This window comes from Centroberyx affinis, unplaced genomic scaffold, assembly GCF_046629955.1.
Source record: "Centroberyx affinis isolate AG114_WGS23_722 - 3 ecotype Tasmania unplaced genomic scaffold, CSIRO-AGI_Caff_v1 ptg002065l_1, whole genome shotgun sequence".
Classification (NCBI taxonomy): domain Eukaryota; kingdom Metazoa; phylum Chordata; class Actinopteri; order Beryciformes; family Berycidae; genus Centroberyx; species Centroberyx affinis.
In genome coordinates this window covers 477-144655 of record NW_027280395.1, presented here as the reverse complement: position 1 = coordinate 144655, position 144179 = coordinate 477, and the positions used below count along the sequence as shown (strand labels likewise).

The following is a 144179-nucleotide window of genomic DNA, read 5'->3' as shown; positions in this document are numbered from 1 at the left end:
AGCAGAAGAATCCAGTTCCTGCTGGTTTCAAATGGGAGATCGGTTGATTATTTTACATGAAGCCCATGCAGGCTCAAATGGAAGCCCCAAAAAGTCTGGATGAGAAGGGATTTCTAATGCTCATATTTTAAATATTTCTCATCACGGGGCCCAGGATTCCCAGCAGCACCTCTGACCCGGTGTGAGGGAGGAACGGGGAAGAAGGTGTCATCTATTAACTCTGTGAAGCCAGCAGTGAGAGGGAGCACAGATAGATGGAGTGTGAGGAGAATGGACACAGGGACATAGACAGCAGTCTGACACCAGTACTGGGCCTCAGTGGTGTGAGTTTAACACTAATAAACCGATCATAAGGCAATTCCCTCATTATTCAAGTGCTCATGTAAACAGCAGATTGGGATTTCCTTAATCGGATAAAAGCCGTTATCACATTATGGGAAACCCCAGTCACACAGCTAGGTTTTTGCTCAATCTTTCGAATTATTTGCAGAATGTAAACCCTTAGTCTGATTTCTTTTGTGTTTTTACATCTGGCGACTGGCAAGGCTGACTTTAGGACTGATGAGGAACCTCTTTTAATGCCTGCTGAAATTAAGAATAAGAACATTCTTCATCTCCTCAGCTACGCTCGGCACCATGTTCAAAATCAAAAACTACGGGAAGGAAGTTTCAGTTTTACGTCACTTCTGTAAGGAGAGAAATCCAACTATGACTGAATCATGCAAACCGGGGTTTTTTTCCACGTCAGTCAAATTATTGTCATAAATTGCGTATTGTATTTGGATAACTCAAGTACCCTCATGCATTTTCTCTTTCGTTCTGAGCAGCCTTGAAGAGAAAGTCACTAACACAAGCAAGTCTGGCTGAACGCTGCGCCTACTAGGACTGTAGGACCAACTGAAAAAATGACAAACTTGCCATAATGAGTAACTGAAATGTCTAGATCACATGAAGCTGTAAATCACATGACGCTGTAGTTTTTTTCTTAGAGCGAAAGGTGTTTTAGACTGCCTGTCACACAAGGTATTCTTTTGCTGTGAAGAATCCCTGTCCAACAATTCAAGCTGCATACCAGAAAAATCTTTCATTTTATTCAAACTGAGAAAACTCATCTCAACCTCTCAACCTCTTTTTATACATTTAGAGAGATTTGTCTCCATGTGGTACAATGCTTTTGGGCAATTTCAATGTTTTTTCAATATGATGCAAAAAATGTTTTTGATTATGAATTAATTAATAATTAATTCTTCATTCAACCATCCCACTGAGCAAAAGACGTGATTTCAACGTCGCGTCTATGCTTTAGCTCTCATATAGCCCAGGATCATTACGGCTATGTATAGACCTATTTTAGACCAAGCAGTAAATACATTATTACAATGAATAAACATCTGGAAATACCAAAAATATGCACCAGAGAAGTCCTGTAGACTAGCCTACAAGATAATTATCTCAGCACAAGAAGTAATTTCAACATTGCGTCTATGCGTATCTCATATAGTCCAGGATAATATTGTCTATGTATAGACATCTAATAAACTTTCACTTTTCAACCCCATTTAAACTTAATTTAGCCTAGACGGCTATGGCCATTTAGACGTGTTTTAAACGTCTAACGTAAAACGTAAAATTGCTCAGTGGGATATATCCATTTATCAATTTAAGATGGGTGAACAAAACAGAAAGTTCAAAGTGTTTCCTTTGTATCTTAATGACTTTGTGCAGAGTATCAGAGGAAACCTGTACCTAAATCTTTTACCCCCAATCATTTCTTAATAGTTTGGACGTGTCAGTTTTCTGATGCCAAAAAGTTTCAATGAGAGAAGTAAAGAGAACATATTCCTGATGAAGACATTTTTTTCTTTTTAATACATAATAAAAACAGTATTTGCATCTAGTTTATGAGTGCAGCAACTTCTTCAGATACTAAAAAACCCTGGAAGATTTTGTCATACCTGAATTTTGAAGCCATCATACTTCAAAATTGATCCAAACTTCTGGGGACACGCAGAAGTGGGGTGGCTTTTTTGTTTTCATAGCCACTCTCCCTCCCTCCCCCCCCTTTCGTCTGCTTTCCCCTTTCACACCATTCACCCACTGACTGACAAGGACCCCCCAGTCCACAGTTTGGGGAGTCTGGGGTGTGCAGCGTTATGAAGCTGCTTCACAAAGCCGGGGGTGTGTTGTGGGTTCACAGGTCATGCTTCGTCTCTCAGGGTGGGATGATGGTGAAATGGCAGTATGTGGTTGAATATGTCCAAGGTCACACAGAAAACAACAAGTGCTACTTGTCTTTTAAAGGCCTAAGCCGGAATGAAATGTAAACAAAGGGGAAGCCCGACTACCAAAAACAAGAGAGTGGCCATCTATTCTGTCTCAAAGTGATTGGCAGGGATCTTTGGTACGAAGCCAAACTGCATTCAAAGGAGAAAGAAGAGCTTCTAATGGATTCAGAGGCTGAAACGGCTTTGCTTACAATTGTAATGTTCATCTAACATAGAAATATTAGAGCGAAATAGAGCTATATTTTCAGTTATGACAGGTCAAGAAAGTTGGAAAAAGCTCTTTGGCACTGACCATGTTTACACACACACAAAAAAGTGGATTGCAATGTGATGAAGACAATAATGACAGTAAGGCATGTAAACACCATATTCTTATGTTGTAAGTCCAAAATGTGAACTTTTCAGGAAAAAAAAACCCTGCTAAATTGGTAAAGTGTTGTAGAATCTTCTCAAACATAGAGAACCATATGATCCTTCAGCTGAAGTTAAAGCAGGAAAATCACAAAACTGGACGACGACGATATGTGGAGTTCTGCAATTTTGCCTATACACCTTAATCGCATTTATGTAAGTGTGATCAAGTAGCGCATATGTAGCCCATGTTTTTGAGTCAGGGGCGCCTAGCTCAATAAATACTTGCAATAACCACATGTCACATATAAATCAGATTATGGAAGGAGTCACTTTATGGAATCATATAATGTGTGCACTGTTGTCTTACTACAATAGACCCATTATTGTGCACATGTAAACTTAGCCAATGTTTCCATGAATCTATGTGAATACATCCAAAATCTAGACAGGTACAGCTTCCACTTGCATGTTGCCCTTCCGTTCTGGCTATTTTATAGAAATGTGGTTGTGCTTACAATAAATTCTCGTGCTGCCGAGTCAAAAAAGATGCCAAGCAGTGAGAGATGCCAATGTTGTCAGACTGCATTTTAAATCCCATTCGTCTTTAGATTTACTCTCCCAGTGTGGATGTAATCACTGTCTGCAGGTGTAATCATCCCTGCAGGAGACTCAAACACTAGTGAAATACAACCACCACACCCCAGTGGTGTCCTATGTTATGTTTCTGTGTGTGTTATATGTGTGTGTGTGTGTGTCTGTCTGCATGTGTCTGTGTCTCCCAAGTGTTAACCAGACTGTCCTGTAACTGAAAGGCTGCAGGTTTGACCTCTGAGCTGGCTAATGTGTGTACATAACCAGCAAAATGCCTAAAAAGCTACAAAAAAAGTGCATGTTTGGATGTGTTTGTGTGTGAGAGAGAGAGCCAGGAGTGCAGTCTGCATGATAATTATGATGTTAAGCTGTCATAACTGTACTACTACTAGGCCTTTGCTTGGAACGTAAAGAGTGAATGTGAGACCTTAAACGTAATGGAACCGACAGTCAGGGGAGGATTCAGCAGCAGCAGCCAGATATTGTTCATTCATCCTGCGCTGGGCTCTTCAGCTGGAGCTAGGGGGAAAATAAGGAGGAAAAAGGCATCAACATAACAGCTGTCAGTATTTGAGGTAGGAAGACTGCAGCATTTACACTGTATGCTGCAGTCTTAGTCATGGACTGTATATAAATGGGGGGGGAAATGGGGGAAAAACATATTACCTGAAGTTCAGTTCATCATTCAATATTTTTAAAGTATAGATGATCCGGTCTTTAAAAGTGCTATCATTTTGTCAACCAAGGGTATAAGTTACTATCTTTTAGAAAGTACCATGATTTGTTTTAGTTTTGACTTACCAATGATTTTGTAAGAGTAGGCGTCTCATTTTGGAATGAATCTCCTCAAATGTTCTTGCAATCCCTCTATGACTCAATTTTGAGTTATATATACTTACAATGCTGTAGGTTCATAGCTTTTTACTGGCTACATCTTTTTTGGATACTGCCTGCCATTGCAGCCTAGTTTCAGTTGCTTTAGTTTACACTGGAGCAGTTGATACCTGCTTCATCCAAAAAAGCATCCACCTGATTGAAACTGTCATTTTCTGTGCATGCATCATGCTCCCATGGCGGACACTGTCCTCCTCTTCACCTCCTCAAGCTGTATCCTGTTTTTCTCTTTCAGGATGACACTTGAATACATTGACAAGTTAGGGAATATAGAAATTAGAGTCTTTTTGAGGACCTGGGGCGACTCTATTGACGCTCGGGGTTGGAGTCTGAAGTATTCGTTGTCCTGGGGAACCAAGGTTTGAGCTGCTCTTGTTGACTGACTCTACTGGAAAGTCCTTGGAGATCAAGAGATTTACATTTCTACTTTATGCGTTTCATTTTTAGTTGATAATCTTGAGTGGCTTACAGTGAATGTCAAGAGTAGAATAAGATTCAATTCAGCAGAAAAAGCTTACATGTAAATTCCCAGAATAACAATTAAGTGAGAACAATGTCCCTTGAATGATATTTTATGGGAGAAAAGTGTTAGATAAAGAATTCAAATTCAAGGAGAAAGGGTAGAAAGGTTTTTTCCCTTAAACGCAACAGGGGATACAGATAGTGGAGGATAGAGAAAGTGTCGAGAGAAAGTAGGAGGGTTGCAACAGCGAACAACCTGAAAGCATGCTGGACTGTAGGAGCTCACACACTGTTGTTCTGGTCATCTGTGAGATCCAGTTCAGATGTGCAGGTGATTAACAAGGAGGAGCAGCAGCTGGTTTCAATGAGCAGCGAAGGATTCTGGGGCATTCCAGCACTGTTCCCCTCCTGATCTTCGGTTAACCAACTAAGTCCGTTAAAAGTCACCATATCTTATACACCATTTTATGTGTTTAAAAGCAAATGTGACAAGAGCCATGTTTTTCATTATGCTTACATGATGCTTGGGTAACACAATGGCTATGAAGGAGTAAAGGTCAAGGTTAATTGGCCCATAGGTCAACTTGCCCATTAACTGATGAGAACAGGCACCAAAATCATCTATAGTAGGTGTCCCTGTAGATTATTTGCTGTAGTGCTCCACGCTAAGGCATCTATAGGTTTGCAGTTGCATCACACATCTGCTAGTGCCATGCCCGGCACCATCGTTGGAATTGGCTGTGCACAAATAATGGCTAAATACATAACAACCAGGCAACAGAGATATCTGAATGATTGTTGAGGTGGGTGTAGGTCAATTCAGTAATGTTATGAATAGTCTGCTAAGATAAATTTGTCTTTTTTCTAAGTCTTTCGCCTTAGTACCCTACTATGAGTTGTAGCTTGAGAAGAGTTAGCTGTTAATCTGAACAAAAGGCTGTTTTTTGGCTTTGTTAGCAAATGAACTAGCTAGCACGCAAATTTAGCAATGCAACCAATACAAATATTGCCACTGCTAACACTAGCTTCTAGATGTGTTAGCTAGTGTGCAAATCAAGATAGTTAGCTAACCAGATACTCTGGTTAGCTAGCTGACATGATGACATGTAAACACAAAATCAAACCTATGTGAAATGATCAGTTCCCAGTCAAATACAGCAAAGAAATGAACCATGTCTACTGAATTCTGAGGAGATGGCCAAGTTGTACATTTAGAAACACAATCAGCTGTTCACAGCTTACAAGAGATGTGGACCTCCAATATGGCCGCCGGTGGGTGTCGCGTCACCTGAAAGTCACCCTCTATAGATTACAGTGAACAGAGAACCTTGGATATAAAATACATCAATCACTGCTTGTCTGTGAGTGTGTGCTTATGCCTGTTTGTGTGTGTTTCATGATCACATACATGTGCGCGTGCATATTCATGAGCGTGTGTTTTTGTACTGTATGTACAGGTGCTGCTGACACCTCCACCCACACCCCCCACCACCTCCACCCCCCACACAGCGTTGGTTCGTTCCACTGATGCTAAAGAAAACAGAGCAGGTAAACACAGAGACGTGGTCGGGCTTTAAGCCATGAGTCTGCCTCTGCCATATTTCACTCAGTGGACAGGGAAATATTTTCACTGGGTTTTCTCACATACTGTATCATCTATCTGCCAAGCGATCTCAGTTATTACATATCCCCGACCATTTTTCGGGGGATTTCTTTTTTCCATAAAGAAAAGACTGTTCTTCCTGTTTTAAAGAATTTAAAGATTTTTGCACATCATCGCCTTCTTGGCTCTCGTGGTGTGAGAAACGGGGTCAAGACGTTCGTTGAATAGCAAAGCTCTTTGAATCACATACACTGTATATTTATATCTGGTATTTCCCAGTAGGTTTATTCATTTTCCATATCACTTTCTATACATGTTAATTTACAAGTGAAACAAAGTTAACATATCTTGCATAAACTGTATCTATAGCTGTATATTTCCCCATTGACTTGATTATATCTTTATTACCAAATGTAAACACGCTCATTTACCAGTTTGGTTGCTGAGGTTTATGTTACTTATGACCATGTACACACTGTAATCAAAGAGTTTATTTCAAATCTGTACATCATTACAGTACATGTTCTCACGCCCATAAAATTCACTCCAGTCATATTGTAAATGGACAAAAGTTCATAACAACAATAATTACAACGGCTCCACCAAGAGAAATGGGCAAATGTACTGCCAAAAAAAACACAGAGAGAATTATTTTACTGCATATATCTCAAATTTGATGTCATTCCCACACAAAAAAATGACATTTTTGATAAATTACACTATATATTTTATAACGTTTCAGGACATTCTTCAGTATTGAACCGAATGTTTGCTCTTGGATCAGAATGCTCAGTGACATACGTACGCAGTAATCCAGGCAGGAGACATGATGAACCAATTACCTTGAGTGTAGCGATTACAACAATGAGGTGTTCTGGGAGAAAAGATGTCCTTGTATGCAAAAATTTGGAGAATGTTCAGGACAAAAGACAGACAACTGGAGCACACCGTTCATTGTGATATTTCAGTTTTGTCGTTCCAGCTGGGCAAATCTCTCAAGCAAGCTGCATCGCTCCTACACAAACTTAAAACCAGAGACACAGTCAAGGTGAGGAATTGTCTTCAGGGAGTGTTTTGTGAATTGCAAGCATGCATCCGTGCCTTAATGTGTTGGGTGCGTCTCGTCCAAATGTCTGGTATTGACATCTGACTCGGGACGACCCAACCTCTTCTCCTCATGTTTGCTGCTCTGACACAACGCCTCGGCTCATAAATAATCTCCATCCCTCCGTTCAATATTTCCGTGCAGACCTCCGACAATGGACAAGCCGTCCTTCCCCCAGTCTCAACAGTGGGTGGATCACATTTTTGAGCATCGATCAAGAGTCGCTTTTCCAGATGGAGAGCAGAATCGAAACAGAAAATTAAACCGAAAGTTTTTTTCCTACACTCCAACGTTCACTGATTTATGTGATATGTGCTTTCCTCTCACATTGCAGACAACGTGCATAGTGCATAACTTTTGTATGGGCCCAATTCAGACCTTGACTTTTACACCGGGATGCAGTGAGTGAGATGAAGCTGTGTGTGTGAGTGTGTATGTGTGTGGGTTGTGGAGTAAGGCGAGAGAGGAGACAGTTCATGGATAAAAGCACATTCAGAGCATTCCATGAAGGCTTTAGTGTACTGTGTTTGTTGCTTTTTCCCATATAGTTCCAACTTTAATGGTACTGGTTTTGCTTAACATTTTTGTGACTCAACAATTCATATCCTATCTGTTGTCTTTTGTGTTTATTGGCCTATAAATTGGGCCTTTTCTGTTCAACTCCATCCAATTCAGGTAGTGGAATTTCTTTCAAATTCAAAAGCTGAAAATGTTTGTCCATGCAAAGTTTCTTGCAGGCCTTTCACACTGCGAGAAGCTTGATTTATGTGTCGCTGTATTCTGACTGATTGTTGGCAGAGTGAGAGGCTCCGATAGCATGTATGTAGCAGTCTGCAGCTACAATGTTTTGAACAGGTAAATCATGTATTTTTATGCTCTGGTGTTGCTTGTCATTTACCATTTTAACAAGTTAACGTCTTACTATCAACCCCAACGATGGATTTGTTTTTGAGACGTTTATCCCTGTAGTCTTTCAAATAAAAGTTATAGAGAACTGGGAAGCTTTGAGTGGCTATAATAAACTTCTTGCCCATTTTGCACTTGTCAAGTGGAACTATGGTTCATTTCACAAAATCACATCAGTAGAGGAACAAGGAAGCATGGTAATCATATTGGCTGGTGACTGCAAAGCTCTGGCCAACTTGTCTCAGCTGACAAGCTTGTTGACCCAAGTCTACAGAGTTACATCTATGAACATATTGCAAATGACGGCTCTATCATCATTACATGACTTGCAGCCTCTATTTACATTTAGTGACTTGATTTGACTGCAGTCCTGATGTGCTCTACTGTCAAACTGCAGAAAGCTAATCATTTTGCAAAGTTGTGTATTTTACCCCATGAACGCCAATGAAATGAAGGATCTAATTACTGGTTGTCGATTTCTTATCTATGATCTACCGCATGATTATTATTGGGCTTATTTCACTTTAATTCATTTCTGAAACATCTAAAGGGAAGAAAAGCAGGAAGAGGAAACAGTGTATGGAAAGCAGAGCTTGGTAAAAGGCTGAGTCAGCGTTTGGACCCAGGCCCAGAAATAGCATACGTAGTCAAGACAAGGGTCTGTACCAACTAATTACTTCATCTCTGGGCGCGTGTCACTACATTGGCATATGTCAGGGATCTTTCCAAAGTGATGTCAAGAGCTGTATCAGCTCAATCCAGTGCCAACCAACACCCTTCACCTCATGGGATGCCTAGATCATTAGGGCTGGATTTTGATTGGAAAGAAAATAAAAATGACACTGCTACATCATTCTTTTCCCCTAAAACGTTCTCTAAGATCACCCTGCTTTATGCAACTGTATGGGATTTGCCAGTTTTGCTACTTATTTTGAAATAACTTGTAGTGTGAGCCATCCCTCAGTCAAACCCTGAGATCCATTACGCTCAGATGGGATCAGAGTTTCCTTTATGCCAAGCATGAAGGCCGTCCTGGACGCCGGGAGGGCTGATGATGTGCAGCAGGGCCGGCTGAGGTCATCCACAAAGTCTGTCCCACATGTCCTCAGTGGATCCATTTCTGTGGCTGGTTTTCATAGTTAACAAAGGCGTGATGAACTGGTGCTTAAAGCTTGGCAGGATAGCCGCCGCTTGTCCAAGAAGAGAGTCATGATTTTAACCACGGTGTATGCTAACATTTTTATTGAACAAATGCTTTAACTAATTAAGCCCAGCGTTGCCATACCAGATACATTTTCTAAACTGCGGGATCTGTGGAGCCGCTGGGATTCCCCCCTGCAACTTTCTAAATTTGTGTGGAATGTCTTAATTAATTGAAGCAAAAACCCCTTAAAATGTGGTAGTGTTTAATCACCCAAATATGATTAAGATGTTGGATATACTGCAGTGAAGAAACCAAAAGCTGTGTAAATGAGAATGACTGGAAAGAAATGCGTGCAGCTGAGAAAATACACTGTTGTCAAGGGAGACAACTTCAAACTCACCGTTGGACAGCGGTCAGACGTAAAAGATGTAGAGTGTTAGTTCAAGGATTTGTCCTACATTCACCACAGCTTGCCTAAGCACGCACACACGGACACACACACACACACACACACACACACACTCACTCACTCACACACACCATGCATGACCCACAATGACATCAGCAGATAATCAAAAGCAAAGAGGCCTCTCTTCTCCGCCGCGCCGACTGATAGCCTCTTTGTTCATTGTGTGTAGACTAAATCCAGCATCCTTGACCGCCATTCAGCTTACTGTCACCACTATATTTCACCCTATTATCCCCACATCCCTCTTCAAGGACATGCCTGAGTACATGTGGTAGTGTGCTATTCAAAAGCCTGTGAGGTAAGTGCGTGACGAATCCCACTCTAAAGACCCAGCTTTCAACAAGGATCCCTGACCTGCTATGGAAGTGGCTGCAAATTGAGTGAGCAGTATCTCCTATATGGGGTATAGGTGAAGGGGGTTTCTTGTTTTCAAGTTTGGCACCCAATTAAATATTTTTTGAGCTGGGTGTCTGGGATTAAGACTACACTTAACTGGTTCTTTATTAATGGAGATCACCACTGGACAAAGATGTGATTAATCCATCATTGAGTGTTTATTAGTATAGGAGCACTAATTATATGTCAAGAGAGACAGCTCAACTATGATGTTTTTTTGGGATATTTGATACAAGTCGGATATTTTCTTACATGGAATCCAATATTTTCAGATCAAATTTAAACCACATTTGTTAGTGGTTTGAAACAGGATTTTTCTGCAAATGCAGCTCAGTCTGACCGCTCAGACTGGATCTCAAGTGTTGTGTTGTTTCCGTCACTCCCCACGCAACATGCGTTTGACCTCACGTGTCAACAAGAGGAGCAGAGAACAAAAAACATGGAGGAGAGCCAGCAAGAGGATATCAGTGACCCGGACAAGAATAGAGATTTCATGCCTCTGCTCACTGCAGAGCCACTAGAAAGTGTCTCATAAAAACAGAATAAGTGACAGAAAAACGTCCCTGTTACTAGCTTGTTGCAGCACCCAAAGTTGGACAGAAAATGCATCGTTACTATGACAACCAATGTTGTAATGACAGCAAATGATTATACTGTCTAAACACACAAATCTGATCTGGTCTTTTGTAAATTACAATGTGGACAGTCAGAATTAAAGATCCGATTAATGATCAGAAATTGGATTTGCCTGCTGTCTGAACATCCGGTCAAGATACAGACCAAGGTGCAATCTATTTTTTTTGGTTTCCACTCTTCAGCAGAGTCAATGATACCACCGTTTCCTGAATGAATATGAATATTCTGATCTTTGGAAGTCGATATTTAACTTTGGTAGAGCATTTTCACACGTGCACACATACAGTACATAGAGGTACAGGAGTCAATCAGGAGTCAGAGGTTCAGGAGGTGCAGCCAACCTCCAACATTACCTATGCTCCAGCACTCAGTTCTCCCAAAGTCCCAATATGGACAACTGAAATCAGACAAAATCGCTTCTTGAAAAGCAAGATCCTAGACACAAAGTCATATTTCCTGGTTCTACTTTGCCTTGTTTGTGCATGCGTGTTAGAAGTTTAATTTCTAAAGAATGTTTTCAAAGCGGAGGGGAGTGATTGGTGCTGACAACGGGTCAACTTGCCAACATTGCTGGTTGACCATTCAAGACCTCATGGGGCGGACTATGCGCTGAAAAATGAAAACGATCCACCAAAGAGAAACGTCGCTCGCACTCCCACCAACCTCAGCTCTGTAGGAGGTTAGATAAGTTGGAATGTATGAGCAAAGTGTGGCTGGGAATCCACCATGTCTCAGTTCAAGGGAAGGTCTAAACGCAGACTTCTATTTATCAGGCTTTCAACAGGAATGTAGATCTGAAGATGAAACCATTGAAAAAATCACACTTTTTCCGACATTCTTCCTGAACTACTGCTGAACTTTTACATCCTCTCTGTTTTCATTTTCAAGAAATTGTCTGTCTGCTTGTATTGCAATATATCAATTCGGTTTTACTGTGTAATACTGAAGAGATAACTGTCTGCAGCACCAATGAAGGGTAGATGCAGGATAAATGCATGAAGTGGGGCTTTAAAAATGGCAACCACTGTAGGATCACTGGCACAGTCCTTGGAAAATTCAGGATTAGTATATTCACTTTCTTTAGATACTTGAAGAATTTGACTTGTACATGGAGAGTGAGCTTTATGATTATAAATTATTCAAAAACTCGTTGTGAGAAAGTTGTTCATATTCACAAATACTGACTGAACTGTCCAAAATCATATAGGAGTAACATCCAAATTCTGTTTTAGGGTGGATTTCTGCTTCTTCCCCTGCCACCTCATTCAGTTTGACCTGCAGGTCAAAAACAGATCTTGAACAACACTGCTGCTCTAATAGATCCCAGCCTGAGGAGCGATGGAGGAATACTTACTGTGTGGATACTTGGGAAGAAGAGGGAAAGGCAAAGATGGCCACAGTGGTTGAGTCTGTCTGTTGTAAATGCATAGGAAAGTGGCCAAACAGTATAATGTTGTACACCTTTCAGTCTTGAACTAAGTGAGTAACTATTTTGTCGCTCTGTATACAATGCTCTACAGTACAATGCTATACTATCTAATGGGGATGGGACAATGTATCGGAATTCAATATATCACAATACAAAAATGTGACAATACGTATCGTGGGGCAGAAAAATTAATCATGATATTAGCTCCATTTTATTCTGCGGTAGTAATCACAAATGAGACGCTTGACCATCACAATTTCACAAGCTCTCCATCCAAATTATATTATTTTCACTTTGTAATGACATTTTTAAATTGTTGTTTACATTCTAACAAGACAATGCCATCGCTAGAAAGATTTCTGGCTAAGAAATAAACATAATTCTGTACAATGTTGCTTGAGAAAAATACAAAATTTGCAAGATGACATGAGTTTGGAACGTGGCCCAAAATGCAAAGAATTCGAAGAGCCAAAACGAAGGAAACGTCTCCATAAGCTCTTCTGCACATACACACACACACACACACACACACACACACACACACACACACGCACACACTCTGCCACCCATCTGATAATCTGAAGCCTATGGTTGAGGTGTGTATGTGTGTGTGTGTGTGTGTGTGTGTGTGTGTGTGTGTGAGAGAGAGATCAGAGGGGTGTGTCCTGTAAAGTGATGGAGTGTATTTGTGTGTGTGTGTGTGTGTGTGTGCGTGTGTGTTCAAAGCCCCTGGTGTTTCCCACAGTGGGGAGCGTGTTTGTTCATAGTAGCAGTTTGCTAACAGGCTTAACACCGCCCCGAGGCGACCCAGACCTTTTAGATCTATTGATACGGAGCACACACACACACACACACACACACACAATCCACCACCCGCTCTTCCCAACACACACCACTGTTTTCATGGTGCTCTCTCTTTCTCTCGCTGTGTTTTCACAGTGCAATGAGGCTAAATGACCTCTTCTTTCCTTGATGACCACATCGCTGACAGCCCCTATGAATTTCCATTACACACACACACACACACACTCACACACACACACACACACACACACACACAAACTGCATATATGAAGAGAGACTCATAACGGCAGGACATGGAAATAATTAACGCTTCAGTGGACGTCATATCTCAAGCCTAGTAGCTGTACGTCTCTTCTGTGTGTTTTATCTCAAGGAGCGGGAGACAAAGAAGTTACAGACTCTTTTTGGCAGCACACACACAGTCATATAGGAAAAAAAAAAAAAAAAACTCAGGACATTAATGCAGATTGATTGATTTTTACCAGAAAAAAAAACCTTTGCTGTATGTTTTATCTCAAGAAGATGGAGGTAAAGATGATTATATTTAATCTTTTTCTTCTTGGCTACAGCTACGAACACACACAGCAATCCCTGGTGAAGTCATTCTAAAACATTAGATATACATTTTTGGAATATAATATCTCACTTAAAAAGGGTATTATGTAATCTGTGACCTCTATAGGACCAGTAGGAATTATAATAACATTGGCAAAGCTTGACTTTTCCTACACAAGTCTCATCTCTGGTAAGACAAATCAACCGTTAAGACAAATCAGGCTCACTTCATGTTGTCCAAATATTTGAAACCGAGGCTTTAAACGAACACTTTCCACCAGCTGATTTTTTTTCAGTTTTACTAGCTACTAAACTTTCAGTTTTATTGGATGATTGGTTGATCGGTTCATTCATTGGTTCATTCACCCATTATCCATCTATCCCTGCCTCTATCCATCCACTAACTCACTCCTGTACTAAGCCTGGTCATATGCTGCCTTCAAGTGCACCTCGTAAGCTCCTACTTCCAAGATCACAGTCATCACTTCACATTCAAGTGAAGTTGGTCGGAAACAATTACATAATGGAACTCATAACAAAAGCATTTTTTCTGGTGGCTAATGTTTAACTTTGGGAATCAAACGGCACAGAGCTACTTTGTGCTGCGGTGGCAGAATGAAGTGGAGAAAATCCATGTCAGGTATGTAATTGATGTCTTAATTTATTAAAAACAAAAATGCATGACAGCTAAAGATTAAACAAAGTGAAAATGGAAACATATACAACAATAATAGCGGTTTACACGGGATGTCAAACAATAACATGGAATAATAAATCACATCATTGTTACCATCAGATATCGATAAGGCTCAGATGCTCTCCGCTCCTAAACGTCATATCTTGGCAACTCGGGTCTTGTAGAAAATAAAGACTTTACCACTTTGTTAGATTGCTCATGTGCGCTCAATTTGTAATTACAGTATATCTGGCAGCACTTGAAGGCAGGTTCGGACTATTGGGCTCTCAAAGAGGATTCAGACTTAAACTATAGCCAATCAGACCTCAGGAGTTGTCCTCTGGTTCATTTTCCAGACTAGCTGTTCTTAGGCAAGGCTGTTTGCACCAGACCCCATGCATCCTTGGTTGCCAGGTTTGGGATTTAACTCTGAGTATATTTCCAAACAATCACAATCAATCTGCACCACTGTTTTGCCAGACATTAAACCTTTGCCAGGCATTATGTAAATCTATTTCCACTGAACCGCTGGCTTGCTAGGATTTGGATTCAGTGGAGAGTGTTTAGCCAGAGGATGAGAAGTAATGTGCGCCCCCGCGCTGGCAGATGTTACACTATTGGCAAATTAATTTCCACCAAACCTATGCCGTTGCCAGGTTTTGGAATCATTTGTCAGGCTGTTACAAGAGGAGCCCCAGGTTGCCAGGTCTGAAGCTGGACCAGCACATGTCTTTCCACAGGATCCCCTGTTGCTTTTTTCCTCCGCTGATCAAACAACATGCCTGTGGCTGCCGTTGTTTGACATGGAACACACATGGGCCCGGTTAGAGAACAGCACTTCGCACAGGCTCTCATAAAAAAAGAGCGATCCATGGCTTATGCAATTGAGTTTTTGTTTTTTTTCCTCTTGCACACAGTAACACCAGAGCAGATGTTAACTGGTGCAAAGGCAACTTTTCTCATCACTGGCTTTGCTCTCTTGTTAAAATGTCGATTTCCTGTCTCTAAGTGTAAGTATTGTTGAGTGGTGCTGTTGCACAGTAAGTCTCTGAATTCGGTCAGTTTAACCGATTCAAAGATGATATTAAGTCAAAATCTAATTCTACTATTCAAACAGGCTTTTACCCCTAGTGTCAAATGTGAACCTGATTATATAACACACTTCAAGTGGAAAGAGACTTGAGACTTAATTCCATTTTAAAGAGGGCATTAGTTGAGTCAGGGATACAGATGGTTATACAGTACAGTACAGTAACTGTTCCCTATATGACCCACAATTTCCACTGCTTTAACAATAACAGAGTCATTAATCTCCAGCATCCCACCTTATCTCTCGCACCAGAGAGTAGACCATAATACCCCAATAGATGTGTCACTGTCCACATCCTGAACCAGAGGGATTCAATTGTGTGTGTGTGTGTGTGTGTGTGTGTGTGTGTGTGTGTGTGTGTGTGTGTGTGTGTGGAGGGTCGGGGGTCTGTTATCACAACCGCAGGCTATTTATCTTCATTAGCCAGGCATTATATCATCAGTCAGTATTATCTCCATTATTGAGACAGATGTTTAGCGTGTCCTTCTGTCCACATACTGTACGCATTAAGCCACAGACTGTTGCCACTGATTATTAGGCTCCCCAGAGGAAAAAAGGAAGAAGGTAAAGGAGAAAGAGAAGGTAGAAGGTGAAGGAGAGACAGAATACGAATGATAAGAAACAGAGGTGTGATCAAGTCGATTATGCTGGAGTCCCAAGTCAGTCTCAAGTCTTGAGGCACAAATCTCAAGTGTAGTCCCAAGTCTAAATGTAAATTACCAATTCAAGTCCAAGTAAAGTCCATGTCATTAATGTCAAGTCTCAAGTCAAGTTTTAAGTCAGAACAAATCAAGAGTTCAGTATCAATTTGATATCTTAAGGAAAACTTAATATCTAGGACTTTACAATGCAATATGGTTTTAATAGGATAAAAACTTGGTAAGAGCATCATGAGCATCATTCTATAATCAGTTTCAACTTCAATAAATTCAATCATTCCATACAAATTCAGAAAACATAATTTAAATTCAGTCGTCTGCTGGAACAAATCTCATCACTTTCAATCCAAGTCATTTAGACAAACACAAGATCTTCTGTCAAGACTTTAGAAACCTTTTCAAGTCATCAAAGTGCAAGTCAAAGTCAAGTCCCAAGTCACCAGCACCCAAGTCAAGTGTCAAGTCTTCTCTTCATGCATCAAGTCAAGTCTCAAACTGCGACTTGAGAGAAAAGGGGAATAAGGAGCAAGAGAAGAAGGAGTAAATGACGTAAACAAGCAACCTGTGGCATTTGAAGAGCATATGGGTCTTTACTCTTCCCACGACCTCGTCATACTTTACGGACATTTACACTTCATCCCACTCCCACGGCTACATATGCTACTTTATTGGCAGGATTACCCATGATCCTCTACCTCCAGGGGTCCTACCTACTGCAGGCAGCTGTTTACTGTAGACCATCCACTTTTTCTTTAATACTTTATAGGATAGACTGAGTATACAGGGGAGATGAGGGTGACTGCACAGCATGAGATGGGTTCAAACCCCCGTGGTCACAGTTACATGACAGTAAATACACCAAATCCACTCCCTTGGAGACTTTTACCTACTCTATGCAGCTTAAAGATTCATTAACTTGGCTTCTACATATGTAAGATGCGTGAGGAGCTTTCAGATTGTCTAAAAGCCTCTCCAAATACATCCTTGTTCACAAAGGTGCAAGTCCCAAGATCTTAACAACAATGTCAAGCAGTAAACAACTGATTTTTATGAAATGTAACAGACACAGACATGCATCCTCGCCCTAGTTACTTTGCTACACACTCAAAAGTCATTTAATCAAATATCTAATCAGTTTTCAAGATGAATTTGTCATGCATTTTCACAATCTGGTGGGCTGGGACTCTCCAAGGGGCCGTGAGATGAATTTAGTTGGGGCTACGCTTTCATCTGTAGCATGTAGGCGTCTTCCAGTAATAAATCAAATGAAATTATTTGGAAAGGAAAAATAAAAAACATTAATTTGCATTCACCAATCTGAGCTGAACTCGCCATCTTTCTACGTAAGCTGAAAACTTATTTAAGAAGTCATACCTTCTTCTCCTTGAGTCATATCCTCTCTCCCATATCTTCCTCTAAGAGGCTCCTATCTTAACATTAAGAAAATCCATCTCTCTCCTTATTTCTTTTTCAAGCACTTCTATCTCACACTTCTACTCTTCTACTCTTTGTAAATCACTCTGGATAAGAGCATCAGTACCTAAAATGTAAATGTAACATTTAATTTGCAGAGCTAAGGCTTTTTCCACTAATGAATCAAAAGAAATACTTGACAAGGGAAAATGAAAATCATTGTTTGGTGTTCATCATGCATCATCACTCCCCCTCTCCATTTGTAGGCTGAAAACTCATCAGTACTTCCCATCCTCCTTTCCCTCGTGAATCATATCTTCCTCCTTTATTCGTTCTAAGACGCTCTTATCTTGAAAATTAAAAAAAATCCCTTTTAAACCCCCATTTTTATCTTGATGATGCCTCTAACCTTTGCAGTCCTTAGTATTGGTTGCTGGTAATGTTGGTGATTTGGAAACTTAAGCTTACAATCAATGTCTGGATAAGAGTATCAGTATAAATTTGAAACTGCATCTACGGGTTTTTGTGCACTAAAACCTTCACCTTCAGAGATCTGAGGAAGAATTTCAAACAGGACTTGCAAGTTCATCAGTGATTTTATGGGCGAAATGGGAATAAGAAAGGCTTCCTGCCGAACTGAAAGAGGCACAGATGTGGATCCTGATGATTTCTGTGCTGCAAGTAGGAATCCCTTCATTTGAAGACCTTTAGTAGCCTATACAGTGGAGACTGAAAAGGTGATATGGGACAAAGGTTGTGAGTAAAATTTGAACCCAAGACGTCCAAAATGCATAATAGGTGCCTTAGCCCTCCCAGGATTCCCCCATTTCTTTGTTTTAAGGGGTTGCAAGCCAAATAGTCAAAAAAGACAAACTAAAGCTTGTATACCTTCTTAATTGAGACCCTTGAGCTTTCTGAGTATATCCTTTTTTCATAATATTGCTCATAAACACAACACACACATGCAAACATGTATACATGCACGCAATACACACTCACATGTAAACATATGCTTATGTGCATGTAGAGGTCCACATACACACGTCTTTGCAGGCATGCACACAGAGACATTTTGCTGTACAAACTCATTGTCAATCATGGCTGCAGTTCTAACCTCACACACACACACACACACATCCTGGCAAATACACGCACACAGTCACAGAGGAATGCAGGCTTTATAGGCATCATAAATTCCTGCACACATACAGTCACATGTAAGACGCCACCGGTGCCAACTGTCATCTGAAGACCTTGAGCTTTCCGGATTGAAAGCATTCCTCTGGACCGAACAAGAGGAAAACCTCCCTCTGCTTTCTGTCTTAAAGGTACGACTCTCACAGCATTGTATAGTTTAAAGCTGCACTGGGCAAGATTTTAACGTATAAATCCACCCGTCTTATCAGCCTTAACCACAAAGTGGGGCTGCAACAGAGAAGAGCGTCCCGTCCCCACTAATTGAGACCCTGTAGATTTGCCCAATTTACTCTAAACTTCTCCACCCAGAGGAAGTGACAGCAGATGGCCGAAGAGAGAGAGAGCGAAGAGACAGCAGATGGCCGAACCTGCTGCCGATGGGAACGACCAGTTTCGATACTCTCTCCATTAAAAAGACTTTTTATTTTGGCACTACATTTAAAAAATTCGACATTTTGGTCAGAGATCTTCATCAGACCTGCTGCCAAAAACTTCTTTTCACCATCTCCACCCCTGAGTAAATGAAGTTCGGAAACCTTAGTTTTGTTCCAGGTTCTCAATAAACTTAGATATAAAATAATTACTCGAGCACACTGTTATTCTGGCTTCTACTTATTTCATGCGGAAAAGACACTGACGTTTTATTCAACAGACCTTATTCAGACCTTCTCCACCCCTTCCAGCCACTAAGAAGAAGGAAGTTAGGTCCGAGGATTGCACAGTTTACTGAAGTCACTTTACATGATTTCTCGGTAATGAAGTCCTTCAACAATTCAACAACAAACAGTAATCCCTTGCTGCTACTTGGGGCTGCCAATGTGCAAAGTTGCCTGGTGCAGCATTAAAAAAAATCTGTAACTGCAAATCAATTCCTTAGTCTTGGAGTCATTGTCAATTTAAGGAAATTAATCTGATGTGGAGGATTTGCTTTAAAAGGTTGGTCGATCGCCTCAATAAAAGTTAGTTTTGGCCAAAGTTTATCATGATGATGATTTTTTCTCTTTCTTCTTTGCCTCACATAGGACGTTAGTACATCTCTCTTTTCTAAATTTTTATTTATATCTGAAAACAAACCCAAAGCCTATTCTTAAGAGATAAGGTTGGATCGCTAATATTGTTGGCAGCGATTTCTAACTTTTTCAACATAAACAGTTAAAACAGTTGTGAGCGGATGCTGGGAAAACAGTGTGTGTGTGTCTGAGCATGCTCCATATCAATAGATCTAAGGAGTCTGGGTCTCCTCAGGGGGGCGTTTAGCCTTTTAGGAAGCTGCTACCATGAACAAACACACTCCCCACTGTTGGGAACACAAGGGAACCTGAACATACAGACACACAGACACACACACACACACACACACTCACCTTAGTGTAAGGCCCACAAGGGTAGTGGCACACAGATGTAAACCAGGCCTGGGCTGGGTGGCAGGGGGAGGGACGCTCTTCCGCCAGACACAAACCCCTTGACACTAGAGTTTAGTGTGTGTGTGTGTGTGTGTGTTTTACTCTGCTTTGATGTGGAATGTTAATGAGGCGGATAGAAAAGGGAATTAGCCTGACAATCAAGAAAGTTATAGACTTTTTTAAAGTTGTGGAAATGGCTCCCTGACCTTCAGTCGGACAGAAAGGATTTAGAGCCTTTAGAGACCAAAACGCCTTCAGCTGAGACAGCAGACAGAGACTGGAACTGCAGGTCAGTTAGTAGAAATCGTTGTACACCGCTTGCAAACAAGACAGATATCTGTGAGGGTGTTTATGCTAATAGATAAGTTTCAAAGGAAGCTTGATTCCCTGTCCTTTTGCCCTGATACTCCTCAATTCAACCTCCTACAATGTTTTTATTCATGTTGTTTTGTATATTCTGTTCTTCATCTTCACTTAAAACAGAGCAAGATATAGGAAAAAGCTCGACAAAAATGTTAACCCATCTTTCCTACATGCCTTACAAAAAAGTCTGTGAAAACCCCCATGTGAATTCAAAGGACGTGCGCTTTTTGGACGCATGTCGGTTTTAATGTGAATAATTCACGTAACAGTTTTTACTTCAGATGTGAAAATTTCAATACATAGGTGAAATATGATTTTTTTTTCTTCACACGTTTCACCCACGTGAAAGAGTCAGGTGAAAATGTAATTTTCACATGTTGGTTTTCAAAAGATCACATGAAAACCAACACATGTCCAACACATGACCAACACATGTCCAAATACTTGTATGTGTCAACATTCAAATTCCTAATTACACTATGTTTAATATGTCACTTTACATACTGTAAAATAAAAGAATAATGTGTTCCAAATTTGAGTACCATTTTTATCTTCCATCCTCTGCCCTTCAAAATGTCTGGGCACGTTTATGGGTAAAGAGGGAATATAATTGATAACAGAGCAGAGCTGAGTGCAGTCGCCCTTTTTCTGCCCCAGAAAAGTGACATTGAAGCTGAATAACAGCGTCTAGACGGCCCCGTCAGATCCAAAAGAAGAAAAGAAAAAAATCCATCAACACTCATCAATGCAAATAATGCGTGCCAGCTGAAAATGGCTGATTTTACGAGGGATAATAGACAAAAAAAAAAGAATCCCTGAAGTCTGGGATAGTTTGCTTTTCTTCACCCATGGAGAATTGAAGTCCTGACACTTTTATATGCCATTAATCCATCCTCCACGGTAATTCACAGAGAAGCTGGTAATTGATTGGCAGTAACAATGACATGACTTGCAAGTGTCAAAACTTGGCTTACTCTAAAACAGACTGTCTTCTTCTTTTATGTGGATCAGCGTGAGACAAGACCAAAAATGGGACTGATGGGACTGTTTCTGGTGGGTCAGGACCAGTGATGTGGTGGCAAATTAAAAGAATGTGTAAACTTAATTAAACCAGAAGATCATAAGGCAAGGGACCACAATTATAAACAGAAATCAATATCAGAAAAGCATTAATTAGTGTGTTTTTTCCCCCGTTAAAGGCCCTGTCCTGATAGTTCTTATGATGACGTACACTATGAATTTAGATCATAAGGATTTATATCAGTCTAAAAACAAAGGTAAACTCTATTCTAAATAAAATAAAATGGTGGGTAAAGTGAGTTTAGTTTGCTTTATCTTCCACTACATCCCTGGTCGGGACACTAATATTTTTAAGAGTCTCGGTCCAAAGACAAAAAGAGACAAAGGTTTCATATTTGGGTCCCAGGAAAAAAAGTAAGGACCCCTGACATAGATGACTGACTAATTTGTTAGAAGGCATGTGTCTATCCACAAACAAGCATCTTCTTAGCATCTACTGATATTCTGTATATATTTTCGGTATGTAAAACTTCTAAGACGCATAGAAAAATCCTCAATCAGAATCAGTGAATGACTGCAATTGATTTGACTTGGAATCAAGGCTCGCTCTATCAACAGGAGTGTAATCTCTTCTAATGAGAAGCTGCGTGTTTATCTGCCTGTTGGACTCTATGTTTTTCTGCAGGATTTTTCCAGTTCACCTCTGAGAGGAAACAGCGGCAGGAAAAGCAGGCGCTGCTGCTGATAGTGACAGTGTGGGCCGACTGCAGACAGAACAGATAAGACGACACAGGTGGTCTGACACAAGCACACACACACACACACACACACACACACACACACACACACACCATGCAGACACATGTACACAGAAAAATACCATATAGAATGGTATAAATAAGTTATGATAGTTATATGTGTCAAATCAAATAATCAGGTTTATCTGTCATGTATGTATCAAGTGTATTGCTGAGGTGTGTGTGTGTGTGTGTGTGTGTGTGTGTGTGCAATAAGTGTATGAAATTTGCCCCTAAGGGATGCTGAAAATGAGTTTCTTTTAGTACTTCCAGTCTGACAATAACTGCCAACTTCTTTTCCGCTGTATCTTGTGTGTGTGTGTGTGTGTGTGTGTGTATCCATGTTGTGTGCTTGTAATTGCGTGGGAGGAAGTATGTGTGGGTGTGTTTCATTGTGTGTGTGTGTGTGTGTGTGTGTGTGTAGCTGTCAGTGTGACTAAGCCTTTCCCTCATTCATTCTGTTTGTTCCTGTTTACTCTGTGCAGCTCCAGAGTGCTGACCATTAAAGGCTGGCAGGCCCTTTACAAACAGCTACAGAACACAGGAAAACAGATAAAACCGCCGTCTTCCTGTCCAAAATGAGAAAAGAGTGTTTTCAAACGTTTTTTTTCAAATGTATCTCAGTGCTCCAATAACCTTTTACAGGCTGCAGCAGCATTTTGGAGCAGCAGTGGTCTTATTAGTTTTTTTTATTTTTATTTTGGCAACATCTTTGGTGCCAAGCAGTTGTTGCTGTGGAGTTTCTGCACTGCTCTTCCCACAGATCACCTGTCAATCGAACAGTGTGGGCGGGACTGTGACGTCTTTTTCCTGGGATTTTCTGTCGATGAAGTTTCTAGAAAATCTGGGCGAGGGAAGCGAATGAGAAATGCTGCTGTCAAACTAATGGTCTCCAGTGGAGTTTCTGGTGATCACTGGTGTAAATAAGAAGTATTCCTCGTCAACTTGGCTGATTAAATGGTGGTTAAATCAATCTTGAACTCTAATGAATGGACATCAGGAAACCAGGCAGGAAACCTACAGTCTCTGGAGTGTTGGAGCCATTTAGGTCTTCAGGATAAGGGTCTTGGCGGTCTTCGTATCAGTTGACCTACATCCTTTTGTAAATGTTTGCCTCTTTCAAAAGGATATTGTCTAACCCAATTTCCCCACGGGGATCATTCATCTAACAACACCATCAATTGTTGCTGTAATGTGGCATTTCTTTCTTTCTCTGTCTTTCTTTTCTCTCATTCATTCATTTAGCTGGTGGTGTTGTCAGTGAGTTTGTCAGTCGTCGAGGCAGGCAGCCCATTCACCTCGCTGAAGTGGACGCCAAGCTCTGAGCACACTTACGTAAGCTCCCGCTTCAAATGAATCAACTTGAAAAGCACAAACCGTCCAGGGAAGGAATCCTTCAAGAGAAACAATTTCCAGAGTCTAATGAAGCGACTGGCTTTGATCCAGATGGTTTATAAACCACTGAGCAAGAACCTAAACACTCACTTTACATGGGAGTGAGGGGGGAATGAGGACTATTTACCCTTGACGTTAACGTATCTGATGTTTAGGGTGAGCGTTATTCCTCTTATTTTCAATTGTTTCTATTGCTTTATCTTTTTAATTAAGTTCACAAGCTGTTTTCATTGTGATATAATTTTTGGGCCAGTATCAACAAATGATAAACTCGCTGATGAGCAATTGCATCTGGCTGGGTTGATAGGATTATGTGTGTTGTTCCAGAGCTCAATTTGTGTGGTGTAAACACACACACACACACACACACACACACACACACACACACACACACAGATACACAAACACTAGAGAAAGAGGGAGAGTGATTGAGACAGAGAGAGCAAAGAAAGAGAGAAGAAAGAGGAACTGAGAAGGAGATAAACTGGATCTAACAAAGTAGAATCGAATAGAATAGAATTTCAACAGCCTAACCGAAGCTGAAAAAGCCGTTCCTGGCATCGTGCCCGGTAACTTTGACCCGTGTGATTATCTTCTTCCTCGTTCGCAGATGATGCATGGTTAGCAGCAGATTAGGAGGTTCTTCAGTTTGACCTGTGTGGCGGCTCTGCTCAGGTTCTGGGGATATCACTTACAGGTAATGAATGCTCCCCCTATCCTCCAAAAACCTCCACACAGACTCCTACCACCTTTCCCACAGGGATTACGTGTGTGTGTGTGTGTGTGTGTGTGTGTGTATCCATTACCATAGCCATCGGCCGGGTTCTTCTGTTTCACACTGACCATAATATATAGCGAACAGCATCACCCAGGGAGTCATGAAGGACTTCTGGAAAACCGTTATAACTGTAAGGTGAATGATATGTGGCAGGTGATACTAGCTCACATTAGCACGCACACACACACACACACACACACACACACACACACACACACAGACATGTATACACACTTGGCGATTTTTGTGCTGTTTTTGACTTTTGCCTCTGATAACTAGGATTTATTTTGTGTTATTTTGTTTTGCTAAATTATCCTCCTGGCTAGTCAGCTAGCTACCGATGCCAAAAACCAGTAGAGTAGAGCAGTGGTTCTCAACGTGGGGTCCGGGGACCACCAGGGGTCCTTGAGAGGGTTCCAGAGGGTCCCCAGCAAATTGATAAATTGTTAAACTTCACCATTATTTAATTTAGCAGTTAACACAATTGGAGAATGTAGAAGAATGACTGTTGATCATAGTTTCACTGTTATCTCTCTACCTACAATACAAACAGTCATGGAATTCTGGACAAAATCATATCTAACAATAAAGATATATTCAGATTTGGGTCCGAGAGACAAAATCTCATCAAATGGGGGTCTGTGGCCACTAATGTGGACTAAATTAGGGTCCTTGATATGAAAAAGGTCAGAATCATTGGAACAGATACTAGGACCAGAGGGACAAGTACTAAAGACGAGACTGTTCACATAATGTTACTGGTTCTGCATCCACAATCTTTCTCAGATATCTCTCCTTTTCTATCCTGGTTGTTTTAGTCATTATTTACGCATAGCTAATTCTTCACTAAACCTCCATGATAGCGCCAGAAATGATTGCTAGGAGATTTGTGACGCAACTGCAAAGCCACTATAAGACATAACATATATGGCTTCAGGTTCAGCACAGTTTGTGGAGGGGGTCAATCAGCCACATCGAGTCGTGCGCAGATTCTCTCTTGTTACAGTGAGCCTAGGGATTATCTGATTCCACAGGCACATATGTTTTGTGAATCAGATTGATCTTGGCAAGGTAGGTGATACACACAGACACACACACACACACACACGCACACACACACACTGCCCTGTGAATCAGATCGACATTTAAACACTCACACAAAGGACCACAGGAAGGCACAAGGGATAGTTACATCATGTCCTGTGTACAGATAATAAAAAGCTGTCACCTCAGGTAATGGGGATACAAAAAAAAAACGGAAACTTGAACACACACACACTCACACACTCACACACACACACACACACACACACACACACACCCACACTCTCACACATTATACGCATATTGTAAATTCAAATGGACTGTCGTGGCGCCTGCGGGGGCTCACTCACTCCCGGTTCGGATGTTCTCTGGTTACTCTCCAGTTCTCTGGAGGCGGGGGTGCTAGCAGTCCAAACGGACATCCTCCAGCTCCTGATGACATGGACAGGGAATCACTGTCTAACTCTACTCCTGTTCCATCACCTGGAATTTCAATGAACAATTGACATAAAGTCATATTGTCACTTCTAAATAAAAATCCTCATATCTACAAGAGAAATCAAGGTTTCAGTAAACCAAACCAAAGACTCATGCAGCTTACCTAGTAAATAAGGACCATGAAAAGTTTCAGTTTAACTTAAAATACTGCTACTACTAGTATTGCTAGTATTACCACTACTACTATGACTACCATTGGTACTGCAACTCTTACTACTACTACTACTACTACTACTACTGCAACTACTACCACTAAGACTGACTGTTTAGAGAAACGTCCTTTTCATCCAACAATATGATGGTCACTCGTGCAAGAAATCAAGATAACATGTTCCCATTAAGTGCAAAATGGTCTTACTGATTCTTCCTGTAATGACACTCTGTCCATAAGGGAAAAAAATTATTCAAGGTCTGAAAAATGAAAAATGTCCTGTCAAGGCCTTTGGAAGGGCATTTCGATGACTCAGGACAATAAGATAGATACCAGATATTCAGAGTGTCATGAGTTTTAACTTTGCTCATGCACTCATGCTGTGTGTTACCCCGTCTCTGTTCAACATGTTTCTGTTTACTCTTCACTGCATAGTATAGTTCCACTATCTAATAAAGTAGAAATGCCATAAATATAATCTTTAAATAAGAGAGAGAGAAACTTTGAGCTTTACATGCAAATGCATTTCATGGGAATGGTCAGTTGAAGCAGTAATAGGGATTCAGTGCTTTGCCTAAAGGCACATTGGAAGTTTGGTCTAAGGATTTGCTAAGTTTTCTGCTTGATTTTGCAATATGTTTGATTTCAAGGCGGCTTTTCTGAGAAAAAATAATGCACTGCCAAAGTTTGATTTGTTCCATTTGATTTGTGGGAAAAGCATGAGAGAACTGTAACAGGACAAAGATGCTATGATTGAATAAGTATTGTGTTGAAACTGTGTAAATTTGTGCAAATAACCACCTCTGTCTCTTTTTAAATAGCATGTAAGAAATTGCTACTGTAAAGAGTGAGGTTATTTATGAAATCTTCAAAAGCTTATAATCTCTAATGAAGCACGTAAACCTCTGGGGGAACTGGCATTTGGGGCATTTCAGCAACCCAACACTGGATCTACAGTAGCTGGTCCCTCACATCCACCCTGTCAGCTGCTTCCTTCCAGAGGCAGGAACGCTGCAGAAGACAAGACTCCCATTTAAAAAGCCAAGAGAGCCAAGAGAGGCCGGGCTGAGGAACATCCTCCCTGCCCTCCGGGCCAATATCCTGATATACTAGTGTTTCCTCAAAATGTTTCTTCTTGGGAGCTGGAGAGGCCTCTGAAATACCACTGAGACCCCTGTGACACTGAACCCCTCCACTAAAACCCAATAAAAATTTAATTCTGCTACTCTGGTAGCTCCTTTAGGCAGGGTGGCCCGCCACATATGTTAAGTGTAAGGGGAAATACTATAATACAGGCTACATATGCACTGAATGAGCTCTGAATACGTATACACAAAAAATTATTGCAAAATAAGACCAAGCAATATAAATCAAGACCCTGATCAGCCTGAAAGGGCTTATTTTTACGTTACCTGCACATTATCCTGCTTATTACACAGCTACTTATCAAAGATATTGTTTAACATGAAAGCAACATAGTGCTAGCTAGCATCCATGTGCTACACTGTAGCAGAACTGTAACCATAGCAACGTAAACAAATTCAGTAAGACTGCTATTTAGCCTCTAATCAACAAGCAAATGTGTTGTGCTCTCCGAATAAATTAAAAGTAATATTGACAAAATCTGACATCTTAACTATCTTAATTCTTATTCAGAAATAACAGACCTCAGAATACGTTCAATTGTCAATCACAATTGAAAGAGTATATGGGATGTATTGTATATAATGGCCATACAAAATTACATATTTCATCACTCTGTAACCTCCAAGCCACAAGCTAAAGGCTTTTTCTTACTTACTTAGGAGTAGAAGACTACCAAAGAGTGTAGAAGACTGAAGATACAGCTAACAGTTTAACTTCACCATGTAAAAAGTTGTGTGTAATTTGATCGGGAATGAAATTGGATTTGTATATCATAACACACACACATATAAATGAAGAGGGATGATATACGGAGCAGCGAAGAGGGGTGAGCCAAAGAAAAACGATGCTTCACCTCCCCACCACCCCCCTTGCCAAATCGGAACATACTGTATACAGTGTACAAAGCGTAATAAACATGCATGGGTGTGAGTGTGAACATGCATAAATATACAGTCCAATGCACGTTTACACAAGATTACAAGATTTGTTCACTTGTGGGCACACTACTGTCTATTTTGTATACACGATTACTGCATATGGGTGTATGTGTAGTTTGAGAAGGGGTTGAATTCTATGTGTATATCATGATAGACAAATATAAACAGGGTGAATTCAGGGGCAATGAAGGAGAACGAGGTAAAGCAAAACAATGCTACATGTGTACACAGTCTACTAACTGTATATGGGTGTGTGTGTGAACATGTGTGTGCAGTGTACACACATAAATATGCACAGTGTGCGAACAAGTACAAGTACACAAACTGTACATAAACATGAGAGCAAACACAAAGATTGACGATGTTGCTAAAAGCTCCACCATGTAAAAAGTGATGTGTGGTTTGAGAGCGGGGTGAATTCTGTGTGAATTTCATTCCCGTGTAAACAGGGGGTGATGTATGGGGTGATGAAGGGGGGATGAGAGCGAGAGAAGCAGCTCAGAGGGTCGTTCCCTGGCTCCTCTCTGCATTCATCACCGAGTGCAACAACCTCAGCAGCCTTCAATCTGAGGAGTTTCAAGGCCTCCACATGCCGCCCTTGCATCCTTAGCATTCCAAAGAGGTAATATTGTGTAACAGTGACCATCAAACACAGGGACTGGGCACAAAATTCAGCCTTGGTATGTTTTTTTTGCTTTGACCAGCCTCTTCATTCATTCATCCATTCACCCATCTTTCTATCTTCTTCTCTTCTTAATTCAGGATTTAATAACAAAAAAAAACACAAAAGTGTCTGCTAAATGACATCATGTGATGTAATGTAATCTAAGACAGACAGTTGGCAGGAAGTTGCATTTGTCATTCATCACAATTATACATCTGATGTGAAAATAAGATAAAATAAAATAAAATCTAGTGTTGCTTTGTCTGTTTTACAATTAAAGAAAGTTATATCATTTGTGAGTGCCAAAAATACAATGACATGATTTTACAAGCTAGGGTACGCTACTATTTAGATGGACAATATGAACCAAACGCATTGCATAGGATTAAGATATGAGCTAAACTGATCAATATAAGCAAGACAAGATGCACCTCATGTTAAACCCTACAGTCGGCACCAGCAAAAGGTTTCATGAAAACCACTTGCAGGTTATCAGAAAAAATGTATGAGTTAATAAATGAGGCATAAGCTTAAGCTGGCCTCCCATCAAAACTCAGTTTTATAGGTTTTCATGAAAACAGCTTAAATAAATGAGCAGAAGTCGGTTTCCAAACAATGGGCGCACTTAACAGGCCAAGTCCTACTTCACAAAATAATAAGCCAAAAATAATGATGCAGGCGTGCTATATCAACACAAGTGTAGAGTTTTATGACCTTTATCTAATTTTATTTATTTTTTAAGCACCTGGTCCTGCAGCCCCAAAGTGAACTTGCCCATCTGTATTTTACCAGAACTGCCAAACAGTCAGTCCAGGTGTGATCCCAACTGTACTTTCTAAGCAGGACTGTATCCAAACAGAAAGACATCACTGGGAAATTGTAGGAGAATTTGGAAAATGTGGATGATGCAAGCTGTGAACATTAGAAGACTAAAATATTCCAATCTGGAGTCTGAGCTTGATTAGATCGCCTGGCGTAGGAGACTCGCATTGGAAGATACTTGCATGAAACAGGCTGTTCTTGCTTTCTTTTTATGCTTCTTTCTTCCGTCTCTCTTTTACCCCCTCTCCCTTTCCCCCCCTCCCCTTTTCAGCCTCTCCAATAAAGATCCCCCTCATCTCTTTTTCACCCATCCTCCCTGCATCTTCTCTCAGGAGGAAACATCTTCAACAACAACTTTGATGTGGAGTTTTTTCATTACACAACACAGTGTGGTCCAACACTGATTTCCAAAGGGCCTCTGGTTTGAATTTGGTCACTGCTATTATCATATCATGTGGCTTTTAGTGCAAAATAAACACAGCACCTTCTGACCAAAAATGGTCATTTCAGCCCTCTGACCATACGTATCATGCCTTGAAGAGGGAGAATTTACAAACACCGGACGCAGGATAACAGCATTTTCACATATGATTCACACAGTTTAGACATTCCCTCCTCCTTATTATCCTTGAGAAGTCAAGACTCAGCTGGAGGGGAGGGCGAGTGTAAGAACAATGGAATTTAGATTGAGTGACACAATCCTCCCATGGACCGTACAATGAGACTGTTCCTTCCTGTAGAGTGTTGCCATGTCAACAAACACACAACAACACAAACGCAGCCAGTAAGATCACAGATTGGAGGCATATTAATAGAGATGAATTAAGGTCATACTCCTTCTAAATATTGCACCACATCAAGTCACATTACCTGCTTCGTTTCTACCACGTGAAGTTTAAATGAAGATGAAGAAGAGTGCAGTGTGGCTGTCTGTCTGCAGTCTGTCACATCTCACTCTTCAGTGTATTGATAATTATACAGCATTTGTTTCCAAACATGCATTGTGATTGGACGAGAGGCGTTCCATGAGTGCTTATAAGCGCAATATACAAACCTGTACCATTGTAACTCGAATGGCATCACTCTGCATTGAGTGATAATTGGAATGAAGCAAGCAAGGATGTTTATTGCTTACAGGAAACTAATTTGTTTGTTGGAGGAGGGTCAAAATAAAATGGTTAATTTAAAATCTAAAGCTTGTGTCTTTATTTACATTTGATACTGTTAAAAAAATGTATGACCACAGCACACCAGTGCCAATAATCACAATATAGCAGTTCTACTAGTATGTTATTGCTTAAATACAAAAGAGGATTAGGGTGTTTTATTCTCAGAATTCTGATTTTAATTCTGACCCTTTAATCTCAGAATTCTGAGTTTATTCTCAGGTTTATGGCTTTTTATCCTCAGTATTCTGACTTTAAACTCAGAATTCTGATTTTTTTATTCTCAGAATTCTGACGTAATCTCAGAAATGTTTCATGTTGCCCTAATCATCTACCGCACTTAAATAAATATGGATTTTTCAAAAAGATAATATTGTCTGATGGTTAGAGATTCTGCCCTATAACTATAACTATAAACACTGAGGCCCTGCAGGCTCCAGAGACTGACCGTGCATCCAATCAATGCACTGGGGGGGAATGAAGAATAAACCCCTTGGGGATCTGTAAAGTGTAACGTAAAACAGAGCTGAATAAAAGATTAGTTTGCATCTTCATTTCTCTGTCAAGACTCCCAGAAACAGGTCATTGCTGGCAGGAACTGCTCAGTCTGATCAAAGGGTAATATTTATTATAAATGATGAAATCTCTGATCCAGACGCTGGTGCTTGCACTGTATGTGTGAGTAATGGAGGGTGTAGTAGGCATATGTTGAGCTTGAAATGAATCCAAGCACCTTTTGGAATTAATCATTGAACAGCCCACAATTACAGGTTGCCAGCCAAACTGCTAAATTTTGTCTTAATATCGAACACATTCTCAAGAAATTATAGGAGCATGGGCCAATATTTTTAAATTTTGATTGATTTGATAACAGCTATTTATTTTAACTTGCAGCAGAATGCCAATATTTACTGATATATTGATTGATTTTTGGGTTTACTGATATTTTAAGGAAAGCAAGGTGAGAAAGCATAGTGAGTTGGGACAGCATCCTTCAAAATGGAGGATCCTGAACTTTGGATCACTTGGCCTCAGTAACATTGTAACATTTTAACCTTCCTCACTACTACAGAATTATACGATCAGTTCCTGTTGGAAATCCAGCAAGGATGAAAAAAAAACCAAAATGGGACCTCTACAGTGCCTACTTCCATATCAGATAAGGTCAACGGAAGATAACGGTCAGCTCCATGTTGATGGAAAAAGCATCAGGCTTTTTATCTCAGTTTCTCATACTGTTTGCCAGTGGAAAGTGAAGCAAAGGGGCTCGATTAGACTCAGAGGAAGTCTACAACCTTTGGTACAGGGGCTTTCCAGTGTTGCTATGACACTAATGACCACAAATATATTTTGACCCAGGAGAAGTGGGGATGGGGGTGGGGGTAAGTGTGTGTGTGTGTGTGTGTGTGTGTGTGTGTGTGTGTGTGTGTGTGTGTGTGTGGGGGGGGGGGGGGGGGGGGATTCAAACATTGGTCATGCAGGAAAGGAAACATCAAATGAGACTGGCATCCAAAGGGGAATGCTGACTGGCCAATCTTTAGCCTTACAAGGTCTCAGGCAGGGCTACTGTTCTATGAGAATGTATGTGTGTGCGTGTGCGTGTGTGTGCGTGTGTGTGCGTGATTGTGGCTGTCTGTGTGCCTATGTGCATGAGTGTGTGTGTCTGTGTGTGTCTGTGTGTGGCTGGGTGTGTCTACGTGCGCATACACAGCTGTGTGTGTGTGAGTATTTGTCCCTTACAAAAAAGTCACATGTTAAAACGTGAATTGAGTGTGAATTGAAAGCAAATGTGCTTTTAAGACACGTTGGTTTTCAAATTTAAACATCACATGTTATAGTGTTTAAATTGATGAAAAAATTTTTTTCCACGTTTTCACCTGCAAAGAGACAATTCACATGGGAAATTTCACATGCTCACATCTGAAAACCAACATGTGTCCAAAAAGCACATGTGGGTTTTCACATGTGACTTTTTTGTAAGGATGTGTCTATGTGCATTCATATTTTCATTTGTGTGTGTGCGTGGCTATAGCTTTGTGTCTATTTGCATGTGTCTGCAAGTGTGCATATGTGTGTGCGTAGGTGTGTGTCAGTGTGTATATCCACGTGTTCACACACATGTAAGCCTGTGTATGCACATATACTGTATGTGTATCTCTGTCTTTGTATGCTGGCTTGCACGTGCAGCTTAGTCCTCCACCCAGCTGAATCAGTGTTGCTCCCCCGACCGGGTGTGAAGTGAAGCAACAGTTTGGGGGTCTGCCCGTGTGAAAACGTGTAAAAGAAGTCTCCTGATCTCCAGAGAAAAAAATCAAGTCAATGAGTTTTCATGATGATCAGTCAGCGGGCCATCGACACAGTCTGTCCTCAGTTTGAGGTCAGAGCAAAGCGCTGAGCTCATATTATCATTAGGTCAATTAGAGATGAAAGATTTGCTCAAAGATCACCCCAAAAAGCCATGGGAATGTTTTGAAATATTATAAACAAGTAGAAAACTCCCCTCAACAGAGTAAGTACAGGAGAGGAGAGGCAGGCTGACCTGGTGGTTAAAGAGACCGTCCCGTATCTGAAAGGACACAGGTTCAATCCCTGAAACAGACAGTTTACTCCGCCCCATCCCTCTGCTGAAATGATGTATGAAACTAATCTTAAATTCTTTTATATCTTCATTTTTCTCCCTATACCTTATTTTCTTACATAATCATTCTATACCTATACTACATATTACATATAACATATTTTTACAGGCCACTATGACTTTAATCCTTGCACTCTTCACTATTGATGGTGAATTTGAACTTAAGCTGCTGTTACACTCATTGTAAGTCACTCTGGCTTGCCATAAGAAGAAGACTAACATGTAAAACTGTGTAAGATGGTGATGTAAGCGCTCCAATAAAAATATGGGAGCTATCAAAGACGAAGGATCAAATATGGATACTTAAATTTGAAAGGAGTTCCTCAAAGATCGCCAAAAGAAAGGGTCATGGGAAAGCTTTCAACATTTCAGCTTTCAAACAAAAAGAAGTCCCCCAAAGAGAACAAAGAATAAATATATCAAAGCCACAATGACACACACACACACACACACAGAGGGATTTCTTGAGCTTCCATGTCCATGCATTACCCACCTACTGTCCATTCAACAGCTACTTCCTTCACCCACACAACTGACATGAAAATGCTCATTTGATGGTCTTGTGTAGCTCGTGGTTAGCAGTTTGATGCCCACTGGGGTCAACAATATTGTACTGTAAGTGGCTTTGGATAAAAGAATCTACCAAATAGCATCTTACTGAACTTTTCAGAGGGAAAACGAAATGCTGCAGGACAAAGCTGGTCAAAGTATGTTATTTCAGGCGTAAAGGCAACTTTTATCAAAGGCTGATTCCATAACTGGACATTCTGCATTTGTAAATAAGTGAAAGAAAGTAAATGTTATATATATCCTTCCAAAGTATTCCTTAAATGTAATACTTGCCAAGCTCAACATGTTTATTTGAAAACATACATGTTAACTGATTAATTTGTCAACTATGTTACAGGTATCATCATTGACATTTTTGCTGTTTTGGGCCTGTACTCCTAGAATCAAATACCACATGGCATTTTTCAAATAGAAATTTCATGCCATTTAATAATGATATTGGAGGAACACTGCTGACCTGTTGACTGTTGACAATAAATCCACTCTTGATTCAAAACTACTCTACAACATTTAAGAAAAACGAGAGCGGGCATACCTTACAATTCTGACAGTGTTAAAATTATGAAAAGTCTGACGAAAAGTTCAAAAGAATGTATTGTTTTTTAGCTAATCAGAAGGTTGTGATTACAATCTGACAGGGGAAAACGAGGGTTTCCAATGACATCAAGCTTACTTTTTTTTTTAAATAAATTAGTTGCTATAATACATAATGATGGTATTTGCTCAAACATGATCATGTATGAAAATAAATAAAGCAAAGTTTTAATAAAAATCATGCAAAATATCTTTTTTGTATGTTTTGTTTTAGTGTTGTGCCATTGCAGAAGAAAAGTCTGGCTGAATCAGTTTGTTTAGTAGGAATACAAACAAAGAAAAAAAAAATATTTCTTCAACCAACAGCTCAGCGCAACATTAAAAACTACACTCTTACAAAGGATGTGTAATTTTTAACACATCTGTGTGTCTTCTTTGGGACAACATACACTTTTACTTTTCAACACCATATATGTTGATGACAATACATTTCATCATGTGGTGTTATTAATATATCTTGCCATGACGACCAAGTTGTTGATATAGCAAAGAGGAAAAGAGAAAGATTGCACCTGACCCTCCACCAGCTCTGGAGTGGAAGCAGAAATCCCTATTCCCATGCGTTGAGTCAGACTAAACCCTGGCCTTCACATGCTTGTTTACTTTACTCCAAATCCACAGCAGCGAACATTTTAGCTTTCAGAATGGAGAAAAAAAAGAAAAGAAAAAAAGAAGGCTACAGGACAAGAAACTGCAAAGTTTGTTCTTGCAGCAAGAGACACAACTTCTATCAAAGCAGAGTCCATATGAATCCACTTATTAATCCAGGCCTCCTCGTCATGCTGAGCCAGCTCTTTGCACATGTTTTAGCAGCTATGCAAGGGACATCTACTTCCAGTCATTTAAACGGCAGCTGAAGCATGCCAAGCATTAAAAACCCCAGCTCAGAAATTTGCTGGATGACGATGGAGAGGGAAGAGGAACGGGATATATACAAATTTTACTCTCTCTGTCTCCCTCTCTTTAACACACACACACACACACCACCAGCAGCAGTCACTGTAGGGACCTCACACATGCGGACACAATGATGTTGGGTCTCTCCACGCCTGGCCTGGCTAACATATTTGTGGAAACTGTGAGCCACCATGGAGCGAGCAGCAGCGCCTGGCCAAGCCACATGATAAGAGCCTCCTGCCAGAGGAGCGAGCTGGGAAGCGAACCTCATATGGGAAGTCACAGCCGGTCCGTGTTGTGCGGTGCAGCAAAGACAAAGAGGCTGCGCTCACACTGCCAGCTCACTTCTCATTTCGCTGCGTTCACCATGTCTCACCACGTGTCCATTAACTGATGAAAGAACACATGGGATCTGTTTTTTTTTTTTTCTGTTCAGATGTAATGCAGGGAAACAATTGCTGCACGTCGATGGAAAGGCAAGTCAAGGATCTTACAGCGATTAAGGGACGATTAGAGCAAAGCGTTCCACGCCTTGTGGTTTGTATCTTCTATAAATTTGCAGGCAATCACACAACATCTCGCCGTCTAAAGGGAGAAGATGTCATCGCATACTTTGTTTTATTTTTCCCACCCATACAAAACAATTATCAAGAGGAAACACAAAGACAGTGCCAAAAATATGTTTTGAATGCTTATTATGCATAAGGCACAGAGGATCATCATTATTTAAGTTGTAACCCACAAAGTCTGTATTTGTTTGATTTTGGCGACAGCTTTGTTGATAAGCGCTCATCGCTGTGGTGTTTCTGCACTGCACTTCCCAGAGATCACCTGTCAATCAAACAGTGTGGGCAGATGTGACGTCTTTTTCCTTGGAATTTCTGGAGATCAAGTTTGAGTTTCTGTTTCTTTTCTTTGTCTGTTCAGCCATGGTGGCTATCGCTGCTCATGCTAACTACCCAGTTCTTCTTCTATTTATTCCAAATCACTTCCTGTCTGCCAGAGGAGTTTTCCTGGGAAAGACCTACCAGACACCAGGTGTTCAGAACAGCAAATGTAAAAACTTTCATGAACTGGGTATAGGCTAAATCTGTATTGTGTTATATGAATCGGTGATAGAGAGAAGCAAAACAGAGATTTATTTATCTGAAAATGTCACAAATAATTACTGTAAATTTCACCTATTTCCTACAACATGCCTCCTCAGGGGGGTGAAACAGAGTTAACATCACCAAGGTGTGATGTGAGCACCATAGAAGTATCCAAAGTAAACCCCACTGAAGCCTGGGCTTGCATGTAGAAAAACAATAAGCACTGGCTTACACCCCCCCACCCCTCCTTAAGTGTGACCACAGACAAGAAGCTATTGAAAAGTCTATATCTGTGTCATCAACCGTGGAAAAGTCAAATCCAAGCTGGCAGTTTGAATGAAAGCAGACAATGACTTTGTTGGCAGAGAGGCTTTCTGTAATCCTGGGTGGCATTCAGTTCTCTGTGAACACTTAGAGCTTTGCGCTGGTTACACTGCCGTCTGCAGACAATACAATACACTAAAACACTTCCAAATGGAGCGGGGGCCAGACAGCTGTAAACAGACACTGGTGGAGAGTTGGCCTTCTGAGACTCTGGGAAAATACAGGAAGTAAGAATAGAATAGAATAGAATAGAATAGAATAGAACAGAATAGAATAGAATATTTCCACTTCCAAATGGAACAAGGGAAAGAGAACTAGTAGCGAGTTTAAGTTGGACTTCTGATTCTGAAAATACAAGAGGTGTGGGATAGACTTCACTAGACTCAAAACGATTAAAATCTAATCAAATCAAATCGAGTATAGAGCCAAGTGATGGACTCCCTACCTGTCCAGGGTGTTTCCTTCTGCCCAATGCATGCTGGGATAGGCTCTTTCCCCCCGTGACCCTGAATAGGAATAAGCAGGTTCAAACAATGAATGACTGAATGAGAAGAGAACAGAACAGAACAGAACAGAACAGAACAGAGTACAATAGAATATAATAGAATACTAGCTTTAACAACAGCAGAAGAGAAGAAACAACGAATACCCCCCAAAAATTTAAATTTTATTAAAATTCCATTAGTTTTACTTCCCAGAAAACAGCAAATTTTTAGCTCACTTCATGCTGTACCAGTAGGCACACATAAAAACTCCAACCAATAATGCCATCACAGATTTTTGAACTACCCCCCTCCGCCCCTCCCATCATACGAAGCCTTCATGCCACTTCACTACTTTCCAAGTGACGAGTGGCAACATACATCAGTGCAGTTTTGGGTGTTTCCTTTTCCTAACACACCATGGTTTTGTCCCAGTGGAGGGAATTTATTCATTTTGAGGAATCTGGAATTTGTAATGCTCAGGATTATGCACAAAGGATTTTACAGCGGATTGCTTCACCAACTAAACCGAGTAGCGTTTCATTCTTCTGAGTCACTTTCTATGTTTTTATGGTCCAACTTGCCCACTTTTGTCCCACCCCAACATCCTTCAACTGGAAATACGCTGAATTACAGAATCGTCCATTCTTACACCATCGAAATGTTGTTTCCTTGGGATTTTAAAGACAGTAAGGCCCAAAAATATTCATAAAATAATCTTAGGACAGTGGTTTTGAGACCAATAAATATTCAATGTGAGCCGAACTGGTATCCTAAATCAATTCTCTCTGACTTTCTATTTGAATACTCTGATTGGCTTGGAGGTGGGGATTTATTCCATTAAACATATGGCTCATAATGCACAGTTCTGAATAAATGTGCTGATCATTTTACGGCATACAGGCCCTGGTCAGGCATTAATCATCGATCTCTCTGTAAATGTTGTGATTTTTTGGGTCACTTGGCTGTGAGTTGTAGCATCTGGAAGATCTGTACATCGCTATCAGATATTCCCATGGCCCGCAGATGTGCTAATAAATTTCCCCCAACATCGCCATTATTGCCCGATGAGGGGAAATGATCCAGAAGGGGATTTGAGTATGAGTCACGGCCTGGAGAGAGAGAGAGAGAGAGAGAGAGAGAGAGAGAGAGAGAGAGAGAGAGAGAGAGAGAGAGAGAGAGAGAGAGAGAGGAGAGAGAGAGATGGAGGGATGAGAAGAAGGAGAGGAAGACAGCAGATGAGGAGAGAGGGAGATGATTGGAAGTATTTGGGAGTCAGAGGCGTGAAAAACACAGAAAGGGATAAGAGGGCTAAGAGAAGGAAGGGAGAGGAAAGAAGGAGATCAGGAGCTGAGGAGAAAGCACTTGTATTCGGGAGTCACATCCATGACCTGATAGAAGGAGGGAGGAAGGGAGGGATAAAGAGGCAGAGAGGATGCCAAGAGTTTGAGGAGAGTGGGTGCAAGAGAAGAAATGAAGTGAAAATGAGGACTATGAGTCATAGCATTGGAGTGGGATAGAGGGGAAAGAAGGAAGGGATTAGAGGAGGGCAAAGGTTTAAAATAAAAAAAGGAATAAGGTAGGAGCATAAGGGGGATGCCTGGCACTGAGGAGAAAGAGAGAAAAAGAAATAGGCGAAATAAGAGGAAAGGAAGAGGCCAAGGTTTGAGTGGGTAAGGGATGAAGAAAGAAAATCCTAATGAGAAATGATATCAGGCAGTCGCAGCCTGGAACTGAGGAAAGTGGGAGGAAATGAAAGGATAGATGGGAAGCAGTCAGGAGTTAAAAGAGCACGGGGAGGAAAAATGAAAGTGAAAGAAGGAGAAGAGGCCAAGACCCGAGTGGGCAGAGGGAGGAATGAGAGGATGAGAAAGGGAGATGAGGCGAAGAGGAGGCCGGGGGGGTGAAGAGAAAGGTATAAAGAGATGATGAAGGGAGGAATCAGTGAGGGGAAGTGAAAAGAGGAAAGACATTTAGATTTGAGACAGGGAAGGAAGGAAGAAGTCTAGAGGGAAGGATGTGAAACAAGGAGGCTAGGAGCTGAGTGGGATTAGGGAGCAGGTAAGAGATGATGAAGTGGCATTAGGAGTATATGGAAGAAGATCTTCCCAAGGGAAGATGGGAAACATCCATCATGTTGCAGAGGGTTGGGATTAGAGCAGAGGGCCTGTGTGTGTGTGTGTTGGGAGCAGGGTCATGAAGCTTAAAAAGTAAATCTACTGGCATGCCGACAACATCACTGTATTTATTATGTGATCTTTACAGTTGACTATAAGGAAATACCAGTATCCTTTCCCATGTCCTTGGTCAAAAACGACGACGACAAGATGACAAATGACAAGACAATGACAAATTGTGTGTTAGAAACAAGAAATTCATCATTCATGGGACTGTTCACAGACATATTTTTTCCAGAAGTATTGTTATTCAAACATACAGGGAATGTAACAGATCTTTCTACATGCCAAGTCAACTTCTTTTTTTCCATGTCAACAGACAATAACAGTTTTGTGCAACTGTTCATATATTAGTTTTTTCACTTACTACAAGTCATTCTTATTAAGAATGACTTACAACTATCAACTAAATGCTAAAAATATGAATCTAAAATGTATTGTTGATACAATATGAACTTCAACAAGGGACATCAAGGAATTCCAAGAGACAGTTAAGTGTTTCTGAATGCATAGCAACATCTCCCTCTACTGGCTGTGCACACACACACACACACACACACATACAGCATATACTGTGTATATATATGTACAATACTGTATACGGTACATCTATATAATATATAGTTTGCCCTAGAGTTTTGTTTCAAAATGAGATATCAACCTGGTGTGCATGTATGTAAATGTTGCCAATCACTGTATAATCAATTCAAACCATTCCTGCTATCAACAGATAGAGATATTGGAAGACAGGCAGATCCTGTTCAGGTCAAATAATAAAAGGCTATTAAAAATGACTTGCAGTGACGTCACTGCTCTGTTGACGCCACCATAATGACTCCAAATGTGACTCTCACAGTGAGTGAAAGGAAGTGCCTACCATCACTATTTTATTAAGTAATATGGAATACCAATTAAAATACCATATGTTGTACCATCTGTTGTAATAATTGTGTTGGGATGGTGAGGGGGGTATTTGTATCATTTACCCACTGATAAAGAGAGATGTGACATAGTAGCAACAATTTATAAAAGTAATGTTTCTTAGCTGCCTGGTAATCAGAAAAAAAAAATTCTCTTGAAGTTGAAGTACTTTTGGAGAGCTCGACGACCCTGAAATGCATCAGTACTTTTGTAAGGGTTTGGAGTCATTAACACTATTCTTTTCTCTTTTTTTACTCCATGTGTAACAGTCAGAATGCTAGAAGGTCGTTCAATGGCAAGAGACAGGTTGTGAATATGATGTAGCAGGATAAGTATATATCATGAAACGACAGGTTGTGGAGTTTAGACTTCAGTGGTGTCAGCGATGTTGGTGGCAGAGAGGAAGAGTCAAATGGTCCAAGGATGTTTAAAAAAACATTTCCTTGAGTGAGATGAGACATTTGGTTGTTCATGTTCGGTTAAGTTCATGTTTGGTTAGAATGGAAGTCATGACCTTTGTTGCATGTTATCCTCTCCCCAATGTATCTCTCTTCACTATAGAAAATCTAATAAAGGAAAAATTATTTAAAAAAATCTTTAAATAAATCTTTAAATCTTTAAATAATCTTAAAGAAATATATATATATATATATATATATATATTTATTTATTTATTCTTGTCCCTATGTGAATACAGTCACACAATGTGAACACAATATCTACTTGCAATAAAGTGAGTGCAGTCCACCCATAATGCTGATACTGTCAAACCAAAGCAGCCAATCTGCACTTAAGCCTTATAGTCATATTGCGCCATTAGACACCCATGACTATGAGAGGATGGAGTCAAAATATCAAACAGCGCACTACCCTACTAGCCTCTACAGCACATAATTAATATTGCATGATGTTGAATGTGTTTCCTAGCAATATTTTAAACTGGCCGAGATCAATTTTGCTGGAACAATTTATTTACTGATGTATAAGTTTATCTAAAAGAAACGCTGAGAATTATATTAGTACAATAATGGTTGGAAAAATACAGTTTTTCATCTGTTGTGCCTGGACAGGTGAGGAAGACACAATCACATACAGCAAGACTATGGCTTGTCAATACAGACCAAAGTCTGTGATAAAATGCTAGATATCTCTGAGTTGGATTAAAATTCATTCCATTTCACTTAAGCATACAGCTGTTTCCAACTAACCAATTAGATAGAGGAGAAGGTGATTGGATGTCAAAGCAATTTAAACAGAGCTCCAGAGTTCCTGTTGTGTGGGCTGGTTGGATTAAGCTAGAGGTTCTTGGGTTTGCCACTTCATCTGACCACAGCTATGGCAGAAGCCATGGGATTTCTTCTGAGGTGATGGTTTATATAAAGCCTGTCTTGTGTTATGTCATTTTTCAATAGTGTGAACCAACTGTCACTGAGGTTATCCAAACTGTTCTGTTCTCTAGGGTGTTGCTGTCTCTCTTACTGCTTGGAAAACATCAAGCAAATGGTGAGTTTAGTCCTGATTAAACAAATGTTTAGATCCTTCAATACCTGTATTAATTCAAACTTGTCAACAGCTTACAGTATTGGATCTGTGGCCTCTACAAAGACTGGAGATGCTCAAGAGCCAGCTTCTGGTTACTACACTGCTAACAGTGGTTCTGATTTTGGAGGTTCTCAACCACATGCTGGTTATGGTTCAGGTTTGGGTTACAGCAAAACTGGTCCTTTGACTTATGACATGTCTTATGCTAGCCAGGGAACTGGATATAAGCAATGGGGAGGCTTGCCTAGCTACCAGCCCCAGGTGCCCCAGCAGCCTAGCTACCAGCCCCAGGTGCCTCAGCAGCCTAGCTACCAAACACATCAGCCTAGCTACCAGCCCCAGCAACCACAGGTGCCTCAGGTGCCTAGCTACCAGACCAAGCAGCCTAGCTACCAGCCCCAGCAACCACAGGTGCCTCAGCAGCCTAGCTACCAGTCCAAGCAGCCACAGGTGCCTCAGCAGCCTAGCTACCAGCCCCAACAACCACAGGTGCTTCGGCAGCCTAGTAACCTGCCTCAGGTGCCACAGCAGCCCAGGTACCAGCCAAAGCGGGCTCAGGTGCCTCAGCAGCCTAGCTACCAGCCCAAGCGGCCTCAGCAGCCCAGGTACCAGCCCAAGCAGCCTCAGGTGCCACAGCAGCCCAGGTACCAGCCCAAGCGGCCACAGGTGCCTCAGCAGCCTAGCTACCAGCCCAAGCGGCCTCAGCAGCCCAGGTACCAGCCCAAGCGGCCTCAGGTGCCTCAGCAGCCCAGGTACCAGCCCAAGCATCCTCAGGTGCCACAGCAGCCTAGCTACCAGCCCAAGCGGCCTCAGGTGCCACAGCAGCCCAAGCGTCCTCAGGTGTCACAGCAACCCAGCTACCAGCCCAAGCAGCCACAGGTGCCTCAGCAGCCTAGCTACCACCGTACACAGGTGCCTCAGCAGCCTAGTTACCAGCCCAAGCGGCCTCAGGTGCCTCAGCAGCCTAGCTACCAACCACATCAGCCTACGTACCAGCCTCAGCAGCCTAGCTACCAGCCAAAGCAGGCACAGGTGCCTCAGCAGCCTAGCTACCAGCCCAAGCAGCCACAGGTGCCCCAGTGGGCTAGCTACCAGCCCAAGCAGCCAAAGGTGCCTCAGCAGCCTAGCTACCAACCACATCAGCCTACGTACCAGCCTCAGCAGACTAGCTACCAGCCCAAGCAGGCACAGGTGCCTCAGCAGCCTAGCTACCAGCCTCAGCAGCCTAGCTACCAGCCCAAGCAGCCACAGGTGCCTCAGCAGCCTAGCTACCAGCCCAAGCAGCCACAGGTGCCTCAGCAGCCTAGCTACCAGCCCAAGCAGGCTAGCTACCAGCCCCAGCAGCCTAGCTTCCAGCCCAAGCAGCCACAGGTGCCTCAGCAGGCTAGCTACCAGCCCAAGCAGCCACAGGTGCCTCAGCAGCCTACCTACCAGCCTCAGCAGCCTAGCTACCAGCCCAAGCAGCCACAGGTGCCCCAGCAGGCTAGCTACCAGCCCCAGCAGGCTACCTACCAGCCCAAGCAGCCACAGGTGCCTCAGCAGCCTACCTACCAGCCCAAGCAACCACAGGTGCCCCAGCAGGCTAGCTACCAGCCCCAGCAGGCTAGCTACCAGCCCAAGCAACCACAGGTGCCTCAGCAGCCTACCTACCATTATGGCTCTCACCCTACTTTTGCACAGATGGAAGGTGTGGTCAGCCACTACTCAGATGGGTGAGTGATGCCTTCTACATCTTGCTTTGCACAGTAGCACTACTGTAAAATGGTGCAACAACCCTTCTTGTAGGGGAAAAGCTTAATTGTATTCCTTTACATCTCCCACAGGTTTGGCACAGATCAAGAAGCAGCCTATGGTTATAACCAGCAATGGAGTGCTCATGGCTATAGCCATGGTGACTCTGCAAAGCCAGAGGAATCTAGGTAGACATTTCTCATAGTAAATGTTTGTTCTGGGCCTAAACTGCCCTTTCTTGGCAAATGACTTGTCTTCTCTTTTCAGACCACTCAACTTTGGACTTGCCTCCAAGAGTCCGCTCAACTGATGGGGCCTGTTGAATTTCATCTTGTATGATTGAAAATAAATGGAATGCAATTTTAAACTTATTATACAGTGTCATTATTAAAGACATAGTATCCCAGATCATACAAATTTGGGTTCCTCAACTATGCAGTGTGGCTCTTAGACCGGAGTCTAAATGACTGTAAAGGGATTCTCTAACTGCAAAATGACTTCAATGATGCCAAGTGAAAAGGAGCCATGGAGGCTTTTCTGAACTTCTGGCATTCCAGGTTAACCAGAGCTGTTGCGGCTGTCCAGAACCTGCTTTTTGTACTGGATCTGGGGATTTTCTAGTGAACTGTTAATGCTTGCCTAGATTTGGGAGGGTAGCAGACTTTTTTTTTTTTTTTTCAACATGAGTTGAGGCATTTACAGGTTAAATCCTTCAAATGAACACAACTTTGGCAAATTCAGGTCCCTCACTCGGGATGGTTTGCACATAGCCTGCACTTTATCACATGGCCTCTAGAGGGCATGCTGTTGAGTGCCTGTATACATAAATGCACACATTACACATGTGCAAATTAACATTAAACTATAACCTTGTGGTGGTCATGGTTATATTAAGGGGTGCTCCTGAAAACCTGTAAATCCCATCCCTCCATTAATAACCTGATGAGGAAACTGTCATAAGTACACATGGCCTTATTTTTTATTTTTTATTTTTTTTTTAAACTGGTCTGGTGGCTCTGAAAGTCATTACCACATGTGACTGTAGCTTTCTGCTGCACCACTGATGAGACACTTCCATTCATCATACACATACTTTCATATGTGAATGAACATGAAAACATATTCACACACTTATGGCACGCTCTGAGCTTCATTTGTTTACTTTAGCTTGAATTTGAGGGGGGCGTCCTGGCCTCTGTTAGCTAACGTGTGGGTTAGGGTTTGTCATGTCATCCCTCACTTTCTCCTGAACTTTCTTGTCTGTCTCTACTGTCAACTATCACAAAAAGCCCAAAGAATAATCTTTAAAAAATGTATATTTTGGAAGTTTCTGAATGAAGGGCTGTTTAGATATTAATCAACATCTCACCACACCACAAGAAGCATAACGAATCAGAGTAGTGTGTTCTGTAAAAGTCATGGAAACTGTTCAGTCGTTACAACATTCTTGGTTTTTATCTTCATCTCAATAGCATCATCATTTTCAACCAGTAGACACAGCAAGCCTGAACCGTAAAAATGGCCGAGTGAACTGCGTCTATTCTGAACTGCTGTACTACAAACAAAGTAATTTTTGCCCATAAAAAGATTAGACTGGTGCCACCAACTGGTAAATTATTTTTTTTCTATTCATGTGTTAATGCAGTAATAAAGCTTCTCAAGTCGCATGTGGAATATTACTTTAACTACTTCTGCTACTCCTGATTGTTGTGCTATCTAGCTGGCCTAAATCCCGACTTAAACTTACTTTAATACATTGTACATCTGTAAAGATATGAAAAATCAGTAGCAAAAATGTTACGTTTATTTGTTAAATTGTGCACCACAAGCAATCACTGTGATAATAGTTTATATTACATAGATGACTCTTTGGGTTGAAATGAACTCACAGACAATTCCAGATTTGCTGGCAAAAAACAGTAGGTAATTTGGTTGCAATTGATCAAATCATTGATAGATCTGTTCTGGACAGGATACAATTCATGGAGGTGTGCAGGCTATCACTGCCATTCCCAGATCCTCCCTGGTAAGAATAATCCAGTCTAGACTTGACTTGCAGTGGGACAGTGTGTGCCCATAACTCCACCAGGTGGAGACAGACAGCATGAGCCCCTTCAGTGTCAACTGATACTTTAAAGGTGCAATATGTACGATGATTTAGTGATTACTTGGCCAAGTGAGATTTTTAGCTTTCAAAACTCACTTTCCAGCCTATACACGGCTCTGTTTTGGAATGAGCTGTCAATGTAGATGCAATTTCTTGGTCGCCTATAGCAATCCAGGTGTAATACTCCAGGGTCGACCAATGGCAAGAGACGGGTTGTGAATATGTTGTAGCAGGATATGTATGCATCATGAAACAACAGATTGTGGAGTGTATCTGCAGACTTTAGTGGTGTCAGACGAGATGTTTGGTTGTTCATGTTCGCTTGTTGTACAGTGTTTGGTTAGAATGGAAAGCAGTTTAGGAGTCAATATGGCGGCATTGAAAAAACACTGATGTCACTGCAAGTCATGAAATTTGTTGCATGTTATCCACCTCTCTCTCCCCAATCTGTCTCTCTTCACTGTAGACTATCTAATAAAGGAAAAGAAGACAAAAAATAACGTTTAAATAAATTTAAAAAAACCTCTGTATATAATTTTTTATGTTCTCAAATATTTATTCTTGTTGCCATGTGAATACAATCTGTCTACTTGCAATATACAGTGAGTAGTAGTACAGCCCATCCATAATGCTGATACTGTTAAACAAAAGCAGCCAATCTGCACTTAATTCATTGCACCATTTGTCGCCCATGACTATGAGAGGATGGAGTCAGAATATCAAAAAGCGCATCACCATACTAGCCTCCACAGCACATAATTCATACATCATGATGTTGAATGTGTTTCCTAACTAATTTTAAACTGCCAAAGAGATCAATGTGGCTGGGACAATTTATTTACTGATGTATAAGTTAACCTGAAAGAGACGCTGAAAATTATATTAGTACATTAATGGTTGGAAAAATACAGTTTTTCATATGTTGTGCCTGGACAGGTGAGTAAGACACAATCACATACAGCAAGACTATGGCTTGTCAATACAGACCAAAGTCTGTGATAAAATGCTAGATATCTCTGAGCTGGATTAAAATTCATTCCATTTCACTTAAGCGTGGTCTACCAGCAGCAATCTATGGAACACTCCTGTAAAATAATAAACCTCACCTCTCCTCTAAAATCTACAGCTGTTTCCAACTAACCAATTAGATAGAGGAGAAGGTGATTGGATGTCAAAGCAATTTAAACAGAGCTCCAGACGTCAGTTCATCAGGCTGGTGTGGTAAGACAGTTCCTGTTGTGTGGGCTGGCTGGATTAAGCTAGACGTTCTTGGGTTTGCCACTTCATCTGACCACAGCTATGGCAGAAGCCATGGGATTTCTTCTGAGGTGATGGTTTATATAAAGCCTGTCTTGTGTTATGTCATGTTTCAATAGTGTGAACCAACTGTCACTGAGGTTATCCAAACTGTTCTGTTCTCTAGGGTGTTGTCTCTCTTACTACTTGGAAAACATCAAGCAAATGGTGAGTCTAGTCTTGATTAAACAAATGTTCAGATCCCTCAATACCTGTATTAACTCAAACTTGTCAACAGCTTACAGTATTGGATCTGTGGCCTCTGCAAAGACTGGAGACGCTCAAGAGCCAGCTTCTGGTTACTACACTGCTAACATTGGTTCTGATTTTGGAGGTTCACAACCACATGCTGGTTATGGTTCAGGTTTGGGTAACAGCAAAACTGATCATTTGTCTTACGCTAGCCAGGGAACTGGCTATAAGCAATGGGGAGGCTTACCTAGCTACCAGCCCCAGGTGCCTCAGCAGCCTAGCTACCAGCCCAAGCAACCACAGGTGCCCCAGCAGGCTAGCTACCAGCCCCAGCAGCCTAGCTACCAGCCCCAGCAGCCGCAGGTGCCTCAGCAGCCTAGCTACCAGACCAAGCAGCCTAGCTACTGGCCCACACAACCACATGTGTCCCAGCAACCTAGCTACCAGCCCCAGCAGTCTAGCTATGAACGTTCCGAGGTGTCTCAGCAGCCTAGCTACCATACCCAGGTGCCTCAGCAGACTAGCTACCAGCCCAAGCAACCGCAGGTGCCTCAGCAGACTAGTTACCAGCCCAAGCAGGCACAGGTACCTCAGCAGCCTAGCTACCAGCCCCAGCAGTCTAGCTACCACCGTACCCAGGTGCCCCAGCTGCATAGTGACAAGCCCCAGGTGCCTCAGCAGCCTAGCTACCAGCCCAAGCAACCACAGGTGCCTCAGCAGCCTAGCTACCAGCCCAAGCAACCACAGGTGCCTCAGCAGCCTAGCTACCAGCCCAAGCAACCACAGGTGCCCCAGCAGCCTAGCTACCAGCCCCAGCAGCCTAGCTACCAGCCCCAGCAGCCGCAGGTGCCTCAGCAGCCTAGCTACCGGCCCACACAACCACACGTGTCCCAGCAACCTAGCTACCAGCCCCAGCAGTCTAGCTACCACCGTTCCCAGGTGCCTCAGCAGCCTAGCTACCATACCCAGGTGCCTCAGCAGCCTAGCTACCATACCCCGGTGCCTCAGCAGACTAGCTACCAGCCCAAGCAACCACAGGTGCCTCAGCAGACTAGCTACCAGCCCAAGCAGCCACAGGTGCCTCAGCAGCCTACCTACCAGCCTCAGCAGCCTAGCTACCAGCCCAAGCAACCACAGGTGCCTCAGCAGCCTAGCTACCAGCCTCAGCAGCCTAGCTACCATACCCAGGTGCCTCAGCAGCCTAGCTACCATACCCAGGTGCCTCAGCAGACTAGCTACCAGCCCAAGCAACCACAGGTGCCTCAGCAGACTAGCTACCAGCCCAAGCAGCCACAGGTGCCTCAGCAGCCTACCTACCAGCCTCAGCAGCCTAGCTACCAGCCCAAGCAACCACAGGTGCCTCAGCAGCCTACCTACCAGCCCAAGCAACCACAGGTGCCTCAGCAGCCTAGCTACCAGCCCAAGCAACCACAGGTGCCCCAGCAGGCTAGCTACCAGCCCCAGCAGGCTAGCTACCAGCCCAAGCAGCCACAGGTGCCTCAGCAGCCTACCTACCAGCCCCAGCAGCCTAGCTACCAGCCCCAGCAGCCACAGGTGCCTCAGCAGCCTAGCTACCAGCCCCAGCAGCCACAGGTGCCTCAGCAGCCTAGCTACCAGCCCCAGCAACCACAGGTGCCCCAGCAGGCTAGCTACCAGCCCCAGCAGGCTAGCTACCAGCCACAGTTGCCTCAGCAGCCTACCTACCATTATGGCTCTCACCCTACTTTTGCACAGATGGAAGGTGTGGTCAGCCACTACTCAGATGGGTGAGTGATGCCTTCTACGTCTTGCTTTGCACAGCACTGCTGTAAAATGGTGCAACAACCCTTCTTGTAGGGGAAAAGCTTAATTGTATTCCTTTACATCTCCCACAGGTTTGGCACAGATCAAGAAGCAGCCTATGGTTATAACCAGCAATGGAGTGCTCATGGCTATAGCCATGGTGACTCTGCAAAGCCAGAGGAATCTAGGTAGACATTTCTCATAGTAAATGTTTGTTCTGGGCCTAAACCGCCCTTTTTTTGGTTGTGGAAATGACTTGTCTTCTCTTTTCAGACCACTCAACTTTGGACTTGCCTCCAAGACTCCACTCAACTGATGGGGCCTGTTGAATTTCATCTTGTATGATTGAAAATAAATGGAATGCAATTTTAAACTTATTATGCAGTGTCATTATTAAAGACATAGTATCCCAGATCATACAAATTTGGGTTCCTCAACAATGCTGTGTGGCTCTTAGACCTGAGTCTAAATGACTGTAAAGGGATTCTCTAACTGCAAATTGACTTCACTGATGCCAAGTGAAAAGGAGCCATGGAGGCTTTGCACTTGAACTTCTGGCATTCCAGGTTAACCAGAGCTGTTGCGGCTGTCCAGAACCGGTAGCAGACTTCTTTTTTTTCTTTCCAAGGTGAGTTGAGGCATTTACGGGTTAAATCCTTCTAATGAACACAAGGGAATCCAATCTACCAAGATGTGTCACAGGCCAAACCCCAACTTTGTATGTCACAATTTTGTTCCCATGGCATGCCATGTGGCTGGGGGGCATAAAGCGGCAAATTCAGGTCCCTCACTCAGGATAGTTTGTATAGAGCCTGCACTTTGCACATGGCCTCTAGAGGTTGTGCTGTGGATCTGTGCCTGTATACATAAATGCACACATTACACATGTGCAAATTAACATAACCTGGTGGTGGTCATGGTTATATTAAGGGGTGCTCCTGAAAACCTGTGAATATCATCCCTCCATTAATAACCTGATGAGGAAACTCTGTCATAAGTACACATGGCTTTATTTTTATTTTTAAACTGGTCTGGTGGCTCTGAAAGTCATTACCACATGTGACTGTAGCTTTCTGCTGCACCACTTCCATTCATCATACACATACTTTCATATGTGAATGAACATGAAAACATATTCACACACATTTATGGCACGCTCTGAGCTTCATTTGATTACTTTAGATTGAATTGGAGGGGGACGTCCTGGCCTCTCAGTTGGCTAACGTGTGGGTTAGGGTTTGTCATGTCATCCCTCGCTTTCTCCTGAACTTTCTTGTCTGTCTCTACTGTCAACTATCACAAAAAGCCCAAAGAATAATCTTTAAAAAATGTATATTTTGGAAGTTTCTGAATGAAGGGCCGTTTAGATATTAATCAACATCTCACCACACCACAAGAAGCATAACGAATCAGAGTAGTGTGTTCTGTAAAAGTCATGGAAACTGTTCAGTCGTTACAACATTCTTGGTTTTTATCTTCATCTCAATAGCATCATCATTTTCAACCAGTAGACACAGCAAGCCTGAACCGTAAAAATGGCCGAGTGAACTGCGTCTATTCTGAACTGCTGTACTACAAACAAAGTAATTTTTGCCCATAAAAAGATTAGACTGGTGCCACCAACTGGTAAATTATTTTTTTTTCTATTCATGTGTTAATGCAGTAATAAAGCTTCTCAAGTCGCATGTGGAATATTACTTTAACTACTTCTGCTACTCCTGATTGTTGTGCTATCTAGCTGGCCTAAATGCCGACTTAAACTTACTTTAATACATTGTACATCTGTAAAGATATGAAAAATCAGTAGCAAAAATGTTACGTTTATTTGTTAAATTGTGCACCACAAGCAATCACTGTGATAATAGTTTATATTACATAGATGACTCTTTGGGTTGAAATGAACTCACAGACAATTCCAGATTTGCTGGCAAAAAACAGTAGGTAATTTGGTTGCAATTGATCAAATCATTGATAGATCTGTTCTGGACAGGATAAAATTCATGGAGGCGTACAGGCTATCACTGCCATTCCCAGATCCTCCCTGGTAAAAATAATCCAGTCTAGACTTGACTTGCAGTGGGACAGTGTGTGCCCATAAATCCACCAGGTGGAGACAGACAGCATGAGCCCCTTCAGTGTCAACTGATACTTTAAAGGTGCAATATGTACGATTTTTGATGTCCCATAGCGCAAAATGACCATAATATATCTGTGGTTGAAAAAGTTGTTGATTCATGCCAAGGATTTAGTGATTACTTGGCCAAGTGAGATTTTTAGCTTTCAAAACTCACTTTCCAGCCTATACGCGGCTCTGTTTTGGAATGAGCTGTCAATGTAGATGCAATTTCTTGGTCGCCTATAGCAATCCAGGAGTATTACTCCAGGGTCGACCAATGGCAAGAGACGGGTTGTGAATATGTTGTAGCAGGATATGTATGCATCATGAAACAACAGATTGTGGAGTTTATCTGCAGACTTTAGTGGTGTCAGACGAGACGTTTGGTTGTTCATGTTCGCTTGATGTACAGTGTTTGGTTAGAATGGAAAGCAGTTTAGGAGTCAATATGGCGGCATTGAAAAAACAATGATGTCACTGCAAGTCATGAAATTTGTTGCATGTTATCCACCTCTCTCTCCCCAATCTGTCTCTCTTCACTGTAGACTATCTAATAAAGGAAAAAAAAAAAAAAAAATAACGTTTAAAAAATTTAAAAAAAAAAATTTATTCTTGTTGCCATGTGAATACAATCTGTCTACTTGCAATATACAGTGAGTAGTAGTACAGCCCATCCATAATGCTGATACTGTTAAACAAAAGCAGCCAATCTGCACTTAAGTCATTGCACCATTTGACGCCCATGACTATGAGAGGATGGAGTCAAAATATCAAAAAGTGCACCACCATACTAGCCTCCACCGCACATAATTCATACATCATGATGTTGAATGTGTTACCTAACAAATTTTAAACTTCCAAAGAGATCAATGTGGTTGGGACAATTTATTTACTGATGTATAAGTTTATCTAAAAGAGACGCTGAAAATTATATAAGTACATTAATGGTTGGAAAAATACAGTTTTTCATCTGTTGTGCCTGGACAGGTAAGGAAGACACACTCACATACAGCAAGACTATGGCTTGTCAATACAGACCAAAGTCTGTGATAAAATGCTAGATATCTCTGAGCTGGATTAAAATTCATTCCATTTCACTTAAGCGTGTTCTACCAGCAGCAATCTATGGAACACTCCTGTAAAATAATAAACCTCACCTCTCCTCTAAAATCTACAGCTGTTTCCAAACTAACCAATTAGATAGAGGGGAAGGTGATTGGATGTCAAAGCAATTTAAATAGAGCTCCAGACGTCAGTTCATCAGGCTGGTGTGGTAAGACAGTTCCTGTTGGATTAAGCTAGACGTTCTTGGGTTTGCCACTTCATCTGACCACAGCTATGGCAGAAGCCATGGGATTTCTTCTGAGGTGACGGTTTATATGAAGCCTGTCTTGTGTTATGTCATGTTTCAACAGCGTGAACCAACTGTCACTGAGGTTATCCAAACTGTTCTGTTCTCTAGGGTGTTGCTGTCTCTCTTACTTCTTGGAAAACATCAAGCAAATGGTGAGTCTAGTCTTGATTAAACAAATCTTTAGATCCCTCAATACCTGTATTAACTCAAACTTGTCAACAGCTTACAGTATTGGATCTATGGCCTCTGCAAAGACTAGAGACGCTCAAGAGCCAGCTTCTGGTTACTACACTGCTAACAGTGGTTCTGATTTTGGAGGTTCTCAACCACATGCTGGTTATGGTTCAGGTTTGGGTTACAGCAAAACTGGTCCTTTGACTTATGACATGTCTTATGCTAGCCAGGGAACTGGCTATAACCAATGGGGAGGCTTGCCTAGCTACCAGCCCCAGCAGCTTAGCTCTACTGTCAACTATCACAAAGCCCAAAGAATTATCTTTAAAAAAATTATATTTTGGAAGGTTCTGAATGAAGGGCCGTTTAGATATTAATCAACATCTAACCACACCACAAGAAGCATAACGAATCAGAGTAGTGTGTTCTGTAAAAGTCATGGAAACTGTTCAGTCAGTACAACATTCTTGGTTTTTATCTTCATCTCGATAGCATCATCATTTTCCACCAGTAGACACGGCAAGCCTGAATCGTAAAAATGGCCGAGTGAACTGCATCTATTCTGAACTGCTGTACTACAAACACAGTATTTTTTTTTTTTTATCTTAATTTCTTATTCTGATTTATATTAGTTGTTGGCCTTGATGTCCTGATTAAGTATGGTTGTTCTGCAGTAAAACTGAGATGGATGGATGGATGGATGGATGGATGAACAGGTGGCTGGGTGAATGGACAGATGGGTCCTACACACAACAGTTCTAAACTGTGTGATAACAGTGCTTCTATGGCAACAATAGTTACTACAGCAAGTTACAAGTGCAACTACACAATTTTGCACTACTGTAAATGTTGAATGCATGTTCAAAATGCAGACAATCTACTGGATAATAGCATCAGCTGAATGCCTAAAACATCAAAATTTTGTACAGGAATGAATAAACGCACATCACAATCTTGGTGAAGTGCTGGTATTGGCAGCATGAACGTTAAGGAAGGAATACCACATAAAACACTAGGGCTGAAAGATATACAACTATATATATATACATATAAAACACACACACACACATACACACTGTTCACACACTCGCATGGCAAATACACACTGACTTGCACTAAGACAATAGGAACCTCTCTTCAAAGTGCTGGCTTCTTTTTCTTGTTATTTTCAATGGAGAGGATGCATTGTTGCGCATTCCTGAATGTGATGAAAACTTTGCTTTAATGCTCAGTGGGCCAAGTGCTACAAGTTCAAAATGTTTCAACTTTTAGCAAAACAGGACTTGTGTTTCAAGCAGGTTTTCAACATTCGCTTAGCAATAACTGGAGCCACAGCCGACGCTTCTCCCCAGCATGTGTTAAGCGCTTCTTGCTAGAAAAAAGGTTCCCAGTGGACGCAGGCCCGAAGATTTTCAGCTCTGAGCCCTGGGCAAACCGATGCAGTATGAAATAAAATAAAAGATGCTAGTTTAGCCTAGGGACAGGTCTCATACAAGAGCTGAGGAAAAAACAAAACTTGAGTGTGCAGTGTGAAAAGCACGTTGTCTTTTTTACCTGTAATATTGGTTGATGAGAATGTCGGTTGTGTCTTTCATGGTAGTGTTGATGTAACTCCTGTTGAGAGGGACCTACATGTATGAAGACAGGCTGTGTGAAACACATAGGTGTTAACTATCAGATCTATCTCAACATCCGCAATAAATTATTTATCTCTAGCATGTAACTTGGATAGGTCAACGAGAGGTGAAAGATAATATTTGATACAGGTCAACAGCAATAAATAAGGTGAAGAATACAACGGAGATTTTCCTGTTAAAGTCACTTTCAGTAGCTCTTGGTCTTCAGGTGTTAGCCAGGTGGACAAGAGGTCCATGTTGTTTGTGTACACCACCCCGACTGTTTTAAAGGGTCTGTTCACAGAATAAGGAATCTGATCAAATTCTGTCAGTCCATAGAAAGTTGATTGCTAACTGTAGCGTCAGTAGTGTTTAAACAATTACATAGCAATGGTAGTTCTTGACTTGCTATTAATGGCTGATGTCAAAACAAGAGGTAACACAGAAATGGATGTGGTTGTGGTGTGAATGCATGGTGAAACACCATGACACCCAGCAGACACACACACTTCTAAAATTCTTCATGAATACACTCCCAGTTTGGCGTCAAACATCGTAAATTTAACTGTTTTGTTCCAAAATGAGATATCCCCCATTTGATACCCAGTAAAATTAATTTGGAAAAAATAAAAATAAATTACCTATTTTAAAACTTTTGGCTGGAAAATAATAAAAATATCTGAGCTGCTGAGCAACTCCTGCCTGCTCTGGTTGTTTCTTTCTTCTGGGTCTTCTCCCAACACATCACTGGTGTCACTCCTGATGAACTCCTTCTCAGGAGTGTACCTTGCTGCTTCTATCAAACAGTACAACAGTATAAATGAGCAATAAATATGAAGAGACACACCCGCGCGCACACACACACACACACACACACACACACACACACAGTCTTACTTATGTCACTTTTGGGGTATTTACATAGACTTACATTCATTTCCTGGAGACTTACCCTAACCATAACCATAACCACTACTTGCCTAAACCTAACCCTTACCCTAACCTTAACCTAACCCTAACCTTAACCACTGACCCAAAAATCTGCTTTTTACCAATTGGGGACACGGCTTTTGTCCCCAATTGCACAAGCCGTCCCCAATCAACTGGTCTTAAATCTGATCTTAAGTCACACACACACACCACAATTTTAACCCCTTGCACCCTGAGTTTCCCCTTAACTTTCCTCTTAAGTAGCTTTAAAGTTAGAAAAACATTTCCAAACTGTATGAGAATGTCACATACATATTCTGTATCTGCTTGTTCCAACGTTTCACTGAAGCTACAGCTGCATATATTGAGTGAAATATTCAAACCCAAGATTACTTTTTTTTTATGGCTGCACCATTACAACAAATGGAAAAAAATCTAGATGATTGTGCATCATTTTATACACATTTCCCTGTAATTCAGCATGACATATTTGGTATCTTTGGAAACCTTGGGATCTTGACTAGAATTTCAAATACAGTTCTGTGGATTTGAACAAAGCTTGGCCGTGAAACATGTGTTTGTAATGATGGTACAGTCTGAGGGACCTTAGGGTTAATTCTATTCTTCGTTTTTTTGCACTTTTAAACTACACTTCAAAATATTCTCTTGTACCTGGAATTCTACTGCACTTCATGATGAATTGCAAACTTTATCTATTGTCTAAGTGAGTGAGCAAGTGTTAAATTAATACACAGTATCTGTTTACACGAAATAACATTCTCTCTCGAGTGAGAGCTCTCTATGAAAAATATGTATTCATCATTTTGGCCAGTAAAAAGTATACCAGAGCTATATGTATGAGAGCTAATGGGCTGGACCATTGTCAATCTGCAGACTTGAGGGATGTTACAGTCTGAGGACCTGGATCACTCAACACTTAGGACTACAGCTTTAAAACACCAGAAGTCTCAGAAGTGCAGTTGCTCTGGCTATATTAATTTATTAGTTATTTGCACACCACTTATGGAACTCAAGCACATACGCTATATATGTATAATGTATCAAAATTCTCTGATTCCAGCTTCTTAAATGTGAATATTTTCTGGTTTCTTTACTCCTCTATGACAGTAAACTGAATATCTTTGGGTTGTGGACAAAACAAGACATTTGAGGACGTCATCTTGGGCTGTGGGAAACACTGATCGACATTTTTCACCATTTTCTGACATTTTATAGACCAAACAACTAATCGATTCATCGAGGAAAATAATCGACAGATTAGTCGACAATGAAAATAATCGTTAGTAGCAGCCCTAATCTAGACTGTAAGTTAAGTTTGAAGTCTTCTTGTTGCCAATGTGTAATGTTACATTGTTAGGATAAAAACTGGTTTGTCTGTGGCTGTTCATTTTCAATATTAAATTTAATTTCAAAATGTCTAATATGCTGTATTTTACATCCCACTATAAATGCCACAGTACAACAGACTTATAAGTAACATACTAACTAACATAACATAGCTAGCGAGACTGCAAGAAAAAACATAGGGGAAATGTCAACTGACGTTAGCTACCTTAGCTAGCTTGCTAGCTAAAACATCGTTGCTAGATGTGTCGAAATCCGGTTTGTCTTCGCCGCCTCGGTGGAAAACTCATCTTTTTTCGGTCTGCCGGCACGGTAGGCAGCACTTACGCTTTGGATAAGTCATTTTTGTAACTTGAAAACAAAGTGAAAGTAGCCTACACAAAATATTGTAACCTACCTTGACCGGTTAAACGTCTCGAATCAACACTCTTAGCAAATTACATTCCTTTAGTCCCTAAAGCTTCATACAGAAGTTGAATCCAGACGTGTCCAAAAACGTTCATTAATGATGAGCTACCTGAAAACCCAGTAAACAAAGTGGTGTAATAAGCTATACAAATCTGTATTATATTGTGGGGCCAAAATTCAAATGCAATTAGCCTAATTACCTAGTTACAGTAAAAAGTTGAAGGGTAATCCAAAATTATCCAAATGTTATTTATTAATTTCTTTCTTTTTTTTTTTCTTTTTTTTGTCTCTTGAAATGTATTGAGTAGCCTACATATCCCTTAAATCCGATCCAATTACTTTTGAGTTCATTTATTAGATGTGGAAATGCCATTGCACATTCATTTAGAAAATATTTTAAATGATTCATTTGAATAGGTGTGTTGCTCGTTTGTCCAGACAGAGGTATGATGGAGGACATTCAATTTATTTCCAGTGCAAGTGAAGTTTATTCATTTAAATTTAAATCACTTCAATCTTGTGTTGACTTGCTGTATGATCTTGGTGTAAATGTACTGTAGGTTGTAAATGCTACTGTCTGAAGCACAGCAGATTTATTTTCTATTTGTTTCATATTGTTGCTCATATTGGTATATTAGGGGTCCGCCACTTAACTCCACTATCATTGAGTGTATCACTGTGTAATAAGTGTAATACCGACTTTCTCCACGTGGCGGAGCTACAAATCCGTGAGATCACAGGCTTGGATTTGGTGACTGGGATTGAACACTACAACATTTTGGGACGTGAATCTGTGAAAGATTTTTCTAGACCAAACCATAGACTTTTGGATAATTTTGGAACACATCTCCAAAACTAGCAAAAGATCATTAATTCTATTTAACTTTTAACCCTGACTTAAACTCACTGTATTACTATAACTATAACTATATACTATATATAGTAATCATATCATGTTTATATATTTATTTGAATCTCTTATGGTATCACTATTAGCCTATATTCCTATAATATTACTATAGTGACTTATAGTTTTACTGTGATGTTTTTATAGGATTATGACATGTCGTTTTTTTGTAAGGTCATAGGTAGATATAATTGGTTTTAGGCTAATTATGAATCCAAAATACACCTATAATGTTTGTGTTATTTGTTTAAAAAAGCTCATTACTAAAGAGCACAGTGGGTTTTATAACTATTCAATGAATTCACTTCACATCATAATTGCAGTAGGCTGGTGTAGAATCCAGACATAGGCCTACTTGATGATGCTTACAACACATATTTACAGTGTGTGTGTGTGTGTGTGTGTGTGTGTGTGTGTGTGTGTCTGTGTGTGTGTAACCTTCCTATCTTGTTGCTGGATCCCAGTAAGGCATTCATTGGGTGAGCTGGTGTGATAATAAGAGGTCACCAGAGTTCGTTCTCAATCTCTTTGCAGCTCTGCCATTGGTCAGTACCTGCCTGCAGTTTGTGCCAGCATACGATTAGCCTTTAGGAACGAGACTGATTTAGTGCCATTGGCATAAGGTGGCTCCAGATTAGTGTTAAGTAGTTTGCAAAGACAGTGTTAAGGGATTGTGATACAGTGTTCAAGGAGCAGATTGGAGTACTATTGTGCGTTCATGTGCTGGTGGGATGGTCCGACATCCGGGACTTCCATTCATTCATGTGCTAAAATCAAACCCAGAAGACAAACAATAAACAAACATGGACCTGCTGCAGTTTAACAAGCTGATTTGATGAACTTCATTCAAACAAATGTTAGATCAGTCTGGCTAACAACAAGGTGCATGTGTATGTGTTTCTTACTGTTGACTGACACAAAATTTTATTGTTGATAACCTTGTTGATAAGGTTAAAGGTCACCATTACGTCGTAACTCAGAAACTCAGGTAGCAAAATGTTGACTTAAAAATGACTTAACTGCCGACTTTGGAGGACATTCATGTCAAATTACCAAGTAGGAAAGTCGTTTTTCCGATGTATCCGATAGCACATGAATGCACAATTAGTTATAGAAACATTTCTCAGAGGCAGAGCTGCTGTGGAGGCAGAAATAATCTCATTGGTTGAGTTAAACCTCAGTGGGCGGAGCCAAATAAACTGTTTTTCTGGTTAAGTAATGTTATGACTGAAGCCCAGTGAAAAAGGCAAGAGGTAAGAGAGGAGGAAGCTGATATTATGAAGTGTAGCACTAAAAAAAGCCAGATGATGATAACCTTAAGATCATGAGTGTCATGGTCATAAATGAATGAAACAAATAAGTCATTACCATCCATATTTGTTTATTTATTTTGACCATGAGTTCCTTCTTTGTCATTCAAGTTCGTCAACTGAAAAAACTGTTGTTCTTTGGCTCCGCCCATTGCCTCAGAGAAATATTTGTAGAAGTAAAACCTCAATCTGCCTTCAGGGATTGTGCTACACCTTGTTCAGCTGAAACCTGAGCTGCGAACAAGTAAAGAAACTGTCATGTATTGTGTGCTGGAAGGTGTGTTTCAGACATGAATTTCATGAATAGGAAATGTCACAGTTTTATTCTTGTCTTAGAGGGGGTTTACACACCTTTCCCATTGACTCCTGGGATCATCTGTGATCAGAGATGTCCTCTTGATAACCGTAGTCTTCCATCTTCCATTCATCCCTCTTTACTATAACATTCAGGTTTCTATGAAGCTCAATGCCCAAATAGCCCTTCAGCTCTGGAGCGGCTTTGCACCTCTGTGACTGTTTCCATCCAGCTTAAAATCCCAATTTTCAAGGTGTCTCAAGCCTCACACCAAAACAAATCCACACACCGCACAATACCAACAGGGCTAGAGACTTTATAGCCATGACCACATCTCCAATGGAGTCAGCCATGGGGAACACGCTACAAAAAATGACCGTCTTTTTATCTGATATTGAGTCTTAGAATCGTTTATTTTTCTTAAAACGAGAAAAATCTGCAAGAGTTAGGGTGAGATGATGTCACCTGTTTCCAATGAAAATCGGTGTATTTCATTTTTTTCTTCTTCTTGTAATTCAAGTGACATCTTGATTGAGTGATGTAAATTATTTCAAGACACTGTCACTTGTTTAAAGCAAATACTTCCCTTTGATATGTCTTTTGTTTTAAGAAAAAAATAATTTTAGCACTCAAAGATAGGTTAAATGACTTGTTAAGATGGGCATTTTTTCAGTACAGTTGTTAGGGACTACATGAAAAAACTGCCAAAAATATCCATCTTAACAAGTCATTTAATCTAGTATTGAGTTGTAAAAGCTATTTTTTTCTTTAAATAAGAGATAGAATATGCTAATGGATGACATAATTTATCTTCTTTCCAATGCAAATCAACTTGTTTCAAGAGGTTTCTTGAATCAAGTTGCATTGATGCTAGCATTGTGATCTGCCTTATCTGAAGGTATTGTCACTTCATTCAAGATAAATTATCTTTGGCAGATTTTTTTCCACATGTTTTTAAGGAAAACAATATTTCAAGACTCAGTATTAGACTCCATGACTAAGCTTGATATTTTTTGCAGTGCAGGAAACAGGTTTAGCTCTGTTGCATGTCAGACAGAGCGCCAGAACAGCGATGAGCGGCTCTACTGGAGACTCTACTGGAGACTCTACTGGAGACTATACTGGAGACTCTACAGCAGTGAATAGGAAGTTGGATGAATAAGATTTGGAGGGGTGACAAATTGAAGGGGGGGATTAGGTGTGTGTGAGCTACACCAGCTGGCTGAGTCCTCCTTCCCATTAACAGAGGAGGGGTGTGTGTGTGTGTGTGTGTGTGTGTGTGTGTATGTGTGTGTGCGCATGCTCTTGCCTTGTTCAGCCGTTAGCAGTGGAAACACATAACTGCGCGCAACCACAAAAACACATATGCATTAGTTTAAGTCACAATGTTTTTCATGGATTTCTTGGAAGTTCTAGTCTATAGCTCTTGGTATCGCACACAACCAGAAGGCTATACATATATTTTACCAACATAGATCATATTACCTCATATTACCTAAATATTGAGTAATAACTAGCAATATGGCTATCTTATAGATATCTTCATATGGTTTTCCTACACTGCAAAAAAAAATATTAATCTTTATAAATATTTTAATCTTGTTTTGGAGTCTTGAGAACTTGAAAAGAAAATCTGCCATTTGATAAATTTCACTTGTTTCCAAAGCAGTTTCACTTCAAGAATGCCTTGAAATAAAGCAGAATACCTGTTTCAAAATAATTCCACTTGATTAAAAAAAACAACAACCTTGAAGCAAGTTCAGTCGCATTAGAAACAAATGAAATGATCTTTTAATCACTAAGATTTTTTTCACTTGTTTGAAGAACAGTAAGATTATAAAACAATACAAGATTACATAACTTTTTTATATGTACTGTATTTTTTTTTTAAGTGTATGTGCAAGTGCTATTCTTAGCAGAAGCCTGGAGAAGCTGTCATGGTTGTAAGGCTATAGGATCACACATGTTGCTGAAGCCAAATGATGTGGGTGTAGCGAGCGAACAAAACTTTCTGTCTCCACAAATAGGTTTTATACAGTTTAAATCCTGAGGCACTTTTAGAATTTGGTTCATCATACATCAGTAATGCCACGTCTGCAGCCGCTTTTGCCTCATTGACTTAATCTTTGCTGTTTACCTCAAGAAATGGAACTTTGTTTAGTAGAAACCAATCCAAAAGTACAATTCAGTATCCCTCTAATTGTATGAATACTATAAATGTACCTTATGCAGAATACAAAACTAGATTTTTTCTGCCATTTTCAGAAGGTTGAAGTTTATCATTCTTTGACTTTCCAACTTCATCATCCAACTTTTAATGGCGTTCATGTAAAATTCCAAGTAGGAAATTAATTTTTCCGATATATTTAATGCAGGGACAGGCAGCCTACTGTCTAAGAAATAAATTAGTTTTTCTTGAACTTAACATTTATTATTAATTTTATTATTTTTTCACCTCAAAAATGAGGTTTTTTTGCCGTCTTGAAGGGGCACATTATTGTTCATGTTTCCTTTAACGCTTGAGGTACTACAACCAAGGTGTTCTGGTCCTGGTAAATACTGGAACACACACACACACATGCACACACACGCACACACACACATACATGCACACACACGCACACACATTTCCCAGAATAATGCAGAATTTTCACTTCAGGTAAAAGCAATTTAAAAGAGGTATTTCTAAAGTAAAGATAATATTAAAATACACAGAATGTGAATTAGCATGGTTATAAACTCTTGAACATTTACACAGTTCCTTATTATTTATGCATCCAAATGACCAAGCAAATGATGTCAGGCCTAATTATGTTCAGCGGCCAGTATCTTAAGACACAGCTTGTCATTGATTGACCATTGACTGGCAGGACTCGCCCTTGTGGCAAATTGCTTTTCAAAAATTCTTCTCCCCCCCTCTGTCCTCTCATTGATTTTCAAGGCAAAATGGGGTAGTCAATAGCAGTCCTAAGGTTTTCTCACCAATGATTTTCCAAATGGAGAGGCAAGAGTCTGAGGCAGAAAGAGAAGTATTTTATTCCAAAGCGCTATATATCTGTTTTCAGGGATAACAAAAAAAAAAGTCGAAATTCACTCATCATCAATAGAGCAAAAACATAGATGAAAATTGTTACTATTTGGGAGGCGAAGGTTTTAAAATAGATGGTATTGCTCCAAAATTACTTTGTAGATTATTGCAATCAATTTGCCACAGTATGTGTCACCTTTTTCAAAAAGTAATTCAGAGCAGTTTATATATGATAGCAGGTGGTAATTTATGAATGGGAGTTTGCATCTCCAAGCTCAGACTCACTACAGGAGGAGGAGGAGGAGGGGGTGGAGGGGGAGGGGGTACCTGGCAGAATTTGTCCATCTCACCAGTAAAAGACCTTCTTTGTGATTTACCACGCGCACACACTCGCATGCATGACACACACACACACTCCCATCCCCCCCTTTAAATTCCCTGTGCACTGGCCCTAAGAGGGGGGTCTGTTTGCTGGGGAGTGAGGAGGAGGGAGGCGGTGAGGCAGGTGCTGCCGGGGAACAGTGGCCCTGTTGTGGCTCCTCTGAGTGTCCCTCTCTCTCCACTCGTCCGTCTCTCTCGTTCGTCCCTCTCATCCCCCTCATCCCACACTGTTTCACTCCCACCATCATCACAACCAGGTGTGTGAATCCCTGCCTCCTGCCTGCCAATTCTCCTACTCCTGCTCATCATTTTCTCCGTCTGTTTTTTCCTCTCCGTCTCTCTATCTGTCCATGGCTGGAAGTGTCCAAGTTCTGATTTTTCCCTCACACCATCTGATGTTTTCTAATCAGTGTGAACAGCGAAAATCCTCATAGAGTCTAATTTGTCTCGATCCCGATCTGGATCGTATGGATATGTGGTGCAAAATTGGATCCTGAGGCACGCGACTTGTGTTTGAAAGCGCAAATCAAAATTTGGCAGCGCTGCCATGACGATAACACCATCCACCTGAGACAATTGTGATAATTTCTTCGCCCATGGCAGCTTGACTGAGCCAGCGCTAGCATAGAGGACAAGGAGACACAACAATGGATAGAAAGCCAAAGAGCCGACTTGATTGGTATTTGGTAATTCAGGCAAAAATCGAAGGCTCACACTGTGTTTGGAACAAGCTGCAGAAGTGTAGCTACAAAGACGTCTCTGTCTTTTGTTATTGTTACTCTGCACACGTGTCAGTTCATATTCATATACGGATATAGGTTACATGCTAGAGTAGATATGAACAGTGATCCAAAAAATCAGATATGAGCAGCAATTTGGAACTGAGAATGAAGTCTTCCGGTGTGAACGTAGCTTTTCTATCTTCATCACACTCTCATCTTGTCTCACACGTCTCTTTCTCCCTTTCATCACTCTGCAGCTCACACATCTACAATATAGACTTGAATTCAATCAAAGCCAGTTTAGATTATTTTACTAGCTTCAACACAATTCATCTTCTGTCTATCAAAAGTCTCAATGCCTTCGAAGCAAAGCAGACCGACAGTATCTTCATTCTAGATCGTGTCACTTGTTTTGAGAAAATTCCTGAAACAAGTTATGAGGAAAAAAAACTACTTATTTCATCCCATTTGCTCAGTTTTTTCACTGATGTGTTATGAAATCGTTTTTTAGCCAGCTGTAGCTTGCAAAACCAAGAATGGACAAGAAGGGGCTGTACAGAGTGTGTGTTCATTTCACTTGCTTTAAGAAAAAAATGTTAACAAACAATATTGGATTAAATGACTTGTTCAAGATGGATATTTTTGCTGTTTATAATGCCTAATAAGAAAGCACATTTCATATGTTGATTTTGATTAGTGGTGGGCGGTGTACTGGTACAAACGGTAATACACCGGTAGAAATCTGAGCCAAGGTTTAGACGTTCCCATACTATTTCTATCGCATGACTCAGAGAGGCTGGAGGGGAACAGTGTTTGCGTAGTTACGTTCGACAGACTTAACATCAAGCAGTTTGTCATGAAAACACGTGAGTAGGCCAGCTTCACAAGTAGCACACATGTGCCTTTGTTTATGTAAGACCATGAACAACAGACAGCACTCACTATTTTGTTTATTTATACAATGATGTACAAGTTTCAGCATCTGCCTTCCTCAGCATGTACTTTCATAGCGAGTGAGTCCGTTGTTCATGGATTATTTCTTTTCAGCACCCTACATAGCATAATACAAAAAGAGAAATTGATTTCATGGAGTTGCGCACGCTCCTCTACATTGGATTTATGTAAGTCCAGACATGAAGCTTCAGGGAAAAGCAAGTGAAACCAGGGAACCGCCTAATCTTTGACCAAAGGAAAGCCAGCAGAACAAAGATGGTGAAGAGACTGACTAAAAACAGGGAACATCTTCCATCGTGTGAATGTGGTTATAAAGAGACACTGAGCAGGAAACTATCATCTGCAAGCTTTGTCACACAGGGGAAACACCACCTTTTACACCTTTTACTTCCTGGAAAACAGAGTATCTTTCATGGTGACCTCATGCTGCACTAGTAGGCCTAAATATACATTTCTAACCAATAAAACCATAACAGATTTTTGCACAATCCCACCCCTCTGCACCCCTCCCATCAAACAAAACTACCTTTTCTCTCCCTGACTCATATTCCATTGGTTTAGACGTTTGAATAATTCCTCACTGTGTTATGTCCCGCCTCAACATCCTGTTTCAGCAGGAAATATATCAAATCAAGGAAGTAAAGATGCCGTTTCATGGGGCCTTTAAAGTATCTGCACTGCTGAAACCCTATAGGCAAGACACAGGCATTCTCACAGGGTTCAAATTAGCGTGATGTAGAGTAGAGTAGAGTAAACTTTATTGTCCCCGAGGGGAAATTTGTCTCGGGCATGGTGCTACGATCCGTTGCTTCACATAAAAAAACATCACAAAACATGAGAAGCGTTCGACACGATGCTAGACAGTTGCTTCACATAAAAACCTCTTAAAGACATAAAAAAGACATTTGCCTATACATTTGACATTGACAACAGGATGACTTAAAAGGAAACTGTAGGAATTAAAGTGCAAAAGTGGTAAGTGCTAAAGTGCTTGTGTATTTATTGCACATTGCTCTATTGCACTAAGATTTAGCATTAGAGTTCAGCAGCTTAACTGTGCCTTGTATACTATTTAAATTTTTGTATGACCTACTGCACATTTTGGATTTTCTAAAAATTCCATTAAACAAAGTTGTGGAAAAAGCAGCTAGATGGAGGCTGGAACAAACATACCGATGTACCGTTACAATCCAAAATGTAAAAAAAAATATGATAGAAAATTCAGGCCGTATCACCCACCACCCTTGCCTTGATTGCGTTTTAGCGCGGCCAACACTTTAGATGACTCAGTATCCGAAGGTCGTCTGCTACTGAAGAGGAGTGACAGTCGCAAGGCGTGACAAACAAGAGGACGTCCGTGAGCGTCTCTCTCTCTCCACCGCCGAGCCCGCGGCCCGAGAGCTCGCACGACAGCACCTGAATCAAACGCCTTCTCATCTCCAGCGACCGACCCGACGCACGCAATCTATTTCTCATTCTGTTCTCATTGTTGACACACTGTCATTGCCGGGGCCTCGCTGCCTAGCAACAAAATCCGGGCAGACGTTTTTCCAATCTTCTGTCGGTGGGGAAGCTCCGCCCCTTTCCGTCCCTGGAGGAATGATTGAAAGGTCACTTCACTCCTCTCCTTGTCTGTCAGTGCAGAGATTGTCCTCTCTGAAAACTCTCTGAGATGTGTGTGTGTAGTGTGTGTGTGTGTGTGTGTGTGTGTGTGTGGTGGTAGGGGGGGATACTTCACCGTGGGCACAAAACAGTCGCTGATGAGTGGGCAGAGAGGCTGCAGTTCGCTCTCTTAAGACTTCATGATCGAACCAGCGGAGGGGGGTGGGGGGGTTGGGGGGGTGGGGTGGTGTCGGCCAGATCGATGCCTCCATACTCTCCTCATCACAGGCTGAACACGACCCCCATCGAATCGCTCCATTGTTGTTTCTCGGCGAGATCAAAAGGCCCCCCCGTGGAGCGCGGTCGGTAGCTACTACACCGCTTACCACACTTAATGATCGGTAGAACGGTGAAATCAGGGCCACGAAGGTCACAACTTCAGCTTCACTAGTTTGCAGTAAGACTCGTTTTGAACAAAAAGTGTGTAAATGATGAGGTGAGGAGCAGTAAAATGGAATACACCCCCCCACTGTATTTGCAATAAGTAATGAGGAGAATGTGGATGTCAGGGTCATCAGACTGGGAAGGAGAATAGGAAGGGGGAGGTGAAAGGCAGGGGAGGGGGAGGTACTGAGGTGGAGAGGCTACATGTTTACCTAACTGATGGAGAGCAGTGATTGGACGATAGCAGATGTGACGTGACCAATTTTACAATTAAGTCCACACTGCTGTTGGGAGAAGCAGATTGATTAAGATACCTGGTTCCTTGTTGTTGTGTAAAGTTACTTTGCTGTAGAAGTATAGCTGAGAGAAACACTCAAACGGAAGTATACCAACTCATGATATCAGCATATGAGCAAAGATTGTATTTGTCTTGTATGAGATAAATACAAAGGAAATCCTGTCCAAACCTGTCTGGGACATGAAATCTCCATTAAAGCATAACTCCGTCCATTTTCAACCTGAACCCTATTTTCACATCTTTTTCCATCAGAAATTCGGACCAAAATTTCATCGATTGCTTCACTATAGAGCTGCTTGTGTCTTGCCACAGCTCTCTAGTACAGTCCTACGGGGCCAATGGACAGAAATCAACTATAAAAGCACCAAAAACATGTCTTCAACACATTGATTGCTTGCTCTGTAATGAGGCATGATGATAAAAAGTCATGCCTGTCTTGATGCTACTTTGCTTTACAGTAATACTCTCGCTGCCTCACCACTCAACAGGGTATAGCGTAATTTCTTGTGTGCATTTGCTGCGAAAAGTAGAGCAAAATGAATAGAGAAAGTTGTCAAGTCATAGTTAAACTGAAAATGTAAAATATACATGTCTCATTACAGAGTGAGCGTCAATATGTCAATATGAAAGAGACACGTTTGTGCTGACCTCCTGAGAAAAAGAGGAATTTATCTACAGGGATCAATAAAGTCTCACATTATTATGAAGAAAAAGAACAAGACGGACACAGCTACAGACCATTTTCAAAGCCAAGTCCTCTGGAAACATAATGGCAGAGAACTAAGGGCCTGCCTCTCATTAACATTCCTTACACTCACCTTCAACAATACATTTGCGTTACTGCAAGTGGAGGCACTCAGTGGGGAGATGGATTTCTCTCTGTTCTCGCTGCAGAATATTTTAATGTGTCATCAAAGTGTGGCAGCTCAATTCTGGCACAGCTAAACACTAAGCCGGAGCCAAACTCGAGAAGGGAAAAAGAAGTCTGTCTGAGGGACAATATTAGCATACCGTCGCCTGCATGGTAATGTTCAAGAGCCGTTTCAGACGAGAGTTTATTGACAGAGAGGTGGGCTGAATAGTGCGGTGATTGTAAGCTTTTGTGCCACTGACATGAAATAATGATTGCAACACAGGCTAGGGAAGCGTGCAGCGTGACTGAAAGGCGGTGGGCTGTTTTCTCTCATTCAAGCACAGTATCTGAACAAATATGTCTCATAAATCCATCGCATTTTATACACACCAAGTCATATTATGCGTTTATCCCTAGTTTACCAGATACACCCTCATATAGGCCAGTGATTCTCAACCTTTTTCATATCAAGGACCCCTAGGTTAGTCCACATTAGGGCCACGGACCCCCAATATGATGAGATTTTGTCTCTCTGACCCAAATCTGAGAATATTTTTATTGTTAGATATGATTTTGTCCAGAATTCCATGACTATCTGTATTGTAGGTAGAGAGATGACATTGAAGCTACGACCAAAATAGTGATTCTTCTAAATTCTCTAATTGTGTTGAATTTCCTCAAGGACCCCTGGTGGTCCCCGGACCCCACGTTGAGAACCACTGATAGAGACCATTAACAGGTTACAGCTTCGGTATCAGTCACTTCTTAAAACCTACTTTTATGTAAAGGCCATCTCCTAGAGATTATTTTACCTTGTTTTAGTCTATTTTAATTTATTTTATTTATTCTTTATTGTATTGGATTTCATTGTAATCCTTCTTTTAGATGGTGTTCTTTTCTATTTTTAAGTTCTTTACCTCATATGATCTTTTATTTACTTTTTAACTCTATTGTTCTTGTTGTAAAGCACTTTGTAACTCGGTTTTGAAAAGTGCAATATCAATAAAGTTTATTATAATAGTAGTAGTATTAGTAGTAGTAGTAATAGAAGTAGTAGTAGTAGTAGTATTACACATTTCAACCTGCAAATGGGAACTGCAAACTCAACAGAACTAAACAATGATTCAGTGAAAAAGTTTCCTCAAAGCACAGAAACAAGGTTAATACCAATGAAGAGAGGGGATTTCCTTTGCCATGTCAACACAAACACACAAATAACAACAAGGGACTCTCATCTAGTGCCACAACAATACACTTTATCAGTCTTGTAAGTGTTACAGTGAGTGATTGCAGCAGAGGATGAAACCATCTCCCCTCCAGATAAGAGCCACCATGAGAAGCTCTTTCCCCTCCAGGCTTCTCTCTGAGAACTGCTGTGAGAGAGATTGCGTTGTGCTGCGACGCCTCTGCCTCACACCTCGCACCTCGCTGTCCCCGAGCCTCTGACTCATTTCCTTTACAGAGGGGTGTGAGCGCCTCGGCCGCATACTTCAAAGAGAAAAAAAAAAAAAAAGTACGGCCACCGTCAACGCCACTGCACTAGCCCCACCACTGTTATTACTACCACCGCTGGGAGAAAACAAAATGCTCTGGCAGTGTCTCAAACCCAACTCTGATGGAGACGCCGCGCATGGCTGCTCTTATAAGATAAATAAATTACTAGCACAGCTGACAATTCAATTCAGACTCTGCTGTCCTGTAAGGGAAATTGTAGTAGCAGGACAGGATTTCCAGTGAAAACACACAACAGGCAACAGTAAACATGTTGGCCTTTATACGTGACGCAGTCCCGTCCCCTTCTGGGCAAATCTCGAACCAGTGGTATCTGAGATAACGGGCGTGACACATGGACAAACAAACGAATACGTAGCGCCGCTCTTGGGTTAATCGGTGTAATTTTGGAAAAAGTGGTGAGATGCATCATTCTCCCATCTGAAACCAGATGGGAGAATTAGCGATTAGCTGTGTTTGAGATATCCTGTGTGACGGATGAATGAACAAACAGATGGATGGATGGATGGAGATGGATCCATAGTTCTCCACAAATAAAAGCACAAAAACCCCCGTACATTTCTGCAGTATATACCATACAAATACCAGTTGATAGACCAGATCTAATGAAATAAAATGATAATCATCAGTGCAAAATGCAGAGTTCTTACACATGCATTAGACACTACATCATTTCATGTGCAAATGTAATTGCAGTGAGGATAATGAGTCCCTGTGTTTTTTTTTACTACAATACAGAGAACAGTTGGGGCTCTGACAGCGATGTCTGCAGCCAACGGAGAGAGAGAGAAAAAAAAACCTGTTTCCTGTTAAATATGAGACAGACAAGTCTGTCAGAGGACGGTGAAAGCGTTTTCTCTGCGTTTCCACATGAGCGTGCTCTTGGTGCCATTCAGACGGAACAGCTTGTACAATTGAGTGATGCAATTTTCTCTCAAGGTTTGCACAAGCCGTTCCAGCTGCTTTCGGCGATGTAGACGGAGCCGCTGAAAAGCAGGCCTCCGAGGGAATGAAAAAGTGCCGTGTCCTGGCCTGCCGCCGCAGATTTGCATTCACATTTTTTTAGACATTTTTAGCGGACGTTCTTACTTGCCATGAATGAAAGAGGAGGTCGGAGTCATCGGCTGTTTCAAGGATCGAACGTTTCCCATGAATCACCGTGTGGCCCTGAAGTCCTGCAGGAGTGTTAACAGGCAGCGGGGAGGAGTGACGGCCCTGACACATGCTGCTCAGTATGTCCGTTGAATGCAATCTTCATGTCCTGGCAGAGCCTATTAAATTCCATTCATCTTCGACTACATCACTGCTCTGGAATGGAATGAAATGAAAGCTTCCTTTCCATTTTCCGAGTCAAGACTTGAAGCAGAAGTCAGGTCTTTTTTCATCAGGGCCTCAAGGCTTTAAAATGATTTGCCTGAGGAGGGTTAGGCTATAGCAGAATCAGCATACAAAGAGTGTCATTTGGTTTCAGTTGAAAACGCTATGCATCCGTCTTGGAAAAAAAGTCGTGACCCGAAGTTCATCATTCAATATCTGTAAAATGTCAAGGATCGAGTGTGTGAATGTGTCATTTTGTCGACCAAGGACTCGAGCTGCCTACTTTTCTTTAAAAGAACCATCATTTCTTTCCATTTTTGTGCTATCGATCATTTTGTGAGAATACCTCTCACTTTTTCAAATGGCGGATATCTCATTTTAGAACAGATCTCCTCACATCTTCTCCTATCCTTGTTTTAACGTCAATTTATCCATATCAGGGCTTTGCTTTTAGCACAATCCTCCTTCTACCTTCATGGTAGGAAGCTGGCCAATATTGCACCATAATCACGTTGACCACTGAGCATCTTCACTGGAGCAATCAGGGGTTAAGTGCCGAGCTCAAGAGCACCTTAATAGTAGTTTCTGAGGAAATGGAGAACGTTACTTATTCTCCATCCCCAGCCTTACTTTCTCTCAGAGTCAAAATAGCAACCTTCCGGTCACAAGCTAGACGAGTCTTGCAAGTTGATCACACTGCAAGAAACGTCTCATCACAAACTGGCTTCTCTAACATCTTCTTATCATGTTCCTCACTTTCTCTTTGATTTAAAGTTACCATTTGTGCTCATATTTGATGTTTTCTGTCTGTGTAAAATGCTTTGTAACCCTGTTTTTGAAAATACCTAACAGAGACGATCCCTTTTCTCTGACTTTGGACCTTTGGACGTTGGACCCCTCAGTAGTTTGACCATGCCGGGACAAGGGGATCTCGGAGTGTAATGCGATAATGTGGGACGGCCTGGGTGGGATCGAGCTGCAGCCGTACTGTATGCCATGCTGCCTTAATGCACATAGTGAAGTTGAAGTTCTTTTGAAGTGTTTATTTCCAAAATGCCACAAATCTGTTTTGTAAAATCCTTGAAATCCTGAAATTGATCATTCAGTATCTAGAGAGAATAGAGAATAGAGAATTAGTTAAAAGTGTTGTTTTGACTGAGAACTTAAGTTAAAAAAGTATTAGTATTAAATTGTTTGGGTTTTTGTCTCATTGGAGCCAAACTGCACCAAACGCCACCAAGGCAAATTCCTGTACATTTCTTGTTCTTGTCAAAAAAAACAACATGATTCCTATTCTCGATGATGTTCTCTTCATTGACCCGTGTGACGGAGGAGTCGCCTTACACAGCAGCAGACTGTCAGTCACCAGCGTCTGACCCGCCGCCTCTGGCCCGGCACCTGTTGTCTGAGACCAGAGAGAGAGAGAGAGGGGTTAATAGGCTTGGCTGCACGCCCCTCCAATCACCAGCCTGATGAGGACATCTGATCCAGTGGTGCCCAACAGCTGCATCTTGTTTTTGACTCTGCCATGTCAGTCACGCTTTCAGATATCACCCCCCACCCCCCACGCCCCCCCACCCCGCCGCCGCTGCCGCTTATCCTGAATGCTTCACTGATGCGGAGGAATCTGCAATCAGAAACCAAGAGCTGAGGAAGAGAGTCGAAGCTGGGAGGAGGAAGAAGAAGAGAGCGCTCACCAAAGCCTGTCTGTGTTTTCTGTCTGTTCATTCACTGCGGTCCAAACCAAAGTTTACTTTGTTGCAGTTTGTATTTGGTTTGTTGAGGTTCACACGGCTCAATTACAAGCAAACCAGGACTTGTAAACAGAAGTCACACAGACTCACAAGCAGCTTGTTTATTGGACAGAGTTTAGGTGACCAGTCATCCTGTTAAAGAGATTTTGGAGATTTTAAAACAAAATCCAATTCCAGTCCCTGTAACTTTACCTAAGCATGATGGATTTGTCTGCGCTCTGTCATAATTTACCTTCTATGGTGTTCATACCAGTTGAGAGCTCATGAAGAAATAGCTGAATATGCCCATCACAGTTATTTTTTTGTACGTTATGCCTTCCAAGCATGAGTAACTGCTGGCTATCAGATGTCAGATGGAAAGGCTACCAGTAGCCAGTTTCCAGTAACACCCACTTATGCAGATCGGAAGGTGGGCCAGTTGCCTTACTATTGGGTGATTCATCTTCCACAACGTAAACAATCTTTGGTTGAACATGCTGGCTTGGTTCTAGCAGGGTTGAATGAAAAAGCTTGGGAGTAATTTTTGCCACTGACAAGACAGCCAGCGCTTTCCAGACAGCTGAATTGCCATGGGGGAATGTGTCCCTGGAAGCTCAGTGTGTGTGTGTGTGTGTGTGTGTGTGTGTGTGTGTGTGTGTGTGTGTGTGTGTTGTTTTCGAGCTCATGTAAGACTGATGTAATGACTGATGTTGAACAGCCTGTGAAGTGTCTGCGGCAAACTGCTCCTAATTGATTCCACCACACAGCCCCCCCCCTGCAGGCACACAAACCCACCACTGTGACCTCCACTTTCAGTACAGTGTGAAGTATTACCTCATCCAACCCCAGTCTCCTCATGTGAGCGGAAACTCGCATGAAAAACTTCCAAAAACAAGACGGGGGGGGTTTGGAGATTCAGCTTTCAGGATCTCTAAATTCTTTGTGTGGCTCAAACACAGATATTTGAGGCATTATGAATATGATTAACATGATTAATCTGTGATTTCTTGAATATTTGGGGTTAATTGTACGCTGTCCAAGATCATTCTCACACATACTAAACTCCAAATTCTAATCCTAATCACAGATAGAATAAAAATGTCATGTTGGAGATTCTTCCTAATCTTTATATATTCTTGTGAGGGACACAGACACACACACACACACACATATATATAAAATAAAGTCGAAACAATTCACATTTAATGCCCTGGGCTTTATTGTCATATTTTAGTGAGAGTTCTGTCACATTTTCTTCTTGTTTTTTTTTTTTTGTTTGTTTGTTTTTTTTAGTCTTTTCAGCCTCCAGGTGGGACAAGTAAACCTCAAGGATATATCCTGCCATTGGACTGGGCATTCAGATTCTGACAAAGACGAGAAGCACTACTAAGTAATGCTGTCTTTGTGCCTAACTCTTCACAGAAGAGAGTACATATAATTCCCCAAAGGAAGGCACCCAATACTTGTGGTTTTTGGCCTTGCAGCCGTCTGGAGATTCTTTTTTCAAAGAAAAAAAGAAAATGAAAAGAAAAAGTGGGGAGAGAGGGGAGAAAACAGCAGTCCTCCATGCCCCCCTACCCTTGTTAGCATTTTTTGTTGTCAAAAACTGGAATGATGAAACACGTACAGCAATTACTGCCATTCACCTCCCTTATCACCTATGCATGAACAAGTAACAAAAGAATGAAGTCTTTCAATAAACGAGAAGCTTACAATCAAGTTTACCACAAGAACAGGAGAAAATACAAAAATAACTCAATTTTTGTTTTACAAAAAAGTGTGTGGGGTTAAAAAAAAATAAAGAAAGGGGGACTCCTGTTGCATGAAAATGAAGGACAACCCCTAAAAACAAAAAAAATTAAAAATACAAAAGCAGCATTGATATTTATCAAAACCATGAACAAAAACAAAAACATCACAAAAAAATAGTGCTTTGAATCAGAAGCAGCGGAGGCTTCTGGGAAGAGACTTCATCCCTGTTTTGTTACTTGTGTTGGGACAATGGAAATGGAAGATCCCAGGAAGAGAGGTGTACCCCTCCTCTAGAGCACCACAGCCACCCGCCAACACCACCTCCTCCTCCTCTTCATCCTCCTACTCCCCGGCTCTCCTGGCCTCCGAGTCTGTATGTATGTCACCATTGATTTCCACATGATCCACAGAGAGAAGCACAGGGACCCAAAAAAGGGGGGGAACCTGCTTTGTGTTCACAATATACAAAAATACCCAGGAGTCCGTAGCTACCTAACATTTACTACAGCACAGGAACCAACAAAGGTACAGTGTACAAATAAAAAACAAAACAAACCGAAAACAAAAAGAAAAAGAAAAACTGTAAACACAGCACAATAAATAGATAAAAACAGCAGGCTCCGCACCATGCACATGATGTGATAAAACTCTTCTCTATACAACTCACACATCTCTCACACTCTCCACAAGTTACTCGGCTTATTTTTTTTCCTTTCTTTTAAGTCTGACTCCCAAGTGCAAAACATCACAAATGGACAGTTCTGTATTCAAGTAACATATATACAAGGGGGATATTACAAATATGTAGTTACTGTACAGATACCAATTTTGCCATATTCATAATTTACAGATGTCAATCTTTACTTTAAACAGTAACAAAAAAAAAAAACGTTTAAAAAGCATGAGAGATGAGAATTGCAACCGAGCCGCCACAGTCGCTGTGGAGACTCGCCGTTCTGTCCGTCTGCGTCAGAGTCCTGCTGTCCCTTTTGCATTCCCGATGCTACGATGCACAGCACCTAAAAGAGCGGACTCTTGAACGCACCGCTACTACGTCACCTCCATGGCCACTGTGTTGTCTGCTATACTGTTCAGAGCCGGCTTGTCTTGGTCGTGATTATCCCTGTGGGACAGAGGAGAGGAGAGGGAATATTACACACTGCTGGTTCAGAGGATTCATATTGCGCGCACAGAAGGTTTCTACACATTTTGACTACAGGATAAGGCTTGGCACCAGTCAGTCTCTCAGGGCCGAGTAATGTGCCGAGTCATGATTTTACACTTTTCCTCAACTTTATCATGATTTCTTTTTTTGTTGTCACGCAATAGACAAAATTGCTTTCTAAACTTTCCCGTGCTTTCCAGACCTGCGGAAGAAAACTGTCTACAGCTTGAAAGGAAAGCAAGTGAATTCGGTGTAGAAAGTGTGTTGGTATGAAAGACAAATATATGGTATGGAATCGGTTAATGACAAGTTGATGTAAAACACCCAAATCCACCTTTCACACATGGAATATGTAGCATTTCTTGGCAGTGTTAAAACTGAACCGGCTTATTCCGTTTTGTTGTGAGCAGTTATTTTCAAAACATAAAACTCAGGCTTGTAATTTGCAGATTTATCCCCCATGCACTACGCTCTGATTACAGGCTGACCCCAGTGGATTCCCCAGTTTGTGGGACTCTCAACTGCATAATTTCTGGTAGCAGGGGACTTCACTGGCACTAGTTATTTATCCACCTAGTTTCCCCATGGGCATCATTCAAGTTTCATCTCATCCGTCCAAATTTAAGACTTTTGCCGTGTCATGTTAAATGCCACTATGCGTATCTTATCTGTTATTGCAAAGGCTTTTTTCTTGCTTATGGCAATACAGAAACGTTAACAAGTCTTACAAATTAGCACAAGTGGCCTTTTGGCATCAATTTACATGTGACCCTTTAACGTTAGAAATCGGTAACATATTTGGAAAAGGCCGCATGTGTGAAATGGGTTAAATGCAGACTTATATTGCACTTCCAGGCACAGACAACTGTTGACTTCTAGTTATAATTAACCAAGAACCGATTTCAAAAACCTGCCTGCAACGGTTACTGCTGCACCAGTGGAGCGGAGCCTCACCTTGAGCCCATGTCCATGGATGATGCTCCAGAGACCTTGGGCATCTGAAGGTTGGTGGTGGCGGCCAGCTTTAAGGCAGAGGGCGGCACGTTGCCGAGGGTCCGGGGGATGTGGCGTCCGGCCAGGCTAGCGGCCGACGGCACGCTCAGACGGATGTTGTTCCCGATCAGGACCTGAGTGGTGGCGGGGGCGGCGTTGGCAGCGCTGCATCCCAAGAGCCCCAGCGCTGCTGCTGCGTGGGCGTTGGGGGTGGAGGAGAGCGAGGTGGGGGCGGCGTTGGTGGAGGCGGGTGAAGGGGTGGTGGAGTTGGAGGAGGGCTGGAGGAAGGTCGGGCCCGTGGTAGTGGGTGTAGACTGGTTGGTCTGGTGAAGGGCCGAGGTGGAGCTGGAGAGGTGCAAGCCCTTGAACACAGCTGTGGAAGGGAGCAAACGGCTCAGAAATGCAAAAGAAGACTAGCAAACTGGAAGGACTGCAAACCTAATTTTTCTTGACTAGATTTCAAGATTAGTGTTTGATATTATAGGACATTACACATCAAGATTATTCTTCACAGAAATAGGTATTACAACAGTGGATCTACAACAATGTACAAAGTGCAGTCCTTTGTGTATTGGGACTGAACAATATGCAAATTGACAGTGGGTCTACAATTACTTCAAATATGTAGTGATGTGTGCACTGGGAAAGAAAAACAGTATGTTTCTGTACGAGTAATTCCCCAACTGAAAGATCTACAAATTATGTACTTGATTTGTCTCTCTCTTCCTAGTCTATGCAGGCAATATCATATGAAAATTGACAGATACTAGTAGATCTGCATTTCCCCAGTGAAAATAAGGGTAGAATGAATCCAAAACGAAATCAGCTTCAATTTCTGGGGTGCATGGCCACAGCTGGTCCTGGTCCAGTGATTTCATTGGTAAAATAACTTAAAGTGCCAGTCAGGAAACTCACCTGTACCCGCCAGGACCCCGTTGACTCCACTGGCCAGCACCAGCTCTTCCTTGGACTTGAAGGCCAGCAGCTGGTCCGTGGTGACGAGGGCCGAAGCAGCAAACTGGGCGCTGGCCTGGTCCAACGTCTTGGACGCCAGACTCTGGATGAAAAACAGACAAAAATAAAGTGGGACTGAGCTAAAGTGCTGAGGTCACCGCTCGAGTATCTGAAACTACTGAGCTCAGCGGTTTTGACGCCAAACAGGAGTGGAGGCAGTGGCGGTTAATGCCGCTCGTGGGAATGAGGATGTGTCCCATTTCTTAAGGATGGGCGAACCGACCTTCAACTGTAAACGATTTCCATATTGGGCCGTTAAAGTTTAATACTGCTTCCATTTGCCTCTCTGCATTCAGAACTGTACATATGTAAAGAGATGGAGGCATACACAAAATGAAAAAACGCATAGACTGCAAGAAACGGCCAAAATAGCTCAACGGGAGCAGGACCCTCTACCCACACACAGCCGCTTCCCTGAAACTTTTAAAGTGTGAACTAAGATACAAAGCCACCAGATAGATTGTCAATCAAAATTATTTGTTAAAAACATATACATTTCCTAGAGCAAGTTGTTTGTCAGCCAATGAGCTGCTTAAAAACAAAACCAAAGTGTGATAGTGAGAGGAGAACAGGATGCCACAGTTGGCCATACTCCATCTTAAAAGTAACAGTTGAATGTATTACTCTTAATAAACATTTTATTCATTTGTTTATCCATTTAAATTAAAGGTAGTTCTCGACTAGAGAAATATCTGATGATCATAAAAATGACAATGGGAACTCCTTTATTCTGACTGGTCTGAATCCATCCCAACTGACCTGTGCGTTGGTTGTGGATGCCGAGTGGTTGGTCTGTAGCTGCTGCTGGATCTGCTCCAGCTGCTGTTTCTGCATGAGGGCCAGCTGCTCCTGGTGCTGCTGGTACTGCTCCGCCGTGAACACTGAGGACAGCAAGGGACAGGACACACACACACACTGGTCAGAACCAGGACTGGGACTGGGACTTTGTTTGCTGTGTTGTGCACTTGGTAGGACATTTACATTTTAGGTAATTCAGCTGAGGCTCTTGCCCAGAACGAAAGTGCCTGACAACAGATATAACAAACAGGGGTGGATCTATTTGGGCTTTTGATGGCCAATACCAATGTTTTTGTATTTAAGCTGCCCATAGCCTATATTCAGTATCTTTAAATTTGACCAATTTCATGCCAAATTGACAAGGATTTGTTGTTTTTTCCCCAAAATTTTATTCTTGTTAGCCTCTAAAACAGCATTTAGACCATCATGGGAGACCAAAACTCTCCACTGAAACCCAGAAAAATCTAACTCTTTTAGGGTTGCCAACTTTTTAGAGAAGGGTGACCTACCAGACCTTTTCAACGGTAAGAGAAACCCTGGAATACATTAAACTTTTAAATTAAGAATTTATTTAGAATAGCTTATACAAGAAGTAGGAGTCCTCCTAATCCACATGCCCCCCAGGACACTTGTGGGTCAATGACCTGACCTTTGTTTTGTGTGTGTTCACAAAAGCAATGCCTTACTGATTGTGAAGCTGTTTGCCCCTACAGCTTCACAATGAGGGCAGTGGCAGCCTTAAGTGGGCTTGTGACTGAAAGGTCACGGGTTTGAATGTCCCAGACTGGCAAGAAGGACTGGGCGGGGATGTTGAATGAGCAATTGTCCCCTATTTTAGTCTGCAACTGCTGTCACATTAGCTTTGAGCGAGGCAGAATGCTCCAATAGAGTCGTTCAGCGGTCATCAGTAACAGGCTGAGGTTGTATTGAGCCGCTCCCACATGAGAATGTGTGCAACAGTATGAAATTTAAGCAGGTGTTACTGAAAAAGCATGTGTTCCCTTATTAAATAAAATTCAAGGGGGAAAAACATTGTTAGTTAACTATATATTCTCATTCTAACGCATTGCAGTTATTCTATTCATTATTTCAACTACGCAGCTTGTGCTGCATTAATGCTTTATTAGTGTAACCTGCCTATACCATCGCTGATCATATGTGCCTCAAGTGAAGAGAAATACAGTGTTGTGGCCAAATTTGTCAATATTAAGAAATGTAGACCTACACATCTGAACATGATATCTGTAAGTCCTCAAAAGGCTCAGTGCCTCTACCTGCCCAGCGAAAACCTCTATCAGTGCACCCTGAGGGAAAGGTCATCCAATCTTGAGTCATGACTAGACTGATGACATCAAATTTGGATAATAATGCAAAAGATTCATAGAAGTGTTTCCCATATAATGTTAATATTTCGGAAGCTCACTGAATTGACGTTTTAGATTCATTTTTGGTGCCGTTATGCACAAAGCTGTTGTTCAAACCTGCCGTTTTACAAACAACAACAAAAAAACCCCCGAAGCTTTCATGCTGTCAAGCACTGAAGCATGTTTGTGAATTACAATGCCCATAATTCATTGTGATGCAGCGCATGGTGTTAGACAGTCTGTGCTCCGAGTTGCACTGTGTCTTAGTGCAACAGATTGAACACCTACACAATATGCTGAGCAAGTAACCCTTTTCTAATTAGCTGTATGTTGTAATTGTGTCACAAAACTAGCGATAATCCCATGGGAGTATAACAGCTAATGTTGCTAGCCTCATTAGCTTGTAATAGAGTGAGAGACTAGTGACTGAAAAGATACGAGGCTCGCTAAATGAAATGCCAATAACGGTGCAGTCCTGTTCACTGCTGCCCATGTGTTGAGGCTGTTAGGTCTACCTTGGGATTCACAGTCAGATCATATAACATGCACTATGTGACCAAAACACTTACAGAAGGCAGCACTCATATTACATGATGCTGGAGGAAAATGCTTTGTCATGTTTGACATGGTGGATGACAGTTAAGTCAAACGGCCAATACACACTCTACATCATAATTTAACTAGTTATCAAAATAATACAGTCCAGAACGGTCAACAATCAGTTTGGGTACTAGCCAGTAGTTCTCCAGATCACTTGCCAAAATTGAAATCTACTGCAGTCTGCCATTTGTGTCCCAAACTGATGTGACAAAAATGAATGTGTCAGTTTTCAATTTTTCACATATTTGGGAGAAAAAAAGGCACTTTAACTGACATTAATGAGGACTAGCCGAAAGCTAGATGTGTGACAGGAGTCTCCAATGAGAACATGAGAACTATGTTATTTCTACCCAGGAGAAGAAAGGAGCATGAAATCCATAATTAGGCCCAGCATTAGCTTAAATCAATGATTCTCAACTTTTTCTGCCCACAAACCACAAAAACAAAGCACTCCTGATCCCCTGTTGCAGGCATACTTTTAACACCAAATCATCATGTTTTTCCCCCCGTTTCACTTTATTAATTATTGGAAGAAGCCTTGAGGTTGCAAATATCCATTATTTCCCAAGATAAAGGCATCGATCACAAAGATTAAAAAGGCATACAAGTCCATTTTTCCATATTCCACAGATTATCTAGCAACCAAAGCGCACACACAGAAACACTCTTTTATTTCAAAATTGGATACTTCCTCAAAGCCTTGATTGTGTGACTGGATGTGAAGATTTTGGTCAGCGTTTAATGTGGGCTGACGTTTGCTCAGCAATGTCCACTAAGCCATATTGCTCCATATCTGAAGAAAATTCTTCACGACAGTTACCAGAATGTGAAAAGACACTGGGTCTACAAAAGCGTAAAATGCACCGTTGTGTCTATCGAGGCTGAAGAACGCTTTCTTACCATCATCTTCCATAATAATTTAACGAATCCCAAAACTTTTCAAGATGTGACATCTCGACCAAATACATTTCCGGACTTTCCAGACCTGCGTAGGAAACTTGAGACCACTTCCAACACAGACCACTGAAACCACAACTAAAATCGGCTCTCGTCCCATCCTGAACTTGTCCAAGTTATCTACTGATTAGGAAGTTCTCAACAGATTCAGAGGCCATGTCATGTTTTTTGACATTCTACATTGTACTTTTTTCTGACCCAGTCCAGCGCTGTATTAATATTCAGCAAGTTCCCCCTCTGTGGCCACCGACCCCAACTCAATTCTGCACCTCTCATGAATCTATTTATACAGGACCATTTCTAATTGACTCCCCCAAGCCGGGAGTGCAGGAATTAATGTATTCTAATAAGGAAAGTGGGTCTGAATGCAGAGGGTTCATTTGATTTACCAGCGGCATGGGGGCCCAGTCAGAAGCAGAGCAATCTACCTTTGAAACACCTCATCGAAATGTGTTACACAGCAGCAGCAGGCCGACTAAACAACACTGAGCTGGCTTTTAAGTCAAATTCTTTCTCACCTCCATCGAACAGGCGCAGGCATATACACATGCGCAAAATCAATGAAACAATGGCACCTCACATAATTTCATGCATGGAGAAATTTTCCAATTACACCCCTCCCCGTACACACCGCACACTCTATAAAACCAATTCTCCAATTCGCTATTCACACCAAGAGCTAAAAAGCTGAATTCTGAGAGAGAGGAAGCTCTGACAGGGTCAAAGCAAGAAGACTTCTCCGCCAGACCGCCTGTCATCGGGCTCAGCTCCGAAGAAACTATGTGGAGAACTTTTTAAGCCTGTCATGCAAGGAGACCTAGAGGTTAAAGACCATCCCGTAACTAAAAGTTCCCAGCAAGTAACTGCACCAAGACTGCGGGTCTCGGTTCTCTTCCAAGTGAACTCCAGTGCGATTCATTAGGAGTGAGAGTCCAAACCAACTACAGGCAACGACCCCAAAACGCAAGATTTTATGGGTGTAAGGAGATGGATGTCGACATCTGATAGCAGTTACGCATGCTTGGAAAGCCTGGCATAACAAAATGAACCGCAGTTAAACAGTATGAACACCTGAGATGGTAAATTACAGCCAAGAGTGCAGACTTCCATTATGCTTTGCTAAAATTACTCCTGCTGCCAAAATCTGTAACCTTGCGGGATGACAGATTACCAAAACTCCCAGTTAACAAACTACTTGTGAGTTCAAGTAACTGTTGTTTACAAGCCCTGGTTCACTTGTAATTGGACAATTTGAGCCTTTAACAAACTAAATACAAAACAGCAGCAAAGTAAACTTATGCACTGTGATTCGGACCAAACATAAACTGTAGGTGTGATCACACCCTAAAATGGAAATGGGAACATCATGCAGCATGGTGGAGGAGACCACCGACTCACCATTTACAGGGGCAGGTGCAGGGCCGGTACGGTTCTGGGAGCTGGCTCCTCCAGGCAGGGTCCGGGCTAGTCCCGACGCAGTCCGGCTAAATCCCCTAAATCCTCTGCGGGACAAATCTCCTCCACCCAAGGGGTGATGGGATAGCGTCCGTGGTCTGAAGTGCCTCCAGCGGCAAGATTTAATGTTCAAAAGAATCTGACTGAGGTCCATAGATGCCGGTGACGACGACGACGACAAGGGTGATGAAGAGGAGGGAAGGTGGGAGGAGCTGGTTGGGTCCGAGGTATTGGTTTCTGAGGTACTGGCGTTGGAGTTGCGGAGCGGAGAGCTTGGAGGTGGTGAAGCGAGTGGTTCGGGCTCCGGGTCCGAGTCCAGGCTCTGAAAGACGCTGTCCAGGTCTGTGTGCGCTCTGTCCAGCAAGACCCTGCAACACGAAACAAAAGAAATATTACAAATACATCCACAACACCGAGCTGCTCAAAAACCAGTGTGAAGTCATTTAGGATTTACTGACAATTACAGATTCAGCTTCTTTGGCGAGCTAATGTGGGGAAAAAATTCTCACCATTTCCTCCATATAAGACGCAGAGTGGCAGTAGCTTAAGTCTGCAGGCGGAATAGTTGTCGATAATTTCCATTGCACATGTCCTGTGCTGTAGCCATACTAGGCCTATTATGTGTATGGTACAGTATTAACACCCTTTGCTTGCATAACACATGTAATTATAATGTGCACACCAGCACCCTTTTAAAGTGGGCCAATACCAAATATATTTGGGTGCCTTACCAGCACTGGTCTGGGTTACCTGACACAAATGTAACTGCACAAAATACAATGCAAAAAACATCTAGCATGAGTATGGGACAGTACACATGTGCAGTGCAAAAACCATCCTGAGCTCCACGTTTTGTAACATGATAAAGTGTTGGGAGTCATAATTACACGTCATCCTGTGGAGATGGCATTGTAATACTGGGCTATACCATTTACAAATCTCCCTCAGGGCGGCAGATAAGTTGATTCCAAACACAGAAAAAGAACATTTCTAATCTCATGTGTGTCTGTGAAACCGACACCGCCTGACCCAGTTAATCTCCTCGACTACACCTGGCACTGAGGCAGCCGCTGGCCAACTCCTCCAGTCAGAGAGCGCTTTATTCAATCTTCAGTGTAATTACTGATGATATATCAGACAAAGGCGCAGTGCACATTGCTGTTCTAATCTCAGTGGAAACTACATTTTCTAACTTGTCTGCAGGCCACAGTGGCGGGCAAATCCCAAAATCACTTTCACCATTTTACCAGCCAACTTCATCTTTTATAACAGGATGGGACCTCTAGATGATAGCTGGTAGGGTAGACAATCTTACCAGCCACAGCCAACTTTTACTAGGATTTGGCTGGGTTTCCCCTGCTCAGTGGATATGAGTGGTTCCTACATACATTCCATTTCAAATTTCTACATTTTCTCAGACTTTAGTTTTCCTGACTAAATTTGCAGATTTGGTGTTTAATATGATATACAGATAATAGCTGGGCAATATGACGCCCATATCATGCTATAGGACACAAAATGTGAAAAGAAAGAAAGTCTACAGCTACACAAAGTGCATAGTCATGTGTCTACACTTTTGATATTCTTAAAAAACCTTTTTGGGCCTACTTTTCGAGACCTGGAAATCATCCAGTTAATTTTTTTCCCCCGAGACCTGCACAGGAATCCTGACATCACCCCTCAAGTCTCAGCCAGTACCGGGGGGAACGAATGAGTTTATGCCACGGAACAAGAAGAGCCGGTGTGAACTCACCTGCCCCCTCTGCCCACGCGGCGCCGTGCCAAGCCAACGCAGCGCCGCGGCATGTTCAGCGAGGTCAGACAGTAGCGGAAGCGTGGGTCGCCCAGCCCGCCCTCTGACGGGCTCACCCAGGGCCAGTTGCCACTCTGGTCCGGGCGAGACTGAGGGGATGGAAGGACGAATTGCAAAAGAGATGGAGGAGGAGGAGGAGAGATGAGTGAAAGGCAAAAAAAAAAAGGAGGAGGGAGGGGCAGAGGAAGAGCGGGAGAAAATGAGGAAGATACCAGAAATTGAAATTGAGAGCGGGGAAGGAAATGAGGAGAGAGAAGGGGAGTCTCCGTTATTGCATTGATCTGACCAGCAGAGTGTGGAAGAGTAACGGCTAGGGCAGCCAGACCGGCCGGCCTGCTGTCGGCTCTATAAATAGAAGCATGGGAGAGTCACAGGAGGGCACTCACAGCGTAGTACTGACAGCCGGCCTTCCTCCTGAACGCATAGCAGCCATCTGGGTCATTCTCCTCCTCTGCCTCCGAGGAACCTGAATGGATCTGCACAATAAAAACAAAAACGACAGAAGTGAACGGAGAGATCTGGACAGGAAACTTTACCCTTTATCCACCTGCCACAGTCTGTGATGGATTCCAAGATTCACCAGCCACTCTAACTACTGTACTAGCCAAATGTAATTTTTAGAATACAACCTCTGCACAACAGCTGGTTACTTGGCAAAGGGTTTGGTGGCTAGAATAGACGCAAACAGCCAAAACAGCCACAGTCAAAGTTTGCCAACATTTGTCTGGTGGCTTGTGTTAATTTCCCACCCTGAATGTGATAAACAGTGGTTAGCTGCAGCAATCACTGTAATCACAAAACGCATGACAAAATCTGGCTAATTGATTGTAGCTTTAATCCTTAGTGATTTGCTGATGCATTTTTAACATTAGTGGCCAGTGTAGAAATGTTTTAAAACCACGTCACAAAAACATACCGAAACGTAAACTAATTCTCATTCGGTGATGGTGAAACAGTGTCATGTTTACCTGAGAGAAGGGCTCTTCGTCCGAGCTGGGGAAGTCGTACTGGTTGAGGTCCTTGGGATTGAACACCGAGGGCCCTGAATGTTGAGGCGCCGACAGAGGGGGGATCTTGGGTTTCTTTTCATATTTCCTTTTGGTTCGGACCACTTCCGTCTTCTCCGGCTGGGAGGGAGGGAGGGAGGAGGGGAGAGGAACAGGGAGAAAGTGTTTATACTGCAGTCTGCACCATCAAAAAGGTATTTTAAGATGCAAAGCATGTCTATTAGTCTGGTGTTTGGGTCTACGCACGGGTCAGGGTGTGTGTGGAAACAACAGTGAGTAAAGCGGCATTGATATGCAGATGGCAGCACGTGCCAGATGCCGCTGCCGAGCCAGATGGCCGCCACCCCCCCAACCCACCCCCACCGCTACCCCCCCCCCCCCCCCATCCCCACCTCCCCACCTCCCCAGTGGGTCGACCCCTCTCTGACTGAACACACTCCAACTCTGCTGGGATTAGTCAACTCCTATTCAGTCCTTTAGCCCAGGGGGGAGGAAAGCCACAGAGAAGCAGGGACTCCACTGTGAAGAAGTGGTGTGTCAAATCAATGGAGGGGATGAGAGCTATAGGGGAGGAGGGGGTAGAGTTACACCAAAAATGAGGGTCTATAAACAATAGGGAAGAGTCAACCAGCTGGTAGAGAGCAAGGAGGAGAGGAAATAAAGGGGGGGGATAGTTTCCTTGCTGCAGGATGGGTGGAGGGAAGGAGGACACTGGAGCTAATGAAGTTATAATGGGAGGTGGTGACACGGGAGTTCACGACAGCGCTGCTTAATGAAGCGCTGCATTATTGAAGCATATGGCACCTCGGTTCAAAATGAAACGCTGAGGGTTCGAAGGAGTCAGCAACTAGAACGACTACCCAACCCCCTTAATGACATAACTCTGATTACCAGCCGTGAGTCAAGTGATGCCAAGCTGTCACTCTCCTAGCTGAGGGCCATCCAGGTGCCTAGTATTTCCATATACTGTATTAATGATTCATATTAGGGCTGAGTATATTCGGAATTTACTAAATACTTCTTCTGATACCTCTAATTCAATACTTACGTTTCTTTGTAAAATAAAAATACATTTTATTATGATATAATTATTTTCTGTGTATTTGTACATGCCATTTTGTTTTATAAATAGAATAAAACCATGTATTTCCATAAAAAAAACTACCTTTGCATTGTGAGAATACATAATATTGAAGCTTTACAATAACATCTGATTCCTTTTGAGACCTTCAAACTAGATATTGATAACAAAAATCAGTATGGTACTCATGCTATGGTATTGATTTTCAATAGTTCATACCAAGTTTTCATTAAAGATTTTGCACCTTCTCAAGACTAGAATTGACTAGATTTAAATTGGGTCAGTGTTCAATATAATGTATACTGCACTCTACAGCTGAAGATCACTCTTCACATCAATCAATATCACAGTGTGTGAAACGACTGTGAAGTGTGCAGCTACATTAAATGTGTTGTCATGTACATCAAGACTAAACGACTATATTTCCCCATATTTTTGCAGACTTTTTGTGCAACGCCCACACTTGTCAAGGTCTGGAAAGGATCCCAATCAATTTCCACAGTATTCCAGACCTTAGCAAGAAGCAAGTACACTGTGGATGTGTATGGCCTTACTTTCTTGTAGTCCTTCACGTCCAAATGGTCCTGGTGTCTGTACTGGTTACTGCTAGACAGGGGAATGATGGGGATGGTGTAGACAGGCTTCACCAGAGCCCGCTGCGCCAGTGCCTCCGCCATCACCTCACTGCCAAAGTCTGGCATCACATTCCTGACGGATAGAGGGACAGAGATAGAAGCAGAGGAGAAAGAGTGAGCAAGAGGCATATTTAGAAATCGGCTGCAGCATTGGAGACGCTTTAGGGAAATTTCTGGTTATAAATCATGGTGTTGTTAGCATCGGTGCAGGGACATATTTACAGCCAAGATAGTAATATGAGTACATCAAGGCACACATGCTATAATGGTAGGTCTGCACTACACTGCTCTACAACTACTACCAAAAGAACAAACAAAAACTTAAATCCAAGTATGAGCCCAATTTTTGGCCTATAAATAAAAAAAATACTTGCATTGCCATGTTTATCGCACAATTCAACAAAATAATCGCAACATGGTTATTTGTCAACATCGTTCAGCCCTTGTATAAAGGACAATAGAATGTCATACTCAGTGCAAAACATACGACAGCAGACTATACACATCATGCAGTACACCTGGGTCTCTCTGCTACTGCATATCATCATGAAGTGGACCACAGAAGCTATCTATCCAGAATAGAGCAGTCCAATCTGGGAGTGAAAACTGGTGGTGATGCGCAGGCAGAAACCAGGCCAGGATAACAGGAGGAAATTGAAATGTCACTACAAATCAAAAGCACTTCAAGGAGAGGGGTCCAATTTAAGCTCACGCTGACAGCTACTTTCAGAGGAAATTCATTCCATTCGGATGTCATGTTTAGATGGATCGCAAGGGCCCCACTGGGGAAACGGAACAATTCAAAGTGGAGCTTGAAAGAGAGATTTTTTTAAAAACACAAAATAGTATAAACATACTGCCTGGTGTACTGCTTACAGGCTGAGAAAGAGTTTGCTGCCAGCACTGAGAAGTCTATGAGCTCTTTCCTCTTGACATCACTGCACAAATAGGGTGAACTCTAGATTGATAATGCATGCAAAACGGTGTACAGAGTGATGCCCCCAATTAACACACGCAGCGGAGCCTGACTCCATAAAAAATACATGATTCTTTTTTATACTACCCATCATGCAGACAAATGTCCCCATGGCCTCTACTTGGGGTTTTAGACTTGACAAGTAAACACAAGCCTTAATCAAACATGTAGGTTAGCCACATAAGCTAATCCAAAACACCAGCCGCGGCAAGAGCCTGACACTGTCAACTTCTCAACTTGCGGGGACGAATCATTTGCAGTCTAGCCATATTTTAACATATTTACCCAAGACCACCGTAATCAAAAACCATTCCCAAACCACTCCTGGATGGACAGAACGAGGCCACGGTTTCATAACAATATCATAACAAAAAGAAATGTTCTTGCAAATCTAAGCAAAATCTTAACAGGCAACGAGGCATACATTACCCAAACCAAACTGTTGCATTCAAAATCCCCAAGAATGACTGAAAGAACACAAAAACATCCTGGAGTAATCTAAATGCTAAATCCCAAAAGGTAATTTTACTATTAACCAGCCAGCCAATTAGGTTTTCAAAACCAAACAGAAGCTCCAAGGTGGCTGGTAGCACAGACAACCTTGACCAAACACTGCCAAGCACTCACCCAGCATTTCAATGTTGACTGCTGTTAAATTTCACACGCTGGAGTCTTTCTTACCTCTTCTCCACAATCTCCAGTGTGAGGTGCAGCAGCTCCCTCTTGCTCTTCTCCCTCCTCTTGATCATCTCCAGGATGGTGACGGCTCGGCTCAGGTCCCGGCGCAGCTTCAGCATCTTCTCATACGACGCCTCGTCATTCTTTCGGTTCTGCAAAATGGAACGGAGATGCGTCAGACATGCAAAGTCCTAAGGGTTCCTGTACATTTGTCATTTTCATATTCCTTACTTTTCCTCCAGAACTCAATTTTTTAAACGTTTAATCGCTACCTTCATTGTGTGGTTTCATACTTTTGATTATGGGCTAATGATATTACTACTAGCCTATGTAGTGGTGCAGACAGTCACTCAGGGACAAACAATTTGCAATATATTTGTTGATTTCCAGACTTTTGCCCTATCATTCTCAGGATTTTGTGTGTATTTCTCTACTTTCATACTGAGGAATTTCGAAATAATTTCCCATGACTTTTCATATATTCCCGACCCGGATAGGGTGTGAGCACTACCCACAAGCCCATATTATATATAAAAGACATTGTTACACCGATATCAGAAGTCCTGACCTTATGTGAAGCATTACTACATAAAGTATGCTATAACCCTGACTGAACTAATTTGCAATTGTATAGATGGCAATCGTTGTTGTACTATTGATCCCAAAGGGCATTCATCTTTTCGCCTGCATCCTTCCACAAAGAGGTCAGAGGTCAGGGTCGGCCAAAGAGCAGAGGCCTAGGTGCTGGTAGGGATTCAGTGTCTTGCCCAAGGACACAATGGGGGATCAAACCTCGGCCCTTCCAGTTAAAGAACAGTTTCTCTAACCACTAGGTCACACTGCAGCCCTGCTTTGCAAACCACAGGTGAGATGACTGCTGCCACCCCATTCTCCTTGATGTGGTCTTGGTTGCAGACTCATACCTTCCTGGTCTGCATCTTCTCCGTCCGTCGGCGGAAGGCCACGTAGGGGTCGCTGGTGCTGGAGCCATCCCTCTTCTCCTGCTTGACGTTGGGGATGAGGCAGCCGCCCTTGCAGATTTTCCTTTTGCGGCTCCAGTAGTCGAAGACCTCCTTGATCAGCTCGTCATCCTCCTTCAACAGCAGCTTAGCCTCCTGGAGGCTGACGAGCTGCGGAGCAACATGGGGAAGACCAAGTCAGCGCAAAACTATATAGGCTGATGTTGACGTTTCAGAAATTTAGCTGATGCTCTTGTCTAAAGCAACTTATAATGAGAGAATATGAACACTATCAGCAACATTACAAGAAACCAATAATATGCTTAGAGCCACAGCACACTGACAGTAGATGTGACAAATATTCTTGCATCCCAGGTATGACAGAGACATGATACAAAATAGAGAGAGACCATGTTTTTTTTTTCATGTTTCAGCCACTTCATAAGAGCACCTCTAGAGATGCATTAACTAGACAAAAATTAAATGCTCTGCTTTATCTTCTGGTGCCAAGGTGACAAGTACCTGCTGTCCACTGCCTTTCTCCAGTCGGTCTATCATCTCCTCAAACTGCAGGGCGGTGATTTCCATTTTCTTCTTCAGCTTATTCACAAACGTCTCATCCTCCGAATCTAGGTCGTAGTCTGGCTGCTCTGTATCCAAACTGAAAGCTGCGAGATGGAGAAGAATTGGTTACTGGAGACTTAGGCCCAGCCGGCATAAATTCAAAAGGCATCGTCAGGAACAGGATTGCCTGAACTAAACATAACACCACTTCTAAAAACATGACTAGGACAGGCTGTGCTGTGCTCATGAATTTGATGAATGAGTAATCAGGATGCTCCTAGTATCATATAATTAAAGAGATATTTCACTTTGGGAGAACATCTAAGCTTTTTTTTTTTACACCACGTACTCACTAACTTAATGAATTCATGAACAGTCAACCTCAAAGATCAACTACCCAGGAAATCTATAGTTACTACTGGTGTTTGGGTTGGACACACAAAAAATCTTATCAACATGGTTAATGTCGGTTCAGAGTATAGATTTCAGACTATGTTGTCAAAATGAAAGCAAGTAAATGACATCACTGGGGATACTGGCGCCTTACATCTTACTGCTGTTACTCAGACATGAAACAGATTCTCTGATTCACAGTTTCAGACATGAATGTGAAATACTGAGGAACTGTGATGTTTTGGGGAAACTTTTACAGGCAAGACACATGTTTTACTACCATAAAAAGATGAACAGAACTGAATGAATACTAATTGATGGTTTTGCAATCCTGTGTGTGCGCAGAAAGAACATGTAGTGATGTAGTATGTAGCCTATATGATGAAGTATATGATGTAGTATGGTATATAGTGATGTATGTTGAGACATGCTTGTGATAAAGGGATATACACTGAACAAAAATATAAATGCAACATGCAACAATTTAACATTGTACTTGGTTACAGTTCATAATATAAGAAAATCATTTGAGAGAAATTCTGGGCAAAAGAGAAATGTACACCAACAGGGATGTAAACAAAGTTGTGCACAAGATTTAGATAAATAAGCTTTTCATGGCAAATGAATGGGACAAAAACTTTACATGTTGCATTCATATTTTTCTTATACAGCATGACTACACTAAAATCCATGCGGCTGTGTAATCAGCCATAAACGGTATGGTGTCAGCAAGACACACCAATAGGAACGTATACATAAAAAGCTGTGCGGGGGTGACTCAGCCTGCCTAGTACTCTGCACAATAGGCTTGATATTCTGCTTTGCCAGACTTGTTGTTCAGTAATCAAAAATAGCACAAATAGTTCAGAATTGGGCTGCAGGCAGCTGAACATAGGCTATTTTCTGAAGTATGTGCAGTTGTGCCAATTTAGTTACCATCAGTTACCATACAGTTTTGGAGGAAGTGCTGTGTGCTGTAAGCTTGTGTGTGAGTGTTCAGAACAGCCGCCTTTCAGGCAAAGTAGGTAAAGTCTCATGTTGTCTCTACTCATTATGATGTATGAAATGTTTTGGCCTGGTGTTACGTGTACCAAAAACATTTAAGCCCTACCACCCACATAATATCAGTGATGACCACAATGACCAAAGATCCAATGCTGTTCATTCAGACGTATGTGTGCTACAAAAGTTAACGTGATCTCCCAAAGTGAAATACAGCCTTGTGGATACAGGCCCATGTCAGGATGCACTCGTAAAACTTGACACTTCATTATGTAGAGCCAATTTTACATTGTGCCAGTCAAATTTCAAGGAAAGACAATGAACCTTAGGTATCAAAACCTGATCCCCGAGGTCTTCAGACAGCAAGCACATTTAACATATAGGCTATGCTTTCTTTTCTAAACTACACGCTTACAATCACAATTACTGCCTACCTTCTTTACTCTGTAGCCTATTTCCCATGAAATAAATACAGCATTTTATTATCATGACATTGTGCTTGTACTTGGTTCTGTGCCTTCAATAACACAAAATACCAGCGCTTTAGGGCAGATACCAGTATCCAGGGTGGGAACTCGCCCAGCCAATTGCTCATAAATTTTGTCTGTAGCCAAGGTTTTCTACCCTACCAGTCACTCTGGCAAGTAACCAGCTACTGCCTGGAGATTCTTTTCCCAGACAACAAAAAAAAAACACATTAGGCTGGTAAAGTAGTGAAAAGTGGCGGGTATCTTTTGTAATCCCTCATGGACTGTGACCAGTGGATGAAAAGAGGTTGTTTCCTGCCCTGTCACGATCAGAGCCTCAGTATAATCAACACATTAACCTGCCAAACCCTGAAGCATTTGGGCAAAAGGACTGCGGCTTTCTCTCTCTCTGCTTGCTCCACATTTAAACCCTTGGGGAGCAGGAGCAGACAGGCTGCAGCGTTTTGGTGAAAATGTCTGCGAGGGTCGTCCCTTAGGTGTATAGTTTACTCATCCAAATAGAGTGCCTCTACTCTCCCTTCTTTCTCCTACTCTCACCAGTAAACCCCCCCTCCAATCTGTATCACCCATTGAGTTTGCTCAAACGCTTTCAGACAGCAGGAAACCTCCGGGATCACACAGCTACTATCAGGCACCCCAGGAGCTGCCACAATCACTTACACTTGCCTCACTTTCTCTCACACACACACACGTGCACTTAGTCTGTGCGCTCTACTGTCTTGGGTATTAAAACCCAAACAAGCACATCTCTCTTAAGCAGCAGGCAGCAGCCTAAAAACCCTGAAACCCACACAGACACGCCCGGTGCATCCAAAAAACAACAACAACAAAACCACGTGCACACAGACCAATAACACAGCTACGAGGATAATCCTGGCGCGACCGGCTGCTACTCACGCTGTATGTGAATAAGCTGCTTTGGCATCTTGAAGTCCCCGGGGTAGAGGGACTCGTAGTACGCGATGTTGCTCTCCGCCTCGGGGACGGGGATGACCATGTTGTCCCGCTTCTCGCCATATACCTGCTGTGCCGAGATGGCCCGCTGGAGATGGTGCTCCTGGAAGAGAGGAGGAAACAACCGTTGAGAATAGATTGCAAGGATTTCGGCAGAGATATCTCATCTTTTTTCCCCCCTTTTCCAGCCCTCGTTTCCTTGTTTTGGTTGTACAAATCTAGTTACTCTTCTAGGGTAAGAGGAGATATGCTTATATTGGCAAGGAAAAGTGAACATCGGGTTATATCAACCCCTAGATTAAAGCTGTACTTCAACAAATATCACAGTATTACTAATATGTGACATGACAGTGCCTCTACAACATCAAAAAAAAGTGGTCGTGTATATGGAATGAAGATAAGGTTCATTCCAAGTTTGTGAAAAAATGCTGCTAATTCTTCATGAAATAAACAGACTTCTGACCCATCAGACCAAACAGCCATATTATTCAATTAATTTTCCATATGTTTATAGACGTGCACATGAACCCTGTCTCTTGTAGAGTGGGCTAGTAACCACACATCTCTGTCTAGACTAGAGCATTAGCCACAGAATAAGTGCATGCATATTTGTTGCACCAGTTATGCGTCTACATATTACTGAAGCTGTCCAAACCACCACCCTGATATCAATCCCAACTTACTGAGCAAAACACTGAATTTTTGAAACCATAGCATAGCCTACAACAAACCATAAAATATAAAACACTCTCATGACTCTGTTCCAAGTGCTAATTCAGTCAAATCCTTAGAGGTGCAGGACTAAACAGTAATTCTGGGTTAATTTATGTGGCTAGTAGCACAAGGCCCTGAGGTCAATCCACACAAGCCTGAGGCTCAGTACAATAAGGAAAATGGTATTTCATATTTGGGACAGATCACATAACAATCCCAAATTCTCATTAGCCAAGCAGTTTAGTTTATTAGCAAAATGATAAGACACAGAAGTGAAACAAAAGTGATAAAATATGATGGAAAAAAACACACACACACACCACTAAAAAGCTGGAGATGAAAATTACTACTTTGAAATGGTGATATAAAAAAACCAAAGAGGCTTGTGAAAACATCTCACCTCAAAACAAATAAAAAGAAAAAACGCAAACAGCTCTTTCACAGGTCAGTATTAGGCCTGAAGCGTGTTAGAGAATTACAAAGACTGCACATTCAAATGAGTGCATAATTTGGTGGCAATTACCCCAAAAAACCAAAAAAACATTTCAAAACAGGACAAGAGCTGCCAGCGCTGCATATCCTCTTAAATCCTCCTGAATTCATGCTAGTTAGAAATGTATTAATGATCACATGAGCAGCTTCCCAATTAGGCACGGGTATCTCAAATTCCTTTCAGATCATACTCCAAGATGTTTTTTTTAATTGCTCTTTAGCTTTATTCTGTTCCTCCTTTTTTCTGTTTTAAAGCATGCACTCTGCGGCAAAAAGGTCTTCATAAAGCTAGCATAAGTCACTCTGTCCGTCAGGTTGGTTTTTCAGTCCAAAACTTTTAATTCTCGGACACAGTAAGCACAGAAAGTTTACATAACACTATTTAGCATGGTCAGTTTAAAAGATAGCATTTTTCCACCAAGACACCAAGAGTGACTCCCCACACCAAAATGAATCTTCTAGTTTGATAACATTGATTGATGTTGCACACAGTCAGTAGCAGAGTAGGCCTAAATAAATAACAGATCATTGATTAAGCGTATTCATGAACATGTTTTCGCTGACTTTAGGCTACCACTTCACACACAGCAGCCCCAGTAAGCTAACCTACACCAATCTGGTCACAGTTTATCACGAATTACATACTTGTTCTATAATATGCAACCCATGTAGGCCTATTCTCAGTGGTTGATGCAGCAGATGGCCAAGCCAGTCAAACTATGACTGTACCCGATCTTGCTGTTAACAAGTCTTTCAACACGGCTCCTACACATTTTACACATTGTCAATTTCAAAATACCACTACTTTTTTTTTTTTTGACTGGATTTGGAGATGTGGGTCAGTGTTCAATATGGCATGCCAGTTGTGGCTGGGTAATGACTATCAATCAAGTCATTTCAAGCCATAGCTGAAATGTTTAGCCTAATATCTTTTCCCATGCGTTTTGGTGGCTCCCAAATTTTGTAATACCTGACAAATGTTCAATTTTATACATAGATATTTCAAGACTTGCGTGGGAATTCTGCTTTAAGCGGCTAGGGTGTGAGCCGCCTCAAGTGTAATCCAGAGCCATGAGGAGCGCTGCGTGGAGTAACAGGAGAACCAGCTCAGAGCTGTGAGCTGGCATGAAAGGACTCAGCGTGTGTCCAGGGATGAACCATCTGCCCCTGGTAAGCTTATCAACAAGCCCGGCGTTGTAAACTTTCTCTACAAGGGATACACAAAGAACACAGTCTACTACTTAAGGTGGACCAGGGTGGATAGATCTACTGGGGCTTTGGGGGGCTCAAGCAGACGGTTCTGTAAGAAAAAGGTCAGTGGTTCAATCCTTGCAACAGCCTTGTGTGTCTCAATTCAATCTCATTGCAAAACGATTCAAAAGCTATATAGATCTTCTGAAAGACTAACTGTAAAATATCCGTTCCTTACACCCTCCCAGAAATTTTATATGCATTGCTGCTCCCATGTTTAAACCGCTGTACCCTGACGCACAGGCTGGGAAATCCCGGGACACGGGTCTACACGGGAGTTCACTGCCGACATGACATCCAAATCAGATGTGACAGTATAAAACAAAGAGCAAGTTTATGAACTGTATGCTTAACCAAGACCACGTGGGGTTTGTGCTCTCAAGTAACTTGTTGCACAAAACCTCAAAGCACCCCCTGCAAGCCCTGACAGGAAACCACACACTCCCTGACATGCTGATGAACTTTTGGCTCTGTCAATTAAGGGACCTGCGTAAGGAACGTGCATAAGGAACCAATTAGACCCGGGCCTGGGCCAGACCCGCATTTGCACGCTTCTCTGGAGGATGTTAGTTTGGCAGTCTGCAGCAGACTACCCTGAGCCGCCCCTGACCTAAAGATATCCTGATCTTTCACAGCTGTGATACTCGCAGCCACGGTTCACAGCCCGGGATTTCCTCTGCTTAGGAATTGGGGGAATGGGGATAAAAGGGCTTTTTGTGAATGGCATATGGGAACCAGTAAACTAGGTTATTCTAGGACCTCTTACAACTGTCTGTTTTAATCACAATCCAAAGGTGACATGGAAAGTCAATGCATGTCTGTCATTGGAAAAGCCTAGCCTAACCCACACAATTTACAATTACATTCTAGGCATTTAGCTGGCACCTTTATCAAGAGCAACTTACAATTTTGTGTTTCGTTTATAGTAACTTCTGATTTCTATTATCTCCGTCTTGTCTGTCCACGCTGAAACATTAAGTTGTCTGTTTTGTTTTATAGATTGTGCACAGGGCTCCTAAGTGAAAGAAAAAATGTGTCTTATTGTATTTCCCTGTATAAATAAAGGTTTAAATCAATGTTTAAAATGAGTAAGGAGGTAGGGGGTTTCAAGGACACTTTGAGGGGACACAGCTGATAATGGACACACAACAGGGATAGAAACTGCAAACTCGGGGACAGTTTTAACCGCTGTTGCACTGTAAAACACAAATGAGCCTCCCCACCGCCTTATTCTCTCTACATAGGAAGCTTTGGGACTCTTCTCTGGACTTCACAGTAGTGGTGCTGCTTTTTCCGCCATGGCCACAGATGCAGATTGAGCGGCGACAAATGGAAATCTATTTTTCACAGCACCACACGTTCCTTCCATTAAACGTTCCCCTAGAAAAATAGATGACTCCAATAAAAGTTGCCATGGCAACAAAAGTGTTGCCTCCAGCAGGTGTTTCAGCTCATGCCGACTGGAGGAAGGCGAGGAAGTCTTGTGCAAGGCGGCCTGCCTAGTCAAGTCAAGACATACAGTCCTATACCTTGAGTCCAGGAAAGCATTACAGTGCATGCATTAAAACAAAACAAAAAACAGATACAGCTACGTCTAGATTCCTGACTGACGTGCTACACCAACTGACATTCGAACTAGTATTAAATCTTGCCCTTCGTCATCAAGATGAACTACCGCAAAACACCAAAATGACACGTGAGAGGCAAAACATGCAACACACTGCCGCTCTGGCATGAAAACTCTGCAACTGCAATCTGGGTGTGTTCCTCACATTCAAAGTTCATGTTGTCATTTGGCTACGTAATGAGTTCTGTGACCCTTGAAACCAGTTCAAAAACCCATCGTGCGGCTCTTAAGATGTAGCCTACCTCTGTCACAATGAGGAGATGAACCGTATTACTTGCAGATTGCAGATTTGTGGTTTTCATGCCATGCAGGTCACTGATCTAGCAAAACTGATCAAGGGACAACATTCAGTGTCACTGGCTTAAATGTTGAATATGATTTGAAATGCTTTCTGTAATCATTGAGAAAAATATGATCTGACCATCTTCATCTTTCTCAACCATTTTCTGTATTTATGATGCCCACTGGATTGATGTATAACAGCAATTTTGTCTTTCAGTGTACGTTTTTTAAGTTATCTTGCTTTTTTCTTCTTGTATATTTTCCTTTTTCTCACTTGTCATATTTCATTTGGAGACGTTATTGCCTGATCTGATCACATGACTTCAGCTCTACCTCTTGAAATATCAGTGCAACCATTACAATGGCAGATTGAAATGATGAATATAAAAAAAACCCCACACAACTGGAGCATTGAGTGTGCTGTACTCCTTCCTGTTGTCAATTCCAGCTAACCTCACCGAGAGCGCGGTGTGTGTTTATTCATCCCTTTATTGACAGCATTCACAGGCCAGCATGTGGTCACTCAGCCAGCTTGGTGCAGCTTCAGCCCATTGTCGCCGGACAGGATGTGGGTCAGGGAGCTAAGCCATGCATAGCCCTGTAGTAAAACTGTCCTCTTTATCTCTTCTGTCACTCTGTTATGTAATGCTGCTGTGTGCGTGTGTGTGTGTGTGTGTGTACAGTAGGTGGGGGAGGGCTGGCAGAGGGGCAGGGAGGGAGGATTTCTGCTGACTTCACGGTCCCGTCTGTGCTCTCCTTGTGTTTGTGTCTGCTGAGGCGTCTCGGCAGCACAGAGGGGCTCTCCTGCTGATGCTCTGATGAGGTGACTAATGAGAATTCAACAGTGGGTCAGGGTGGGAAATTTACACTAGCTAATAAAATAGCCACTGCCAGTATGTCTGTCTACTTAACCGTTCACTTTGACAAGTAAGCAGCCATCAGCAACTCTGATACTGAGACCCTGTTCTATTCTAAAAATCAGACATGGCAGGTAAAAACAGTAAATATGCAAGGTGTACTTTGAAATCCATTCACCAGTGTGGTCAGTGGGTGAAAAAGTTTCCCACCCTGGGAGTGACACCATTTGGTTCATGCTGAACATACAGGGTGAACCATAGTCAAGCTATATCTGACCAGACAAGACGTTGTCTCCAATGAATTATGGTTATTTGGTTTTGTGTAATCCTTCTGCAGGCACAATGCAAATCGTTTCTAAATTTAAACACGATTTGAATATGAGCAACATAACCCGACCTATTATACACAGGACAAACAACAAATAGGCAGCAGCCTGCAAGTTAAACCAAAACGCACCAGCACAAAGAAATACATATAATATTCATATGAAGATCCTCAGTCAGTCTAACAACAAACTAAGAAGACATTGCACAATGTCAACATTACGCAATTATTAGCCAAACAGAAATCGACTTGTAAACACAGCAGTAACGCAGACTCAATATTACTCTCAATGACTATTCCTACAAATGTATAGACGGTCCAGAAAAGCCTGAGGCGCTTCACCAAAATATAAAATCTGGCTTCATGACAATGAGGCTACAACAATTAAAGCATGACAGCTTGAAGCAGTGTGGCAGATTATTGTGCACTCATCCCACAAGTTTGTAGACCTTTCAAAAACAAACACAATTCACACTCAACCCACAACCGTTTACAAACCACAGACTAAAATAGGCATTCCTGGATTTGTTGCAGTCTGTACTCTTTTGCATTAGTCACTAGCTTTTGCTTCTCAGTATATATGCAATTTGGTGGCTGCTTTTATCCATAACACTTATCAGCACTGAGTACATAGACCTGTCATGCTCTACCCGCTGAGCTGTACAAGAACCCCTGCAGGTGTCATGCTGAAGACACGCATGCAGCTGCCTCTTAAATTAACACTATCACAGCAAAGCCAAAACATGTCATGCTTTAATGCCACTGTGCAAGGCTGAGCGTGTATGATTCAACGGAGGGCAGGATCTGCAGGATTTTTTTTTTCTTTTCTGCCTTCTCCGCCAAAGAGATGACGCCAAGTGCAGCCAGTGTGCAGCTACACATGGCTGTCCCGGAGCTGTCAACTCGCAACACCTAGCTGTCAAACCATGCTGGGGGCTCAGTGTCTCCCCCTGGCATCTGTTCATGGCAAGTACACCACGTCCAAGGCCCATCCCCAGTCGCCTTTACCAAAGAGAAAGTCAACAAAATGGTGGAAGAGATACAAGTCACGTGATTTCTTTGTGCTTTCGGGTGCGATTTCAAGTGATACAAATGGACACAACACGGCTTATGAATCAAATATCAAACCACTGCATCCTTACAATAACATTGACGGTACAACGGAGCCGTAATATTTAGTATTCATCGAGATCCGTCGTGTGCACGACAAAGTAGATATGGCGGCCATTTTGCACAAGCTTGCGCAGGCAACATAGTGGCGCCCCTCAATATGAAAAACATTGCCAAAGTGATCCACCACCAGTCCAGCAGCAATAAAACATACCGATTCCTCCTCCTTTTCCATCCCGGTTGGCATTTGCGGTACTGCCCGGTTGATAGAGGCATATTCGTGCAGGTCCGGCAAATCCTCGCAGCGGAAGACGGGTAGAGGCTTACTAGCGTCCAGCGCCCGTGCCCGAAACGACAATTTACTCATTTTTATAATATAAGATGCAGCATAAATCTATCCGATCTGCTAAGAATAACAGCAGGTCTGCTTCGAGTTCTCATGGATGAATCGGTGACGGTCTCTGGGAGTCAGCCAATCGATTGAGGGCAGGCTTGGGTCTGTAGCAGCGCCAACAGAGCCGGGCAGGCCCGGGTCTCGATCGCTCTCTGTCGGTCTCTTTTTTCCTGGGCTCCGCTGTTCCTCCCCGGTTCAATACGCCATGGCCAACATGGCGGACATTACAAACTCTTGCAGCTCTCCGTTCGCTCCTAGCGGCCCAACCCCCTCGATCACACAAACAGCCATTCCCACGCAGTTTCGCACGCGTGCGCGCTCGCGGAGCCCTTGGGGTACGGAGGGGGAGGGAGGGGGGTGCATCAGCGGAGGGGGCAAGATGCTGATGAGGGTACGTGAACTTCCTAGGCTCGGGATGTATTCATCCTGTGATACGCCAAGCTGATGCTGACGTAGGAAAACATCTTTATTCTGCATATAAAAAAAAAACAAAAAAAAAACCGTAGCAATGAAAAATAGAAAGTGAATGCCTGACTGTCACTGCGCTTCCATTTGTGGACAAATGCATAATCACAATTTAGATACAGGCTGTCTGAGACTGTTTCGTTGCCTTACAAGGATATTCACAGAAATTCAGAACTTCTGACGTTTGTTTGAATTAATGTGCAATCCAGAATATGCCACTGTCCTGCCAATTAGACTCGATTGTTTGCAAATATCGCCACACTGTGGTACAAACATCCAACTACAGCCCACCACTTTGATCAGTGGATTGTCTGGCATGTTTATACATTAGCTGAATAAATACAAAGGGGATAGACAAAAAAAAAGAAGAAAGAAAACATTCAAATCCTGACAACTGAGCTCTCATTCTTTCTGTGTTGCAAATGGTTTCAATCCAAATGGTTGCCATCTGGTCTTTTACACAAATATAAATACAATGTACACACATATGTACCTATGGGCCTTAATGTTTAGAATCATTTAATAAGTACTTAATTACTACTAAGTCTCCAAAACGCTCTTAGTAGAAATGGCAGAGACATGCAGACAAAACCCAAGGTTACCATGAGAACCCACAGAAACCCAGAGAAAACACTAACCATACACTCAGCATCCACTTTATTGAGTAGACCTAGCTACTACCAGGTAGGACTCCTTTTTGCCTCCAAGCCAGCCTGAATTCTTCAAGGTATACATACAACAGGGTGCTGGAAATGTTCTACAGGGATCTTGGTCCATGCTGACTTGATCGCATCACACAGATCCTGCAGATTTTTACCGGCAGTGCATCCAAGCCTCAAACATCCCATACGGAGACAGAGTGACTGTGACACATTACAGTAAACGTTAAGCTGTTCTCATGTTCCTGGAACCACCTTGAGACATAATTTTGTTTCAATTCAGTGAGCTTCAGTGGCATGATATAGGCCGGTGGTTCTCAACGTGGGGCCCGAGGACCACCAGGGGTCCTTGAGGGGGTTCCAGGGGGTCCCCAGCAAATTGATGAATTGTTAAACTTCACCATTATTTAATTTACAAGAAGTTAACACAATTAGAGAATGTAGGAGAATGACATTTCTCTACCTACAATACAGATAGTCATGGGATTCTGGACAAAATCATATCTAGCAATAAAAATATTCTCAGATTTGGGTCCGAGAGACAAAATCTCATCAAATGGGAGTCCATGGCTCTAATGTGGACTAAATTAGGGGTCCTTGATATGAAAAAGGCTGAGAATCACTGATATAGACTATATCCGGATATTGCCAAAGCAGAAAACAAAAAGCAAAAAGTATTTTTCAACACAATAACACACACACTGCATTTACATGTTTTGAATAGCTGTGATTGAACAATTACCACGCAACATTTTAGTTATAACAGCCGATTTGATACCATTTGGCATTGCTTCTTTGTTTACTTGGCTGCTGGGCTTCATATGCGCATGAGGCGGCGTGGCAGTGTTGTTGTGAGCACTTGAACTCTGTAATCTAACTAGCTTTTGCTGACAATACAATGGCTGAAATATTTCCCAGACTTTTATGGGGAGGTTGAGGAATCTTTCCAGCGAACGTTACTGTGTTGAAAAGAACAGGAAGGTTTTGGGTACTTCTGAGTTTGACTTTTTGAGTTTCCCTTGGCCCTGTTGGATTATATTGGAGAGTAGAGCTTCCTGCAAACTGAGAGGTATGTAGAGCTCTATAGTGAAGTAAATGACGAAATTTTGATCATAATCGATCGACGTGATGTCAAAAACTAGCCAAATAAGGCCCATGATGAAAATAACCAGAATTTAGAGCTGCAACGATTAATCGATTAGTTGTCAACTATTAAATTAATCACCAACTATTTTGATAATCGATTAATCGGTTTGAGTAATTTTTTAACAAAAATAAGTCAAAATTCTCTGATTCCAGCTTCTTAAATGTGAATATCTTCTGGTTTCTTTACTCCTCTATGACAGTAAACTGAATATCTTTGGGTTGTGGACAAAACAAGACATTTGAGGACGTCATCTTGGGCTTTGGGAAACACTGATCCACATTTTTCACCATTTTCTGACATTTTATAGACCAAACAACTAATCGATTAATCAAGAAAATAATCGACAGATTAATCGACAATGAAAATAATCGTTAGTTGCAGCCCTACCAGAATTATCCTTTAAATTCACCAAGAGCCCTAAACAAGAACACAATCTCAATCTTCTTTACATTGTCTATTAGTTGTGGGGGATAATTCAATATTATCGTTTATCGTCTTTCAGTGGAATCATATTGTGATGATATGAAGATATTTTGATATCATGACACACATTTCTGCGGTCTAAATCGATGATGACAAGCAAATTTTACTTAAAAACTCTCATAAAATGAGGTATGGTAGGAATAATATTTGAATATTTCTGTTTGTCTGTTTTGCATACATGAACCATATCGTGATATATATTGATATCGAGAAAAATCCTTATGATTATCATGATATTGATTTCAACCATATCGCCCAGCCCTACTGTCTATTGATGGATGATTAGAAAAATATCAAGATTTAGCCTATATAATCATAAATAGATGACATGCTTTGTGACATGGTGCATTATCCTGCTGGAAGTATCCATTTCACTGTTGCCATGAAGCAATGCGCCTGGTCAGTAACAATGTTTGGTACACTGTGGTGTTAAAACGATGCTTAATTGGTACTAAGGGGCCTAATGTCTACCAAGAAAACATTCCCCACATCATCACTCTAACATAACCAGTCTGTACCACTGACACCAGCCAGGATGGATCCATGGATTTATGCCATTTACGCCAATTTCCGACCCTGCCATCAGCATGTCGCAACAGAAAACAGGATTCGCTGGACCAGTTAACGTTTTTCCATTCTTCAGTCCAGTTCTGTCGCTCATGTGCCCACTGTAGCTTCATATTCTTGATCTTCGCTGACAAGAGTGGAACCTGGCATGGTCTTCTGCTGCTGTAGCCCAACGGCTTCAAGGTTCGACAAGTCTTCTGAGATGTCCTGCTGCAGGTCCCTGCTGTACTGAGCTGTTATTTGTGTAGTTGTGGCCCACCTGTTAACTTGAAAAAGTCTGCCCATTCTCCTCTTATCTCTCTCAACAACAAGGTGTTTTTGCCCTAAGGTTTGCAGCTGACTGGATGTTTTATGTTTATCACACCATTCTCAGTTAACTGTAGACACAGTAGTTCGCAAAAATCCCAGGAGGTCAGCCATTTCTGAGATGCTGGAACCATCATGTTATCATACCCATACCATCAAGTCATTTAAATCACAAACAGTAACTGAACCTCTCGACCCTGTCTGCATGCTTACCAAATAAATTCGATACTGAGCATATTCTACACAGGTTTTACACCACCACTAGCCCACACAGATGCAATAAGCTGCTCATGAATATGGCCAACAACAATTACTTTTAATGTCTCAGCTCTGTGCTCATTGATTTGGATGTAAAAGGGTAAAGCCTAATGATTATGAAGTAGTCAGTAAGCATCAATATGGTAAACTCTAATCTCTGCAATCAAGGCGTTACCACTAACCAGCCTCTCTTTTTCTGACTATTTATACACATTATTACAGTACCTTGTGCACATTATGCAAGAGAGCTCAAGCATTTGTTTAAATAGCCATTTTACACTCTTAATAACAATGTCATGCCACACATCAACTGTTTAACACCACGTAGGCCTATATTCTGTAAATACCTATACCTTTATAAATACCTATGATTTACCTAACCAAAGAGGTTGGTTCCTAGAATTATTTAAACATCCAGATCTAGACTGAACCCTCCTTCTCTCACATAAACAGGCTACACAAATTATAACTATTAACATATGCCATTGAGGTGACACTACTTTTATCCAAATACTCTTATAGTCCAACAAGTGCATACATTTGTAGTGTGGATAGCCCCAGAGGGAATCACACTCCTAACCCTGGCAGTGTTGTCACGCGCTTCACATTGTGCTATACAGGGCCACACAATGTGTGCATAATATATATTTTAATGTAACGTCTGAACTGAATGAGGAAGATAAGAAAGGCAAATAACCTGCAAGGGTGGGTGAGAATTCCTGTCATGGCCAGAAATGAATGATCCAGATGTAGTAGACTTATACGATATTCATCATCCATTTGGGAGCCGTAGGCACAGTGGAGGCCTGGAAAACACAGTGACAAAGAAAGTATAATAAAAGGAACAACACAATAAAAAGAAAAACAAATATATGGAAAAAGTATCACCTATGTATTCCAAACACAATTATTGGAGGCTAACCTGTGCAACACACACAGACAATATGTTATCAGCCTCAAAGATGCACCATGTATCGGTAATCCTTTTCTCCCCAAGGAGCATATTAAATGCCCCTAAACTGAATTATGTAGGAGCACAAAAGGCAATATTTGGAGCAAGATCTGTGACAATAATCGAAAATACTATCACACTAGCAATATCAAGTTGTACATGTGCTCCTTTTTCAATTTAATGCAGCATGAATTTATCTTAGGAGAATATCGCTTCGCAATGACAATAGTGTCGACCAAGTTTTGTTGCTACAACATCATGGGGTGCACATTAGTGCAAAACCATATATGGAGTAGTAGGGCATAAATAGAGCAGGACACGACACAGAAACAGCGTAGTCCTAAATCATGTCGGCAAACGTGGACAACAACCATGCACGGCTAAGATGCCAATTCCATAGCTGCTTTTAATGTGTTTATAACTCGTTTCAAGCCGTAAGATCTTACACAGCTGTGTTTGCACAAGGAACAGCGCCACCGAAGCTAGCTGACAGCCTGGCTAGACTGCTAGCTTAGCTCAGTTACCCTGACCCTGCGCCATTTACCAGCCAGCTAACAGTTTGCGGACAGACGGTCAGTAGTTTGATTTGAACTCGTCACTAACTTATCCACAATCAAACGGCGTCAATTTCGACTCCCGCGGACTTAACATAGGAATAAAACGAATGCCTGAGTGGAGTTGCAACTTACCTGCTGCTAGCAAAGCCACAGGGGAGGATGATGATGATGGCAGTTCTTCTTCTGGTTGTCATGCTAGCCAATGCTAACGCTGGTTAGCTCCCTTCAGGACGCCTCCGAGGAAAATGCTTTTCGATTTTAATGTTAAAAGTATGGCAAACTCATTCCGAGAGCTCGTTGGAAAACCAGCAGTGGTTGATACAAAGTGATATCCTCTCAGATCGTAAACTTGGATGAATCGCTAGGGTTTACTTCGCCAAAAAAAAGAAGCTTCAAACTGACCACCAAGCCACTTTGCAGGCGAATTGTGATTGGCTAGCGAATGCCACCAATCACCTGTGGAGAGCTCGGGGAAGATGAGCTCACTGGTCCCCCCCCCGCCCACATAATAACAACAATAACAATAATAATAAATGAAATAATAATGATAATATTAATAATACTAATAACCATTAGCATTATCACAGTTCATTTTATGCATTCAAATACTCTATAAGGAAGAGAGCAAACTAGACATTATTTACACATATTTAAATGCACAGACACAGAAAGGCAGCCACTTAGGGTGTGCTACTAATTTATTTAAGCCACTAACTGGCCAACAAGTGATGAGATGCAAAAGCTACAGTGCTTTGCAAACATGGTTGCAGTGTTTGTTATGTAACTGTCTCCGGGGCTGGTCGCCTCCCTCCCTCTCCCTCCTTCCCTCCCTCCCTCCCCCTCTCCCTCTCCCCCTGCCCCCTTCACATCAGTCTTGTCGCAGGGCAGGGCTGCCTCCACCCCGGCTGCCTCTGCTGGAATCGGGCTGACGCTGTGATATTTGCGGCCCACATTTTTCATCAGACACAGATGAAAGAGAGTGCTTGCACGGTGGAAGCATATGGAATCATTTTCTCTGATGCTCCACCACCACCACCCACTGGCTGTTAAAGCTGCATGCACGCCTGCCCAGTGACACCGGGAGTGGAGGAGGCTGGCGTTCGCTATGATTAATATTGCTTTACTCGACTCTCCCAGCAAGGTCATCAGCAGCCATCTGTAGGCAGTGAGAAACCCCTTAATATCCATCTAGATTTCAGCATCCCATTGTTCCTTTTTTTTTACTCTTACACGATTCAGTCCAATGCACTGCCTGGCAAACTGCTCATACACCAGCCATTCCTCTGAACTCTATACAGCTCTGGCTTGTACAGTCAGTGTATGGCAATGTATCAAGTCTGCAGCGATCTGAATGATGAATTCACCGGTGTCTGTTGGACTATGAGAGCACCAGGGAGCACCGGAGGCTTGGTTTCGTGTTGCTGTCAAAAAAGAGCTTGCTTCTATGACTGGGTGCTATAATGAACTGTAAATAAAATGGGAAGCTGCCCCGTCATTTCCAGCAGCATGACACTTTCTTCTCTTCTCATCTAGAGGGCAGTGGAGACCCATCTAAAGGCCTGTGTTTCACCGGCATCATAATGCATAATGCAGAGTGCTCACCTCCCTATCTCTCGCCTTCTGAGACCCAAGTAACACAGACAAACCCAAGCATCAGCATAAATACGAGATTTTCTTTACACATGGTTTACAAAATAATACACTCCACATATTTAGCAATTGAGAGGTAAAATAATGTGGGGATATTAATTTTACATGTATTCCACAGACAACTAACCTTCTAAAAGAAGCAGTTTATGTGAGAGGACAGCTGTTTGAATTTGCGTGCGTGCAGTGCATGCAGGGAAGGGAAGCGAAGGGAAGGGTTGGAGACTGACGGTCCAGAATAGCATATTAACATCAAAAGAGAGTAAGTCAGACATCAACATCCGTTTCCACCCTGCCAAACAAGTTGGACCTACTGCTGACAACAGTTCAGGTGAAGGATGTTGTTTCATTGTGTTGCACAACAGGGATCCTGATTGAAAAGAGGATCTGTTCCCATTTCCACTGTCACTGTTCTTTATACTTTGGGTTGACAGTAGTTGTGATGGCACTCTTGTAGATTGGATTGTCCCTCTGCAACAGAGTAGAAGCAAACATCATCATATGTGTGTTAATCTTTGTGTCACATTACTTCCGGTAAATTGCAGGCACTTAAGCTGAATTTATGTTGTTACTGTGCCATAAAAGATCCATCTTGACATGTATGTATACAATACTGAATGTATATTTGTAGAGGAATATATTATATATACAGTCTGCTGCTTATTTTGTCTCACGCTGTTGCCTTGCACTTAATGTGTTCTTCTGTCGTCTCTGCACCGTCTTTGCCAGTGTGCTCTTGTGTTACTGTGTTAGTTGTCAACATGTCCCTGCACCAATGTCACCGAGACAAATTCCTGCATTTATTGTACTGACTCTGACTGACAGACACTGACAGAAGGGTTTGTTTGGGCAGGGCTCACCCTGTTCCAGCGCCTCCTCTCCAGCTCGCTCTGGAAGCGGGCAAACTCCCTGCGGTCATGGATGCTGGTGAGTAGTTTCCATAGCAGCAACAAAGCCACACCCAGCACCACAACGGAGGCTGATACCACTGCGGTAATCACAACCACATTAGGACCTGATGGGCATTCTTGAGAGACAGAGCCAGACATTAAAGTTTATTAGGAAAAGAATACTGTAGATGGATTAACTCCAAAAATGTATTTCAGATTAAATAAACATGTGTTGCTGAATCTGTGTTATACACATTTAAAACTGCACTAGGCAACTTCTCATGTTAGCGGCTCCAAATAGCAGTGATACGTAACTTTTAGGAAAATTTGAACTTCAATACCCAGAAATTATGTAATGTGACGTCAGTAAACTTCACACAGCACGCTCATGTTTACCAACCCGACCAGTCTGTGATGTTTTATACTAAAGAATACAAAACTCTTGAGAGGCAAAAGATCTGGTGAGTCCAGCTTTCTCTGGATGGAGTGCTCCTCACTGCTGTTTAGGATACAGTTTGCATTTCACTCTTTAGTTTGGATTTGTTGCTTCATGTGGGCGGTGAATTTCATTAGGGCTAATAGAGAGACTCTACGGAGTCTCAATTAGAGGGACGGGACACTTTTCTCTGTAGTAGCAGCACTTTGTGTTTTAGCCTCATAAGATGGGTGTATTTTTACATAAAAGCCTTGCCTAGTGCAGCTTTAATTGATAAAGTGATTGGTTCTTATGTGTTATTCATAATATATGTTGATAGAGTCAAAAATATAAACTCTGGCCTGTCTACCTCGTTCCAGGGCTACCCGAATGTTGGCGGAGCCCTCTTTTTGTCCCATCCTCAGCAGGAAGTGCACCCTGCAGCCCTCGGTGTCCAGTTCCATGCACCTGTGCAGACCTGCAGAGGGCGGCACCACTGCTAGCACAGCAGGCTGCCCCACCAGAGTGAGGTTCAGGTGGGCACAGCTCATCTCACACTCCCTCAGATTCAAGCCCTGGGAGAAGGCTTTGCACAAGATGCACTCCCTACGGAAAGGAAGCCAGTATCATCTAAACTGCAAATATACTCTGAAACAAATAGCAGTGAAGGAAATTAAAGACAGGATTCACTTGTATCTTTTTGTAAATTATAAATATAGAAGGCTTTCAGGTGATGTAACACACGCTCTGTCTGCCATACTGGTGCTCAGCTCTTGGGCGACAGTGACTGTGAACAGTTTTGTTTTTTCTGGAATTTCTGTGCTGTTTTTGACTGGGAACTGATCATTTCGCCACTGATATGTCTGATCGACTTTGTGTTTACATAATGTTATAATGTTAGCTAGATAACCATAATATCTGGTCAGCTAACCATCACTGTCTTGTTGTTAACACATCAGATTTGCTAAGTAGTAGAAGTTAGCGTTAGTAGTGTCTAGTAGTTGCATGTTTACATTAACATTGGTTTGTTTGCTAAATTAGCTTGCTGGCTAGTTAGCTCTGTAACAAAGCCAAAAAAACAGCAGTTTGTTCAGGTTAACTGAGCTGAATATTCTCAAGCTACAACTCATAGTGCTTTGAAGTAGAGCCTAGGGCTAAAGACAAGACATTTTACTGCCTCACAGTAACCTACATTTGGAAACAAATGGACTTAATCAGACTAGTCACTTTTACTTATGACAGTAACTGACCTGACCTACACCCACACCACAACAATCTTTTTTCAGATAGCTTAACTGTCTTTTTTCAGCCCAGTTTTTATATATTTAGACATTTGTGCACAGCCAATTATCCAGCCTCCATGATGGCACCAGACATGGTTTCTAGCAGATTTGTTACATAACTGCAAGATCTCTATAGTCCATTAAAATTTTGAATGAAACTAACTGAACTGGCATGTTCATAGAACCTGTGCAAGGTGCAAATGCTGGGGCAGGAAGGGCAGAGGTCACAGGTCGGGCCCTGGAAGCGGTGGTCCTGGCAGATGCAGGTGCCACAGTGGCAGACCCCCCTGCCGGCACAGACCTGTCCATCCAGAGACAGACAAGGCTCCATGCTGAGAGGGCACTCGCACGCTCGGCCGCTGAATCCTGGGAGACACTCACACACCCCACACACACACCTGCCCTGCCCTGGGACCGTAAAATAGATGTTCATGAAGAGTTGAGCTATTCAACACTTGAAAAATGCAATATCTGCTCTTATTTTACTGCTAGGGAGCACAAAACAAATATGAAAACATGATGAATTTCAGGTGTTTTTGTGATGACCATGTATTGTGCTATAAGTGGTTGTCTGAGTCTTACCTACACCTCCGCACTGCAGCCCCTGGTAGTGATCACAGTTGAAATCATTGCATTCGCAGTACTGGCCATAATAAGCATGGTTGTGCTTTTTGCTGCTCTTATGACAAACACACTTCCCACAAACACACTCTCCATGTCCGCCGCACTGTTCTGATGCGTTGTCACGGCGACAAACATATGAGTCAACAGCCCCGCCTGACTCCACTCGATCGCATTCACACAACGTCCCGACTCGCCCCTCTTTACACCTGTAACAAAAACAAACGTCTGATGCTTGATTTCTTCGTTAATAACCTGGAATTAGGTTTCTCAAAAACAATTGATGCCATCAGGCTATTTCACCTGCATGCTCCACACTCCAGAGTGCCGTTGCCATGGCTACATGAAGGGCTGCGTGGGACCTTGTCCTTTTGACATGAGCAGTCACATATGGGGCTCAGCAGGACCTCCACCTCTTCACTATAGCCTTGGGGCTTAATAATAACACGGGACGGCCTCTGTGAACTAGTCACACACAGAGGTGCCGTAATGCTTACATTAAAGCTCACCTAGAAGGGAGGTGAAAATTCCTTGAGTGCAACCATAATGCTCCACTAATGAGGTAATCACAATCAGCATTACTGTCAATTTAACCGCGAATGGCCACATGCTAACAGCGGCACTTACACAATTTACCACACACAGAGCCAAGCACGCAGCTACACACCTCGTCACCGATGGAGATGTTGGAGCATCTCCTCCCCTGCTCCCCGTCCCTCTGCTTGCGGTCCTTACAGTGTGAAATATAGGAGATGCGAAAGCCTGGAGGCAGCTTGCTGTTTTCCATAACAACCTCAGAGGTCAGCGTCTGGGGGTCAAAAGCACAGTTAACCTCTTAAGTTGAGGAGGTGTCAGCAGGCTACACATATGAGGCTAACGACCTGTGTAGGAAGGGAGTTTCTGCCTCACTTACGTTGTATGCTTCGAGTATTATTTGCAGGATGTTGTGGGAGTTGTTGGAGAGCGTTCCGACGGCGCTTTTTGGGAAGATACTTCTCAGGCCCTGCAAGCAAACAATCACAGCAGCAACACACCGTTATCCCCGTCATAAATGAGCGAATACCTAAAGGAAACCGTCTCGCCGTAGCATCGGCAGTCGCCGTGTACGAAAAGAACCGGACAGACAATTACACAGATGGAGATTGACTCTGCTGTACCTTGTACAAGTGTGTGACATCTTCAGTCACTGCGAATATGATCTGGATGTTCTTCTGTTTCAGCTTCTCGGCAACGTGAGCCACCGAAGGATAGTCCTAATGGAGGGAAGTCAGGGAAGATGCAAAATGCAATGCATAATACTCAGGACAGAATATATATGTAATCAGTATTTAAGCACTCTCTGCCTCTCCCCTCTATCTCTGTCCTCCCCCTTTCCCTCCCATCTAACAACTCTTTCTGTCGCTCATTTCATTCACTCTCCCTGACAGACATTCCATTTCCCCCAAATAGATAAATAAATACCATTTAGAGAGGAGCGACATCCACATCTCGCACATCCATTTTCAGCCTTGGGTGGCCATTTATCCCAGACAGGAATAGATTAATAATGTATCTATATTCACTCTAACTGTCAACTGCCTGGACCGCTACGAGGTCAGGACATATGACACCCTCGTGAACCTAATGAGACGGCTATATAGGATGTGTAACGCACAGGGACAAACACACGGACGCACACAAGAGGATACACACACAAAAACATGCATGCAAATAGACACACACACACACCCACACACACACACACACACACACACACACACACACACACACAAGCACCCCCTCACGTACCAGTGGTGGAAAAAGTACTCAAATCCTTTAGTACTACCATAATGGAAAAACACTCCAGTGAAAACAGAAGTCCTGCATTCAAAAGTTTACTTACTTAAGTAAAAGTATAGAAGTATTATCAGTAAAATGTACTTAAGTATAAAAAGAAAAAAATACTCTTAATTCAGAGAGTCCTCTTCTTTCAGAGTGTTAAATTATTGATGCATTAACCTGTAAGAAGTATTTTAATGTCGTTGGCCTAACTACTCCATATACTGTTGGGGAGTTTAAACTCTAACAATGCAACATATTTTATGATCTTATTGTATTGTTTTGCATGTAAAACCTTATTCTGCAAAGTAGCTAGTAAGTACAGCCATCAGATAAGTGTAGAGGAGGAAAAAGTACAAGATTTCCCTCTGAAATGTAGTGGAGGAAAAGTAGAAAGTCTCACAAAATGGAAATACTGTATCTGAGTATCTGAATAAATGTACTTAGTTACTCTCCACCTCTGTCACGTACACACCAGCACCCATCCACACACAGACACAGTCAGATTAAGAGATGAAAGCCTCGGTTTGGATTACTCCACAGCCACTCCAGCTGTTTCCCATCAGGGTGTGCCTGTCAGCATCCTCTTTACCCAGGGAACTGTGCTGTTGATTCTGACCTTTAAATCACTGTCTTTGACTTCTGTCTACAGCAGCTCGGACCTCTATTTCGCTGCTAGGATTGCAGACGGGAATCAATTTAACACGCGCTGCAATATCTATTCCATAGGATAAACATCATACACTCTTCGGGGCGGCTGCTACCGAAAGCAGCAAGGGGCAACAGAGTGAAAAAAAACACCCACTCCACTGTAATGGCTTGTTCTGCCGAATTCGAGCTTTGGTCTTTCTCTGTGAATACAAGCAAAAATGATCTAAGATTGATAATAAACCTGGGAATTTCCTCGGGTGTACTCATTATTATGCAAGTGACACTTTCCGTCGTTGGGCAGAACGATGCCACCCAGCTTGCCGTCTCCAGCGAAGTGGAAGCCGGCGTCGGTGGAGAACACCAGCAGACGAGTCACGTTCCTCCAGCCGATCTGCTCCTGGAAGTGAAGAAAGGGACTTGTCATATAACCGTCAATCAATAAACCACCAATTGGCGGTGAATTGGGAACCGTGACTGATATAAGTGTTTCTGACAGGCTTTGGGAAAAGAATCCCCCTGTCTGCTTTTGTACATAACGATTTGAAAATGACTGTGGATGAGTAATGGTCTATGCTTCCATGTTCTTCAGGCCTCAAATCTTTAAAAAAAAACCCTTATAATGAAATTATTATAATACAATTCTTCATTCTTCATTCAATTGGTTCAGTTGAATGGGAGGGTTTTATTTGATGGGAGGGGAGCGGAGGGGCGGGATTGTTAAAAAATCTGACGGTTTTATTGATTAGAAATTTATATTTACCATTCACCATGAAAGATACTGTGTTTTCCAGGGAGTAAAAGTAATGGGACTTTTCATTTCATGGGGACTTAAATGAGTTAAAAAATGCAGCCGAAACTGGTTAGTATGTTTTCCCACAAAATGCTCAGTATTCTGAAATACACCTCTCATCTATTGTCTGCACTGTTTCCACTTCCTCCAGCTCACGCCCACCGAAACAAAAAAAACAACAATCTCTGTATTGTAGTCCCGCTCCCCGCTGTGCGTCCTCACTGTACCTCGCACACGGCGGCCTGCATCAGGGCATCCAGCCCCCCCTCCGGTGAGTCCAGGTTGCCGGAGATCCGCTGCCCCCCCACCAGCTCTGTGAAGAGGCTTCCGTTGGCGGTGAGGCTCAGGACGTGGCGGTAGGCGAAGGGCGGGGAGCAGGGCCACGGCTCGCTTCTCTTGCAGGGGTTCTGGAGCATGCCGTCGGCGGTGCTGATGTACGGCATCACCGTCTTGTCCACAAACGCGCCGAAGCCTTTCAGATTGGGAACGAATGGCAGACAGGTTGACGATGAGGGGCGGAGGTATAGCGTAAAAGTTTGGAGAAGTGATCCTGTGGCTGAAGGGTGCAAAGTGAATGAGTAATGCGCTGCCCTCCCTCGATGGCGACCGACGGCTTGTCCTTGAGCAAAGCACTTAATCCCCAATCGCTCCAGTGGTGCTGCTCAGTGGTCAGTAGTAAGATTAAGATTGTACTGGGCAGCTCCCAGGTGTGTATGTGTGTAATATTATGCAAGAGCACTGCTGAAAAAGAGCATGCGTGTATAGAAAATCTCGGACAAATAAAGATTAGAAACGGTAGACATACATTTCTGGTGATAAAGAAACTGAAATCTTATGACAGACCCATTCTGAAGTCGCTGGTTGTGTTCCTCATTTCTTCCATCAGGTCGGCCCCCAACTTCTTGACGCTGGGCAGGTCGTCCTCCATGGAGAAGGAGAGGTCCATCAGGTAGTACAGGTCTATTGGGTAGTCCTCCACACGCTTGAACTTCACCTCAAACGTCTGGGGCTCGCCTAGAAAGGGCAAATCTTGAGTTGCAGTACACAAACAACACCGCATATTTACAGACAGGGTGGAAACCCCAAGACATCTTCTCATCCATCTCAAGTAAACAACACTTTTTCACAAGAAAGTATTCAGACTTCAGAGGCCAGTTAGACTAAGACAAACTTTAACGTATATCAGCCAGTGGTTTTGTTAGTGCTAGTGTTTCTCCAAATTTAAGACCAAGTTTCCCATAAACAAAGAGGATCTTTGCTTCTTAGGCCAAAGCTTTTCTCTTTTGCTTTACTGAGGATAAACATTTTGTTAGTGATTTTTCCATCGGCCTTTAACTTGTTCCACCATCTGCCATTGCCAGAAACTCTGAAAGCTTTAGCTCTGTTTGCTCTGGAAGAACAGCGCCCTCTTCCTGTTTTGTGCCGTAAAGCAATCCAGCAGATTTCCCGCCAAATCCGACCCGGTGGCACACAATGTAAAATGAGTAGAGGCGGGTAGATGCTGCCATTCTTCTCAGCAGTGGTCTTGTTTGTTTAAGGTAATTATGCTAATGTCTCAGAATTAATGTGGTAATGATTTATTGATGTCAAAATGCTACACGTCAGACTTGCCATAGACATCTACATTTACCTGTGGCCTTGGCTCAAAATATGTCTTATAATCTTATATCTGACTGCTACCACAGACACAATTTAAACACAACTATTTCATCTGTTCATCACATCTGTTTATTAATATAAATTTGGAAATGTGTACATTTAATTTAACTGCGTACATTTAACTTAACTGCCATTATTGCTTTTACTACTGTTTTTATTTATTTGTTTTATTTTTAACTACATCGAGAGAAGCCAGGCGAAATTTCATTGTACATGAGTATAATGACAATTAAGATCTATTCTATTCTATTCTATTCTATTCTATTCTAGACAAATCCATCTTGAACTAACCATGTCAACTAACCATGACCCATTATCCCAGTGGCTTTCAACCTCTCTGACCACTTAAAATTAAGTAATGCCTACTCACGACCCCCTGTCACAGGCTGCATATGCAGAGGGCCCAACCAAAGAATGATTTTCCCTTTTCAGGTTGTTTCATTTGATTAACAGAGGAGGCCTAGAGGATGAAAGCTATTCAGTATTTCACAAGAGAAAAGCCAAAATTTTAGTAAAATAAAAAAAAAGACATATAGGCAAAAAAGAATACGTTTCTTTACTAGCCCATAAATCATCTCACGACCCCTCAAAATGATCTTGCGACCCCCTGGGGTATCCCGACCCCCCAGGTTGAGAACCACTGCATTATCCTCCACACAACACCCACCTGGCCTGAGGTGCAGCCGGACGCTCTGAGGCTGGAGCTGGGTGACATGCCGGTGGTGCGGCCGGCGTCTTTGTTCTCTGGGATGGAAGGTGATCTTCCGGTTCTTCAGAAGGACGGCGGAGCCTCTGGGGTCCTGCAGGCGGTCTGAAGGACAGCCCCGCCTCAGCAGCGCCCCGGCCGTGTCACAGCGCTCCCATATGTGCTGACCCACTTCTGTGAAATTCTTGACACACAGGTTCTAGGTTTAGTTCATTTACACATACTTTAAGGGTCAGCTGTTCTTTAAGGCAGGGTGACCCGCTGCATCTGTTCAGTGGGAGGGGGAAACTCTGGGACACTGCCTTTAAATGAAGAATTAATATCCAGAATCACAACTGAACAAAGAAAATGTACAAAGAAAATAAAGAGACTACAAAGGCTGTTTTTATGTAGCTGTGGTCAAGGAGGAACCTCCATCATATCAGCAGTGGACACATGACTGACTGATATCCAATATTTCAGTAAAGGCCAGACAATATATATGTATAAACGCTTGTGCTGTTTTTTGAAAATGTACAATTTATATTTTTGGCAGTGTTCCTCCTGACAGTCATGCCAATAAAGTAATTGAACTGAGGATTGCATTGAAAAGCATCACACGCGTGCGTCGCCCCCAGGCTATACACAGGAATGTGTTTACACCGCCGCTTTTCAGAGGGAAGCAGCGAGTGTTTTCCAGCACTCTCTCACCTCCTCAGTACACCAGGCACAGTGTGGCCCGGCTGCCAGGCATTCTCCACAGCTCCTGACCCCTCGACTTTGGCACTCGTGATCTGAATGGTCTGGAGGTGGAATAGAAACCAGCAAACAGCTATGCTTTCCCACTGCATGAGTGTAAAACCATGCTACATCTAACACAGGCAAAGCACGGTATTGTTTTCTGTTGTGGTTTGTGAACATTCTTGGTAGGGGTTCACTCCGTTTTTCATTTCCATTTTTGACATTTAGCTGATGCTTGTATCTTAGGCTGTTATGGGACATTCACATTACAGGCTACTAAAGCTACAAAATGGTCCGTTGGATGCAGCAATTAATACTGTCATACTGTCATAGCTTTGTTTTTGTCTCGTTTTTATTTATATTTGGCAAATAATCGTTCTTGTTAATTGAAATAATGACTCAAGTACATAATAAAATAAATGCACCTGGCCTATCCTACCTTCCCTCTACTCTGATTGGTTCATGCTTCACCGCATCATCAGGGTGTGGAAAAAAAGTTGAATCCAGCTGAAGTTTGTAGCTGCTACGTTTTACACACTGGTGTTTGTAGCTTCATGTCACTTCCATTGAAAATGAATGGCTTACTGTTGCTTTGTAGCCCGTAGTCTGAACGCGCCATTACACTTGTTGTTTCATTGTGACTTTTATCATCTCATCACGCCAGAAAGCGTCACTGTATGTAACAGGTTTGAACACTCAAAAATCTGATTTTGGTCACATTGCAGATAGGATTTTCAAAACCAGATATGGACATGGAAATCCAGACACAGATTTTAACAAGTACAGCCACAGGAGATGCTTAAAGGCCATTTTCAGGCCAAGTGTGGATCCACAGCGATCTGATCTCATAAAATCTGATCTTTAGAATCACATGGAAATTAGTATAACCACAGCCTCACTCAGACTTATAATGAGCGGGTAGGTGGGGGCTCAGCATCTTGCTACAGGACACATAGCTGTTGATGGCTGTTGTGGGGATCGAACCTGCGACCTTTCAGTTACAGGCCGGTCTCTCTAGCCACTAGGTCTCCCTGCCCGGGCCTCCTGGAAGCGACATCCAAAACATATCTGGTACTGGATCACTTTCAAAGGGGTGTTTTGAGGGGATATCATCAAGTTTATGTTCCTTTCCTACGCAAACAGCACCAAACGCACTTGGTATTCCAACGTAATAGCCATAGTAGGCCCAGTACAGATACAGCACAGTACTGAAAAAAACAAACTCACAATAATCCTGATTTTCACAATTTAAACCATGTTTGGATCGTACCCGTTTCATTTTATCAACATGACAACATGCTCTGCTAAAATGTCAGACTGAAGGGAACACATTTTCACCTGCTGCTGAAGTGTCACATCACGTCTGAATCCACTGCAACATTGCACTTTAAAACACAGCTGCTCAGCATTACAGAGACGAGAAGTGCAAATTTAGAGTGGCAAACCACCGGTATAGGACCCGGGCTACAATCTAAATGAGAATTTCTGAATAGGAAAGAATAATGAGACAGTTTACTTTTATTGCATCCTCAATGAGAAAAGTATTGACCTACCTCGAGTTCCTGTAGCGTTGTATCTGCAGCACAATAACAGGACAGCGGTGAATAGCAGGCTCATCTAAAAAAAAAAAAAAAAAAAAAGAGGAAAGCAAATTACTGACTAAAAATGTGGATCATTCTTTCCTTTCAAATCATTAAGGTGGAGTGGAGTTGTAATTGTTGTTTAAGGAAAATAATCTCTACAAAGGGGCCAGTCACAAAAGACCTCAATGTGAAAACCAATGGGTGTTTGGTTTACACAATCAAAATAAGAAGGAGAAGCACTTACCTTGAGAATGAGTGGCTGTGATGGCCTCAGATTCAACCATGTGGAGATAGAAATGGGAGGAGGAGGAGGAGGAGGAGGGTGGGGGGTGTCACTCCTCTCTGGAGGAGGGACCCCCACCCCCACCCCCCTTTCATCCTCTTTCTTACAGCAGCCACAAGTGGATCTGCCAGCTTATGTTTCAGGGAACCGAGCACCAAATGATCTCTTCAAGTGAGGCCAAAAGATAAAGAGAATAAGTCCTCGATTTTTCTGCTGAGGAAAGCTGAAGAAAAGCAAAGAAAAAAAAGGGGGAACTCTCTTTCTCTCTGTCATACTTGTCCTCAGCGGCGGGCTGATGCTGGAAAAACAAACGCTATCAACCGATGATCTTTCCTATACGCTCTGCCTGCTCGATTGTTTGCCCTGGCTGCCCACTGTGCGAGACTGAGGCCTATACAGGAAGACAGTGTTGACCTGACCGCATCGCAAATCTCTGAGCCTTCTGAGGACACAGTTCTCGCTCAAAATCCATCTCAAATATGCAGAGAAATCAGTTTCCCTTCTAGCAAAAAGGGTGGACCTCCGCTGCCTCAAACCATTGTGTTCATATCCAATGCCTTGTTACAGTAAATAGAGGAGTAAAATAAATTATAGGAAAGATGATCCACGGCAAACGGCAGATTTATTTGCATCCAACTGGTGGGATTGTAGTTTTATGCCGCGGACGAGCTGCTTCCCAGAACTATGTGGAAATAAACTGTCGAATGATCACATAGCATCACACACTAAAATAATAGAAGGATTATGTACGGTACTCAATTATAGACTGGGAGTAAATAGGCTGAGAATTTCCTCAAGATCAAGCGGCTTTCACTGCCCACTCTAAATCCACTGTATCTGCAAAAGACAATGGAATTAGTATGTGCGCAGAAATGAGATGGCCAATATATTCAAGCGACAGCTGGTTGGTGTATTCCCTTTTAAAAGATAATGGCAGCGGGAATGGAATCATAATAGTTAGTGGAAGAAAAAAAACATTGTCCGTCATTGTTCGGTTCATTTCAATTTAATTCAATTCCAATCTTCATAGTTCTGTAAGGGAAATTTAGTTTGTAGACAGGCTTTGTAATAAAAAATGCATAACAAATCACCTCTTCATACACCATGCAGACACACATCATTTGATGAGGCCAGAGAACGAGTCAGTTGCACAGTACAATGCAAAAAAGTCAATCAGTGGAAAATACAAAGTTGTTGTACAGGCACAGGAGGCTACATCATTCCATGTGCAGAAGAAAGTTGCTGTGCCTTAAAGGCAGAGAGCACAATGGTGAGTATTCATCAACACATAAATAAACTGTTTGCTTGAGCATTAAGGAGATTTCGTCCATGCCCGCCAACATCTCTCTTTCATTATGGTGCTTCTCTATGAATTAGGCACCACAATAACTGTCATGAAATTAAATATTTGACTAATTCAGTCGCTAATTCACTCGTTTCCAAAACACACAAGCGGTTCTCATCTCCTCCCCAAGGGGACATTGATCGTAGGTCATTGAGAATGGGGCAGCTATTAGGAGGCATTATCAACTCTGCAATGCTCCCTGCTGGAGGAATAATGCATGAGCCGTCTCCAAAATTTCATCGTCTACATTCACAGTTTATTAATGCACTGATCCAGAACCATGTTGGATCTGCGAGTGAAGCATCAGTGGTTCGTGGTAACCAGCCTAAATATGCATTACTGGAGCAGCCACTGAATTAATATTAACAACATGGAAATAACTTCCCAGACTCAACCCATCTGGCTGCCTTTAACTGGGATGAGAGCTGTATGAAGTATTTTTCTATGTGGCCCAAGATTTCATTCTGAAAATGTGACACGCAAAAAAACTAACACCTTCTCGTATTAAATGATTGATCGCACAAAATTAAAATATATAATGGCACTTATTAATGTGAGCGCTGGGTGTGGCTTTTAATATACATCTGATAATGTTGTTTGCATTGTATTTTTCTGTTTCTTTGACTGGAGTCCTGTTTTCACCAGTTACGAAAAATATTTAAAATTAGGTAATTTCTGTGTTTTATGACATGGAGAACGATATCCATGACTTTATTTTGTCTTGTAGCAGCAAGATGATATAGCTCTCGTTTTAGCCACGTTACCATCAGCCTTCAGTTAGTTTAAGAATCCATTTTAAGATTGTGTCGACTACTTTTACAGCAATAAATGGTTTGACCCAATTTTAGATCAACTTGCCTGTATCTTCTATTAGAAAACAACTGAAAACTCTGTCACTTTGTCAGTCAAGAGTAATAACAGAATAAAAGATAGTGGCGACTTAAGTCCTAGATCCTCTATGTTTTATGATAAAGATGAACTTCAGGCAGTGATTTTTTTCAAAACATATGTATAGTATTTTGTAAATGAACTCTTTATATGTCCTCTAATAGTCCTTCACCTTTTCTTCTACAAGTCAGATTACTGTGTCGGAAAGACAACCAGTCATCTGCATCTGAGAGCATTAATTATCCAGATTAAACAAAGAGGGGGAAAAATCCAGAATATAGTTTGTGATAATGCTAGACAAGATTGGACTTTATTGGTAATTATGCTTCTCATCCTATTTGCATTTTAATGCACTTTTGCAAATTTGGTTATTTTTTTCCCCCCTCTTGTCGCATGCTCATATTACCATTTTAATTTAAAAGTTCTCATTGGCATTGCAAATCCAACTTTTGAAAACACCAACTGAAAAAGGGGTGTTTTGAAAATGTTGTTTACTGTTGTTTACTGATTACATAATTACATGTTTGGGGAGAACAGAAAGCTTTTTAAAACCCATTTTAGCTTGATAGAGGCCTGTCACGAAATGTTTGGGAAGTGGTTACCAACGGTTACATGGGACATGCTGCCATGTTGGAGGAGTGATAACAAAAGGAGAGGTTGTCACATTATTGTTTCTTTCTCCCTCAAAAAACAAACTAAATGACTCATTGTGTGGCAGGGTTTTCAAATTATATAATGAAAGAGGGGAAAAGATCAGAGAGGAAGAGGTGATAACATTCAAGTTTACTTTAGCTGTCAGTCTAACCACTATCTAAACGTTCTGTGACAGGCCTTTATTTTAAATTAATCCTGATAAATGTCCAAAATTGTAAGAAAACAGTCATTTTCAAATCAAGGGGTTTATCCCAAAAAGGCTATATCTCTATATAAAGCGTGACATTTTTTAAGGAAAAGCGTTACGATGCCCAATAACTTGCAACACTGGATAGTGAATTTTACTTTCACGCCTGCAATTTTTTTTCTAAGATTAGCTCACATTCCTCAAATGACAAATATCTCATTTTGGAATGGACCTCTTCGCAGGCAGCTAATGCGGTGACTCATAATGATCTAGATGAGACCCTCAACCCATTAGTTTGAGCTGTGTGAGTAACACCAGGGGCTGGAGACCTTGTGGAGGTGGACAGCTCTGTCTGAATATAGGCCTGAACCTGAAGCTGGGAACAACTATAATGCACTAAAGGCTTAATCCGACCAACAGAAACTAATGGAGGCTGGAGCTGAGCCTTCAGGGGAACCGGGGTTATTAGTCAAGTAGAGAAGCTTGACTGCAGTCCAGAGGAGGGAAAAACTTGTTTTTTTTGTCACAACAGCTGTTCCAGGCGCTCTGGCTCCCCGAACGCTCGCAGCTCTGAGGCCTGCGATAGTTATACAGGCTGAGTCGGGGCAGCTGGTTCCGTCCCTTCATTAGCCTTCCTGTGAATCTGATGTTCTGGCTGGAAGGCGTCGGCGGTCCCGGAGCCCTCTGGCTGAACCCGCGTCCTGATGCTCCGCCTGCCCCCGCCGCTGTATCGACTCCTGGTTCTTCTCCAGCGTCATTAGCCTTCCCGGTCCTGCGCAAAGGCTGCTGCCGGCGCCGCTGGAGCGGGAGGAGGCGCGTGATGCTCGCTGCCTCAGGTTCTGGGAGATGGATCGATGCAGGTTCCTCATGGAGGAGCTGGCTGCCATGGTGACCACCCAGGGGTGACGGACGGCTTGCTCGGCGGTCAGACGGGCGGCCGGGTCCGACGCCAGCAGGCGCTGGATGAAGTCCTTGGCCGGGTTGGACACAGACGGCCAAGGCTGCGGGATAGGAAGAAGCAGAGCAGGGCGATCACCCGCACTGTGAATATAATAGCACTCACCCCCAATTAAATAAATTCTGCCTACGCACTCAGAAGGTCTGGAAGTCTCAGTCCTTTGAAACGCTGGCTGGATGCTGGCTGGATATCTAGGCGAGGCGACTGCATGAATTCAAAGCTTCTTCAGAGTGGGATGCAAGATTTCATTCTAACAAAGCTATAAAACTATGATCCCTGCGCTCTGCAGGCCTAACAACCAGAACTAAACTCAAAGCACAGCTAAATGTCACTGGGCAAAAAGGAAGCAGTCTGGGAGACAGAACAGCGCTGGTGTGTGTGTGTGGGATTGGGATCCATGTTTATTCTTGGCTTGCTTCACAATACAGCCGCCACACACACGCTCCATTAGGATCTTTGTATTCTTTGTTAATTCAAATACCAAATCATTCCCCTTGTCAAGACCCAAACTGACATTCAGGAACACTTTGAAATCATACAACACCATGCTATGTTTCCAATGGGAGAGAATTAAAGAATCCTTTAAATAATTCATAACGCCTGTGGTTCTTTGTCATAGAGACAACATGTAGGCCTCCCTCAGGCAGATGATGACCTTTGTGTTACCACCCTACTTTAAATAAAATATTGCTGATATTGTCATTGAATTAAATTAATGTGGCATCAGATTAAAAAGACGGGGTAAGGCAACTGGCTGAAGCATGACGGGCATGTAAACGACTGATTACAAAAAAAAATGGATGCCACAAAAAAAGACCTTGACACCCATCACACATAACCTTTATCAGTGTCAAAGAAAGAAAGAGAATGACTTTTCATCTCTCTCTCTCCATGATGTTGTAGCTCTGAGCGGTGGTGTATCATGATACTGATGGGCCCCAGTGCAAATGTTTTTGGCTTCCCCACACACACACACACACACACACACACACACACACACACTGCCACCTTCTGCATCACGTACAAATTAGCAGGCATATGTATCACTGCAAAATAATCACTATCCTACCAGTCAAAAGTTTGGACACACCTGATTGAATGCACTATGTTTTTCAATCTCTTAAAGCCATTTTGATCTAAAGGCTTCTGCTTAAATGCTTGATATGTGTTTTTTAGACAAATATAACTAGTGAAGTTGATCCTATGTGTGAATTTCTTTCCAAAGCCTTTGCCTTTCCATCAAGGCAAAGGGTGGATACTTTAAAGAATCTAAAATATAAGATAGTTTTGATTTGTTTAACACTTTTTTTGGTCACTATTTGTGTTATTTCACAATTTTGATGTCTTTACTATTATTCTAAAATGTGTGAAAAATTGTAAAAATAAAGAAAAATGAAATGTGATGTGTCAAAACTTTTGAGTGGTGGTATACCTGGAGGTGAACTTCACCGCCTCTAATTCCACAAACAGGAACCTGTCAGCACCACGGACAGCACTCCTCTGATCTTTTTACATCAGGATCTCTCCATCATTTAGCTGTTGGCTAAATGATGGAGAGATCCTGATGTAATCCTGATGTTTATATGGATGTGCTTCACTGGTATTCACTGGCTTGTGGTGCTAGACCAAACCATGAACTTCTAAAGAGTCCAGGTAGCACTCACCATGATCTTCAAGACAAATCTCTATTTCACCAGTTTATTTTGGGTCATGTTGAGAAAAACATGCTAACTTCTGCTCTGATGAAGGCCATCAGGCTGAAATGTAGCGTGTTTCTCTTGACATGACCTAAGAAAATGGTGAAATAGAGATTTGTCAGTCTTAATCAAGTGTCTTGATCAAGTGAGTGTTACCTGGAGTAATTTGACTTCTTTTAAATCACTTCTTTAAACCCCTTTTTATAGACTTGCTTATATGAGATGTGGTCTTTTTATCTTAATTTTTTATTTTATATTATCCTTACTATTTATTTTGTTTTTTATCTTACGGTTATCCTACTATTTACTTGAATGTTGCTCGTTTCCACCTCTGTCCTCTATTTAATTCCTTCACACTGTTCCATAGCTTTTTTTTTTAATTCATTTTGAGTGTTCTGCTGTTATTTTGACTGTCAAAGCACTTTGTAAACTCTGTTTGTAAAGGTGCTGTATAAATAAGGTTATTATTATTATAATTTGACACTTGAATTTGACAAAACAAGTAATATTGGTTGAGAATGACAACAAACATATAATTACTGTTTGCAACCACAGATGGAGAATAAAGGCTATATATAGATCCTGTAGCACTGTGTGTATAGTATGGGTGATTGATTGTGTATTGGTAGTGTATTATAGATGTCTCATTGACTGTTTCCACCAGTTGGAGGCTCATCACAGATTCCTTGAAAGGCTGATGGGCCCTTTGGCGCTCTGGGCCCCGGTGGGCACCGGCTGCACCGGCGGTGGTTACGCCACTGACTCCACTGGCTGTGTTTTATTCACTGGAGTAATGAGTGCCACTTTTTCCCAATAGTTTAATTTAGTGTCTTGGAGCGGCAAGTAATGATCAGCATCATTCAGAGCTGAGAAGAGACTGATTGCCTTAATCAATTTTATCTCACTCACTTGTCCTTAAGATGCAAAAATATTCCCACAATCAACCATCTATTTGTTCAAATATGTCTCTACCATGTCTGGCGGACGAGGATAAATGCTAAATACAGGAAAAACTGCACATGCAAAATTCTCTCATTCTCAACTCAACCTTGCACAGACTAAACTTCGCTCTTTAGGGAGGTCTCGCTCTCCATTTTAATCCTGAAATGCATTTCTCTCCTTTTTTTTTGTCTCTCACCCAGTAATGACAATTAATCAAGCATGAAATTGACAATCGCAAGACTGTTGCCGGTGAGAGGAATTCAAAGAAGCAGGACTCACTCATTCTCACAGCGCACCGACTGGAGAGGAGTGTGTGAGCGGAGCAGAGAGTACAGAGCTGCCGAACGAGTCATAAAAACGCTTCTCACTCAAACTCAACTTTCTTTCATTGTGTTGTTATTTCACACCTGAGAGGCGGGCGGAGTGAGACTCAGTTTCCCTGGAAAGAAGAGAAATTGTTTGATTGAGCTCTCACAGCTATGAACAAGTCTGACTTTCCTCTTCATCTAGCACTGGAGGTGATTCAGTGAGGCTTCTCATTACCGCCCCTGAAATACACATTTGATAGCAGCCATGGCTAGCAGGTGCCTTGTGTCCTTCATCTGAAATGACGCATGGACGCATGCAATCCATGAGTTCAGCTTCTCAGCATCACCCTCAGTGCATCTTGGTTACAGAGAGAGAGATGGTAAAGGCTTTACAAACTGGGAATGACTAAGAAAAAACTGAGACCTCTTTGAAGCTGCAGAGAGAGAGAGAGAGAGAGAGAGAGAGAGAGAGAGAGAGAGAGAGAGAGACATAGCTGAGCGCTTAGGGCTGGTTCACATGCAGTGCTCTAAAAAGCTTGGAAAACGCAAGGCGGGCTGAGTGGACAGTGAACACCGAACGTTAATCAAGTGCGCTTGGACGGTTGCGCCTGCCGTTGCCAAGCAACCAAAGACTTCACTTTCACTTTCAACTTCACACGTTTGTTAGTAGTTATCTGAAATACTGGATTACCATCGCAGTAAAACTTCTTTACTTCTTGATCTACGTGTGGAGCAGAAAGATCTCGCCATGAATACTGTACATCCCTCTCTCTTTCGCTTTCAGGCTATGTGACATGCGGTGCGCTTTCGGCGTTCCAAAAAGTTTAGATGTTTTTATCTCAGTGCGCCTCGAAAAAAAGGCGCGTCGTAAAAGACGCGGCATGTGAACCAACCCTTACTTTGGTAAGCTTTCTCTCTCCCTCCCCTTATCAATGTGGTATACCTGAAGAAGAAGAAGAAGAAGAAGAGACGCATCTGTGTTGTCTTCCTGGAACTGGGCCACCTGCGGAAGTTTATCTCTCTCCCTTATTTCAAACATTTTTCACGTCAAAATACACAAAGGCTTTATTGGGTTTAGAGGAAGGGGGCGAGAGCCAATGCCATATATCACTGTTGAGCAGAGAGCTAGTCGAAGAGGAGGGGGGAGAGATATTGAGTGCGGATATGGCATAAGCGGCGGGGAAACCTACAGGGCCTTGGCTTATTGAGCAACATCTTGTTAGAGTGGATGAGAAGCTCCAATGACTGTGTTTGCAGCACACTACATCCTTACCTGACAAAGCCATAATTACAACAAATGAAGGAAACGCTAGAAGGTTGGATTACTCTAATGTGATCATGAGGATAAAACACTTTTGAATAATGCACAACTCCACGCAAGCTTCTTAGCCCAGCACTCACTATTTATTCATTAGACAAATCTGGATCGCTTGACAGCATTTCCTAAGCAGCAAAGCCAAGTTTAAATATCTCCTGTCATAATGAGTCCAAATGGGAAAGGTGAGCCTGTTGTTAATGCAGGTGAGAGTCACAGCTAAACCGCAATAATCAAAATATCAATACCCGGATGCAGGAGAGATTGGACTGTCATGTACAATACACAGCGGCAAGTGAACTCAGTATGGAAAACTAAATTAATTCATGTTACGCTCACTAGGGGGCAGACTGGGCTAACCATTACCCAGGATCAGCTAATCCTGTGGCTGAGACATGCAGATGTTTGGGTTGGGTCAGTAACGTGTGGCTTTAATAAACGCAGCAGCAGACTGCAGAGGAGGCACTGTGCTGCCGTCTGGCCTGAGCTAACGCAAGGATCTGTGCTTTACTCTGAAGAAGTCACGCCCACGCGCACACACACACACACACACACACACACACACACACACACACACACACACACACACACACACACTTTCCACCATCACAAACACACATCAGATGAGATGCCCAGATTAAGTGTGAACGAAACACTCCGTCCTTCGTGCGGCGAACAGGTTGAGAGATAAGGTGCGAAAGGCCCCGGGGCTACATCCTTCCCCCCCTCTGCCCTGCTCGTCCTCTGCCCCCCCCAACCCCTCCAACCCCCCCCACCCCTCCAACCCCTCCCTCCCCTCCATCCTTCCCCAAGTCCCCTACCCACCTCCCCCCTCTTCCTACAGTTGAGTAAACGCAGTGTGAGTCTGTACTACAGCTCCTCGGGGCAGAGGCTGTCACACCTGTGTGTTGTGAGGGGGATGGGTGCAGTGTGTGTGTGTGTGTGTGTGTGTGTTAGGGGTGGGGACAGGTGGCGGGGGGTCTCGGGGAGACAGAGGGACCTGGTTCAGGGGCAGGTGCCGGGGGCTGTTTGCACTGCCGAGTGAATCTCACCTCCATCACACCGTTTAGCCCCAGGATGACATCAGGCCATCAGTCTGCTGCTTCCTTCCCTCGACCCCCCCCATCACACACACACACACACACACACACACACACACCTTATTTGCACTGCTTCAAGTCAACATCAATAAGTAGACAGGGTTACTGATGCGTTTGGAAGCATGTGTGCACCTCCGGCCCTTGTGTATTGCTTATGAAGAGTTCCTTTCCAAAACATTATATATCCACTTTGGAAGTTTATCATTCATTATTACACTGATTTGCTGAATATTCAATTCTGATTGGCCAATAAAGGCATTCTGCTTTGTTGAACACTCAATTCTAAATGATTGACTGCTGTTTCACATCTAATTATATCACTCAGCAGTCATGAAGATTGGTCAATATTAGTCAATTTTAGTTAGTTAATTTAACTAGTGACACCCGGTGGGAAAAAGACGTTACTCCTTGGTTACTTCAGACAAATACTCAGTTAGCAGAGGTTAGGAAGAAGACATTTCCAATATTAGCCTACATTTAATTTATTCAGAGAGCATGAAACGTTTAATTGCTGGAACGTCAATCTTGTCAGATTTGTCAGATTTGTTTATGTTTCTACAGTTACAGTTCTGCCACAATACAGCCCCAGCTACAAATGTTTCTGTGGTTACAGTTTTACTTTTGTCTGAAGCTTGTAAATTACTTTTGCTTGTAATAAAATCATTTTAAATCAATATTTTGTGTCAGATGATTAATGTCTTTAATAAGTAGCCGTGTAATAATCAGGATCATGTACAGGGAGCCAGTCCTTATTGCAAAATAATTTTGCAGCAATGACCAGTTCATTACCCCTTACATGTCTCTAAAGTATAGAGGATCCAGTTTGTGTCATCGTTTTGTCAACCAAGGACTTAAGTTACTCTCAATCCTTTGAAAAGTACCATAAATTGTATTTAATTGCATGCATTTTATAGATGTAGGTGTTACCTTTTTCTATTAGCGGATAGCTGACTTTGGAATTAAATTCTTCAAGTCAACTTTAATATGTGAAAGAATTGCTGAGGCTTTTGAGATCATGCTTGTCCCAAAGTGAAGCACTCTTGTCAATCACATGAAGAACCCTTTTGATGACACAGGCTCATACTCTGTGGATACTCGTGATGTATATGTGGAAACTTACAGTGATGGAGATGTCATCTAATTTCCATCATTATCACAGTGTGCTTATGTATAACTGCGTGTTTGTCAGTCAATTGGAGAGGGCGGATACTTGCACATGACAGTGAACAAGTGTCACCCGCCCTCTTGTCAACATGCGAAGGTGATTGATGGCTCATCCATCAGCGACAGAGGCCTGGATTGCTACTCAGCCATGTATGATGTCTTCATATTGTCCGCGTATGAATTCCAGATTGATATGGATGGAACAAAGTGTTTTCCCTTGACACTGAAACTCTCTGGGACAATGTTAGGTCCTATATAAATGTGGCTTCCAGCTTTGTTCCCAAGGATTTCCCTCCTCCACCAGTGTGGCCTACATATGAGCTACATCGAAAGCCACCATGAAAAACGTGAAATAAGCCTTTGCATAAACTCTGGAAGGATTTTGCACTATTGTTCAGTTGGTGGTCAGTGCAGCGGTAAACATTGGGATAATAGTCCAGGGCCTATGTAAGGGAGCCTCTTGTATGGCGGACTAAAATGTCAGACTGCATCCCTCAGAATCAGGCCAGGCTTAAAGCCCATTGAATAATCCAGCCTTGGGTGTAATCAGCGTGAAAGAACAAGCCTGAACTCACCACTGAGCTCGACAGAATAGGCTGTTAAAAATACCCACTTCAGTTATATGACAGAGGAAAGGGAAAAAATAACATACAGGGCCCCCGTTTCCCCCTTTCTAAGCATTCTCAAAGAGCTAAACCAAGCGGAAAGTTGAGACACCACAACAAACTTTCGTATATCCATTCATGTGCATTACAATGCTGTAGAGGAAGGGATGAAAGAGAGGGAAAACTCACCTTATTACCACACCTAGACTGCGATATGCTCAGTTGAAATCTCTCTATTTTCTCATGACTGGGCTGAAATAACGTGGCTATATATGGTAACTCTAACATTATGCTTTACTTGTGAATCATATTTGTGTAGCAAGTAGATATGACAGCCGGCATCTGAACATATGTGGTGTTAAGGTTGGATAATTTCATAGCATGCACATCATACCCAATCAACCCAAACAGATTGTGTTGTAGGGAAAACGGGCTGGATATCAAAGCTGAAATGGCAGATTGGAGTTTTAGTTACACAAACATTTCTCAGAGGCAGAGCTGCTCTGGAGGCTGAAATAATCTCATTGGTTGAGTTAAACCTCAGTGGGCGGAGCCAAAGAACTACAGTTTTTCTGGCAAAGTACTGTGACTCTCAGTGGTGCAACTGTAATCAATGAAAGCTGCAATGAAAGCTGCTAAATCAGCCACAGAAGCTGCAACAAAACAACAGCCCTACTGTCGGCTAATTAATCCTCGTAGCTGTGTCGACAACAACCCAAATTAGCCATGCCCCTTATGGAACAGGTATGTTGCTGGTGTAGCAGGTAAAACACTGACACTGTGCATTACTGCTGCGCAAATGTGACACATCTCTATTGTGCTGTAAGACTGAATCCCAGTGAAAAAGCCAACGGGTAAGAGAAGAGTTAGCTAAGCCTAGCGCTCTGCTACTAACTGTAAAACTGCAATCTAACCATACTAATTTAACCTGGTTAGCTAGTTAGCCTAGCTGACGTTCCAAGTTCAAACTAGCTATACTAGCCAATAGCTGTCTAGGCAAGATAGTTAGCTAGCTGCTGACCTCTCAAGACCATGGATCCCTTTGGTCATGAATGGATGAAAAAAATAAGTCATTGCTATTTATATTTTTATTTGTATTTTCACCAGAGTTCCTTCTTTGCAGCTCAGGTTTAGCACTGAGAAAAACTGTGTTTTTTGGCTCCGCCCATTGAGGTTTAGCTCATGTAATAAGAGTATTTCTGGTTCCAGAGCACCTCTGCCTCCAAAAAAATGTTTATATCACTAAACTCCAATCTGCACTTAAAGTCACAATTAAACCACATTTTGAGAGCATCTTGTTTCCTTAATATGTGGTATTTCCTGTTGAAACAGGATGTTGGGGCGAGACATAACGCGGAGAGGGATCGTTCAAAAGTGTAAATGGGATATCATTTAGGGAGAGAAAACAGTTTTATTTGATGGGAGGGGCAGAGGGGCGGGATAACTCAAAAATCTGTGATGGATTTATTGGTTGGAATTTTTTGTTGCCTCCTGGTACACGATGAAGTCATCACTTAAGATTTTCCATTTTCCAGGAACTAAAAGTAATGAGATTTTGATATAAAAATACAAGAAAATATATTTTTTTGTGACTTTAGTGGCATAAATTCTTCATTCATTCATTGTTAATTTCAGTGTGACTTTAAATACTTGGAAAACTCACATCTCCATGGAAGCTGTACTTCCCCCTCAGAATGGCTCTGTAGAGCCGCGTGCGGCTGTCGTCCTCGAAGGGCATCGACCCGCTCAGCACAATGTAGGCGATCACCCCCAGCGCCCACATGTCCACTGCACAGGAATAGGGTTTCCTCAGCAACACTTCAGGGGCCAGGTACTCCGGGGTTCCACAGGTGGTTCTCAGGGACCAGTCTTCCCCGCTCCCACCTGCGTCAGCTCCCAAACCTTCACACTCGGGACCTCTGCCGCCAAAGGAGGCCAGTCCGAAGTCGGTCACCAGCAGCCTGGAGTCAGAACCGGGGTGATAGTACAGAAGATTCTCCGGCTTCAGGTCCCTATGGGTGATACCGAGGGCGTGGAGGTATCCCACCCCGGCCAGCACCATCCGCAGAGCCTGGGTGGCGTCCCGCTCCGTGAAGTGCCCCCTGGCGACGACGCGGTCCAGCAGCTCTCCGCCCGTGGCCAGCTCCAGCACCATGTAGACCCGCTGGGGAGACTGCAGCACCTCGATCAGCTGGACCACGTTGGCATGGCTCACCCGCCGCAGCACCGCCAGCTCGGACGCGCACACCTCGCGACCTTCGGGGGCCTCCACCTCCGTCACCTTTATGGCGAAGGGCTGGCGCGTCGCCCTGTGCTCCACGCGCACGACCCGGCTGAAGCTGCCGCGGCCGATCAGAGCCTTGATGTCGTATCTGACAGGACAGAAGGGCGATGATGGCTCATTAGAGTGAAGCTACCTCAAGATATGCTGTTTCAAAGCACTCACCGTGATAGGGCATAAGACCAAGACAGAGTGAAACTGAGAAAAAGTCTTCCACCTCATTATCTCCTGTCCTGACAAAAGTATTCTTGGTAGAGAAATGGATGTACAGTATATATATTGTTTAGTAGCACCTATGGGTCTATTTTTTGTTAAAATGAAATCTTAACTTATGTTTATGAGTTATGAGTTATGTTTGACCTTTGAAAAACGCAAAACATAGTTACCGCTGTTTACCTTTATAGGGCAGCATCTTTCTCTACACCTGCAGCCATGCTGTATGCTAATAATGGTGGAATGCTGATATATATATATATTTATATATGTACACTCATATAGTCTTTCTTATTGTTGTCTTGCACTGTACTAATATTGTCAAGACGCAAATGAAATGATTCTGATTTAGATCACTGATGTACAGGGCAATAGTCTATATACACTACCGCACCGCATTTTTCTTTATTTTTACTATTTACCACATTTTAGAATAACAGTAAAGACATCAAAACTATGAAATAACACAAATTGAATTGTGAAACAAATCTAAACTATCTTATACTTTAGATTATTTAAAGTAGCCGCCCGTTGCCTTGATGCAAAGGCAAAGGCTTTGGAAAGAAATTCATACATAGGCATCAACTTCACTATTCATAGCCTATTTGTCTAAAAAGCAAATTTCAAACATTTAAGCAGAAGCCTTTACATCAAAATGGCTTTAAGAGAATGAAAAACATAGTACATTAAATCAGGTGTGTCCAAACTTTTGACTTTAGTGTATGTAGGCTGAGAATATTCAGAAGATGTGGAGGGAGACATACACTTTTCCTTATAATAGCAACAGTTTCTTTGGTTATTTTAGCGCTTTCATTTGACAAGTACAGGAAGACAGTCTCCAGGTGTTAATAAGGCCTAGGCCTCTCAAACTAATGTCTACCCTTATTACTGCTATGCACTAAACACGTTAAAGTGCATGACAAAGGCAGCTGTAGGTAAGTAGAACGAGGAAGCCTGTGACATTCAAAGGCTCCCATAAACACTGCAAAAGTTCTTAACAAGTAATTTCATCATGAACTGAGTCTTAAAAAAAATCTATTTTTGAAAATGTGAAAAATTGTTCTGATGAGGTGAGATGATTTCACTTGTTTTCAGTGCAGCGCCAGTTGCTCGGTAATGTTTGAGAAATCTGTGACAATATCTTGTAATCAGGCAGAATATTGCAGATCACTCCATCAGTATCAAGATTCAGGTTCATTAGACATATCGGGCAAATGTTGTAAAATAAAATGTATTATAAATCAGCCACCTCTGTCCACCTCTGATGTGATAGATATGATTACATATTTATTGTATAATTGATCACTATTACACTGGCTGGCTGAGAGAGGCCCTTATTGATGCAACATTTCATGCAACAATGTGATATTTTGATCAGGTTCCACTCATGTATACATGAATATGTATTATTATTATTATTATTATCATTATTATTGTCCTGGGTGTCAAACAGTTTGTGTCCCATGGTCTAAATGTTTCAAAAATCTGTTTCAGAGGTTCTTCCACCGTGCCGAGAATCTGGGGAAACACTGAATAGTTGCAATTTATTCCGAATTTTTTGGCAGAAATGTCAAATTGAAATATATTGAATATTGGCTCAAAATATCAGTTATAGACAGTTTCAATCCCAAAATATCAGCACTATTGGCCTTCACTACTGGCCTAATCAATATACCTGTAATGTGTCACATGATTCAAGAAAATTGATTTGCATTTGAAACAACTTAAGTTTTTAAGACTTAATACTAGATTAATAGACTTTTTGCAGTACGTTCATATTGATCTTGAATCCTAACTATTAAACTTTACCTTGCTGTCACACGGGGATCAAACTTGGCCCTGTACTTGGCAACTGTGTCCTGCTGTTGTCCGTCTCTGAGTGTCTGCTGTCTGCTGTTTGTCGGGGGCTGCAGACTCGCTCTGCCGGTGGCGAGCCACGGACCCCTCCGCTTCTCCATACGCTTCTTTGGCTCATCATCATTATGCGCCTTACTGAAGGCCACGATCGATTGCACTACACTTACATAGCCTTTCTTGGACGCCTCAGGCAGAACCTTGCTGGTCCCGCAGCCCATCATTCAAACGCAACCAGCCATCACCACGGAAAGGACAGATTTGTACGCCTATCAGTGAAAAAATCCTACATCTGCTGTCAAGTAAATTTAAGATGGAACTGAGACAGGAAACTTACACAGCAGCAGGTGACAACCGGTGCTGTGGAAACATTCACAGTGGGCTCCGCCCCCGCAACAGGTGGAAGGTTGGCAGGTGTGTGAACTCACTCACTCACTCACTCACTCGTGTGACAAAAGTGCCATGTAAATAGAAATTGTTTTGAAGCTATTGTCATTCCCCAGTGTGGATTACCAGAGTAATCAGCCTACAGAAGCATTGTTGTGGGAGGCGCTGCAGCAGAAGCCCTTGATGGCAAAACACATAACATGTTGGACTCCATATTATGACTCCATAAGGTGTAATATAATATAGATTCATGAAATAATTAATAATAATTGTTAGAAAAAGTGATCAAATACTGGTAGAGTGATGCTGAAGTTGGTGGATTACCTCAAGAATGAGCGAGGAGTTAAGGGAGTTATGGGTTTATTCCTATTCAAGATTCAAGGTTCACCATCTATCTATCTATCTATCTATCTATCTATCTATCTATCTATCTATCTATCTATCTATCTATCTATCTAGCTAGCTAGCTATCTGAATGTTTCTTGCTGTTGTTTGGATACATGGTCCCTCAGGTACACCATGGGTATCCAGAGAGACAAGTTGTTATTTTATGCTATTAAATGGTTGATTTTGCAATTTTTCATTCTATGTTATGCTATTTATTGTATTTACTGATGGTGAAAGTTGATTCTCATGAATATCTTGTTGTTTTGTTTCATTTTATCTCCTGTGTAGGTCGTAGATTGGTTCCAAGTTGTGTGTAAATTAAGGCACAGTGTTCCTAATTTTTCATTCACCACCTATCACAACTGCAATTGATGTTTTGATTGACTACAGTGGAGCTGTTCAGTGGCCAACGGAAAAAGTTTTTCCCTGTTCATTGAGGGTCTAAGGTTGAATGAATGAATTTATTTATATTTATTTAACTGTATGAGTGTCTATTTCCCATGTGGCATCATACACCCATGACAGCTGTTTTTCTTTTTTTTGGCTTGACACAACAAATAGCCTCTAGATGTTGGTATGGGTGGCTTTTTAACCACTTCATATTTGCCCATTTACTTTTGGCCAACAAGAAATGCACTGCTACGATTGGTTGGAAAGATGACCTGGAGCACGCAGAAGCCCTTCTGAAAAGAGGGAGAGAATCATGCTGCCCATATAAGATATGAGTTTTATATCAGTTTGTTTGTTGCAGTTTCTTCTCAGTGGTTATGTTTAGCTTTTGTGTGTTTCTTTCAATTTTTAAATCATTCATTAAGTTACTAGCTGTTGGGTGTTGTAGGGCAGGGAGGAGGAGAGGTGAGTTACATATTTCACATAAATATCAAAAAGCTGCTGCATGGATTTCTATTTGCATTACATTTGTATTTGCAACAGTACTCATCAACACAAATTTATATGCATATGTTGTCATGTTTACAACTGACTTGCATAACTGCTTAAAGTATCAAACTCCGGTATATCAATTGCACACTCACTATTTCCAATAATTCCCAGCATCTGGGCCAAGCTGATGACAACATGACACAACAACAACAACAATCAGGAAGACCCAAGGCAAGCTGGCAATACTAATGGAGGCAGAGCAGCAGACAGCATCATCATGGCAATACTGATGAGTAAGGACAAAAATGATGATGATTATTTCACACAGTATTACAAACGAAACCTCAAACATGACACAGCAACACTGCACAACCAATACTTCAGCTTTGCTTGCATGCAAAATATGTTTTTATCACCAAACTTTAATGATGTTTACTGTTATGTTTCAGGTGATGGACAGCTAAGAGCAAGTCCACAAGATGACCATGGGACTACACACTGAAGGAATTTTTTATCTACAGATCAAACACAACAACACTTTCACACACGCTCAACATGCTAAAACAACTACATTTACATACATCCACATAAACAAATCAGCTAAACTTTGTATTTATTTGCTTTATAAATCATCTTTGCCTGAACCAAATCCAGCTGAATCTACAGTATTTGTCTGCTTGAACACATCAAAAACTCATACCACGCCATTACACTACTTCATGTTATATTGTATCCTTTATGTTATATTGTACGCATCATGACAGTAATTATAGCTAACACTAAGCTTCATTTCACTTACTTCTTCTCTCACTGCTTTTTTTGTATAAGGAAAATAAATAATACATTGTGTAAACAGACTTCTCTGCCTGATTAATTATTTCCATAGCAGCGATGTTCTCCAGAACTGATTTTGAAGGTATAAATATTCATTGTATTGTTTGTATTTTTTATATATATTTTCTCCCTGTCAAGCCTGTAACTAGTGCTAAACAAGTTTTTCTTGTCTCTGTCGAATGTCATGCTGCTGTCATCATGCGGCCATAATCTTTAGAAAGGGGAACAGGGAAGGAGGAAAATAACACACAGCCCTTTCCCTGCCTCTACGTGTTTTAAAAGAGCTAAACCCGGCAGAAACTGGAGATGCCACACAAACATACACAGATTTATTCATACTATGCTGTAGAGGAAGGGATCAAAAAGAGGGAAGAAGCACCTTTTTACCGCAGCGGGCGTGCCATACGCTGAGTTTAAATTATTCTTACTCTCTTCACTTGAACGACAGCGCTGAAATAATGTGGTTATATGAGGTAACTATAATGAGGTTACATTATGCATAACTTGTGTAGTGAGCAGATCTGCAGAGAGTTTGCTTCCAAAACAAGATATCCACCGTTTGAAAAGGTGATGCCTATACTCTAAGAAAAAAACAGATGGGGGAAAGAAAATGAAAACAAATTACGGAACTTTTAAAAGGATAGTAGTTTACTCAACAGTTTTAGAAATATTGAATGAAGAACTTTAAAGATTTTTTCCCACCGAAATGGATACACAGTGATTTGGAAGTAAACTCTGATACTAAGTTTTTTTTTATTTTGGTGACATCTTTGGTGCTAAGCGCTCATTGCTGTGGTGTTTCTGCACTGCACTTCCCAGAGATCACCTGTCAATCAAACAGTATGGGCCAAGTGGGCATGCTAGCGACCCAGTTCTTCTTCTCTTTATTCAAAACAAACTGCTGTTGCTGCTTTCAGTGATGTAAAACGCATCACTTCCTGTGCACCAGATCCTTTTACCCCAACGGTAAAAGCTTTCATGACCCGGCTCTAGGTTGAATCACTATTGTGTTAACGTCAGTTGGTGATAGAGAGCAGCAAAATGGACTAGTTATATGAAAATGTCATGGATGTTACTGCGTTGCATGTCTTTTCAAAGGTGCAAACTATGCCATGGGTTTGGACAGAGAAGCAGGCCACATCATCAGATGCTCGTCTACTGGGAAGAGGGTTTTATCCGCAGGTGCCAAGGGGGATGCTGGCTCTATCAGTTTGTTTTGCTGTCACACACTGTCTATCCCTTCACAAAGGACTGCACACAGGGGCACACACCCACACACAGAAAGAGAGAGACAGAGAGAGAGCGAGAGAGAGAGAGAGAGAGAGAGAGAGAGGGAGAGAGAGAACCCCCACACATCCCCCTCCCATACACAGACACAGACACACACACAAGCCAACAGAGGATACACATCACATCAGCACTGAGGTGGTAAATCGCCCTTCAGAAGCCTTCCTCGAGGGAGTCAGCAGTTCAGCGTTATCGAACCACTATCTGATTACTAAAAGGCTGTCCTAGGTTATAAATGAACCCGCAACATGTGTGTGGTATTGGTAACACCGGGGCCTTGGGAGTAAAAGCCATTATGGGCTGCTGTGAATCAGATTAGGCCAGAGCGGCGGTCAGAGCGCAGCTGCCACTTGCCAGTCAGTTCATTACGGTTGTTATTGTTGTTGGAGGATGTGATACCTGCATGGCAGAGGAGTGGAGTGGAACCGCCGCAAAGCAAAGCCTTGGATTGAAGAGGCTCACAAGCACAACCTGGTGAGAGGCTGTGGAAGGGTTGTATCTTGTTTGGAAGTAAAAAAAATAAAAAATGCCTTTGAAAAAAGATAATATTTCATTGAACACTTGAACTCAAAAAATATAAGCTTTAGGCGGGTGAGAGCATGTTTTTGTGGTATGCACTTAACATCAGACCTTAGGGACGATGGGAAGCAGCACATTTCAGCTGAACAAAAGCAGCGCCTCCCAAGAGATGCATACTTCTTCACCACTTTTAACAACAGTGTGTCCCTTCCCTGGACAAGCAATTTTTTTTCCACTGAAGCCAGTAAGTAGTAGGGTTAAAGTGATATATGGGTTGGCTGATATATCAGGCCGATACTGGTCTTTCAATAAAAATCCAGTCTGTGTTGCCCACCGCCAATATCATGAAAGTGAGAATGTGATTTTGCTCAACAGGTTGGCAGCCTGTAAAATCTGCAATGAAACCTGCCTCACTCTGCCTTAAAGAGCTGCTACCCAAACTAAAATAATTTAATTAATATGGTTTTCAATGGAGAGTGTCAGTGTCCTATGATGGTCTAAATACTATTTCAGAGGCTTTTCCACCCTGCAAAGAATAAAATTATAGGGGAAAACACTGAATACTTGTCTTTTTTTTGGCATGAAAATTGTCAAATTTAAAAATGCAGAATACTGGCATAAAAATACCAGCTATGGGCCGCTTCAATCCAAAAATACCGGTGTTGGCCTTCAAAAACCCATATCGGTCGAGCGCTAGTAATTAGTGCCAGCATGCCTTCTGTGTGAAGTCTAAAAAAGCTCAGGCATGTAATAAAGGTCCAACAGATTAGTTCATATGAGGAAGAGGATGCCCTAATATAACCTTCCCTGGAAGTGCATCATGGTGCAAATGTCAGATGCTGTTGCTGTCCTTTTGGCACACCCATGTAGTGTTGTTGCTACCAGATACAGTGTAAACACACACACACACACACATACACACAAAGGGAGAGAGAGAGAGAGAGAGAGAGAGAGAGGGAGAGAGAGAGCGAGAGAGAGGTCCTGTTCCATGTCCTGAACTCAGTTTCCTGTGCACACCAGATAAGAAGTATTTCCGGAGAGACCAGGCGTGGGCTGATAAAATAACACTGCCGCTGTTGATCAATCTCTGAGATTTGCTCTCCCATCCATGATGAGCCAAGCCCCTCATAACCTCTTTCATCCGCACCAAGCCCATATGCAGTATTATCTAGCTGATTAATTAAAGCCATCCATGATTCATCAATGGAACAGTGGCCTGTAATTGTTGTTTTGTGGAGAGATACAAGTAGGTGGGGGCTGGACACAGGAAGTATGTTTGCTTATTACAAGCTGCTGAGAGCGGGAGAGATCAATGCTTGAGGAGAATACTTGTTTTTTTTTGTCCAGGCCAGGCGGTTTAACCCAGTCGGCTTTAATACAACACTGGAATGGGCCCCTACCACGAGCGGCTATGCAGCAATAAAGCAAGGCTGCTGAACACAATGGCAGCGAAACAAAACTAATTACAGTGACAAGTGAGGCGGGCACCAGGTCTGTCAACGGAGGGGGAGGATGCTACATCTCCCAAAGGCAGGACCCTTTGGGACGGCTGACGGATACTCTAATTTTCTTTTCTGCGAAGAGCTTGGCGGCGGCCGAGGGACGAGGGACGGCAGACAAATTGTCTGTGACGTCTTGATTGAACAAATCATGAGCGTTGTGCAAGTTGGCAAAATTGGATTCAGTTGACAGATTCGGTCACCTGCCCCGGCTACGCTCTGATGTCTGGCCATAGACTCACATGTGTAATTAATGAACAGCTCTCCTAATTACTCTTCATCAGTCAGAGGGATGAAAAAAAAAACAACCGAGGGAGGGTCAGTTTGTCTAATTACTCTTATTTTGAATTTGCAACTCAAGTAGGAGCAATTTGGAGGAGAGAAACTGTGCTGTGCCTGGTGAACAAGACACATTGGATCATGTCCAGAGAAATCTATAAAGGAATGCTTCACTCCCAATGTTTTTACTTGCATTAGTAAAAACTAAAAAGATAAATAACCAAAATAATTGATTCTCTGGGAGTAATTATGCTGCAAACCCACAACATTTTTGGACACTGTTTTCCTGCACTTTGCCAGAGCCTCAAAGAGGTACAAATGTGCACAGGACACACTACTCTTACTAAAATCTGTATAATACAGATCTTTAAAAAACCTTTAAAGAGAGAGATTTCAGAGAACTATTTTCTCAAATCTCAAACCTCACCCGTGGGAAAAGCTTCCACCTGAAGGCTCATAGGTGAACAACTAGATACGTCCCTCCGTAACTCAGATACCACAATTTCTCACCATCAGACTTGACCTTTACAATCGCCTGGTCGCAAGGAAGAAATGTGGAAAAAGCCTCCTCAAACAAAGATCATCCAGTAAGATATCAGCCAATCTCCAAACCTGTTAAACATAGGATGGGTGTCAAACTTCAAAAGCTCTCCCTAATGCAAGGAAGTAATTAACTTATGTGAATCTGTCATTACTGATATCCATTTTTGTAGAAAATATAACACTCACTGACAATGATGAACAGAGTTGCTGAGTTTCATTTCAAAATTAGACAGTCAAAGTTTTAAAAAAGACCTATGCCATAGAAAAGACTATAAAAAACCCCGACTATACTAGACTATTCTTCACACATGGGTTACTATTACAGTTACAAGTCAAGTTAAGACCTTTGCTTACAGAATAGTTATGCTTTGGAGAATAGAATCATCTTTACTTTTGAAATATTGACTCATGAATTTGAGGAAGCAACATTTTTTTTTCCCAAAATGGAAAAAGTCTTCAATTATTTAGTTACCCAGTGGCAGAAGCTTCAGTGTTTGAATTGATGGAAATCTAATATCTGTATCACATCCATCAAGCCTTGAGGGAAGTTATTCAAACTGGGGATTTGCTTCCAAGAGATGAGCACACACTTCTCTCACCATGAACACTGAAATTTAATTTGAAAATGGACAGCAGGATTATTCCCATTATCCGACTCCCAGACACTCATTTTTAAATGACAGACAGAAATTTGCAAGGGGCTGTAATTATATTGCAAGCGTTGAAAGGTTTTTTTTTTTTTTTTCCTTTTTTTGGTCCTTTGAGAATAATACTGGTGGTGGTTAGATGGTGTGATTGGACACTGCATGGGAGTTTAATTGATCAACCGTTAATTTTCATATTAACACCTCAGATTAACAGAAAGGATATTTTCAATGCGAGTTATTTGGTGTGATTATCTGTTTGCTTTCACAACAAATTTTGAATGGCAGCATCGACCTGTGTATGTGTGTGTGTGTGTGTGTGTGTGTGTATGTGTGTATGTGCATCACAAACTAAAAGCAGTGAGTACGCGCTGCCATACTCACCTCACAATTACACATTACAGTAAAACATAGCAACCCTTATTTAATACACAGTTTCCCTCTAAGCAGTCTGTTTGGCCAAGATGCATTCCATCTGCGCTACCGGTTGCTATGCCAACTCTTGTGGTAACCAGGGAGCTATTTTGCGATCTTTCTTGTTTTCTCCCATAATGTGTGCATTGCCACTTTGAAGAATTCTTTTCAGCCGGTCCACATGCATTGGTAAGCTTTGTATAACAGTCATAATAGCCTTCAGGACGTTCTTGTTATGGGCTTTTTCGGACTGCTGACAACACTTGGCTGCACCTGATACCTCGCAGCATCATAAATGTCGCACCCATAATCACAGTAAAGAACGCCCTCTCGGGTGTTATTGCTATAGCGGGGCACAGCGCGAGCCGATATCTCTCTATGGTCTTATCATCCCCCGGCAGCTCTACCGTGGAATATATATACGTCTCCGGAGAAGAAAAAAAAAAAAATGGACTCAGAAGGGCAACTTATTATCAAGTGAAATCATTGCCGCCCACTCGATGAGCGTGAGGTGTCAATATGGAGTCTAGGGGAAACATCTATCTTGTGTGAGTTATGAAGATAGGGCGACAGAGGCGAGCTGGGAAGACATGGTTTTAGTGCTTGTGTGTGTGTGTGTGTGTGTAATGTGAGGTAAGGTAATGGGAGTGTAAGCATAGTTCCAGGTAATATTAGAATTCATCACCTGGTGTAAAAGCGGTGATTGTAATGGGCGCAGCCACTCTACTGCCACACTGCTGCTCCACCGGGGGAATGAGATCTTTAGAGAAGTCAAGGGGGGATTCTATAATCAAGACAAGCTCATTTTTTTAGGTTAGCTGTACGAGTGTGTGCCGAACGGGGAAGACTGATGTTGCCGCACGTTTACTGCTGGGGTTGCAGGGTGGTTAGAGATGCAGTCCCATAAAAGATTTTATCCCCGCTACAGCCAGTGTGTGTCCATCAACAGCCATGTGAGCTGTCAGAGTGTCCGCGAGCAAGACGCTGATGAGCAAGACGCCTAAATTAAAAAGCTGCACTAGGTGCACTGCAAAAAACGTCCATCTTAACAAGTCATTTAGTCTTGTTAAGATGGAGATTTTCTGCAGTGTTGATGGCTCCAAATGACAGTGAAAGGTGACTGTTTTAAAAATTGGAACTTCAATACCCAGAATTGCTAGCTGCTGTTTAGGAGACAGTTTGGCATTTTGTTTGTCCTGTGGCCTGTTTGCATACCCAACGCCAGAATTTAATTTGGGCAAATAGGGTGAATGGACAGATGGGACACTCTTATCTATCGCAGCCCCACTTTGTGATTTAGACTGATAGGACGGGCGTATTTTTACATAAAAGTCCTGCCTAGTGCAGCTTTAATAATAATGCTTCACCCTTCCATGTTTTTCCTGTGCAAGACAAGTGCAGAAATACTGATAATTTAATCTGGTTTAGTGATAATTGCAGCTCATTGATTGATAATTGGTTTGATTGACATACAGTGAGACACTAGTTGAAAGCTTCTTGAACTAACAGAACCGTTAGCGGTCGTCTTTGTTGATCGTTATGACGTACGACAGGTGATTGACAGACAGATGAATGGAGTACGTATTCTGACAATTTGACTCGAGTCTGTGAACACAAAAGCCACAAGTCTGCACACATCACACACATGCATGCTCACACACACACACACACACACACACACACACACACACACACACACACACACACACACACACACACACATACTTGCAAACAAACACACATGCACGCATATCCAGACACAGATGTGCTTTGCTTTAACCTGTGCATTCTGGTTCCTTTACCACAATTTCTGCTGGACCACCACACACAAACAGACACAGATATGCACAAATACACAGACAGAAACACACACACACACACACACACACACAGACCAAAGCTCCATCGCTCAGCTGCAGCCTAGGCCGCAACCTTTCCAAAGCCACAGCACAATTCATTTGATCCGTGGTTCAATGTGTCAAAGGGCGAATGCTAACCTTTCACAATGACAAGACCATGGGGGAATCATGACATAGACAGAGGATCATCTCCTGCTACAGCTCCAGGTTAAAGACACAAAACAATGGCAGAGCAATTCCCCCTGTGTCTCAGTGTGCCCAACACCAGACTGACCACTCACTTCTTTTTCTTTTTTTTTTTTTTTAAAGCAAAAGTATCTTCCGATTAATGAGATAACTGCAATCATTTCCACTGCAAATCAGCTTGTTTCTACAGCAGAATTGTCTTGCATACAGCTGGAGTGATCGGCCATATTTCAAGATGTTATCACTTGTTAAAGACAAACAAGTGAAACATC

At 42.1% G+C, this 144179-nt stretch overlaps 3 protein-coding genes across 5 annotated transcripts; all 3 read right to left on the bottom strand.

Moving 5' to 3' along the window:
- Positions 1 to 73719: 73719 nt before the first annotated feature.
- LOC139654243 (enhancer of polycomb homolog 1-like) lies at positions 73720 to 105872 on the bottom strand. 3 transcript variants are annotated; one of them, XM_071531324.1, is made up of 15 exons: positions 105743 to 105872; positions 104799 to 104907; positions 93108 to 93267; positions 90286 to 90431; positions 89728 to 89934; positions 88808 to 88956; positions 87070 to 87223; positions 85396 to 85554; positions 84814 to 84903; positions 84368 to 84516; positions 82558 to 82982; positions 78200 to 78321; positions 77342 to 77483; positions 76388 to 76799; positions 73720 to 75391 (listed from the first exon to the last, which is right to left on the bottom strand). In XM_071531324.1, exons 3-15 carry the CDS (start codon positions 93205 to 93207, stop codon positions 75319 to 75321), a joined length of 2328 nt encoding a protein of 775 aa, XP_071387425.1. In that variant the 5' UTR covers positions 93208 to 93267; positions 104799 to 104907; positions 105743 to 105872; the 3' UTR covers positions 73720 to 75318. The 3 variants fall into 3 exon arrangements, with proteins under 3 accessions (XP_071387425.1, XP_071387426.1, XP_071387424.1); XM_071531325.1 differs by lacking the exons at positions 104799 to 104907; positions 105743 to 105872 and adding an exon at positions 100037 to 100478 and having other exon boundaries at positions 76388 to 76591; positions 76649 to 76799; positions 78200 to 78323; positions 82815 to 82982; XM_071531323.1 differs by lacking the exons at positions 104799 to 104907; positions 105743 to 105872 and adding an exon at positions 100037 to 100478.
- A 1790-nt stretch (positions 105873 to 107662) lies between these two features.
- On the bottom strand, positions 107663 to 116831 carry LOC139654237 (integrin beta-1-B-like). The gene is made up of 14 exons (XM_071531318.1): positions 116781 to 116831; positions 116052 to 116274; positions 114569 to 114739; positions 113953 to 114197; positions 113177 to 113332; positions 111624 to 111719; positions 111380 to 111469; positions 111134 to 111274; positions 110770 to 110975; positions 110434 to 110675; positions 110031 to 110253; positions 108933 to 109168; positions 108118 to 108284; positions 107663 to 107728 (listed from the first exon to the last, which is right to left on the bottom strand). The coding sequence occupies exons 3-14, from the start codon at positions 114669 to 114671 to the stop codon at positions 107663 to 107665; spliced, it is 1971 nt and encodes a 656-aa protein (XP_071387419.1). The 5' UTR covers positions 114672 to 114739; positions 116052 to 116274; positions 116781 to 116831.
- Positions 116832 to 122376: 5545 nt separating this feature from the next.
- Positions 122377 to 134411, bottom strand: LOC139654250 (serine/threonine-protein kinase H1-like). The gene is made up of 3 exons (XM_071531339.1): positions 134143 to 134411; positions 131503 to 132211; positions 122377 to 122751 (listed from the first exon to the last, which is right to left on the bottom strand). Exons 1-3 carry the CDS (start codon positions 134409 to 134411, stop codon positions 122377 to 122379), a joined length of 1353 nt encoding a protein of 450 aa, XP_071387440.1.
- Positions 134412 to 144179: the final 9768 nt, after the last annotated feature.

Coding starts and splice junctions, on each gene's coding strand:
- LOC139654237 (XM_071531318.1), bottom strand. CDS start 114,671: ATGGACCTCTCCTTCTCCATGGAGGACGACCTGCCCAGCGTCAAGAAG. Junction 111,470..111,623: donor ATGTCACACACTTGTACAAG/GTACAGCAGAGT, acceptor GTTTGCTTGCAG/GGCCTGAGAAGTATCTTCCC. Junction 109,169..110,030: donor AGCATTTGCACCTTGCACAG/GTTCTATGAACA, acceptor TCCTTTCCGTAG/GGAGTGCATCTTGTGCAAAG.
- LOC139654243 (XM_071531323.1), bottom strand. CDS start 100,189: ATGAGTAAATTGTCGTTTCGGGCACGGGCGCTGGACGCTAGTAAGCCT. Junction 84,904..85,395: donor ACGAAGAGCCCTTCTCTCAG/GTAAACATGACA, acceptor TTTATTGTGCAG/ATCCATTCAGGTTCCTCGGA. Junction 82,983..84,367: donor CGCGTGGGCAGAGGGGGCAG/GTGAGTTCACAC, acceptor TTCGTGTTGCAG/GGTCTTGCTGGACAGAGCGC.
- LOC139654250 (XM_071531339.1), bottom strand. CDS start 134,411: ATGATGGGCTGCGGGACCAGCAAGGTTCTGCCTGAGGCGTCCAAGAAA. Junction 132,212..134,142: donor GATCCCCGTGTGACAGCAAG/GTAAAGTTTAAT, acceptor CTGTCCTGTCAG/ATACGACATCAAGGCTCTGA. Junction 122,752..131,502: donor AGTACAGCTTCCATGGAGAT/GTGAGTTTTCCA, acceptor CCTATCCCGCAG/CCTTGGCCGTCTGTGTCCAA.